Raw genomic sequence first — 144,179 nt, 5'->3', positions numbered from 1 at the left:
AAGGTTTGCATTGATGCATCCGTGGTTTCTTTTGCAGATAGATCTCCTGTCTCCACTCAGGGTTTGCATTGAGGCATGCGTGTTTTATTTTGCGATGGATCTCCGGTCTCCACTAACGGTTTGCATTGATGCATCCATGGTTTCTTTCGGTGATAGATCGCCGGTCTCCACTAATGGTTTACATTGATAAATCCATGGTTTCTTTTGCTGATGGATCTCCAGTCTCCTCTGAGGGTTTGCACTAATGCATCCATGGGTTATTTTGCGATGGATCTCCAGTCTCCACTGAGGGTTTGCATTGAAGCATACAGGGTTGCTTTTGCTCGTGGATCTCTGGTCTCCACTCAGGATTTGCATTGCTGCATCCATGGTTTCTTTTGCTGATGGATTTCCTGTCTCCACTCAGGGTTTGCATTGATGCATCCGTGGTTTCTTTGGCTGGTGGATCTCTGGTCTCCTCTCAGGGTCTGCATTGATGCATCCGTGGTTTATTTTGCAATGGATCTCCTGTCATCACTAATGGTTTGCATCGATACATCCGTGGTTTCTCTTGCTGATGGATCTCTATTCTCCGCTTAGGGTTTCCTTTGATGCATCTGTGGTTTCTTTTGCCGATGGATCTCTGTTCTCCACTCAGGGTTTTGCACGAATGCATACATGGTTTCTTTTGGTGATGGATCTACGGTCTCCACTCATGGTTTGCATGTTTTGCATTGATGCATCCGGGATTACTTTTGCAATGGATCTCCAGTCTCCACTTAGGGTTTGCATTGTTGCATCCCTAGTTTCTTTTGCGATGGATCTCCAGTTTCCACTCAGGGTTTGCATTGATGCATCTGTGGTTTCTTTTACAGATAGATCTCCGGTCTCCACTCGGGTTTGCTTGATGCAGCGGTGGTTTCTTTTGCGATGGATCTCTGGTCTCCACTCAGGGTTTGGATTGATACATCCGTGGTTTCTTTGCGATGGATCTCCGGGCTCCACCTAGGGTTTGCATTGATGCATCTGTGGTTTGTTTTGCAGATAGATCAATGGTCTCCACTCAGGGTTTGCATTGACACATGCGTGGTTTATTTTGAGATGGATCTCTGGTCTTCAATAAAGGTTTGCATTGATGCATTCATGGTGTCTTTCTGTAATAGATCATTAGTCTCCACTAATGGTTTAGATTGATGCATCCGTAGTTTCTTTTGCTGATGGATCCCCAGTCTCCACTGAGGGTTTGCATTGATGCATCCGGGGTTTCTTTTGCTGATGGATCACTGATCTCCACTCAGGGTTTGCGTTGATGCATCCGTGGTTTCTTTTGCTTATGGATCTCCGGTCTCCACTCATGGTTTGCATGGTTTGCATTGATGCATCCATGGTTTCTCTTGCTGATGGCTCTCTGGTCTCCACTCAGGATTTGCATTGTTGCATCCGTGGTTTCTGCTGCTGATGGGTTTCCTTTCTCCACTCAGTGTTTGCATTGATGCATCTGTGGTTTCTTTGGCTGATAGATCTCCAGTCTCCACTCATTGTTTGCATAGTTTGCATTGTTGCATCAGTGGTTTCTTTTGCTGATGGGTTTCCAGTCTCCACTCAGGGTTTGCATTGTTGCATCCGTGGTTTCTTTTGCTGATGGGTTTCCTGTCTCCCCTCAGTGTTTGCATTGATGCATCTGTGGTTTCTTTGGCTGCTAGATCTCCAGTCTCCACTCAGGGTTTGCATTGATGCATCCGTGGTTTCTTTTGCAGATAGATCTCTGGTCTCCACTCAGGGTTTGCATTGATGCATCCATGGTTTTGCAGATAGATCTCCTGTCTCCACTCAAGGTTTGCATTGAGGCATGCGTGTTTTATTTTGCGATGGATCTCCGGTCTCCACTAATGGTTTGCATTGATGCATCCATGGTTTCTTTCGGTGATTGATCTCCAGTCTCTACTGAGGGTTTGCACTGATGCATCCATGGTTTATTTTGCGATAGATCTCCAGTGTCCACTGAGGGTTTTCATTGATGCATACGTGGTTTCTTTTGGTGATGGGTCTCTGGTCTCCACTGAGGGTTTGCATTGATGCATTTGTGGATTCGATTACTGATGGATCTCCAGTTTCTACTGAGGGTTTGCATTGATTCATCTATGTTTTTTTTGCTGATGGATCTCTGATCTCCACTCAGGGTTTGTGTTAATGCATCCATGGTTTCTTTTGCTGATGGATCTCTGGTCTCCACTCAGGGTTTGCGTTAATGCATCCATGGTTTCTTTTGCTGATGGATCTACGGTCTCCACTCAGGGTGTGCATTGATGTATCTGTGGTTTCTTTTGCTGATGGATCTCTGGTCTCCACTCAGGGTTTGCGTTGATGCATCCATGGTTTCTTTTGCTGATAGATCTCTGGTCTCCACTCAGGGTTTGCGTTGATGCATCCATCATTTCTTTTGCTGATACGTCTATGGTCACCATTCAGGGTTTGCATTGATGCATCTGTGGTTTCCTTTGCTGATGAATCTTCGGTCTCCACTAATGGTTTACTTTGATGCATCCGTGCTTTCTTTTGCTGATGGATCTCTGGTCTCCACTCAGAATTTGCGTTGATGCATCCATGGTTTCTTATGCTGATGGATCTCCGGTCTTCACTCAGGGTTTCCATTGATGCATCCATGGTTTCTTTTGCTGATGGATCTCTGGTCTCCAGTCATGGTTTTGCACGGATGCATACATTGTTTTGTCTTGTTGATAGATCACTGGTCTCCACTCATGGTTTGTGTTGGACCCGGCCGCGTGGCGTGGTCCTTAACCCCCTGGATTGTGCCCGTTCCCCACCCCGGCCTTCACGGGCCACCCGTCTGAACTGCACCAAGGCCCTTCACCCGGAGCTGCACATGGTCGCATACTCCTCGTGGCTCCGCCATCTTGTTGGCATCCACGTCACACCGTGCACCCCCGCTCAACCCGGCCTCGACCCCAGCGAAGCCCCGACATCGAGGCACCACGAACTAGCCAGGGGGTGCCGCAGGACCCATTCATCGCCCCCGGCGGAGGACAGTATCGATGGGACCCCCAACTGTCCTCCCCTCGCGAGGTGTGATCGCCCTGCAACTCTCATGGGCCTGGCGCCTCTCCTGCTGGGCGTCTGGCCACCTCCACCCGGCCACTCCGCCCCCTCGGGCGCATAGGTCCGGACATCAAAGGGCTCCAGACCTATATCTGGGGCGACCCCACCACAGCTCGGCAGTTGTATCCCGGAGTCGAGAGCCCTGCTGATTGAATCGCGGCTGACCCTACGGAGAAGAACTCTTGTCGGAACCATCACGAGCCCTGCTGACTGCGTCGCGGCTCCTTCTTGTGAACCCTTTCTGAACCACCTGGAACATCGGAGCCCTGCTGACGCCGTCGCGGCCCAACCTCGCTGAAACCTCCCTCGGAGCCCTGCTGACGACGTCGCGGCTCGAGCTGAGCAGAAACCATCTTGAGAGCCCTGCTGATTTGATCGCGGCTCTCCACGAACTGTACGCCAGAGCCCTGCTGACGCCGTCGCGGCTCGACCCATCCGAGATCCGGAGGTCCTCCAGCTTGAGGATAAGAACTGGGCCCCAGGTACCCTCGTACCGCATTCCTGCCAAAGACTGTCCCGCTACCCCGACCCTTCCAAAGAGACACTGAGACTTTTGGTGGATCCCTCGATCCCTTCGTGTAAATATTGACCTCGTAACCTTTTTATTGCTGATAAAGAATTGCTTGTCACAAGACAACCTCCTTGAGTCCTGTGTGGTGGTGTTACTGTGCTAGTACGTGATAGGAGAAGGATCTCTCAGGAGACTTCTCGGCAGCGCTCGGCTACTTCGTGCAGTGTGAGGGCCCCCCCTTGGTGGTCGTACCGACTCCTCGGGGTCCGCCTTCCAACATTTGGTGGCCAGCGACGGGATCCGAGCCGAACGCAGTACGTACCAGCCAGTACCCACTAGCTACCCATCCAAACGAACAGCATCATGAGCAGCCAGGAAAACAACGCGACAATGGAGTTCCAGCCCGAACGGCTGGAAGAATATACGCACAAAGAATTAAAACAGTTCTGCAAAGACAAAGGCATTGCAACCACCAGCCTAGGTACCAAAGAGGAGATGCAGAAAGCTCTGAGGGCATGGTTGGAGGCCGGGGCAGGCCCCTCCCAGGAAGAAGGGCCCTTGCCCCTGACTGAGACCACAGCAACCGCACGGACTCCGGCAACCGGAGGAAGAAAGAGCCTAGAAACCGGCCTCTCCGAAGAAGAAATACGAGAGCGGGAAAAGGTCCGGAGCCACGAGCTAGAGCTCGCCCGACTGCGGCTGGACGGCGAACTCCAGCTGGCAGAAAAGAAACTGGCCCTAGAGCAGCTGCGCCTTCAAGAAGAGATAGAGGAGAAGAGACGACACCGGGAGTTGGAGGAAAAAAAACTAACTCTTGAGCACGAGCGCAGTCTCAAGGAGCTCGAGATCAAGGCCAAGAACGGAGGGACCGGCACCCCCAGTACTAGAGACACTCTACCGCCTTCCGAGGCCAAGGTACATATCCCGAAAGAGGTCGTCAAGGAGTATTACAAGAATGACGACATCCAACAATGGTTCAAGGCCTACGAGGTGGCCATGACCTCTCATCGGGTGCCCCGAAAAGACTGGGGCGCGGGCCTGTGGGGGCGGTTCCTGAGTGAGGGGCGGGACACGCTGCTCCAGCTACCGGAGGAGGTGATGACCTCCTACGATCACATGAAGGAGGCCCTGCTCACCCGCTACGGGCTAACAGCGGAAATGTACCGCCAACGGTTCAGAGACTGCAAGAAAATCCCGGGTACCACATGGGTGGAATATGTGGACTTTTTCAGTCGGACCCTAGAAGGGTGGATCAAAGGGAGCAAAGTAACCACCTACGGGCAGCTGGTCGACCTCATCGTGTGGGAACACCTTTCCAACAATTGCTTCGTGGAACTGAGACAGCACCTCCTCGACAGCAAAATGACCGACCCGCGAAAACTTGCCGTCGAGGCCGATCGATGGGTCAACTCCCGGGTCCCCCGGAACTCAATGGGGGAGTACCAGAGGAACCCCAACGGACCCCCCCGCCAGCGCGGTGGGGGGGAGGGCCGAACAGGAACCGAGACCCTCCCGCCGGGGCCCCCAGGAGCCCCCCTCGAGGGCCACCGCAGCCACATCTCTCCCCGAGCCTAGCCCGAAGGGTGGGCCCGGCCCGACCCGGACCACGGCCACCAGTGACCTGCTACGGCTGCCAACAAACCGGACACTTTGCCAGCGATCCGGCCTGCCCCCTGAACCGAAGAAACGGGGCCGGCGGGCCCCCGCCCCGGCAGCTGACAGCCGCCGCCTTGGGGGGAGGAGAAGAGGAAGAGGAGGCCCTCGACCGAGAGAACACTGAGTGGGAGCCGGCAGCCATGTCCCTGGTCTGCCTGGGTAGCCGAGAGATGGTACCCTGCACCCCCATCCCAACCAACACCCAGAAGTACCGGCAGCAGGTCACGGTCAATGGACAACGGGCCGAAGCCCTTCGTGACACAGGCGCCAGTATCACCGCTGTCCGCTGCCACCTGGTGACCCCTGAACAGATTCTACCGAATGTGCTGTGCCCCGTACGGACGGCCGACAACAGTGAAAGCCTATGCCAGATGGCCCTGGTCCCCTTCGAGTGGGGAGGGGTGACGGGCCTGCTGAAGGTGACGCCCCGGTCGACTGCCTCCTGGGGAACGACTTGGAAAGTTCCCCCTGGGCTCAAGTAGAGCGACGAGAGCACCTCCGAATGTTGGGACTGGCTGATTGGGCCTGCGCCATCACCCGGTCCATGACCACCCAGGCCCCCCGCTCATCCTCGACCTCCGGGACCGCCCAACCCGAGGGGCTCACACCCCCTCCCACCAGCAGCGAGGAGGAGGCGGACACCGACCCTGGACCCAGCGAATCCTCCCCCGAAGAGATGGCTTCTCCGAGCGCCCTCCCAGAGCTGACACAATGGCGACACGAAGGGGGCCCCACCCGAGAGCAGTTCCAGCAAGAACAACAGTCCTGTCCCTCTCTCGAAGGGGTCCGACAACAGGCGACCGCGCAAGCCAACGGTGACCAGACCGGCACCCACTGGGTCTACTGGGCCGAGGGCCTGTTGTACAGTGAACAGAAAGTAGCAGAACTCGGGGCCAGCCGCGTGTTGGTGGTCCCCCTCCGCTTCCGGGAGTTCCTTCTCAACCTGGCCCATGATGTGCCCCTCGCCGGACACTTGGGGCAAGACAAAACGTACAGTCGTCTGGTGACCCACTTCTACTGGCCCCGGATGCGGAGAGAAGTGGACAACCACTGCCGGTCCTGCCAGACCTGCCAAGCCAGCGGAAAGACGGGGGGTCGGGTCAAGGCCCCCCTCCAGCCCTTCCCAGCCGTCAGCACCCCGTTCGAACGGGTCGGAATCGATATTGTGGGACCCCTGGACCCCCAAACCGCCCTGGGCCACCGCTTCATCCTGGTCCTCGTGGACCACGCCACCAGGTACCCGGAGGCGGTCCCGCTAAGGACTATAACGGCCCCTGTGGTCGGCCGAGCCTTGATGGGGATCTTCTCCCGAGTGGGATTCCCCAGCGAAGTGGTGAGCGACCGCGGCACGAACTTTATCTCCAGGTACATGCGGTCCCTGTGGCAACAGTGCGGGGTCACATACAAGTTCACGACCCCCTATCACCCTCAGGGAAACGGACTGGTTGAGCGGTTCAACCGAACATTAAAAGGGATGATCCAGGGCCTGGAAGAACCCCTCAGGCGGAAATGGGATGTCCTGCTGCCCTGCCTCCTGTTTGCTTATCGGGAGGTCCCGCAGAAGTCCCTGGGGTTCAGCCCGTTTGAACTATTGTATGGACACCCGGTCCGCGGACCGCTCAGCCTGGTCAAGGAGGGCTGGGAGATGAAGCCCCGAGGCGCCCCTCCTGACGTCTACCGATACCTCCTGACCCTCCGAAACCAGACCCGCAGGTTCCGAGCCATGGCCGAAGCCAACCTCGAGGCCAGCCAGGAGGACATGAAGCGGTGGTACGATCGCAACACCTCTACTATAGAATTCGAGCCAGGTCAGAAAGTATGGGTCATGGCCCCGGTCGAACCCGGCGCCCTCCAGGACAAGTGGACCGGGCCCTTCAAGGTGGTGGAGAAGAAAAGTCCCGTCACCTACCTGGTCGATCTGGAGTCCCCCCGGAACCCCCTCCGGGTCCTACATGCTAACAGGCTAAAACCCCACTTCGCCCGGACCATCTGAGCCTGCTGCTGGCGACTGACGAAGGGGGCGAGGACGATTCCGAGCCCTTGCCCGACCTCTTGCAATCCGACATTCACGATGGATCAATCGAAGGGGTCCAACTCGCCTCGTCCCTGACCCCGGAACAGCGCAACGACTGCCAGCAATTACTGCGGGACTACGCAGCCCTCTTCTCTCTCACCCCGGGGGTGACCCACTGGTGCGTCCACGACGTCGACACCGGGGAGAGCCCCCCCATACGACACAGAGCCTACCGGGTGCCTGACCGAGTGCGGGCCTGCATCCAGGCCGAAGTAGCGAAGATGCTGGCCCTGGGGGTCATCGAGCCTTCCGACAGCCCGTGGGCCAGCCCTGTCGTCCTGGTGCCCAAGGCCGCAGCTCCCGGTCACCCCCCAGAGTTGCGATTCTGCGTGGACTACCGAGCCCTGAATGCGGTAACCAAGACAGACGCACACCCGATACCCCGGGCCGACGAACTCATCGACCGCCTAGGGGCCGCTCGCTACTTGAGCACGCTGGACCTCACCGCCGGGTACTGGCAAATCCAGCTCACCCCCGGCGCCCAAGAAAGATCCGCCTTTTCGACCCCGGATGGGCATTACCACTTTCGGGTGATGCCCTTCGGAATGAAGAACGCCCCGGCCACCTTCCAAAGACTGGTGAACAAGGTGTTGGCCGGGCTTGAGGCCTTCAGCGCGGCCTACTTAGATGACATTGCCGTGTACAGCAACCACTGGGCCGAGCACCTCCTCCACCTGAAGGCCGTCCTGGCCGCCCTCCAGCGGGCCGGACTCACGATCAAGGCCAGCAAATGTCAAATCGGCCACGGATCCGTGACCTACCTGGGCCATCAAGTGGGGAGCGGGCAGGTGGCCCCCCTCCAAGCGAAGATAGATGCCATCCAGACCTGGGAACCCCCCACTACCCAGACCGCTGTCCGGGCCTTCCTGGGCCTCACCGGATACTACCGGCGGTTTATCCGGGACTATGGGAGCATTGTTGGCCCCCTCACAGAGTTAACGTCCAAAAAGCAGCCCAAGAAGGTACACTGGACACCCCGCTGCCAAACAGCCTTCGACACCCTAAAGACAGCCATGTGTACTGCTCCGGTGCTGCAGGCCCCGGACTACCAGAAGGAGTTCGTGGTACAGACGGACGCCTCTGAGTATGGGATCGGGGCCGTCCTATCCCAAGCCGACGAAAAGGGGCTCGACCGACCTGTGGCCTTCATCAGCCGACGACTACTGCCCCGAGAGCAACGCTGGAGCACTATTGAGCGTGAGGCCTTCGCTGTGGTGTGGGCCCTCAAGAAGCTCCGGCCCTACCTCTTTGGCACCCACTTCCGGGTCCAGACCGACCACCGGCCCTTGCAATGGTTAATGCAAATGCGGGGCGAGAACCCCAAGCTGCTGCGGTGGTCCATCTCGCTACAAGGGATGGACTTTGACGTCGAACACCGGCCCGGCAATGACCACGCCAACGCCGACGGCCTGTCCCGCTTCTTCCGCCTTGACGAGGAGAATCCCCAAGGAAATGGGTGACTCTCCATGCCTTCGGCTGGGGGGGACGCCTGTTGGACCCGGCCGCGTGGCGTGGTCCTTAACCCCCTGGATTGTGCCCGTTCCCCACCCCGGCCTTCACGGGCCACCCGTCTGAACTGCACCAAGGCCCTTCACCCGGAGCTGCACGTGGTCGCATACTCCTCGTGGCTCCGCCATCTTGTTGGCATCCACGTCACACCGTGCACCCCCGCTCAACCCGGCCTCGACCCCAGCGAAGCCCCGACATCGAGGCACCACGAACTAGCCAGGGGGTGCCGCAGGACCCATTCATCGCCCCCGGCGGAGGACAGTATCGATGGGACCCCCAACTGTCCTCCCCTCGCGAGGTGTGATCGCCCTGCAACTCTCATGGGCCTGGCGCCTCTCCTGCTGGGCGTCTGGCCACCTCCACCCGGCCACTCCGCCCCCTCGGGCGCATAGGTCCGGACATCAAAGGGCTCCAGACCTATATCTGGGGCGACCCCACCACAGCTCGGCAGTTGTATCCCGGAGTCGAGAGCCCTGCTGATTGAATCGCGGCTGACCCTACGGAGAAGAACTCTTGTCGGAACCATCACGAGCCCTGCTGACTGCGTCGCGGCTCCTTCTTGTGAACCCTTTCTGAACCACCTGGAACATCGGAGCCCTGCTGACGCCGTCGCGGCCCAACCTCGCTGAAACCTCCCTCGGAGCCCTGCTGACGACGTCGCGGCTCGAGCTGAGCAGAAACCATCTTGAGAGCCCTGCTGATTTGATCGCGGCTCTCCACGAACTGTACGCCAGAGCCCTGCTGACGCCGTCGCGGCTCGACCCATCCGAGATCCGGAGGTCCTCCAGCTTGAGGATAAGAACTGGGCCCCAGGTACCCTCGTACCGCATTCCTGCCAAAGACTGTCCCGCTACCCCGACCCTTCCAAAGAGACACTGAGACTTTTGGTGGATCCCTCGATCCCTTCGTGTAAATATTGACCTCGTAACCTTTTTATTGCTGATAAAGAATTGCTTGTCACAAGACAACCTCCTTGAGTCCTGTGTGGTGGTGTTACTGTGCTAGTACGTGATAGGAGAAGGATCTCTCAGGAGACTTCTCGGCAGCGCTCGGCTACTTCGTGCAGTGTGAGGGCCCCCCCCCTTGGTGGTCATACCGACTCCTCGGGGTCCGCCTTCCAACAGTTTGCATTGATGCATCCGTGGCTTCTTTTGCTGATGGATCTCTGGTCTCTACTCAGGGTTTGCATCGATGCATCCGTGGTTTCTTTTGCAGATAGATCTCCTGTCTCCACTCAAGGTTTGCATTGATGCATGCGTGGTTTATTTTGCGATGGATCTCCGGTCTCCACTCAGGATTTGCATTGATGCATCCATGGTTTCTTTTGCTGATAGATCCCCGGTCTCCACTGGTTTGCATAGTTTGCATTGATGCATCCGTGGTTTCTTTTACGATGGATCTCCGGTCTCCACACAGGGTTTGCATTGATGCATGTGTGATTTATTTTGAGATGGATCTCCAGTCTCTACTCAGGGTTTGCATTAATGCATCCATGGTTTCTTTCGGTGTTAGATCGCCGGTCTCCACTAATGGTTTACATTGATGCATCCATGGTTGCTTTTGCTGATGGATCTCTGGTCTCCACTCAGGGTTTGCATTGATGTATCTGTTGTTTCTTTTTCAGATAGATCTCCGGTCTCCACTAAAGGTTTGCATTGATGCATTTATGGTTTCTTTCGGTGATAGATCCCTGGTCTCCACTAATGGTTTACATTAATGCAGCCGTGGTTTCTTTTGCAATGGATCTCCAGTCTCCACAGAGGGTTTGCATTGATGCATCCATGGTTTCTTTTGCTGATGGATCTCTTGTCTCCACTCAGGGTTTGCATTGATGCATCTGTGGTTTCTCTTGCCGATGAATCTTTGGTCTCCTCTCAGTATTTGCATTGATGCATCCGTGGTTTCTTTTGCTGATGGATCTCCGGTCTCCACTCAGTGTTTGCATTGATGCATCCGTGGTTTCTGTTGCTGATGGCTCTCCGGTCTCCACTCAGGGTTAGCATTGTTGCATAAGTGGTTTCTTTTGCTGATTGGTTTCCTGTCTCCACTCAATTTTTGCATTGATGCATCTGTGGTTTCTTTGGCTGATAGATCTCCAGTCGCCACTCAGGGTTTGCATTGATGCACCCGTGGTTTCTTTTGCAGATAGATCTCTGGTCTCCACTCAGGGTTTGCATTGATGCATCCATGGTTTTGCAGATAGATCTCCTGTCTCCACTCAGGGTTTGTATTGAGGCATGCGTGTTTTATTTTGCGATGGATCACCGGTCTCCACTAATGGTTTGCATTGATGCATCCATGGTTTCTTTCGGTGATAGATCACCGGTCTCCACTAATGGTTTACATTGATAAATCCATGGTTTCTTTTGCTGATGGATCTCTGGTCTCCACTCAGGGTTTGCGTTAATGCATCCATGGTTTCTTTTGCTGATGGATCTACGGTCTCCACTCAGGGTTTGCATTGATGTATCTGTGGCATCTTTTGCTGATGGATCTCTGGTCTCCACTCAGGGTTTGCGGTGATGCATCCATGGTTTCTTTTGCTGATGGATCTCTGGTCTCCACACAGGGTTTGCGTTGATGCATCCATCGTTTCTTTTGCTGATAAGTCTCTGGTCTCCACTAGTGGTTTACATTGATGCATCCGTGCTTTCTTTTGCTGATAGAACTCCAGTCTCCACTAATGGTTTACATTTATGGATCTGTGGTTTCTTTTGCTGATGGATCTCTGGTCTCCATTCAGGGTTTGCATTGATGGATCTGTGGTTTCTTTTGCTGATGGATCTCCGGTCTCCACTCAGGGTTTGCATTGTTGCATCCGTGGTTTCTTTTGTGATGGATCTCCAGCCTCCACCTAGGGTTTGCATTGATGCATCTGTGGTTTCTTTTGCTGATGGATTTCCTGTCTCCACTCAGGGTTTGCATTGATGCATCCATGGTTTCTTTTGCTGATGGATCTCTGGTCTCCACTCAGGGTTTGCCTTGATGCATCCGTGGTTTATTTTGCGATGGATCTCCTATCTTCACTAATGGTTTACATTGATGCATCTGTGGTTCCTTTTGCTGATGGATCTGCTGGCTGCACTCAGGGTTTGCACCGATGCATGCATGGTTTCTCTTGCTGATGGATGTCTGGTCTCCGCTTAGGGTTTCCATTGATGCATCTGTGGTTTCTTTTGCCGATGGATCTCTGTTCTCCACTCAGGGTTTTGCACTGATGCATACATGGTTTCTTTTGGTGATGGATCTTCGGTCTCCACTCATTGTTTGCATGTTTTGCATTGATGCATCTGTGATTTCTTTTGCAATGGATCTCCGGTCTCCACTTACGGTTTGCATTGTTGCATACGTAGTTTCTTTTGCAAGGACTTCCAGTCTCCACTCAGGGTTTGCATTGTTGTATCCGTGGTTTCTTTTGCTGATAGAGCTCCGGTCTCCCCACAGGGTTTGCAATGATCCATCTGTGGTTTCCTTTTGTGATGGATCTCCGGTCTCCACCTAGGGTTTGCATTGATGCATCTGTAATTTCTTTTGCTGATGGATCTCCGGTCTCCACTCATGGTTTACATTGGTGCATCCGGGGTTTCTTTTGCTGATGGATCTCCAGTCTCCACTCAGGGTTTGCATTGATGCATCTGGGGTTTCTTTTGCTGATGGATTTCTGGACTCCACTCATGGTTTGCACTGATGTATTCATGGTTTCTTTTGCCAATGGATCTCCAGTCTCCACTCAGGGTTTGCATTGATGCCTCCATGGTTTCTTTTGCTGATGGATGTTGTGTCTCCACTCAGGGTTTGCGTTGATGCATCCATGGGTTCTATTGCTGATGGATCTCCGGTCTCCACTCAGGGTTTGCATTGATGCATCCGTGGTTTATTTTGCGATGCATCTCCCGTCTTCACTAATGGTTTACATTGATGCATCCGTTGTTTCTTTTGCTGATGGATCTGCTGGCTCCACTCATGGTTTGCATTGATGCATCCGTGGTTTCTTTTGCCGATGGATCTCTGTTCTCCACTCAGGGTTTTGCACTGATGCATACATGGTTTCTTTTGGTGATATATCACTTGTCTCAACCCATGGTTTACATTGATGCATGTGTGGCTTATTTTTTGCTGATGGATCTCTGGTCTCTGCTCAGGGTTTCCATTGATGCATCTGTGGTTTCTTTTGCCGATGGATCTCTGTTCTCCAGTCAGGGTTTTGCCCTGATGCATACCTGGTTTCTTTTGGTGATAGATCACTAGTCTTCAATCATCGTTTCCATTGATGCATCCGTGGCTTATTTTGCTGATGGACCTCTGGTCTCCGCTTAGGGTTTCCATTGATGCATCTGTGGTTTGTTTTGCCGATGAATCTCCGGTCTCTACTCATGGTTTTGCGTTGATGCATCCGTGTTTTCTTTTGCTGATGGATCTCTGGTCCCCACTCAGGGTTTGAGTCGATGCATCCATGGTTTCTTTTGCCCATGGATCTCCGGTCTCCACTCAGAGTTTGCATGTTTTGCATTGTTGCATCCGTGGTTTCTTTTGCGATAGATCTCTGGTCTCCATTCAGGGTTTGCATTGTTGCATCCGTGGTTTCTTTTGCAATAGATCTCTGGTTTCCACTCAGGGTTTGCATTGTTGCATCCGTGGTTTCTTTTGCCGATGGATCCCCGGTCTTCACTCAGGGTTTGCATTGATGTATCCGGGGTTTCTTTTGCTGATGGATCTCTGGTCTCCACTCAGGGTTTGCATTGATGCATCTGGGGTTTCTTTTGCTGATGGATTTTTGGACTCCACTCATGGTTTGCATTGATGCATCCGTGGTTTCTTATGCTGATGGATCTCTGCTCTCCACTCATGGTTTGCACTGATGTTTTCATGGTTTCTTTTGCCAATGGATCTTTGGTCTCCACTCAAGTTTTGCATTTATGCATCCGTGGTTTCTTTTGCCTATGAGTCTGTGGTCTCCACTCAGGGTTTGCATTGATACATCTGTGGTTTCTTTTGCTGATGGATCTCCGGTCTCCACTCATTACGTAATTGATCCTCCTTTGTTTAACACATAAGTAAGAAACCTATTCATTATTATAACTTATTCTTCATCCCTTTCCCCCCTTTTACCACGGGTGTTTTATATATTCACAATCATGAAAAACGTTCATAATTATATATTTCTTGGGAATCAATCCATCATACTCACCATTATTCTTTTTTCTTCCCCCCCTATTTTCTTTTGTTACCCCCTTTCCCCTCATTTTTTCTGCTTTTTCCGCTCATATTTCTTCTTTTTTTTTTTTTTTTTTTCTTTCTGACTATGTTTTTCCTCACTTACTCTTTACTTTTTCTTTTCCTCTTTTTTCTCTTTTCTCTTCTTCTTTTTTTCATTTGCAACATCATGCTAACGCAATTATCAGTTGTATGTAATTGATCGATGAAAAGAATCTTTTTTCAGACAAACTCAGCATTGTAATATTAAAGCTGTAGCACAGACATGTATGTTTAATAATTTTTGTTCTCATTAATTATTTAGATCTGTTGTGGCTACTCCTGACGAAGGCACTCTGTGCCGAAACGCGCGTCGTGAAGATATTTTAAGTTCTGCCACTACTTATAATTGATATTATTGAATTGTACCATTGTAATTTTCAATTTTATTGTATATTGTCAATTCACACTATGTGATTTTTTATCTTCTTTTTTAATTAAAATTGTAAACTACACTATTTGTTTGTTTTACTACTTCTGTGCTTATCAATTTGTACCATTATTGTGTATGTTTGCCTGGGAACTATATTTTCCATTTTGGCACGGATGCCTCCATGGTTTCTTTTGCTGATGGATGTCGTGTCTCCACTCAGGGTTTGCGTTGATGCATCCATGGGTTCTTTTGCTGATGGATCCCCGGTCTCCACTCAGGGTTTGCATTGATGCATCCGTGGTTTATTTTGCGATGGATCTCTCGTCTTCACTAATGGTTTACATTGATGCATCCGTTGTTTCTTTTGCTGATGAATCTGCTGGCTCCACTCATGGTTTGCATTGAAACGTCTGTGGCTTATTTTTTGCTGATAGATCTCTGGTCTCCGCTCACGGTTTCCATCGATGCATCTGTGGTTTCTTTTGCCGATGGATCTCTGTTCTCCAGTCAGGGTTTTGCCCTGATGCATACCTGGTTTCTTTTGGTGATAGATCACTAGTCTTCACTCATGGTTTCCATTGATGCATCCGTGGGTAATTTTGCTGATGGACCTCTGGTCTCCGCTTAGGGTTTCCATTGATGCATCTGTGGTTTGTTTTGCCGATGGATCTCCGGTCTCTACTCATGGTTTTGCGTTGATGCATCCGTTGTTTCTTTTGCTGATGGATCTCTGGTCCCCACTCAGGGTTTGAGTCGATGCATCCATGGTTTCTTTTGCTCATGGATCTCCGGTCTCCACTCATAGTTTGCATGTTTTGCATTGTTGCATCCGTGGTTTCTTTTGCGATAGATCTCTGGTCTTCATTCAGGGTTTGCATTGTTGCATCCGTGGTTTCTTTTGCAATAGATCTCTGGTCTCCACTCAGGGTTTGCATTGTTGCATCCGTGGTTTCTTTTGCCGATGGATCCCCGGTCTTCACTCAGGGTTTGTATTGATGTATCCGGGGTTTCTTTTGCTGATGGATCTCTGGTCTCCACTCAGGGTTTGCATTGATGCATCTGGGGTTTATTTTGCTGATGGATTTTTGGACTCCACTCATGGTTTGCATTGATGCATCCGTGGTTTCTTATGTTGATGGATCTCTGGTCTCCACTCATGGTTTGCACTGATGTATTCATGGTTTCTTTTGCCAATGGATCTCTGGTCTCCACGCATGGTTTTGCACGGATGCATCCATGGTTTCTTTTACTGATGGATCTCCGGTCTCCACTCAGGGTTTGCATTGATGCATCCATGGTTTATTTTGTGATGGATCTCCTGCCTTCACTAATGGTTTACATTGATGCATCCGTTATTTCTTTTGCTGATGGATCTGCTGGCTCCACTCATGGTTTGCATTGATGCATCAGTGGTTTCTTTTGATGATGGATCTCTGTTCTCCACTCAGGGTTTTGCAATGATGCATACATGGTTGCTTTTGGTGATATATCTCTAGTCTCCACTCATGGTTTACATTGATTTAGCCGTGGCTTATTTTGCTGATGGATCTCTGGTCTTTGCTCAGGGTTTCCAGTGATGCATCTGTGGTTTCTTTTGCCAATGGATCTCTGTTCTCCACTCAGGGTTTTGCCCTGATGCATACATGGTTTCTTTTGGTGATGAGATCACTAGTCTCCACTCATGGTTTACATTGATGCATCCGTGGCTTATTTTGCTGATGGATCTCTGGTCTCCGCTTAGGGTTTCCATTGATGCATCTATGGTTTGTTTTGCCGATGGATCTCCGGTCTCTACTCATGGTTTTGCGTTGATGCATCCGTGGTTTCTTTTGCTGATGGATCTCTGGTCCCCACCTCCACTCAGGGTTTGCATTGTTGCATCCGTGGTTTCTTTTGCAATGGATCTCCGGTCTCCACTCAGGGTTTGCATTGTTGCATCCGTGATTTCTTTTGCGATGGATCTCCGGTCTCCACTCATGGTTTGCATGTTTGGCATTGATGCATCTGTGGTTTCTTTTACAGATAGATCCCTGGTCTCCACTCAGGGTTTGCATTGATGATGCATCCATGGTTTCTTTTGCAGATAGATCTCCGGCCTCCACTAATGTTTTACATTGATGCATCCGTGGTTTCTTTTGCGATGGATCTCCAGTCTCCACTGAGGGATTGCATTGATGCATCCGTGGTTTATTTTTGCTGATGGATCTCTGTTTTCTACTCAGGGTTTGCGTTTATGCATCCGTGGTTTCTTTTGCAGATAGATCTCTGGTCTCTACTCAGGGTTTGCATTGATGCATCCATGGTTTATTTTGCGATTGATCTCCTGTCCTCACAATGGGCCCGACTCACAGAACTAACTTAAGACAAAATCCTAAACTTACTACCATTTTGGTATTCACAGAAGGCACTTACTCATTTCGGTATTCACAGAAGTTAGGAGTCCTAACTTTAGGACTCCTAAATGCCTTCTGTGAATACCGAAAGTCTTAAAATTAGGATTTTTCTCATTTTAGTAGTAGTAAAGTTAGGACTCCTAACTTTAGGACTCCTAAATGCCTTCTGTGAATACCGAAAGCCTTAAAATGAGGATTTTTCTCAGTTTAGGAGTAGTAAAGTTAGGACTCCTAACTTTAGAACTCCTAAACTGAGAATAATCCTAACTTTAAGACTTTTGGTATTCACAGAAGGCATTTAGGACTCTTAAAGTTAGGACTCCTAACTTCTGTGAATACCGAAATGAGTAAGTGCCTTTTGTGAATACCAAAATGGTAGTAAGTTTAGGATTTTGTCTTAAGTTAGTTCTGTGAATCAGGCCCTAATGGTTTACATTGATGCATCCGTGGTTTCTTTTGCTGATGGATCTGCTGGCTCCACTCATGGTTTGCACTGATGCATCTGTAGTTTCTTTTGCTGATGGATCTTTGGTCTCCACTCAGTGTTTGCATTGATGCATCCGTGGTTTCTTTTGCTGATGGATCTGCTGGCTCCACTCATGGTTTGCATTGATGCATCTGTAGTTTCTTTTGCTGATGGATCTTTGGTCTCCACTCAGTGTTTGCATTGATGCATCCGTGGTTTCTTTTGCAGATAGATCTCCCGGTCTCCACTCAGGGTTTGCATTGATGCATACGTGGTTTATTTTGCGATGGGTCTCCGGTCTCCACTTAGGGTTTGCATTGATGCATCTGTGATTCCCTTTGCTTATGGATCTGCAGTCTCCACTGAGGGTTTGTACTGAGGCATCCGTGGTTTCTTTTGCTGATGGATCTCTGGTCTCTTCTCAGGGTTTGCATTAATGCATCTGTGCTTTATTTTGCGATGGAGCTCTGGTCTCCCCTCCGGGTTTGCATTGGTGCATCCATGGTTTCCTTTGCTATTGGATCTCTGGTGTCCACTCAGGGTTTCAATTGATGCATCCCTGGTTTCTTATGCTGATGGATCTCCGGTCTTCACTCAGGGTTTCCATTGATGCATCCGTGGTTTCTTATGCTGATGGATGTCAGGTCTCCACTCAGGGTTTGCATTGATGCATCCTTGGTTTCTTTTGCTAATGGATCTCTATTCTCCAGTCATGGTTTTGCACGGATGCATACATTGTTTTTTTTTGTTGATAGATCTCTGGTCTCCACTCATGGTTTACATTGATGCATCCGTGGCTTCTTTTGCTGATGGATCTCTGGTCTCTACTCAGGGTTTGCATTGATGCATCCATGGTTTCTTTTGCAGATAGATCTCCGGTCTCCACTAATGGTTTGCGTTGATGCATCCGTGTTTTTTTTTGCTGATGGATATCTGGTCTCCACTCAGGGTTTGCATTGATGCATCCATGGTTTCTTTTGCTGATAGATCCCTGGTCTCCACTCATGGTTTGCATAGTTTGCATTGATGCATCCGTGGTTTCTTTTACGATGGATCTCCGGTCTCCACTCAGGGTTTGCATTGATGCATGTGTGATTTATTTTGAGATGGATCTCTAGTCTCTACTCAGGGTTTGCATTGATGCATCCATGGTTTCTTTCGGTGTTAGATCGCCGGTCTACACTAATGGTTTACATTGATGCATCCATGGTTTCTTTTGCTGATGGATCTCTGGTCTCCACTCAGGGTTTGCATTGATGTATCTGTTGTTTCTTTTTCAGATAGATCTCCGGTCTCCACTAAAGGTTTGCATTGATGCATTCATGGTTTCTTTCGGAGATAGATCGACGGTCTCCACTAATGGTTTACATTAATGCAGCCGTGGTTTCTTTTGCAATGGATCTCCAGTCTCCACAGAGGGTTTGCAGTGATGTATCCATGGTTTCTTTTTGCTGATGGATCTCTTGTCTCCACTCAGGGTTTGCGTTGATGCATCCGTGGTTTCTGTTGCTGATGGATCTCTGGTCTCCACTCATGGTTTACATTGATCCATCCGTGGTTTATTTTGCGATGGATCTTCTGGCTCCACTCATTGTTTCCATTGAAGCATCCATGGTTTCTCTTGCTGATGAATCTTTGGTCTCCTCTCAGTGTTTGCATTGATGCATCCGTGGTTTCTTTTGCTGATGGATCTCCGGTCTTCACTCAGTGTTTGCATTGATGCATCCGTGGTATCTGTTGCTGATGGATCTCCGATCTCCACTCATGGTTTGCATTGATGCATCCATGGTTTCTGTTGCTGATAGCTCTCTGGTCTCCACTCAGGGTTTGCATTGTTGCATACGTGGTTTCTTTTGCTGATAGGTTTCCTGTCTCCACTCAATTTTTGCATTGATGCATCTGTGGTTTCTTTGGCTGATGGATCTCTGGTCTCCTCTCAGTGTTTACATTGATGCATCCATGGTTTCTTTTGCTGATGGATCTCCGGTCTCCACTCAGGGTTTGCATTGATGCATCCGTGGTTTCTCTTGCTGATGGATCTCTGGTCTCCTCTCAGTGTTTGCATTGATGAATCCGTGGTTTCTTTTGCTGATTGATTTTAGGTCTCCACTCAGGGTTTGCATTGATGCATCCATGGTTTCTTTTGTCGATGGATCTCCAGTCTCCACTCATGCTTTTGCACGGATGCATACATGGTTTCTTTTGGTGATGGATCTGCTGGCTCCACTCATGGTTTTTATTGATGTATCCGTGGTTTCTTTTGCTGATGGATCTCCGGTCTCCACTCAGGGTTGGCATTGATGCATCCGTGGTTTATTTTGCTGATGGATCTCCGGTCTCCAATCAGGGTTCGCGTTTATGCATCCGTGGTTTCTTTTGCTGATGGATCTCCGGTCTCCAATCAGGGTTCGCGTTTATGCATCCGTGGTTTCTTTTGCTGATGGATCTCCGGTCTCCAATCAGGGTATACATTGATGTGTGTATCGCACACTTGCCGAGGCACACTCAATGGTAATCCAAGCCAGTGAAGCTGGCTTTCATCATTTGTCACGAAACAGTCGGAAATCACAGGTTGATTCAAGGTTTTCTTTACTTTCTTCTTTATTGTTCTTTTAGAAAAACATAATATATGTACAGGCAGCTGACACGTGTTTCGTCTCAAGGACTTTCTCAAGGCTAGTATGTATCGATATGTCAAATAATCACTCCGTAATCAATGATAGGAAGACCAGCTGAGAAGTAAGCATCCCACGCAAAGTCTCTAGTCCTGAAATACACTATGCGTGCAATTTCCGTTCCAGCAATCAGTTTGAAAAGGTCATGATAAACCTGTGCATTTGCACTCCGTCTCGCATGCAGTGAGAGTAGAAGATACAGAGTCACTCTGATGACTCGCATATCACCTACCACCGCATATGTAGTTATTATCTCTATGTCTCCTCCTACCGTGCTCCTAGTTGTTCCTACAGGTGTACCCATGTAATAAAAGGTGCATACTGCAGCATCTTGGTGTGATGGACATAGAGACATTCCCAAGGTTCGTGTGTGACGCTACTCTGTCGGTGGAATGATAAAGTACTCTCATAGTCCCTCGTGTACTTCAATGGTCTTACTTCTTCCGTCCCCATGCAGGCGACATCCCCATTGAAGGATAAGTGGCATTTCACTTCAAGCTCTCACTGCGCCAAAGTGTTATATAACTAGGACCTCAGAGTAAATATGCTGAACAAGTTAGTGTATTATGGGGTGTCCGGAGAGTGTCCCGCCGCCTCCTGTTTGTTTGTATTATTTGGGAAAGGAGTGGTAGAATAATTAGCAACCAAAGTAGGGAGGGGAATTCCAAGAGTCAGTGTGTCCCACACAACCCCTGTTATCTGAGTTGTCCCCATGTATTGTCATCATTAAGTCCTGTGACATGTGTACCTAGGCGAAACAACCAGCGCTGTTCTTTTTTTAATAGTGTCACCTCGTTGTTCACCTGCTCTATGACTATCCAATGTATGTCAAGTATGGTGTGATTTGCCTCCAGATAATGTAATGACATTTTTGTGGTAGTTTGTTTGCATTTGATATTGCTCTTGTGCTCACCAATACGGGTTTTTACTGGGCGTGTTGTCATCCCAATGTAGTGCATGCCGCATGGACAGGTAATCATATAGATTAGGTTCTTTCTGTTACAGTTTGTGAAGCAGCGTTGTTCCCAGCTCTGTGTTGTTGTTGAACGTAATATCTTTGCTCTTTTTAGTCAAGTGACACATGCTACAGTGACCACATGGGTGGTGACCCCTCACTGCCGGGTGCAGGGTAGTAATTGATTCTACTTTTCCCTCTCCTGTGCACAAACATAGGTTTAGGTAGGTTTAGGTGGCCGCAGTTAAGTATGCTCAAGTTTTTGTTAATTATTTTGGTGACTTGGCTGGAGCCAGTGTTGAATGTAGTAATACATATCGGTCTTTCTTCTTTTGGTTTCTCTGGTGCAGGTTCCAAAAGGGCGTCCCTGTTATTGTTCCTGGCTCGTTTGAGTGCTTTGTCCACTACCTTGGTTGGTAGTTCAGTTTTTAGGTCTCGCGCCTTGCGTTGCAGTGCGTAGCCCTGCTCGCGCAGCGAGAGTCCTCTTGTAGGGGGTTTGAAAACTGACTTAGGAAAAGCACACGCACGAGCGTGTGCTTTTCCTTTTGTGCCATGCTATTGGCCTTTGCCTGCGTGTTTCACAAAGACAGCACGCAATTAGCCAAAGGCGGGCACATTGCTCCGCCCATGGCCTATTGGTGTCTGTTACGCGCAGCAGCAGCATATGTTTCCAATTATTGTGCCCAGACACGGGCGCGATAATTGTAACCACATGTTTCGCTGTCGTGCGCACACGCACGCACCACTCACGGGCTTGTCTTCTGAGTAGTTAGCCTGTGTGCTTTTGGTTTCATGTTTCATCATCGCGGGGCGAAAAAAAAAAAAACATTCTGTATCAGCTTCTCTTTACTACAATCATTAAACACGAGCGGCCAGATCTTATCATTGATCGCGCAGGGATTATCTCAGCTACAGAGCGTCCACTCCAAGGCAGATACTTAATGCCTGAGATAATAGTCTGTGTCTGGCATGCTTGAAGTCAAATACCAACAGTTTTGCTCGGAAATAAACCTACCTGCTACTACGGCGCCTTCAGCCAGGTCAGATGAAACCCAACTACAAGTCCCAGAATGCAATATCTTGTTGTCCGAAGACAGGAGCGGCCGAAGTGGTCAGCCATGAAAATAGGCCACTTTCCAACTAAAGATGAGAAGTTGCAGGATCGACGTGCCCTGCGGTGCTGGCTCCGAGCACAGGTGTCGTCTGGGAGACCCTGGAAGAGGAGCTAGCCCTGCAGCTTGCTCCATCTCCGCTCTGCTCCCGACCGACGCTGTGTGTGTTTTCAGACTCCACACCAGCGTAGATGGTAAGGGTCCCTATTTGATTTCATACACCTGTTGTAGATATCTGTGTGCAACCCGAAGCGCAGGGTGTGGCTTCTCAGCATTTCATCATAATTGGGGCCAGCTAAAATGGGTGCCCCCGAGATGGAAACTAGTAACGTCTAGCGCTTTGAAACTAAGGGAGCTGCACAGCAAATTATAGACTGTTTAGAAAGAAAGTGGGTGTTCTCTGAGCGAAGTTTTGTTGCCATGAAACGCTGGATGAGATGTTGAGCTACTGAACAAGTTTTGACAAATGTTTCACCTAGAGTTACCCTGCGAGGCACCTCAACTTCCAGCAGTCTCTTGCATTGTCTCACGAACAAGAGGGTTTTATTGCTGTTAGACGGACTTGTCATGCGTGTCACCATTGCCGCTTTTCATTTTGGGAGTTGCAGTTTGACTTTCAGTACTAGACGTATGATATAACAAACACATCAAGATGATGGACGGAGTGCTGACATTTTTCAACCCCTCACCCCCAGTCACAGATCTGGGTTGAATCCATGGTTCTTTTGCTCACTTTACCACCCCAGGTTGGACCCAGCCTTATGCTTATGATTAATGCTGCGTAAAGGGTTAATTCGGCTAGAAATCGATTCTTATTATTAAAGAAATCTCCCAGCTATTCTGTTTCTTTTTCCACTCTGGGTTTGTGCTTCTCCACACCAAGCACTCTCAAACTATACTGCCTACCAGCATGGATGACATGTGACTCCTACACTTTTAGTCCTTTGGCTTATGTAACATTTTTATATACTGATTTACACATGTATGATTGATTATCTCTGTGTAATGTATGTGTGATGCAAAGTGCTTGGACACCCTACCCTGGTATGAGTGGCGCTATATAACTAATTCAATGCATCTGAGAGAGTGTGGTTATGGAGACTTGGTCACTGTTAAATGGTACTAGGGAGAGAATCTGTGGAGGAGGTCATTGGGGGGCGCCAACAAACATTGTTGCACAGGGCGGCAACAGCGCTAAAACCGGCCCTGAGGTATTCAAATGTGATATTTTTTATTACAAAGGCAAACAAAAATATTAACAAACAGAAAACAATATATGAGAAAAAAGAGCATAAAAAACACACAGACAGGAAATGCATTATTAAAAAAACAGAAGCATTTGCAATGCAATAGATCTGGCATTTAAGCGAATTTGAGCTATTGGCATTGTAAATGACAATGCCTTTTATTTTTGTTTTCGTTTTAAAAACATAAATAGAATTTACAATTTCAATAGCTTAAACTCACGTGAATGCGAGACCTATTGAATTGCAAATGCTTGTTTCAATTTCTTGCGTAGGTCTTCAGCCTGTTCCCTAAAGTCCTTTACATCAGAACAGTTCCTTCTCAATCGAAGGAACTGTCCATATGGGAGATTGTCCCATAGGTGCCGCGGATGAAAACTGTCATACAAGAGGAGGCAGTTCTTTGCTGTGGTCTTGAAGTGTGTTATGGTATTTAAAGTGCCATCCTTCAGGAATATGTTCAAGTCCAGAAACACAATTTTTTTGTTTGAGATGGTACAGGTAAATCACAAGTAAATTTCAGGTACATATGCGGTGGTGCGTGATATGCGAGTCATCAGAGTGACTCTGAATCTTCTACTCCACTCACCGCATTTAGGTGCCTAATGGGCGTAGCACCACTGGGAATACGGCCAGAGGAGGTCAACCTTTATAAACTGTACTAATGGCTAATTTCAGGTAATTTCAGGTACACCACAGGTGTTTGTCACCACAGGTGACACTGACCAAGGAGGTACTACAAAAGGTATAATAGATGATATGCGGTAACCATCGCGACTATTCGTCACAGAGTTCCATTATGGGCGGTGATCTGGTATATCGGGCGAAGGAGGAAATAAGTTTAATAACTAGGTTCAAATGGCTACATGGGCATAGCAACGCACTGTACATGTCGCCACAAGCGAAACAGACAAAAGATCTACTAGTTAAGGGAACTCTAGTATAGACGCAGAAGTTACAGCGAATATTGGTCATGAGGTTCCCTTACGGGTGGCCATCTTGGGAAGGTTAGCATTGCAGCCTTTGCGTGAGAACACAATCCATAGCGGTCTTATACACATGCGGAAACCACCAAGACTAAGATGGAAAAGGCTCCATTACAGGCGGCCATTTTGGGGAAGTTTAACATTGCAGCTTTTCTCAACAAACATGTGCGAAAGGTGGAAGGCAGGTAATACTTAAACCGGCTCTCGGCACACATTCCCTGTTCATCGGAGCCACGGGGAGGCATTGCTAGGGTGAAAGAGCAGCTTTGACAATGTGAGTACGGCATAGCCGATCCCACTAGATAACCACCAATTTAAATGACAAAGGTATTGTTTTTTGACAATATCTTTATTCCTGATTTCGTGAGCACTTTGTCTCCCACAGTGTGTGACTACAAGCACTCCTCCCCTCCCGTGAAAATAGCTCATGGAGATATCGTTTGGTAACTAAAGTGTATGTTAACTATGTCTCACTGTTCTTTCGTGTACCTTATCCATTAGAGGCATCACAGTATATTTTGCCCGCATATAAACAATCAAGAGTCCACAAGAGCTATAGACATTGATCTGAATACCAGAAATACATATCATGATAGAGTGTGTGTTTTATGTTATATGTTGTTGTGTTGTATTGTATTGTATGTCACATTCAAGGGCAGCACGGCACCCACTTAATTTACGAGCGGGCATGCACTAAGTGAAAAATATATCACTTAGTAGCCCTTCCACAAGTTTGGTGATGTGGTCCTGCAATTATAATATTGCTGCAATTAACTATGTTTTTTTCTATCCTTCCAGATTAATTTAAATGACTATACCACTTGGGTACAGTTTGAGTGCATGTGTTTTTTAATATGCACTATTATCTGGAACATTGAGTGGGCAGTCCACATTGTTGTTTTTTATTTAGAGTGGTGCAGGGATCACCTTTTTGGTCCTGATGAGAAGCCATGGGATGGCTTCAAAACATGTAGACTAAGGAGGTAGGAGCCCATCACAGCATACATCCTCCACTCCCCATTTTTACTAATACCAGCTAAAGGGAGTATTACATTTTAGTTTCCACACAGCCAGGTATTTTTTAAATCTCACTATATTCACTCTGACTCTTCCACTCTCACATTACACGTAGCATCATCTCACTAATAAGAGCTCCCACGTCTCCGTCGGTCGCAGCACGCCCGTCCCGCAGCGGGGCGGGAAGAAACACATGATGAAGCATGCCATCTAGGGACCTTTTAGTGGGTGAGGGTTATTTTAACAAAACATTGTGTTTTCCTATACATCTTTAGGGAAACATACAGTACTTGACACCATTGAACCGATCTAGGAAGGATACAACTATCCTGTTTACAAGGGCAGACTTTCTTTGGTTTTTCATAACATCAGTGGGAAAGATCTCTTTTTTCAGTTTTTGGTCTGGATGGTTTGGAGTTTTATTTTGTTTTATGGAACTGAAGGTATGTGGAGTACAGTACTCCCCCATGTCCCTGTGATGACAAGTCGAAACAGTCTTCACTGCATTTTATGCTTTTCTGTGGATTTTATCGTAATCTTTTTCTATTATGTCTCAAACCCCTACTGATTAGGTCTGCTCTCTGACAATGTAGAACGGTGCTTTATCTTCAATTGTTAAATAGTTCAGAAATATGTTTTAATGTCTGTTGTTTTCTTAAGATGGCCATCCGAAGCAGGAAATCCATGGAGATTATATGACATCAATTAAGCTTTCTTAAAGATCAGGATTGTGTTATATACAAAATTGCATATTGCTAATTGAGTTTTGTAAGAATATTTTTAATGTATTTTTCACTTTTTTTCTCCCTGTTTTTTTATGATCTTTTTCTATGATCGAATAAACGAGTTTTGATTGATTGAATCACAGAAATAACATCACAGTGTGCCAGTGCGGAAACACCATGCAGATGGCAGTGGGGGAAGACTGCAGTCGTTGCCCGTCCCCTGCCAAAGTGGTGGGGCGGGCTGGAGGAGGGAGCTGGGGGGGGGGAGGTGGACTCAGAGGATTAAATAAAAGAAAAAAATACAAAATGAATGTACCTGATCGCCGCTGCTGCCTCTGCCGTCCGCTCCACCGCGCTCTTCCTGCTTCCGGGACAGGCTCCCAGACTGCACTGCGGCCAATCAGGGCGCTGCATGAAAGCAGCGTCAGGATTGGTCTGAGCGCTCGGACTCTGCGCTCCCAGGCAGACTGGGCGCCTGTGCCTGCTCCCTCCAGCCGCAGCAACGCAGCTGAGGCTGGAGAGCGCTTCACTGCGCATGAGGTGTATGAGCGGCCGGAAACAGCCGGACAAACACCTCATGCTTAGTGGAGGGACAAGGGAGCGCACTAGCACTCACCCGCCACAGTGTCATCCCCCTGGACCTGCCCCCAAAACTCGTCAAAGTCCTGGGGGCGGGTCAAGGAGGATTAAAATAAAACAACAATCCCGTTTTATTATCGTTTTATCTGGGGTGGTGCGGGAGGGGGTGGCGCTCCTCCGCCCTAATGGAGGGGCTGCCGCTGAGTCTGACCCATGGGAGTGAAAGCCAGAGGATGGATGTAGGAAGCTGGCTCTGTGTGTACTATACCAAAGTAAGGTATAGTGTGCACAGAGTTCAGTGGAACCCCAAAGGTAGGCAGCGGTAAAGTAGATAGCACCTCACTCTCTGTTTGTGGTAGTGTGGTCGAGCAGTAAGGCTTGATCAGAGGGTAGTGTTAAGCATTTGTTGTACACACTCAGGCAAGAAATGATGTCACACACTCAAAGACTGAACTGAGACCAAGTTGATTTATATAAACATATTATTCAGTTATTTTATTTCTAGAACCAAGCCAGGCCTGGTGCATTTAAGCGAAATAATACTTTGCAGGTATTTTGCAGTTGAAAAACAATTGAAATGCAGTTGGATGCAATTGGTTTGTTTACAGGTAAGTCAGCAGTCAAAATTATTTTACAGTTACTCATGAGATTACTATGTACGTTACTTATCAGATTACTTTTTAAGTTACCTTTTCTACTCAGTGTGATATGTCCACACTGGGACATTGCCTAGAGAAAAGTTAAGTAATTCAGTTTTTGTACATTTGCAGTTTCTAAGGGTTTCATACAAACCAACTCCGCACTTACAAGATTTTTCACAGAAAAGCAGTCAATGCAGTCCTATGGGAGAAAACAGTGTTATCGGTTTATCGGTAAGTACTTAGGTTCTGGAATTGGTATTCTGGGGTTAGAACCAGGGTACCCCCAGGGTCGAAGATGCTCTCTCGAAGCACCATCAGCGGTACTAGGACGGCCGGGTGCAGAGTACTGAGGCTCAATGTTATCCAATGGAGGATAGGGGACCTCCGGTTGGTGGCTGCTCACAAGCATGCCACAAGGTTGTGGAAGCAACGCTCCTGGAGTTTAGATCAGTGCAAAGGGGGATCTGAGTTAGCATACAAGGTGCACCTGCAGCGGCGCAGGGGCGGCTGGGTGCAGGGTGCTGTTTTGGCAACAGGTGCCCCGTTGTTTGCAATGGGAGTCGCCGGTTTGGGATTTTGGCTGCAGGCTCGGTCCTGGAAGACTTTCGGGAGGAACCAACAGAAAGGCAGGTAAATTGGAGGGCACGGGGACGTAGGTGCTACCCCAGGTTCCCTTCTCCAGGTCGCAGCGCGGCTGGATGCAGGGGTGTCTTTTGAGGTCAAATTTTCACCTTACTGGGCCACTCGCAGTTGGGGGGGTATCCATGTAGAGGCTGCAGGCGATGTCGGGGTGTCCTGGAGGAGTCAACCCACGATGGACTCTGACTCTGGAGTGCCTCGCTGGGACCGGTGGGCCACTTGAACTGGGACTGTAGGCGACGGGTGCTGTGGTGGTTCTAGGCGTCAGGTTTCTTTGTCCTCAGCAGGCTCAGTCTGTCTTTGGAGTTTCTTTTGAACAGTGCTGCTATTCACTGGAGATCCGCTCTTTGTGGAAGGCAGTCAGTCCTCCCAGGGGTTCTGGCGGTCGCTGGCTGCAGGACAAGGCGACTTTTGACACAGGATCTCTGGAAACTGCAGATGGGTCGGTAGGGCTGGGGGCAAGTCAGTTCTTTTCTGCAGTCTCCTCTGCTGGTCGTCTTCTTTGGTCCTTCTTCTTCGTAGGTTGTGGGTATCTTCCTTCTTGGTTCAGGGCTGCCCCCTAAATACTGTTTTTCAGGGGGCGTTTTAGGGGTCTCGGGGTCAGTAAACAATGGGCTACTGACCTTAGGGTGACTACACCCCTTGGTGTGCTCACCCCACGTGGGGGAGTGGGCACAATCCCTAATCCTGATTAGGGAGTACCTGCCATCGGCAAGATGGTGGGCACTGAAGAGTGGGCTTCACCTCGCCTTCCCCACCTGAGGGGTGGAGTTGGCAGAGGTGTGCACACCGTCTGGGCTGGCTAGTTTTTCCCGTCTGTCTTCCCGCCGAAAAGGAGGCGATACAGAAAGGGGGGCCTGCTCCTGATGGCAGGAGGGGCGGGGGTGGCATTACAAAGGCTGCTAGGCCTTTGAAGCTCCCCTGCCACAGATGGTTCAACCTGACCTGGGTGAGGTGTGAACACCTCCGCACAGGAAAGGCTTTGTTTCTGGGCTCAGGGAGCGCAGGCTAGTGTGTACCTATCAGGGGACCCACCAGAGGCTGGTCATTTTTCAGGAGGCTTCTCTAAGATTCCCTCAGAGTGCATTGTATAATAAATTCCACACTGGCATCAGTGTGATTTTATTATGCTGAGAAGTATGATACCAAACTTTCCAGAATTCAGTAAAGCCATTATGGTGCTGTTGCGTTCGTAATGACAGACTCTCAGACCATATACTCTTTATGGCCTGACTGCACTTACAGTGTCTAAGAATGGACTTAGACACTGTAGGGGTACAAGGCTCATTCAACTATTCCCTCACCAGTGGTATAGTGCACCCAGGTAGGTGGGTGTCCTACCTATACCATAGGCAGTGGGTTGCAGGCATGGCACTGTGTGCCATGTTGACTCTTTACTTTTCTCTGCAGCAAAGCATGCAGCTTGCAATGGCAGTGCCAGTGTGTGGGTGCCAAGGTACAGGACCTCTGCTGGTGGCACAATAGGTGCTGCAGCGCTTAGAGGCCTTCCCTGGTCACAGTGCTCTTGGTACCCATGGTACCTTTAACAAGAGGCTTACATGTGGCCACAGAGGTGCCAATTGGGGTACAAAGATACCGTTTTGGGAAAGAACACAGGCCCTGGGATCCTGATTGGCTGGGACTCAGGGCACATCAAGTCAAAGTGCATCAGAAATCTGGCAAAAAATGGGGGGGTTACTGCAGCAGAAACCTAGCTCCCTACGACAGTTCACTGACTAATGACCTATGCCAAGCACAAGGAAGGTCAGAAACAAACCTCTGCTTTTCAGCTCCGAGGACAACACAGAGGCCACAGTCCCCCAAGGAGCTCCAGTCCAGCAGAGTGAACATCGGCCTTCACTAATGGTGATCCATGGAAAGGAACCTCTCTGGAAGGGAGAGGCATGCGCAGCGAAATATCAGGCGGTCTTACCCTGCCATGACCACAGAAAAAGAAAGCATAATGCGATGAGATGAACCAGGCTGTACAATGTGTTCCTGAATCCAGAGTGTTTTCTAGTGACCGGTAGGGATGTACCCTCTGGGCCTCAGGCATTGTAGAGTATTGCATTTATTGCCACAGGGCAACAGCATATGCATTGGTGAATATGAAACAGCCAGAGGCCTAAGTTCGACCTCACAGACGGCCTTTCTCTAGCCCTATAGAATGCATAGATGGCTTGAGAGGAGGTCCCTGCATTTGCAAGGCTTGTTCCTATGGAGCTACCCACCTCTACCGCTTGGGGAGGGTTTCAGAAGGTTCGTTGAACATCTGAGGACCCACTTTTCCTCCAAAACTGTTCACGGAGCACCAGGAGCTGAGCCAGCGGAAGTGTTTTGTGTTCATTCCTCCATTTTCTCATTCTTCCTTTCTGTTCCGTTTCCGTAGCACTTAGAAACACGAACCTGGCCGTAGTAGCAACCACCGAGAAACACTGGGTAACTTGAAATCTACCTCACTTGGGGCCAGATGTAGGTAAATGTGAAATACCGATTTCTTAATACCGAATTTTACGATTCGGTATTAAGAAATCGGTATTTCCTCTGTAGGTAAAGATTCGGTAAAAAATACTGAATCCTTAATATTCCTTATTACCGAATCTGTAATTGAGATTCGGTAATAAGGAATACCTATCCATTCATTGCTATGGGCTTGGAGGGCCATAGGAATGAATGTGAAGACATTCAGTATTACACATTCGGTATTACCGAATCGGTAATACCGGGAGGTATTTCAAGGGTGCCAGGGTGTCCAAAGGACACCATGTTGCATCCCTGAAATATGCATGTGTGCACATGTGGCGCACATACATGCCCTAAGAGCATGGATGTGTGCCACATGACACTCTTAAAAAAGCAAAAAAGTGTTTTTTTAAAGGAAATCGGTAATTAACACCAACTTGAAGTTGGTGGTAATTACCGATTTCTTAAGGCCCAAAAGCACTCTTTAATGTGCTTCCTACTTTGCATTCAAGGAATCGGTATTACCTATTCCTTAAATGCAAGAGCAATAAGGAATCGGTATTAAGGAATCGGTATTTACCTTTTCATTATTTACCGATTCCATACCTACATTAGGAATGGCTAAATACCGGTCGGTAACTCTGAAATTTACCGAATTTCGGAGTTACCGACCGGTATTTACCCACCTACATTGATCCGTATATCTCTTCAAGGAACGCTTCATGCATGTTCAACCTTCTTATTGGACCCCACTGATGAAGTCCCCCCCTCCACTAACGCCTCTAGTATTTATTCATATATGCATTTAATGTATTTAATATGTATTGATTGTTCATTTTATAAGGCGTGAACAGGACCTCTGGTGTCAGGGCGCTGTACAGATGCTGTCCAACTCCTGCGCAGTGAACTGCAGGAGAAAAGAAAGGAGACATTATACGAAGTGTGAACACATTGAGGCAGGGGGTCCCCCTCGAAGGTTGGTAGAGCTCGGATTGGAAGAGCTGCAGCACCACTTCCGGGCAGTATTTCCGGTTAAAGATTGCTGCTTTAAGCCAGTGCTTCTCAGGGGTGGTGCCCGCCCGAGGCGCTCACCTTCTGGTTCAGCGAGTCAGCCTGCAAATCTTTGTAACTTTCGCTGGGCTCTCTGAGTGGAACTCCCCTCACACATCTGGACCACACCTGACGCCCTCTTCCCCGTACTCCTGTTCTGTACTCTCGGCACACCTACTTTGGTGCTAAGAATGCACTTTAAAAATTCAACTCCTACACTATTCTGTTTTGCTAATTGAATAACTTTGCACTGTCTCACCTTATTCACGACACTTTCAAAAATAAAAAGCTCCCCCACCTCAGTTCCTTCCTGGAAAGTTTCAAGGTGATCTGTCCAGCGGGGGTCCCAAAACCTCATTTTCTCATATTAACCACAGGAGAATTGGAAAGCAATCAGAAAAAAATTGCTGAACAAAACTGCATCAAACCTGGCAAAGGGGAGAACTTTACTTAAAAAGCATGCTTTTCAATATATGGTATAAGTCCGTTCAGCCTTTTTCAAGACAATAGGTTTTAAAGAGATGCTCGGGTGGGCTTGAAAAGGTAAAAATAATAGTGCTACCTGGACGGTTAGTCCGGCAGGAGTTCCATGGAACTCTAGCGGTACTGTAAATGAAAAAACATAAGGACCTCTGATTTGCTGAGGAGGCTTTCTTGCAGCCAGTCAGTCACTCCAGCCACAACTTACAGACAAACGTTGCAGCTGCCATTGCAGGACACGGAGACTCTTAGGTAAGGTAAGGTGTTTATTCCAGGGGCGGTGGGTGAGATTTGAAAGTGGTGGGGCGCAACCGAATTAGCATACAGCACCGTAGCGAGCGAGCGCAGCGAGCGAGCCCGAACCCCACAAGGGGGGTTTGGTGGGGTTACCCCCCCCAAGAAAATTTTGGAAAAAAAGAAGAAAAATCGTGCATTTTCAAGCAAATTTGAGAAAGCAGGAAGGTTAATAAAGCAATTGTGAAAGTGCAGTTATTACATTAATAGATGGCATAACATAGGTAGCTGCTTATTCAGTATTACCACAGAGCTTCATACATTCTGTCCTATTATGCTCAGGTGCTGAATTCAGACTATAAGACTCATGGAAATCTCAGCTCTAAGAGTAGAAGAAGTTGCACAGCAGTGTAATGGTTGCCAGGCTCGTTCCGCAGGAGCGTCAGGAACTTGAAGAAAAGTCCACAGTCTTCCCCTACGGCCTTCCGACTCTATTAGAATAGACTCTAGAGTAACGAATGGCACACAAGGGGAAAACAGGGAAACAAAACAAGGAAAGGCGGGGGAAGAAAAACAGTCTTACAACATACTGAATATTAGACTCTAGAGTAACGAATGGCAAGCAAGGGGAAAACAGGGAAACAAAACAAGGAAAGGCGGGGGAAGAAAAACAGTCTTACAATATACTGAATATAAAAGAGGCAGCGCAATGCGCTGTTACCGTGATTCTGGTTGAGCTGAACTTTGTACACACACTTCACATAGGTCCACGCAAGTACCCCAAATATAAATGGTATAAAGCAGTGTTTCCCAAACTGTGGTCACATTCCCAGGGGGGTCCTCAGGCAGTAATTTTAAAAGCACAAAAAAGTTCCTTGTAGAATCAGCAGTTTTCCAGCAACAATAAAAGTGTCAAGATTACGTCGGTGATTAATGTACCTGCTGGAGAGAGATGAGAGTTGTGTCAAGTGGCAGCTTTGACTTATCTAATGTAGCACAGAGGGTTAATATGCCTACTGCAAAGAACGTGTACCATGCATTTTGAAAAACATTTTTTATGTGCCTAGGTTAGTGGGTTACTGCTTTAGTCACAGATTCTTTTGTTACTGTGCAGTTCATAAGTGACAATAGTAATCTAGCACAGTGATCTATAAACTGTCATCAAAGAGCTGCTTGCAAGCTGCATGATACAAGTTAGAAACATATGTTTGTTTCAAGTCTTTCATTATCCTAATCCTGCTAAAAAGGTTTATTTGGGTGGAAATACATTTTTATTGTTAAAGTCAATGCTAACCACTGTTATGTTCTGAATCCTGAGTTTGTGCTTCTCCAGACCAAGCACTCTTTAAAAATGCCTACCAGTATGAATAACATGTGAATCCTACACCCTGTAGTCGCATTTGCCTTATGTAACATTTTCTATACACTGATTTACACGTATGAATCATTGTCTCCATGGGGCAGATTTGCAAGAAAATTGACTGTGTGTGTCGCAAGCCATTTGGCTGCGCCGCACTGAGTCACTTTCGAAGCACAGGGATGCGACATATTTACAACAATATGTTGCATCTCTGTGCTTCCCCCTGTGCTGGCGCACAAACTGCTGCCATACGCCTGCACAGGCACATTTGCACCATGGTGCAAGGATGCCTGTGTCGTGGGGAGATTGTTTATGTGCAGGAAGTAACCCTTCCTGCATGTAAACAATCAGAAATGGCGTTTTTCAACTTCTAAGTGTGCTGCATTAGCACACATAGAACTTGCAAAACGTCATTGTTTTACTGATTGTTTATGTGCAGGAAGGGACACCTTCCTGTACATAAACAATCACCAGAGGTAATATCCTGTTTCTATGCGTGCTGCAGAATGCAACATGCATAGAAAGAGGAGAAATTAATAAATTTCTCCAAGTTGCCCCTCCCTACGCCTCCCCTGGGGTGGCGTAGCATTCAGACACATTTCCAGATTTACGATTCCTCGTAAATCTGGAAATGTGTCTGGTTCCATGGGTTATGCGTGGGAACACCCACAGCAACACTCATGGAACGTCCCTTTCACGTAAAGTGCTGTGTGCAATTGGGCCATATTTACAAGACCAGTAAAAGTCACGCAGGGTTGCTTTTCCTGCCTTGGAAATATGGGGCACTAAAATGCGTCACTGGTGCATCACTTTTTGTGACGCACCTGTGGCGCAAGGGGCTTGTAAATCAGCCCCTATATGTGTGTGATTTAAGGTGCTCTGACATCCTTCAATGGTATGAGAGATGTTATAAAACAAATTAAATACATGTGACAGAGGGGCTATGGAGAGATGAGAGGCACTGTTGGAGGAGGATAATATGGGAATCATTGAAGAACCCCAACAAAGATTGTCATATCCTGGTGCATAGTAAGGTCATCATTTACTACTCTTTAAAAGCTGATACAATTCAATATATAATGATACATTTGTTGTAGACTGCACCATTGTTTCCTAAATTGTCTTGGGGGGAGAGCCTCCCAAAGCCCCCTTTGTAGTGGTCAGGCGCACTCACTGCACTAGGTGTGCACTGTATGGGGACTGGTCTGAAAACATTTGCCTGGGCTGCTTTGGGTTTCCAGTCTGGCCCTGGCAGGAGTCTCATACTGCGAAATAAAACCAACCATTTAAAAGTTAGTCATGGAGATGCAGCGCTAACCCTCCTGTTTTTTGCTAATTCTTTCAATATAAAATACTAAAATCCTTAGTAATTCGAGTATCCGTTTTGTGTGCACACGTGTGTTTATTGTTTTCGAATTACTGTTTTAATGTTTGAAATTTAAGTCATACAAATTGCTTGGGGGTCCCCGGCTTCCAGTGGTGACTCAATTGGGGTCCTCAGGAGTAAACAGTTTGGGAACCACTGGTATAAAGGTTTTCGCAATTTGCCAAGGGGAAAGGTTTGATAGGCAACACAAGCAACGAATCGTTCACCCTGCGGGAGACAGGTCCGGCCAGTGAACAAAGGTGAGCAAATCTGTGTAGTCTCCAAATAGAACAAACACTACAAAACTTTTAAAAACAGAGATAACAATGCATTTCTTACCTCAATCAGAATTTTTTGTATTCAAACAAGTAGCAGCATTCACTTTTTGTAGATGAAATCCGCACGTCTCTCTTTCAGTGTAGCAAACTTGTCAATTACTTTCATGTTGAAGTCCGGTATCTTTTGGACTAGCTTGCTCTCTACAGATAGCATCGCCAAAGCATTTAGTCTTTCCTCTAGCATGGTGTTCCTGAGGAATGTCTTTATGCGCTTTAAGGCTGAAAAACATCGTTCAGCATCTACTGTTGTCATTGGAGTCGTAATCACAATTTTTAGTAAAGTCACTGTCTCTGTAAGTGAGTTTTCCATATGCAGTTTATGAATTAAACTCAGCAAAGTCAAGGCGCTTGTGGCCTTCCGGTACACAGGCATTCCGTAGAGTACAGTTAACTCAGTTCTCAGCTGCTCTTTTTTGAGCATAGGATACGCTTCCACAGCCTGATTCAGAGCACGCTCAGGGAAGGATTCATCATATTGTGCAAACTCTTTACCTTGCAATAAAGTCGCACTCACCAAATGTTTTGTGAACGAAAAGCGTTCTTTCGCCTGCACAATTACAATGTCACATATCTCCTTTCCAATTCGAACCAGAGAGGTGATGTTTTGTCTGCGGTTTGCAAAAACAGAATGCTGCGGCAGTTTGCTCTCTAAATCTTCAACCCCATCTCTCACTTTCATAATCTGTTGTACAAATGCAGATGTATTGGCTTTCACAGAGACAGTATCTAGGTCTTTTCTTTGCAACTGATCGTATAACACATCAACAGGAATCATTATGTCATGAAATAAAAACAGTAAGAACTGAAACTCTTTGTCTTGTAGTGTTCTAATAAAGCCATGGGCTTCATTCTGACTTGTGTGATCGAAGTCTGCTCTGGATGCTATGGCGACAAAACATTTCTCAAGGCCCTCCCTCTGTTCAAAGATTAAGTTGACTGTACGAATGTGAAAGTTCCAACGAGTTGAGGATCCCCTTGGTACGCTTTTGTCCACAATCTCATGAAGGGCTTCTGTTCTTTTGGGGGAACGTGTGAAGAATGCTGCTATGCCTCCGATATCCTGAAAGAAGACTCGTGTCTCTCTGATCTTTGATACCGCCTGTTGCATAATAAGATTGAGTTGGTGGGCGTAACAGTGCACAAAATGAGCATTAGGGTACACATCTCGAATTCTCTTCTGAACTCCACTAAGGCTCCCACTCATTACGGATGCACCGTCATAGCTTTGTGCGATAAGCTTTTGTTTTTGAGGCAGGTCCGGGAAAATTAAGTCCAGTTGACACAGTATTGCTTCAGTGATGGTTGCTGCACTAGAGTCACTTAAATGCGTGAAGCCATAAAATCTTTCCACAATGTTTCTGTCACTGTCAAGGTACCGAAACACTAACACGGACTGTGTTTGAGTGGACACATCAGTGGTGTCATCAGCCTGAATAGCCACAAAGTCTGTGTTTCGCAACTCTTGCACAATATGGCTTCTTATAATTTCGAGCATACAGTCAAGGAGTTCATTTTGTATTGTGTTAGAGGTGCCCTTAAAGACTGTAGCATGTGCTAAATGTCTTTCCAAATCCTGGTCTATGGTTGACATTAAATCCACTAGGCCTCGGAAGAGCCCAGGTTTTGAGGAAGTTTCCGATTCATCATGGCCTCGCAATGCCAGTTCGAAAGCACCACAGAAACGAATGCAATCAATGATCTTGGATAGATTTTGTCTGTTCTTATCCACAGCTTCATTGTGTTTTTGAATGGATTTGCGATACGCATCATTTATCTGCTGCTCAATTGGTGCGTCTTCCCCCAACATTCCCAGTCTTGTCAGGTTTTCCAGATGATTTCTTGTGAGCGCATGCTTCTTTATTTTTTCAGCGATGTGCTTCAGGTCGACCATTCCTTGCCATGTCCAAGAAAAGTCACCGCCAAACAGCAAGCAGGGGAAGCAGAACAGAGAATTGCGTATAGGGCAGCCTGTAAGCCAATCAGCTTTTGTGTACCAGGCATTTGAGAATGTACGTTTTGACATTTTTCCTCTGTCCTGGGTAGTTTGCTGTAGGTTTATTTCAGGCTGATGAGGTCCCAATTCTTTTAACTTCAGTTTTTGTTCAAGTGGCCGTGACTGGAATGACTTTGTAATCAGCTCTTGTACTGTATTCATGATGGGGTGTCGGGTGTTGCTGGCCTTACCAATATATATATATAAATATATATATTAAAGAAACCTGTCAATAATCAAAGTACAACGTATAAGGTGCAGTGCAATAATATCAAATTTCAGTATAAATACATTATACATATATATTGTGCATTATCCTAATACATCTCAAATGACTGCTAAAAATAGAGCCGTACTGCCTCCTGCCTCTCTGTGCCATAGTGTTGCTGGAGGCACTGAAAGACACTGCTTGAGGGCCTTGAGAGTGACCACATGACATACATGCTCTAACTACGATGTAAAAAAATATATAGCATCAGTTGCCTTACCTTTAACACTGGTGTTTGCTGGGTTGTAGCCGGGGTCGGGTGAGAGAGCAGCAAAGGAGGTTGGGGTCCTCTTGTTGTTTGCTGGAAAATTGCCCCAAAATGCGGTAATGTTTCAGGTTGTCAGGTGCTGAAAATGAAAAGATAACAATTTATTTTTGAAACAGTAGGGTAATGAAACAAAGACTGTGGGGAAAAAACATAACGCTCCAATAAGCATTAATATTAACAATACCCATTACAATTCACAAAACAATAAAGGCAGGCTCGCAACGCACTGGGAAATTCACAGATTTCATTTGAATCAGATTAAATATTCACCAGTGTACATTCAAAAGTTAAAACTTTTATTTAGCTATCCGCATGTTTTTGGACGTCAGCACACGGTGGTGAATTAATGAGCCTTGACATTTCCCTGCCTACGATCTGCTTGTTTGAAGTTTTGAGAGCGGCTCCTAAATTAATAATGAAAGAGCTGGTAAAAGGCACTTTGTGCCGTGTAAAAGTCGTGCTTGCGCTCTTCATCTCCTGCTCTATGAATTTGTCCTCGAATTGTTGGACACTTTCTAAAAGCCGCAGTCTCTATACGGGGCATACTAAGTTTGATGCATGTGGCCCCTAATGACCACTGAGGAACGGCAGTGAAAGAGAGCTGACTGAGGAGGGACGGTCCGCAGAAGCATAGAAGCGGACAGTCACAACAGGACATCGGAGGGACAGTGACAGAGGGGCTGGGGCGGGACAGTTGCAGGAGAACTGTGGAGCAAACCTTGCGGGAGGCTTGTGGAAGGACAGGTGCAGCAGGACTGTGGAGGGACAGGTGCCGCAGGACTGTGGAGGGACAGTTGGAGAGGGCCGTACCTCTCTGCGGCCTCCAGTGGGATTAGCTTTAGGATTCATCGTGTAATATGGGCTCTGTCTGTGATTTACCAGATCTCCACCTCACACGACTCTCACCCAGCCCTCGCGGCCGGAGCCCACCCTGCTTTCACCCCCCGTTAGGCCTCTCATCCCGGCTTCTGGCAACTTCTTCAACGTGAACAGATGGTTTCTCAACGCAAACAGTTTCGACCATCAGCGACCGTCGCGTTAAGAAATCTCACTGGGAGGTGGTCTAGCGCTGTATTTTCCTCGCTCGCACTCGCCAACTTAACATGCGTGAGCGAGGAAAAAAATCTGCTTGCTCCGCAGAGTGCGGAAAACTCCGGAGCAGAGTTCACAGCCCAAGCTTACTGCAAATTACGGCCCGGTATCCAGGAAATGCTCTGCGGGATAAATGGCAGGTCTGGCCCAGGGGGTTGATGCGCAAATGATTATGTTCCTGACAGGGCCTTACTAGCCATAGTTTGCACCGGGCATTTCCCCGGTGGGCCGCCAGGGTGGGGGCCGGTTTTTAGACCCTTGGGAGGCCGGTTTTGTTACAGTAGCGTAGCTGCAATATCGGCCCCCAGCAACAAAAGAGGCACAAAGCCTTCTGCTAGCACCCCTACCACCCTCATACCCGCCACGCGGCCGGCTGAGCTCTTGACCAGTTTTGGTTCCCAGTCCAGCCCTGGTCCCTGACCATCCCTTTGACACTTATAACATGGGACTCTGCTTTTAAAGGAATTTTCAGACTGGTGGTTGTGCTCCACCACGTTTTCAGAAAGCTTACAGAATAACCCCGCATGGCTGTCAACTCACCCCCATCGGGACAGTAACACCTATGTGTGATGTTTCATCTGAACACCTGCGCGGTTGTTGAAATCGCCCATATTCACAATGCAAAATATAGGGTCAGCTTTGTTTTGGGAAGAAAATTGTACGGACTTCCTTGAAGTCACATCTTTATTTTTTGCCTCTCAGAGATCAAAAATGGCTTTCCTTGTTTATTTCTGGCCGCACCCTAATCAACATCCGGCACCCTTTGTCGAACATTTCTTGCGTTTGGTGTACTTCCTGATGTGACTTTCTGTGGGTTACATTTAAATTCTTAGCTACTTGGCAGCTAGGCAACCTCGGCAGAGAAGCCCTGGACTTTCTGCTTGCACAATACGCGGGTTCTTTCGCCGCTTGCTGGGCTGGCACTGCCACACAGAGCGCAAAATTGAGTGGTAAATGTGTAAATGATACCATCAACACTGACCTGTGGCCAGCCTCCACGAATAAAATGTTAATGACGACTTGAAGATAATTAAAATCCAGTGTGGGAGGCGGGGCTTTCTTAGTTCAGGCCCCTAACCCAGAAACTTTCACCCGGAGAACCTCCGAATTATTTTCGTCACTTCACTTATTCTATTATAAAGATCGACGATGCTGCCCTCGGAGCCTTCCGTACAGGTTCACTGTTCACTCACTTCAGTCGGTTGGGGCCAAGGAACCTTTGAGTGAATTAGCGCATTCTAAACACCTCTACCATACAAACTGTTCTATATTTCCTCATAAAAATGGACGTATGTTAAAAAATTGTGGAAAACACAATTAAAAAAAAATATTCCCCCAAAACGTCACAGTCTTAAATCTTTAAAAGCAGCAATATTTTAAATCTCGAAAAATACATGACATATTTCAATACATCGGAACACCTTTAACTAAATGCACTTAACAATTATTCAATTCGGGTCTTCTCTGCGGATAGCTGTCCTGTACATGATAGGTTGACCCAGTCATAAGGTAAAGTGTGGATCTTAATTACAAAGCGTAATCCCCCAATGACACTTTCCATATGCATGAAAAACATGTTGTTTATTTTTAAGGGGCAGTAAAGACATGTATCGTATTGTAACATTCATACAGTGCTTACTGTTCCTGCGGGGGCGTTGAAGCGCCTGCCTACATGGGTAGCAAGCTACATGGGAGTGTGGCGCAAGGCTGTAGTCTTTGTCGGTGTTGTATCACGGCATTACAATTTAAATCTACACATATATACATCTTCAATATATTTAGCAAGCACTATTTTAACAGCCCCCGCATATATTTTCTGATGACCGCTGTCACTTAGGTCACCCCCTTGGCAGACCTCAGGCTCTCACCCATGCCACCGTCCCTTCACAGGCCTATAACCAACCTGCCTTCACCGCCTCATACTTCTATCATCCGGACAGCACCCCTCACGGCTCATTTTCACTCTCTCCCATAAATACTTGTATCTTACCTATGGGAACGAACTAATGAAGGTCCTGCGCAAGCAGTAGCCACAGCACACACACCGTCCCTCACGACCACGAGGCTGGGCTCAGGCAGCGACGCGCACGAGTCAGTCGAGAGTGGAGACAGAGTGAAGTTAGTGAACCCGACCGTTACTTACGTCACGCTCTCGGCATCCAATATGGATTGCCCGCCCCTGCGGTGACCGGCCAATCCTGGCGCAGTGGCGCTGCATGCAGCACCAGGATTGGCTTGGAGGGCACAGTGACTCCTCGCCCTGTCGCCCTTTTGCTGCCAGCGCTGCCGCCAGCAGGTCCTGCACCCCTCCCCCCCTACTAGCTAATGGGGCCGGCCTGGGTGCGCATGCTCGGGCAAGTTGCTGCCCGAAGCATACATGCGGGGATAAAAACGTTTTTTTAAACACAGACGTCACCAGCCAGCCCGGCCCGCCACCCCCCCCCCCCCCCCCCCCCCCCTGCACACTCCCGATAAAGTCGGGTGCTGCCCGGCGCCGTGTAAATGGTAAGTAATTAATTATTTCGAGTTTAAAACTTGATTTATTTTAATTCTTTAACGCGGGTCCAGGGCTGGTGGGGCTACGCCCCTACGCCCCAATGGACGCACCGCGGCTGGTTTATTCCATACCTAACTATAACATCACTCGAACCGTTGGTGTTTTCACAGAATTTCATTTTTTTCCAGTGTAAGTTACGGAGATGTTTCCATACCTCATTATGATGATTGATCGGTTACGTGATGTAACATATTATGACACATAGACCTAATGCAAAGGACCCGATGGATGCCAGTCAGGCTTGCCTGGCATATGTCAGTGGAAAAGGATTCCACATCTAGAGCCAGAACGTGCGCATGAAGTCCGGCAAGATTGCCATGTTCCTGCACCTTTGGATCGAAGTGTTGATACCTATGGGTTACCTACATAGGGCACATAGTACACTGCAGTGGATGTAAGTATGTTTAGAGCCAGCAGGAACAGAATTAAAATAAGCGCGCGTGGAAATCATCACGCGATGCCCTCTGGAAGAGGCAAAAGCCATAATGCAATCACCATAGTGGTACCGCGCATTGAGATTGGGTTGCTCAGTCGCATGGGAATACATCTAGAATCACCATAGTGGTGATGGGGACATACCTCTTAGGTCACCATAGTGGCCATCGGGCTCCAGTCCGTCTCCTTTGCATTAGGTTTATGGGTCACAATATGTAACATCACATAACCAATCAATCGATCATTATTTGTATTGTAACACTGTTTACGAATCTGCAATTTTACTGTTTAAGACTAACTAGAATTTGGCATTGATGCCCTCTACTGATTACAAGTACTAAATGGGCCCATTAGCAAGTCGGGCGGATCGCCACTGCCCGCATGGTGGTGGCGATCCGCCCAACATTTCTGCCCGCCCGCATGCAAATTCCCCCCGCCGGGGGACCCCGGCGGACGGAAAGATCGTCCGCCGGTTTTCCGCCAGGCGGAAAAGCTGTTAATATGGTGGCGGTGTCTGGTAGACACCGTCATCCATATTAGTATGCAGGCGGGGACATGCCTTTCCCGCCACGGAAAGGTATGCGATCTTCGACACTGGGGGCCCTTAGGAGGCCCCCAGGGATTCTGGGGGGTGCACATGGGGGGTACCTATGGTACCCCCCTGCATTTCAATGTACAACGTAGCAGGCACCGCGCGGTGCCTGTCACGTTGTGCATTGAAAGGTACAACTTGCTTGTGTGGCATTGCCAACCGCAATGTTACAATGATTCACGATTCATTTATTATAATTAAATTACTTCCCAGTCTATTCCCCTATAAACCCACAACTCGCTACGGAACTAAAAAATTCAACATTTAATTAAATTAAAATTGACAACTACTAAAAATGTAACACATATTATAAAAAACCTAAACAATACTTATACAAAAAAAATCATCACATACATTTAAAATATATACTAAAATACATAACACTAATTTAAAAATCGATATTTAAAACAACTATATTTTTGCAAACGATAATAATGACTTCTATATTTAAAAAAAACGATATTTCTTACCTTAAAATCGATATTTTTGACCACGATATTCCTGCTGTCGATATTTCTGTGTCGCGATATTTACAACTCGATATTTGTTAAGGTCGACATTTCTAACTCGATATTTTGATTAAATACCATCTTGCGCTTAGTACAGGTATAACTTTGTCCAACTATACTTACATTAGTCTCTCTCTCCCTAATTAAAAGGCATGCATTAGTGACCCTTCAATGACCACATTGCTCCATAGCAATAGCACATACATGATTGTACTCTGGCTGCCATGCCAATAGATTCATAGGATGACCAGAGCTGGGCACGCCTTCCCTTATCTGTGCCTAAAGCTGCCCTGTGACCTCCCTCCAGCTAAGTCCAACACATCACACTCTCTTCAAGGCTTAACTTCCGTGTCCTCCAGGCCCTACCCCAACTCTAGCAGATGACAAACTCAAGAGTTGTTTCAAGAAGCCTTTCTCACAGGTGGAGATTGATGTGACATTATCGCCACACTTTTTTCCTCCTTATATTGACGCACCTTAACACAGCACCTCATAAACTTCTATGGCCGGGGAAACCATGCAACCACCACGCTCCCTGGCAAAGGGATGTCAGACTTTGTACTCTTTTGCATTCTAAATTTGATGATATTTTCAGACCCAAATACCCAAAGTCCTGGACTTGCTCAAGTGAGAAACTATCTAGCTGGAAGCTGTTCTTGAAGCCATTAAGGGGCTTGAAGGTTATTGACTTTGTTGTAGAAGCAGGGTGACCACCTAACTCCATGTCAATTCGGACACAGCCTGCAGTCCTGGGCTTTTGTGTTGCAACCGAATACATTTGGGATTTGTGTTTTCTACTGATATACCTGATAACAGTCATTTGTAGGTGAAATGTTCAGGAGCAGAAACAGTATCCACAATGACATCGAATAAGGTAACCGCCCTATTTAGAAGTGTTGACAGCGAATCCTTTTAGTCTACAAAATTCCTCAAATTTATCTAAAAGTTTCCATAGGCCTCATGGCGTTCTAAAAACCAAAATGACAAAAATCCAATAAAGGAAACCACAGGTATGGATGTTTAAAGTTTTAAGTAGAAATAACTCCAAAAACTACAAAGCCCCAATTATAGTCAATGGTCGTGGTGGACCGAAACCGAGGTGCAATGTGAGGCTGACCGCAATGGAGCGCAGGTCAGATGCACTAATCAGGTTCATCTGGTCAAAGATTTGACCTTCTGATTAAAAGCCGGATTAAGGGGCTCATTATGATGGGGGGTGGACTTGGTCCACCCGCCACCGTATCGGTGTTTGGGACCGCCCGCCAGACATGCAGCGGTCTCACCACTGCTATTAGGATGCGCCCATCATACTGGCGGGCGCATCCTGGGCCTTTATCATGGCGGGCGGTGCTGCTGGCTGCAGCACCGTCCGCAATGATAAAGGTGCATGCACCGCATTTCCCTGCACCACGTGGCAGGCAACACGCGGTGCCTGCCACTTGGTGCATGGAACTGCAGGGGCCCAGTGCATCTCTCCCCCACAGAGGGGGCCCGCAACAGACCCCCAAAGCCAGACTCGGCCTGTCTTTTTGCAGCAAGACAGGCGGAAAGGGATACCGTAATCCCTACGGCAGTGCCTTCATGGCACCGTCGCAATGTTGCCCTGGTTCCGGGTTCTGCAAGGCGGCCAGAAAGGATCGCCTTGCGGAACCATGGCGGACAGACTTTCCATCCGCTGCGGAACCATTGTGATTCCCACTGCCATCCTAATTTGGCGGTAAGGATTTTCTGTGTGATGGCAGAAGGACCGTCACCGCCGGCCCGGAGGCGGCTGTCCTTCTGCCATCATAATAAGCCCCTTAGTTATAGATGGGCTGCCTGTTTCTCCATTGCAGAGATGGAGTAAATTACTATGTCACACTAATGGGTGTGCCGTCCGCCTAACTTAAAAACGACCGCCAAGCTGGCAGTAATTTCTAAAGCATTGGCAGGAACTGCCGTCATGGAGGTTTCCCGCAATGCTTTTTGCAGTTTGGTGCAAGGCTGCATCAGCATAACTGAGCCCTGCACCAAACTGTTTCCCTTTTTATTTTAAAAAAGAAAATCCAGAAGTGGGATTTTCTTTTTGAAAAAAAAAAGGTAAATACTCCCCTTGCCATGGGAGTGTATTCCCTCGGAGAACATTTCGCAGTTTTCACTGCCCCTTACCACCAGGGTTTTCCTGGTGGTGATGTGCATTGAAAACTGACCTCTAATTCCTCCCTAAAACCTAGAAGCCAGGTCTACTGTGCTATCAGCCCTGCCAAGTGCCACACAGCAAGGGTGAGACGAACGCATTTCATGGCTTGTCCCCTTGTTATTCATGCACTTAGCGCTTGCTTCTGCCTTTGTATTGTTGGGGGACACAACACCAGTCTGTGCCAGGCCAAGGATGGCTGCCCCCACACCCCCCCCTCTCCACCAAAGGTAAAAGTGAGACAAAGGCAGGAGGAAGAGGGAAGGATAAAGACAAAGGAAAGTGTAAGTCAGGTGAGATGGGAGGAAGAAATAAAAAGGCAGCAGAGAAGGGTGGAATGTGGGAGAGGCTGATGCAGGAGGAGTGGGAAGAAGTGACACCAAACACTGTGAGGAAGGACTGTTGGAAAAAGAGAAGAAGAGAAGAAGGAAAAGAGAAATGTCTTTATTGTTTGTTTAATTAAAATCATGACAATTAAAAAAACAGTACTTCTTGTATACAAAAAAGTTAAAAAGGCAAATCGTTAATAGAAAATAAAAAAAAGGGTGGTATTCTTGCTAAAAGTTTGTTGGGGTGGGATGTCCCTGGTGATTAAATGATCGTGATTGTCCGGGTTTCTGGTATGTCTGAAGTGAAGCGTAAGCTGGCTGGAGCAGCGTCATCATTGAGGGCGGACAGAGAACGGCCAGACGTTAACATTCTAAAAGGTGTAGTAAAGGTGGATAAATCCGTAGAGGCTGGGCAGCGTTTTAAGAATCTGTTCAGAGTGTTCAAGAGTTCATTGGTGGCACGGGGGACATCATAGATGTACAGGTTGTATCAGGGGTGCTTGCTAACCTGACATTCCAAGGTTTTGGGCCGCTCTTGTGACGAATTTGGTAAACCGGATGTTGAGCATCAAGTTTTCTGGGTTGTATGTCATTACATCGCATAGTAATACCACGCATGCCATTACATCGCATACTTTTACCATGAGTATGCCTTTATCATGCATGCCATTACAACGCAAAGGCATGCGTGGTAAAGCAATACTCGTAGTAAAGGTTTGCAAGGTAAGTGGCATCCCTACCCCTACACAACACACTACTCCCACCCCTACACTACCCCTAACCCAAAAACACTACCACACTACAACACTACCTACACTACTCCCGCCCCTACACTACCCTAAACCCTAAAACACTACAACACTAAAACACTACACTACACAAACACTACTATACTACACTAAAACCTAAAACACTACACTATCCGGCTCTATGCCTAAGCCTAAGTTTCCTCACAACAACATGGATAGCCGCCGCCGCCATTACACATTGCATCGCATGCGTTGTAAGAGCGCATGCGATGTAATGGTATGAGTGGTTTTTACCACGCATTGTAACATCGCATGCGTTGTAACGCATGTGATGTAGTAGCAACGCGTGGTGAAAACCGCGTTGTAATGGCTGCTCCCCTGTTTTCTGGATTCATGGCAGCTATATTGGCTTGTCGACACGATCGAACGCAGTTTGTTCCATTCGCCCCGCAACAGGGACCTTCTTTCGTTTAACAGTGCTGGACAGGCGCAAACCACGTGCTCAATTGATTCCTAGTGGTAGCCGCACTCCCTGCATTCGGTGTTATCACTTGAACGACGCCATTCTGATAAGTGTCTTTAAAAGGGCCATTCCGCCCATTCTCGGTGCCATGAACCTTTTCTTTCATGAAAGTGCAGAGGTGCTTGATAGGTAAGGTGTTGCAGCCCCTGGCGGAAATTCCGAGATAACTGTCCAGGTGAGCTTTCTCTTGGACAGTTTTGCCGTGTCTGAGTGAAAGGACCAGAGTCGGACACTTTTTTTGATGGAGATTTTTAGGGCCTACTGCTTGGGTTTGTTCCCCAGTATTCTTCTACGTCAAGTACGTGCAGGGAGTGTTCCAGGTGGCATCGGTGTCTTTGGCCACTTTGGCCAGTCGGTATTTCTTGCCACAACCTGGCCTCCAGGCTGCCACCAGGAGTTGCGCAGTCTGTTACACAGCTTGATAAACGCGCCGGCCCGATGATCTCGTAGGCCGAATTCAAGTCTAACCTGGGCTGGCGAAGTAGGTCTCAGGAGGTACCATACTCGCTTCAAGGTTCTGGTTGTTATTTTATTCAGTATGTTAGTGTTGGCCCTCAGCAGGATCTCCTGACCGTATGATAGATAGTTTTTAATCTTCGCTTTCATTACTGTTAACAGCGGGGATAGACTCGGACCGAGGAGCTGTCTTGCGCTTCATTAATGCAGCCTCAAGTGACAGGACTTTTGCCCTGACCACTTCTTTCTGTTTTAGGAAAGTTCCTTTCGAGTCCAGGAAAATCCCCAGGTATTTGTAGGATGACACTCCTTCAATGTTTTTACCATTGAAGAACCACTTGTCACTCGGCTGCTTCCGCTTCCCAAAGGTTATTGACTTTGTTTTTCATAGATTTAATTACAAAGCATTACTTATTTTGTAGGGGAGTAGCAGATCAAGTAGCCTTTATAGTCCAACCCTTGCGTGGCTGGGTAAAACCAAATCGTCAGCATATAGCAAGTTGGTAATGCGGAGTCCACCCAGTTGAGGGGGGTGGGAATTAATGCTGTCCATAGATTGAGATAAATCGGAGATAAAAAGATTAAAAGGGAGGGGGGCCAACACGCAACCTTGTTTAATACCACAGGAAGTCTGTATTTTTCTTGACACATGGGATCCCTCTCCCAGCTTTATACGGATCCATGTGTTTGAGTGGAGTTGGATTAGGGCTTTTAAAAGGGTGGGGGTAGTCCCCATTTCTGCAGTTTTTGCCACAGATGGCCCCGCAGCATCCAATCAAAGGCCGATTTGAAGTCAACGAAGCAGCAGAGTAATGGCATTCTTTGGGCCGCTGCTTTTTCCATCAATACAGATAGTGCGAGTACGTTACTTGTGGTTCCTGATTTTGCCACAAAGCCAGTCTGATTAAAAGGTAGGTGCTGGGTTTTATGTGCCGAGGACGATAGTTCTTCGAGCAATAGGCTGGAGTAGTGTTTGGATTCAACGTATAGAAGTCCTATAGGTTTTGTGGTCGGTTTGCCTGCTTCCTTTATAGATGGGATGAATTATGGCTCCTTTCCAAGACTGTGGGATGTTATGATTGAGACAACAGTATGAGAACAGGGGGACCAAGTGTTCGGACCACAATTTGAAGTCTGCTTTGAACAGGGCCTGGGGAAGGCCATTAGGGCTGGGTGCTCCGTCTGACTACGCTTTACTGACGATGCGTGCAATTTTATTTCTAAGTGCTTCAGGATCCCCCATAGTCTTTGTCAGGAAGTAGTCTGGCTGGTTCACTGTGTCGATGGTTGTGGCGGCCTGGTCGGGGACAACCGGTTTGTTTTGCACTGCTGGTTTGCCGTTACTTGTGGGTGCTAATCGTAGCTGCACTGGTTTGGATGACAAATGACTGGAGGATTGGTCGTCTCTGATTATGTGTTCTTTGAAGTAGTTTGTTAAAAAGAGGGCCCATTCTTCTTTGCTTATATTTGCGCTGCCTTGTCCGCTTGCACCCAGAGACCTCCTGTTCACGAGCGACCAAAATAGCTTTGAATTAGAGTTTTTTTACTTATGTGTACTACTTTCAGCCAAAACTGGTTAGCCACTTATTGCTTGTCTCAGTGAATAGATAATCTGAATGCCTTTTGAGCTTCCTTATATTTGTTGAATAGATGGGTATCCCCCGGGCACTTCCTGGCAAGGCATAGAGCTGAATTTCTTTGAGTTTTAAATTTTTTGGTTTCTGTTGAGATGCATAATTGATTGGGGGTTAATTAATTTAATGACGAAGACGGGAATTCACTAAGTAGTTGCTAGAGCATCCCATGCGTCTGTTGGTGCAACGACTTCTTAACGCCAGACGCATAACAGAGATCTGCTTTTTAGGTCTCACCTAGCGATGCAGCGTCATGCGTTGCTCGCGTAAGCGAGATCTATTGTTGCCGACTTGCTTAACGATGCGGGACAGGATGGGTGCACGTGCTTTAGAAGACATGAGCTGTGAATGCGTACGGCGGCGTTAGCTGAAGTTGCAGGGAAGAAACACATGAGCTGTGAACGCATACGGCGGCATTAGGTGAAGTTGCAGGACAGGCCATGTGCACGCGTATTATTGATGCCGCGTTAACACGCCTCCTGCTTGGCGCGTTAACACGCCTCTTGCTTTGTTGCTGTAATTTGTGCACGCGTTTAAAAGACAGGCAGGACAGGAGATGTGAATGCGTATTAGTGGCGCCGTGTGAATACGCTTTTTGTTGTTTTGTTCCTCAGTGCCTCACATAACATTTATATGTGCACGCGTTAGCTTTTTTGTGGTTTCGCATGTGTTTTGCATTTGGTTAACACGCGTCATGTATTGTGCTAAAATAGCAAACATTTAAAGGATTGTTTGTGGCTTCATTAATGTGGCCTTTGCTGCTGCCTTTTTGTAATACTATAAATAATAGCACTTGTGTGTGCATACCGGCTGTGGCGCATGCATTAAAAGAATGTTGGGAGATGTGCACGCGTATTAGTGGCGTCGTGTGAAAATGCTTTTTTGGCTTTCTTGCTCAATGCAGCATAGAAGATTTATATATGCGTGCGCGTATTAGTGGGATCGTGTGAATATGCTTTTCGCTACCTTGCTCAGTGCAATATAAAACATTCAAATTTGTATGCGTATTAGTGTTGTCTTCCGCCGTCTTCTAAATACGCTTTTTGCTTCCTTGCTCAGCTAATTACCTATATATGCTTACCTATACTTGCTTTTATCACTGTAGCATCACGCCGTAGCAGCAGTTTAACAACATTCTATCCTGTGTACAGCTTTTACACACACTGTCCTTTTATACAATGTGTTTTCATATAACGCTAAAAAGACTTTATTTACTGAATATAGTTTGGGGAAACTTACTGTGTACTATACTTTCACAAACATCTTACTTAAAACTGCTGCACTACCTCCACCGCGCACAAAATATCTTAATATGCACTACCACGCCATAACACACATGCACAGCGTCATCAGCAACACTCCAATAACAGCAAATATGTACGCAAACGTCAACCACATAATAGCCGTCTATTTCTATTTGCGGAGCACGCGCATACTATCGTGAATCCTTCTATATCACACACACAATACATACAAATTCTATAATGTAGTGCATATAAAAATTTAAGTTGCGCGCAATACATTATATGTATCACCAAAATATGCGTCCTAAATCATTTCATTTTATATTGCGTTAACTTATGCTAAGGCTTATTAAAAAGATTTTACTACCACCCATTCACCCACCTTGTCATTCTCCCACCCACGTCATTACCTCACAACACTCGCATTCCCAACAGATCGTAATACAACTCACAAGCACGTTTAAAACTGCAGCACGCATCCGTTTTTTACTTTTAGCCCTTCAAACCAAAACTTTACACTTACCCGCACTACATAAAATACCTTTTTTGTATACAATGTTTAACATACTTTCTTTACTTATTACCCAGCAGTACTTAAGTAACATAACACATGCCTTTTGTGTCCCTTTCTATTTCTTACTGGATGCACAATACTTCTTTTGTGCACACAATACTTTTCAATAAAGTTTTGAGCTTATTACAATTAGCAGGTAAAAAATACAGCAAACATGTATGTGCTGCTTTCCACGTTTTCTTACAATAAAGCGTATATTTTTTGTTTTGCTTCCTATTTGTTACTGTATGCACAATACTCCTTTTGTGCACACAATACTTTTCAATAAAGTTTTGCACGTGTATGTGCTGCTTTACAAGTTTTCATTAAAAGCAAGGTATTTTCCAGGTCAAATGTTCACTTCGCGAATGCCCTTAGCTGCAATTTGCTAATCCCCCCTCCCTATATACTTACTACTAATACTATCCATGTAATTGCTTAGCAACACTTACAGCAACATTTTAAACAAATACTGCATTTATAAATAGCATGCGCTAGCAACAAGAAGCATTTTATTTACCGTGTATTTCCTTCATACAAACAATATACACCTATTATTTGCGACCTCTTTTCTTTTTCTTACTTGTTTCTTTTTCTGTACAAGCCGTAGCCTAACATCACTTAACACAACAATGCAATACATTTTATTTATGTTACGTTTTTTTACAATACGAATCTTAGCCATTTTATACTATCATATATCCTTACCTCACTTGCCTTTTCTCCCTCCACATTACTTAATTCCTAACCATTATTTACTACTCTCCTCCTTCCTGCTCAATTAACTTTTCTCTGCCTATTCCACTTAGTAGCAGCACTTCAAACATTTCTCAGCATATAGTGCATTTACAAATACAATACGCTACGTTCAATAAAATGCAAATTATTTACAATATGTTTCCTCCGTATAAAGCAACCCTAACTTATAATTTATTGCCTGCACCCCCCAAACTAACCACTTTCACTCTACAAGTTGCCTCCCAACAACACACTCTAAAGTTACTACTCATACATAACATAATTACATATGTACATACCCCTTAAATCTTTATTTATAATAAACTACATAACGTCACACGCAATATTATTTAACATCCCTTTCCTAACTAAAAAACAAATACTTAATAAATATTGTTCGGGAAACGTACAGTTTATTCTGCAATATCCGCACTACTGGTCCCCAATACATACCCCGCCAGCTGCCCCGCACTTTTCCCCAACCTTCTCTCTCCTTTACCCACCGCACTTTGGTCCACCTCCTCATACCCTCCTCATCTCACTCTGTAGCCGCTGCACCTCTTTTCATAACAAAATTCTCTTGCTTTCACAAACGTCTCACGTAAAACTGCTAGACTACATCCACAACGCACAAAATATCTAATATGCACTAACACATAACCCACCAGCTGCCCCGCGCCTTTCCCCAACGTTTTCTCTTGTTTACCTACAGCACTTCAGTCCACCTCCTCATACCCTCCTCACCTCACTCTGTAGCCGCCGCACCTTTTCCCATAACAAAATTCCCTTGCTTTCACAAACATCTCACCCAAAACTACTATATCCACCGCGCATTAAATACCTAATACGCACTAACACATAACCCGCCAGCTGCTACTCGCCTTTCCCCAACATTTTCTCTTCTTTACTCACCACACTTCAGTTCACCTACTCATACCCTCCTCCCCTCACTCTGTAGCCGCCGCACGTCTTCTCCTAACAAAATTCCCCTGCTTTCACAAACGTCTCGCCCAAAACTTCGGGACTACATACACAACGGACAAAATATGTAATATACACTAACACATAACCCCCAGCTACCCCTCGCCTTTCCCAACCTTCTCTCTCCTTTACCTACCGCACTTCACTCCACTTCCTCATACCCTCCTCACCTCACACTGTAGCTGCCGCACCTTTTCTCGTGACAAAATTGCCCTGCTTTTACAAACGTTTTGCTTAAAACTGCTACACTACATCCACCGCGCACTAAATACCTAATCTACACTAACACATACCCCGCCAGCTGCCCAGCACCTTCCCCCAACCTTCTATTCCTTTACCCACCGCACTTCAGTCCACCTCCTTGTACCCTCCTCACCTCACTCTGTAGCCGCCGCACCTCCTCTCGAGACAAAATGTCCTTCCTTTCACACACGTCTCGCCTAAAACTGCTGGACTGCGCGCACTGCTCACAAACTATCTAATACGCACTAACGCGCCATTATGCACGCGCACAACGTCGTCAGCAACACTTCCGCAACAGGAAATATGCGCACGAACGTCTACCACGTGATAGCCGTCTATTTCTATTTCTGGAGCACGCGCACACTATTGTTAATCCCACTATATCATGCTAAAACAATACGCGCATATTGCAATACTCGTATTACAGCTCAAATAAAGTACAAATATAAAACTTTTGCTTGCTACAAGCTATACCGTAATTATTGCTTAGCGTTTACAGTATTATACTCTTCATGCTACACCTATATGCTGCTCCACTCCTTGCAACACAAGTATAATGTTTTTAAATACTAAACACAGCATAATGCACGCAAATTGCATCATTGAAGCAACAAAAATACATATCTTCAACTACTATAAATTATAAAACATCTTTAATGTACCACAAACATTTGCAAACAGTCTCCACATGTATCCTATGTATACAAAATGTCACTTTATTGTCTTTTTCTAAAATGACAACATACTTTTATCTTTTGTATAAATGCCAATTCAAATATTAAAAATGCGTGTACAACAAATGTTCACTTTCTATTGCAATATTATTGCGTACGCCAATACTCAAATTTATACTACTGCGAGAACTATTGCATTGCAAATGCTTGTTTCCATTGTTATGGGAATAGAACGTTTGGTCCATTTCAATCTTCTTAGGTTCTCTGTGTAAGTGCCAGTTAGCGTTTGGCCGATGGCCATGTAGTGGGCGACATTGAAGGATAGACTTATTGTCTGGGGACGATGATCGCTCTGACACGATGTTGCGATGCAGTCATTCTCTATCAGAGGGAGCATTTCGTTGTTGTCTAAGTCTAAGCAATGGAATTTGCTGGGGGTAGCATTCCAACCCACTGTTCTTTTGCGCACCATGGCACCTCAGATTAGACCCAGCTATATGCAAAGCAGTCTTAAACCTGCTCCAGTAGGACCAGTCCAGTGCAGACAGCCAGGCCAGGACCTTTCTGAACCAGAAATCAAACAACCAAAGACCCGTTTCACCCTGTTTGGGACTCTTCAGCTGGGTGTAGCTTGGTTCCAGTGCAACAATGAGCAAGGGACCCACGTCTGGGCATACCCATTGACACTTAGGGTGGTAGATGTACATCAAACACACAAAAGGTATGGGAGGATGCTTGAAATACGTCTAAGCACTCACAATCGCTTGGGGTAGCATTCCACTCCATTGTTCTTATGCCCACCATACCACCTCAAATTAGACACAGCTATATTCAAATCAGTCTGGACCCTACTCCAACAGTAGCCTTTCAAATAAATCGGTACCAGTAGTAGAACGTTTATTGTTGATTAATTAAAATCTTACAATATTATAAAGAATAAAAACATCATGAGAGAATCAATTTAACCATAATTATAAAATCACTAACTTAAAGGTATTACATATTTACATTTATAAGGTACAGACAAAGAACGATTTCCTTATATGGTTCTATATTATATTAAATAAGAAAACATTCATTACTAGGGCTAAAAGTATGATCACATAACATATGCCATTTTCATTTCCACTGCTCTCATACATTTTACAAATCTACAATTCAGTGCTGAATCAGATGCTTTAAGACATGCTATCACCGCTTGTCTGCATGAACGAATGGCCCACTGAATAAACGGTATCCTTAGCAACCTGCTCCTTAGAACCAATAAAGCCGTGCATATACAAATTAAATGAATCATGTTCTCTTTGCCAAGTTTGCACAGTCTGCAGGATGTTGGTGTTGTTTGTCTCAACCATGGCATTGCATGCGCGAGGCCTGGGAGTATTCCAGATCTCTTATGAACCTTCTTTTTTGTAGCGGGGACCATCCAGTTCTAAATAGAACTGTGCTTCAAGGATTTTATATTCATTAATTCATTCTTTCATTCTTTGTCTTTTAACATTGATGTTGTTTTCATTAAGCCATTAATGCTTTTAAAAATTCCAGGAGTCAGAGTATTATCCCATAATGAATAAATGGACAGATCTTCTATCGTCTCAGTTAAATACTTCCATTTTGGTGAATTTGGATTTATTTGAACTTCATGCCAGAGGGCTTGACCTAATTAGTTTGAAATATTAGATTTCTTTTCTTTTCCAGGTTTTAACGTACAATCCTTTTCCTGCAATGATTTGGTTTAGCAGACCAAATTACGACCTTATCTGAGCTGGCGTTGCATGGTAGTTTGAGCAGAGATCTAAATATTTTAGCGATAATTTTATTTAATGTAACTGCATCTCTACCCTGCATCTCCTCGCTTCCATTCGTGATAGTTGGTAAACGTTTTGTGTATATTATCTTTATTAGTGGTGGGTAGCTGAAGCTTCCTAGTGACCTCTGTAGAGAACGAAATGCAGAGAGTAAGGAATTTTCTTTCCTTTGTAAATCTATTTTATGTTGCTTAAAAGAGCCTTTTTCGTCAAATATTACTCCAAGATATTTATATTGTTTGGCTCAGCAGAGTCACTTTGTCAGCGTATAGGAGATTTGAAATATATTTATCTCCTAACCTTGGCGGCTGTGCATTAACTTCATCCAGCTCTTGCGTTAGATCAGCCAAAAACAAATTAAATAGGTATGGTGTAAGAACGCAGCCTTGTTTCAAACCCTGGTAGGTTTTAATTTTTCTTGACAAAAGAGAACCATCCCCCATTTTCACTCTGATCCATGTATCCGAATATAACTTTTGGATTGCTTTTAATAGGCAGGGTGGGATAGGCAGTTTAACCAGCGTTTGCCACAGAAGGCTTCGTTGAACACAGTCAAATGCAGATTTAAAATCCACAAAACAGAGGTAGATTGGTTGTTTCCTTAATTTGTGTGTATCTATCATTACTGAGAGTGCTAGAATGTTGTATGATGTGCCTAAACCTTGAACAAAGCCAGTTTGATTTGGGGGGATAATCTGCTTTTCTTCTGCCCAGTAGTACTTGTCTAGCATTAAAATAAGGTGCTACCACTAGAATGCTCACAATTAACATGCACAAGTACAGAAAAGTGAGGGACAGAGCGTGTGAATTATTCTCAGTCATTGGTAATTACTGTATCACTGTTTTGATGTTGCGGTGGCGCAATTGGCATATTTATAGGGCTACGTAAAGCCACATTATGTGGCTTTTCATGGCCTTATAAATATGTGCCCCTTTCACGCAGAAAACTGTGTGAAAGGGGCATTCCATGGGTGTTGCTGGGGCATTGCCAGTAAAAGCCATGGCTTTTTGACACTGCCCCAAATTTACGAGAAATCGTAAGTCCGAGGCAGCAACAAAATCGTACGCCTCTGCAGGGGAGGCGTAAGGGAGGCACAACGAGGAGAAATATCTATATTTCTCCTTGTTTTTCCTCTTGCTATGTTTGCAGCACACATAGAAAGAGGAAAAAGCCTGTTGTGATTTTTTTTGTGCAGGAAGGTTTCCCTTCCTGAACAAAAATATTCATCCCCGCAACGTGCAAAGGTGCCTGTGTTGGCGCAACGTGCAAAGGTGCCTGTGATGGCCCACCTGCGCCGGCACAGGGGAAAAGGACAGGAATGGCCCGTATTTAATGGATACGGTGCATTCCTGCCCTTTTCTTTGCCGTAGGGCAGTGCAGCAGAAAGGCCTGCTGCGCTAGCCCACGGCAAAAAAAACATAAATGAGGCCCTCTGTTATTTGTACAGCATGCAACCACAATTTGGCCCTAGCCATATGCAAATCAGTTTTGACCCTGCTCCAATGGGAACAGTCCAGCCTGAACTGTCGGCCAGGTCCTCCCTGAAGCAGTAACAGAAGCATCCCATGACTAGTTTCTTTAAATAAGCGATGTAGCATACATGTTAACCAGTCCTAAAGGGTGGTGTACATTTTAATTCACCAAAAGGGTGCTCGCATGCAGGCCTGTTGGGGTTTCCGTCTGGATTATTTAATATGTTTTTACAAGAATATATATCACTAAAAAACACATGCCGAGACATGATCAGACTCATTCCTTTATGGGAGGTGTCTTGTGGTAGTTTGCGTACCCATGTGGCCCATTCTTAATATTGCCAATTTTTTTCTGTGCTTTTTACGCCATGTTTTTTAATGTCACACCATACATAAATCATAACTTTATTAATACAGAGCATTAAGCATTATTTTGTAGTTAGGGTTTTATGAAAGAAGAGAAAAAGATTTCTGGAGAGCCATAGGGCTTCTTTACCCGCATTGATTATTTTCCATGCTATGTCTTTATTTCCACTGGGTAAGCTCATCCCATACAAGATGTTCTCATGATCTAGGGACTTTAAGGATGTGATTTTGATCAGCAGCTTGCCCACTTGCTTCCACAGTCCCTCAGCATATATACAGTTCCACATCAAGTGTAGCACCGATCTTCACCTGGACAGGGTTCTCGCCTTGGGTCTTCTTGTTCATTGCTGAGGTGTTTCCAACTCACTTGTTTGCAGACATAAGCTCTTTTCTTTTCAGTCCAGTTGGTGATATTGGTCACCGTTTGCTGTTCTGCAATGGTTTCTCTCAGTTGTCTTGGAGTCTTTATGGAGTCAATGTCATTCAGTAGCATTTTGTATTTTAACAGGAAGGGATCAAGACATCTCAGGAGCAGTTTTGCCCTAGTAATAGGATCATAAGTCGGGAACAGCTTGGTTTATGACACAAGTGTGCAGGGATCCATGTCTGGGCACACCCATGCCACTCAGGGTGACAGACTAAAGTCTGCAAAAATGTGATGGATGGAATGCTGGAGTTAATCTCAGCCACAATGTAATTACTCGGTCCATCGTTTTTTAGCCTACCATGACACTTACTTTGGACATAGTGATTTCCAGTGTTTGCGTCGAATTCAGCCATTCCATCCATCACCTTTTTTAGGTCTCGCCTGACCCAGCGCATGCGCTGGGTCAGGCAAGACTTTTTGTGAAGGCTCAAAAAATGTTACCATGGCCAGCCTAGAGCTACAGTGCACGTGTGCGGGCACGTGCTGAGGAGCAGAGGCTGGCAAACCTCGTCATGCTCATTGAGCGCCCGCGATCACTTTCACTTTCACCCGCGATCACTTTCGCTGCGCCCCTTTGATGTTCTCGTTCAAAGAACATCAAACAACATGTTGAATTAATGCTTTGCTGCACCCGTTTGACTTACAATGTGCTTTCTCTTTCCACAAACTCGATGTTTGTGTTCCTTTATTTTGAGATGCTTTTAGTATTACTGTTTTGTGACTTAAAGAACATTAAGGAAATGTTACTGTGAAACTGAACAACGTTCACAGTGTTTATTTCTGATCGCAGCGGCTGCTTCATGTCCGTTGCACCATTCAGGGAGTCCTTTCGTTGGCGCATTCATGAGGACATGATGAGGAAGCTGGAAACTTTTGGCACATTCTTTTTAAAAGCACAGCATGTTGGCGACTGGTTAATCGATTAGACCTATGTAGCGCTTTAGATCTCAAAGCGCTATGGTGGGTGCAGCCGTTACAACTTATGAAATATGGGGTGCAACTCACAAGGAGGTGGCAGGTTTGAGTGCACATTGGCTGCAATCGAACTCTTAAGATGATGGGCTGTGTGTATCCATTATCAGCACTCAGTCTTCGCTAAGTGATCTTGTTTGTTTTGTTGTTGTGTTAATGCTTTGCTGCGCCTGTTTGACTTACAACTGCTTTCTCTTTCCACAAACTCGATGTTTGTGTTCCTTTATTTTGAGATGCTTTTAGTATTACTGTCACAGAACCACAACCACACACACAACCACAACCACGCACACAACCACACACACACACACAACCACAACCACACACACAACCACAACCACACACACAACCACACATACAACCACACACACACACAACCACACATACACAACCACACACACACACACACACACACACACACAACCACACACATACACACAACCACACACACACAACCACACCCACACACACACAACCACACACACACAACCACACACACACATGTACAACCACACACACACAACCACACACACACAACCACACACACAACCACACACACACAACCACACACAACCACACACACACAACCCCACACACAACCATACACACAACCACATGTACAACCACACACACAACAATATGAATTCAAACGCCTAGGCAGTCTAAATTTAAGCAACTAAATTGTACAATGAGAAAACACTAATATTGCAGAAGGAGACACAATGTGCATGATATTAATAAAACCATATATGAAATGTATTATATATAAATTGCACAATAATGATAATAAGTTGATAATGGGCAATTCAATATTTAAGGATACAGTTCAAAAGATGTCAAACAAAATAGACAATACATTACAAATAATGAGCCGGATCAACCATACAATACAAAAAGTAACAGGATACAGATACAAAAAAGCAAACAGAAGTGGCTGAGGCCGAGATGTTCTCAACGCGCGTTTCGACGCTTGCAAAGCGTCTTCATCAGGAGAGCCACAATATCTTTAATCCTATAAATGTACAAAAATATCATGTGAAACACAACAATATACAAAAAAGATTGTTTTCAATAATTTTTTCTTAAAAAACGCTGTGCTCCTTCACCTATTGTTTGACTAATAACAGAAAAGTGCTGTCAAAGACCAACCTTTAATAAGAGCCCCAGGCTTGAGAAAAGACAAAAACCCAAACGATATGTGTAGATATAAGTAGAGTAAAGAAAGAAAAAAGAAAGAAAGAGAGGGTGTTATGATAACCCAAGTAGAACCAGCGATCAGTGAGTATGGAATGGAGAAACAATGAAAGAATTGTTATGATGTGTAGAAAATAAAGGAGCAGGAATGCCTAAAGACAAGGCGATCAATGATATGATTAATAACTTACCGATGAAAAAAAGGGGGAAGAAGAGAAGAAAAAAGAGGAAAAACAAGAGAAAGAAAAATAATACTGACTTAATAATCCTGCAATGCGATAAATAGATGAGTAAGGTCCAAACAGGGCTTACAAGCATAAGAAGTACTTCCTGTATAGATAAGAACAAACCAAACAGAACAAAAATGAAAATGATAAGACATAATGTGATACGTGAAATACAAAGATAAAGAGTAACACGTAGTGATATGTCCTGATAATAAGAAAAAGGACCTACAGGGTAAACAAAATAAATGAAATCGCTGCTTACATGTATAATGAGCCGTGGTAGTCAGAGAAGTAAAAAAAGGAATGCCAAGGAGTCCAATACAGGCAATAAAATTCACAATGGGTCCTGTGAGTTACCAGGAAGATAAAGAACCAGAAAAAAACAATGAAAAAGTAAGAAAATGGAGTGATTACGAGGATATAGCGCCACGCGCAGCCAAAGAAAAAATGCCATAAAATACCTGCAATGCAATTCCAACGGATATATATGATGATATAAGAATTCAAGCAGTAGGGAAAATTTCGAATGCAACACAACGGAAGCAAGGCAGAGCTAGCGGCTTCATAGCAAGCAAAGGGATATCTTGATAATCAAAACGTTAACCACTAAAGAATGGAAAAAAGAAGAAAGAAAGGGACTGAATGTAACATACAGCGGTAAAACAAATAAAAATAAATGTAGCATGTAGAACAGATCGAGAGCTAACTTACTTGAATGAGATACGGATCAGCTGTATCGGCGGATGTGGACCACAGGCAAGGGTGAATAAACAAATTTGAACGCCTGATTTAAGAGATTACGTAAGGTCACATGATATCACAAGGATGGGCTCTGAGCAGCTGGTGAGCTAGAGAGCGGACAGAGAAAATAATAAAATGTCGCGAAAGAGAACAAAAAATAAAACTAGTGAGCATGGAAGACGGACAATGACAGACCCGGGGACTCGATTCATGGAAATACGTGGGGTAGCATGATGCCACGGGGGCGGGCTCCAAACAGCTAGCAAACTGGAGAACGGACAAAGAGCTCTATGGAATAAAGCAGTGTAGAAAAATACGTGGGATCACATGATGCCACGGGGGCGGGCTCCAAACAGCGAGCAAGCTAGAGAGCGGACAAAAAGCTCTATGGAATAATGCAATAGGAGAGAGAGGGACTCATAAGATAATGCAAAAATGCTAAGGTGATGAAACAGAAATGATAATCATCTGTGTATGGCAGAAAAAGGAGCAACTAAGCCCAAAATAACGGACAATAAAGTCAAAATACAGATAAAAGGCAAGTATGTAGCACACAAAACATGCCCCAAATATGAAAGATAAAAAGCAAACAACAAACCAAAATATCAACTAACAGGAGAGGCCAAATGGCTATAGAGAGTTAGAATCTGTTGAAGAGAATGGCGTTTTCCCAGGGTAATTCACTGTTTAGTCCTTTAAGGAAGGTATTAAGGGTGAAAATCCAAAAGACTTCTCGTTTTTTACGGATTTGTTCACTCTGTGTCTCATTCTCAAGATAGATTTTTTCAAGAATGTGCCATTTAATCTCTTCAGCTGAGTGTTGTAGTTCTTTGTAGTGTTTAACCATGGGAGCTAACAGTTTGTTAGTACGGATAGCTGAACGATGCTCATTAAGACGGGTGGCAATGGGTCTGGAGGTTTCTCATAGCCAGAATTGCATGGACAGATGATCAAATAAATGACGTTGTTTGTTCTGCAATTTGTCATAGATTTAGAATGAGTGGTATATCCATTGAGAGTAATAGTGCAGCCCTCTATGGCTCCATCACATGCTTTACAGTTGGAACGTAAGCATTTAAATGTACCTTTGATGGGCAAAATTCCATCAATGGTTTTTTGGAGGAAAGGGACATGAGTGTTGAAACGCGATCTAACAATGATATCTTTCAAGTTTTTGTTGCGTCGATGCGAAAACAATGGTTTCTTTAGATGTGTAGAAGGATCTTGGTCAGAGTTAAGTATGTGCCAATTAGCATTAATGATACGACGTACCTGTTTGTTCATGGTAGAGTGCTTTGTGATACATACCAGTTGGTCATTAGTTTTGGGGTCTTTGGCTCGTAAAAGAGCATCCCTGTCATAGAATCTAGCTCGTTTAAGAGATTCCCGTATCAGCCGATATGGGTAACCTCTAGTGAGAAATTTGGTTTTCATAATTATAGCTTGCGAGTCAAAATCATGGATGTTGGTGCAGTTGCGACGCAGTCGCAAAAATTGACTGAAAGGGATGCTTTGTTTCTGTGATCTAGGATGGTAGCTATTAAAATGTAGCAAGGTGTTTCTAGCTGTGGGCTTAGTAAAAAGGTCCACTTCTAAATGGCCAGAGTTATGTGTAATCAAGATGTCTAGAAATTCGACTTTTTGTTTGTTGGTATGTGCTGTAAATTTGAGGTTAGTGTCAGTGACATTAATCCATTGTAAGAATTCCTTTAGCTGTTCTTCCGTGTCTCCCCAAATGAAAAAAATGTCGTCAATGTATCGTGCCCAACGATACACTGATTCAAAGAAGGGAGCAATTTCGTTATATATGAAATTGGATTCAAATTTGGACATGTAGATATTTACTACAGAAGGAGCCACCGTAGCACCCATACTTACACCGCGAATTTGTTTGAACCAGGTGTTATTGAATTCAAATGTATTTTCTGTAAGTATAATAGTGAGACACTCCAAAACAAAAACTTTAGGGCAGGGTATCTCATATGTATCGATAAACCAAGAAACAGCTGCAATGGCTTCCCTTTGAGGGATGTTACTGTAAAGTGATTCTACATCTAGAATCACTAGAATCTCTCGGTCAGAATTGAAGGGAAGGTATTCAACCTTCGAGATCATGTCTCCAGTATCCTTAATGTATGATGGAATTTTGGATATAGAGGGACGTAGCCAGTGATCCACATATTTGGATAATGGTTCAGTGACCGATCCAATAGTGAATACAATGGGACGTAACCACGCACACAACCACACACACACACACAACCACAACCACACACACAACCACAACCACACACACAACCACACAAACAACCACACACACACACACAACCACACATACACAACCACACACACACAACCACACCCACACAACCACACACACACATGTACAACCACACACACATGTACAACCACACACACACACAACCACACACACAACCACACACAACCACACACACACAACCCCACACACAACCATACACACAACCACACACACAACCACATGTACAACCACACACACAACCACACACAACCACACCCAACCACAAACACAACCACACACACAACCACATACACACACACAACCCCCCCCCCCACACACACACTCAACCACACCAAGCATTGGCATAGCCAATAGGTTTCGCCTTTGGGACCTTTTAAGTGTTTAGCTACGCAACAGTTGATGTGGTTGCACCAAGGATATTGTGCTGCATAACTAAATACTTAGAAGGTCCCAAAAGCGAGACCTATTGGCTATGTCAATGCTTGTTTGGATCACTTTTGGATCACCTGTGATGCGTGGCACTTGGCAGGGTGGAAGATGCCCACATCAAGGTGGGCTGCGAGTTCAATGACAAGATGCGGAGCTCGTGCCTCATACACCGCCGCGGACCTGAGCCCAATCCAAGATGGCCGCCCACACGTCAGCCCCTCTTTATGTCCATGAGAAACCTACGAACCGGAAGTTCGTAGTATTGACAGCCTCTCGGAGTCCCTGAGAGCCGGTGTCATCAGTACTCTTTCCGGGTAATCGAGGCTCACCGCACCCGGTGCTTCCGTCACCCACTCCCCGCAGACCCCGTGGTTTGGTGCCGGAGAGGGCGTCCCCCCCGTCCAAATGGCGGTGCAGGCCGCGCACCTGGACAGCGACGCCTTCCTGGTGTGTCTGAACCACGCGCTGAGCACTGAGAAGGAGGAGGTGATGGGGCTCTGCATCGGAGAGGTGCGGGTCACGGGGGGGAGGGAGCGTTGCACGGGTGGGGAGCTCTGCATCGGAGAGGTGGGTGAGGGAGGGAGGGGGCTCTGGAGAGGTGGGGTTCACGGAGGGAGGGTGCGGTGCACGGGTGGGGAGCTCTGCATCAGAGAGGTGCGGGTCACGGGGGGAGGGTGCGGTGCACGGGTGGGGAGCTCTGCATAGGAGAGGTGAGGAGGGCGGGGGCTCTGCGAGGTGCGAAGCAGGGAGGGCAGCTCGGCATGGGGAGAGGGGTGCCGTGGGTGGAGGGCTCTGCAAAGGAGAGGGGCGGGGCAAGAAGGGCTCTGCATGGGACAGGTGAGGCGGGACATGCCTGCCAAGGTTTCAGATTGCTTATGTGTGAAATGTCCATGGTATTAGAGGACTCGTGAATGACATTTAACTGCCCAATGAGCGCACTTGGCGTCAGTGACACTTTAACTTGAGTAAAACAACTTAATGAGGTACATGGAAAGAGATAAATATCAGAAATTATACACAGTGAAAAGTTCTAATATCTTGCAACTGGAGCAAAACCCCTGAAATGAAAGGTTACGATAGCCTTATAACGAACTCTAAATGGCTGCACATTTTGCTTATACTATGTGCAATACAATTTTAAACCAATGTGCATATTCATTGCTTACATTTGCAGGCTGGGTCCTCGTAGCCCTATAATACAGAAATAACTAGCCAAGAAGGACAAACGTATGTTCCTCTCTGGTTACCCACAACACCTATGCAGTGATTGTATTAACCAATTGAAATTCCATACCACTAACGTGAAAGATTGCATTTCCCAATATTTTTGTTTACTTTGAATGACTGCAGGCATGATCACGTTTCATTTAAGGTTTGTGATTTATTTGCATGTGGTTGCCTAACCAAACCATGGCATAGTGAGCTTAAGAACGATGGGTTAAACCCAGGTCTGTGACTGGGGGTGAGGGGTTGAAAAGTTTCAGCACTCCGACCATCATCTTGTTGTGTTTGCTATGTTTGCCATAAGTGGCCAAGGGTATGCCCAGACGTGAGTCCCTTGCTCGCTGTGCCACTGGATTCAAGCTAACATGGCTGATGAGGGGCGATACCCTGAAACCGGTCCCAAGATGCTGTGGTACTGTAAAATTCGGAACCATGTCGGTGGCAGGGTTCCACCATGCCGATTTTGGTATCAGCGAACCGCAAATGAGTAACGCGGTATGCATGAGTGTTTTCGTCATGTTTCACCGATGAATTCACCGTGTATACGATACTATATAACGTACCCTCGGGTTCCATTTTAGAGCGGCAACCATTTTGTGGTTGCCCTCACATAGGCTGCACTAAGGCCATGCTTAGGCCTAAAGGACACGTACACCTTCTGGTGACTTCTTTGTGACCTGTGCAAACTGACTCCAATGCCCGAGGTCATTCATGTCCGGCCGGTTCCTTTTACTGCGGCCAAATGGGATTAGCATCAGGGTTTGACACATCATAAAGTCGTTCTTCCCACACGAACCCGGACTAATCTCCTTCACACCTGACTCTGTTTCCTACTTTATGACTTGTTTTACGAGGAGGAGGTGCCGAATTTATTGGGGGCTGCTGATATCTGATGAGTGTTCTGAGCCTCGCTGGGTAACTACTTGTGATCTGAATGAGCTGAAATGTGGGATTATCATCATGACTTTACTGTTTCTTTGAAGCGAAAATATGTGAATGACCACTTGTAAAATAGGGGCGGTGTTGCCCAGAGCGAAATTTTGTGTATATAAGTAAAGACTGGTTTTTGGTTGGGGAGCAGTCTCCTGAGAACATACATCGTGCTGTACTTCTCGGATACCGTGATTGGTCTGCAGCCAATAAATACGATCTTTGACTTCACCTAGAAGACTCTGTGTTTCTGTAGTCTGGAACAGGAAGAACTCGAAGTCTTCGGGTGTGTCCCCTGGCACTGCTGGGTTGGTTCTGAAAAACCCAGTACTTCAATGCTTGTTTCTGGTCCAGGGGGGCCTAGCCTGGCAGTTTGGGCTGGACTGTTCCTATGGGGAACAGGGTCAAGACAGATTTGCATAGGGCTGGGTTCAAAACTGGGGTGGCATTGTCAGCAGTTGAACGATGGATTAATCCCAGATCTCTTGACTGAAGGTGAGTGGTTGAAGCTTCAGCACTCCATCCATTAACTTGTTGTGTTGCTTAAAGACCAACAAAATGCTTATAGAATGCTATTTGTTTTTTTGTTGTGAGACCGGGGCTGCGTTGGATGCACTGGGCAGTCAAGTCTAAAGGCTACTTATGACCTGTGTGGTTTCAAATATGACCACCTATTTAAGAGTGCCTTTAAAGCAGGGCATCCCAGCAGCATATGTGTTACTGACAGCTTGATGTTTACAGCTGCACAGAGCTGGAAATTGCCAATGCCAGACCCCATTCATCGTACTTACAACATAAATACAATTCGTTCTGTGCATGAACAAGTAAACTCCTGGGTTAAGTCTAAAATTAATGGTGCGCACTAATTGGTATTGCGGCCTACTATTGTTAAGCAAATGTGTTATATGTGATAACCTGCTTTTCCTTTGTTTATCTCGTGCTTGCATGCACGAGATCATATGCGTGTTATTTTATAAACCCTTGGTTCATGGCACGATCAGTGTTCTAGAATAGAACATGTGATCGATCCCATGAACCAAGAGGCGACAGTTGTGGGAGGTCTGCTGGAGCTTGAAGCTGTGTAACCAGCGGTGCTTCCTTTTCCTTATTTATGGATTAAATCTTAAATCAACAAAATGCTGCAGGATCAACTTAAATTAACAGTGTTAAGCCCGTAGACTGAAAATGCATGAATGACTCACCTGACTGCTGCCTGTAAACAAGTTCTTGGTGAGTGTAAGTACCAGTCTGAGCGCTTCACCGATTGGTTACTCGAGCTGCGTCTTTGGGCTGAACTCTTCGGTTGACGATGCACGGGTTGCTACAGGCAGCAGTTAAAGGGTGTGCCTGAGCAGATGTTGGAGACTCGCAAGCAGCATCTGTCTCCGCTCAGAAGTGCTTTATTCTGGCTGACTGGCCGGTACTAGCACTTTTATTATTGTTTGCTCTTCGCCCAGCTGCCATCCATGCCGACCAGAACACCCACCCCTTAACTAAAACAACTTACTGAAACTACCGGAAATTAGTTTCTGCGGGCAGGGAGGGACACAGCACAGTAATAACAGGGCTCTCTCTGCCGTCGTCCTCCACAGTAATTGCTCCCACAACCACCTGCCATTTCCAGACAGCCTGATGTACACAGTCCTCATGGCATTACTTTGAAAGGCGGGCCCGGCACAACCTCTCCCTAGTGCGCATGATGATGCATCTCTGCCGTTTACACCAATTACCTGCAGCTGCGAGCTCAGCTGGGCCAGTAAAAACAACAGAAGAGGTCGGATCCACGTAATGTTGGATCTGGTGCACTGCTGTTTGTTTAAGCTGTGGGGGTGTAGTCGTGGTTGTAAGCCTGAGGGTCAGCCCTACTTCCGCAGCTAGCAGTAACTTCAAATGCGCCCCTTCCTTCGCTCCCGTGGGCGGTTGGAGGGTCCTGACATACACTCGCTTATTAAAGTGAGTCTAACAAACTCGGACTCAAACTGCGTCCATATTAGCCAGCCATTGCGTCCTCCTGACGTTACTATGTTTCATGGTGTGTTAGCACACTAGTAGCAGCTTGGCTCGAAACATCAAAAAAGTCTTACTAGACCTACAGGTCTAGTAACTTCAAAAATCTACTCTACCTAACTGTAATGCACTTGACCTCCTGTGAGCAAATGTGACAAGTTAACAAGATTTAAAGACATTTTCTATTGCTTATTCACCTTGTGAGCAATAAAGATGCCTTTAAATCTTGCCACATTTGCTCTGCTATCAGTGACAGAGGTCAAAAGTCAGTCTGTCTTCCTACTCAGCAGAAAGTGATGGAGGGAGGGGGGCTCTGGGGAGGTGAGGAGGGAGGGGGGCTCTGGGGAGGTGAGGAGGGAGGGGGGCTCTGGGGAGGTGAGGAGGGAGGGGGGCTCTGGGGAGGTGAGGAGGGAGGGGGCTCTGGGGAGGTGAGGAGGGAGGGGGGCTCTGGGGAGGTGAGGAGGGAGGGGGGCTCTGGGGAGGTGAGGAGGGAGGGGGGCTCTGGGGAGGTGAGGAGGGAGGGGGGCTCTGGGGAGGTGAGGAGGGAGGGGGCTCTGAGGAGGGAGGGGGCTCTGGGGAGGTGAGGAGGGAGGGGGCTAAACATAGGACAGATGAGGAGGCAGGGGGCTCTGGAGGGGTGAGGTGGCTCTGGAGACATGATCAAGTTCTGCATAGGACAGGTGAGGAGGGAGGGGAGTTGGGGAGGTGAGGAGGGAGGTGACTTAGGGGCTAGGGATAGAAAGGGTGATTAGCATGGGGAGAGGTGCTGTTCTTAGGTGAGGGGTGGTATGCAACTCAATTGGTCCCAACAGGAATAATTTTTCTTTAGTACCCAAAAAGGAGGAAACTTTTTTTTAAGCTGACAGACATTTAAAGAAGTAACATTTTTGGGAGAATGACACACTTAAAAATGCGAAAAAGATTAGATAAACGTTATCATACGTTGAATAATCAATACGTGTTTATGCAGATACTTTACATGAAATGAAGTTGTTCGGTGGTGATTAAGAAGGGAATTGATTGGAAAAGATTCTTGTGAAAAGATCAAAAAAGAGGTGAGCTTATATACAATATATACAACCAATATATACAAATTCATACAAGAAAACCTGGCTGGAATTCTCTTATAGTACTATTAACCACAGTCTTATAACACAACCTATGGTTTTTAGAAAAAATGAAGACGTGGATAGTACCTCCAGTACAGGTGATCATATGTCAACGTTTTGACCCCAAATGGAAGGCAGGTTGGTTATTCCTTAAAACAAGGTCTCCATCAGGACAAAGAAGAGGAGCAACCTACAAACCACCAGTAGGGGAATGGTGGTGGGCCTCGCGCTCACTGGCACGTGGCTCCTGGGGGTCGGTTAGTCAGTGTAGTCTTAGACAATGCTCCAAATAGGATCCAATCATAGGATGTGCTAAGTGTATTTGAATTTTCAGCCTGGTCGCACTGGGATCCCAAATTAAAGACGTGACACTCCATAGGTGAAAGATAAAGGGTGTGGAGGTCCTAGGAGCACCACCAAGACCACGGACCCGGCGCAACACGCCCGCAAGACCACAACCCAACCGAAGACCCTGCAATGCATCATCCTCCGCATCCGATCCCTCCAAAAACACGCCACCGAAATCTGGGACCTCCTCGACAGCACCAACCCGGACGTAGCGTTCTTCACCGATACATGGACCAACACCACCTCGGGACCGGACATAGCCATCTCCATTCCCCAAGGATACAAGATCTCCAGGAAGGTCTGCCCCACCCGCCCGGGAGGAGGAATGGCCATCGTCCACAAATCCACCCTCTGCCTGACCACACTCCCTGACGAGCCCACAGACCTGATGGAACACCTTCACTTCAAGATACTGGCCAGCCCTGCTACCACCCTCCGAGGAACCCTCATCTACCGACCCGCGGACTTTTCGCTAACTCCACGGACATCATCACCCCGCGTGCCATCACGTCCACCAACTACACCCTACTGGGAGACCTCAACTTCCACCTCGACAACCAACTGGACCCCAGCACCACATCCCTCCTGGACAGCCTCCACAACATTGGACTCCGCCAGATCGTGACCGAAGCCATGCAGCAGGACACACCCTCGACCCCCCCCCCCCCTCTTCACAACAGGTAACTCCATCACCTTCAGTCACACCACCGAACTCCCATGGACTGACCATCGATGCGTCCACTTCACCTTCAGAATACCCACCATCAACAGACACCTGCTCCCACGAAGAAACTGGACCAGAATCATTGACGATCAGCTAACCTCATCTCTCCGCAACTCCACCCTAACCATCGCGGAAAACAATGACCCCAACACATACAGCCCGAACCCTGCACAGATGGATCTCCAACAGCGCCAACACCATAGCCCCCCTCAAGAAAAACAACACCGCCAAGAAAGCCAGTTGGTTTACCACCTAACTTCGAGAGTGCAGACGCACTTGCCGCCGCCTCGAAAGGCCTGGAGGAACACCAAATCCACAGAAGCCCACAACAACTTCAGAACCGCCACCAACGCCCACCACCAACTCATCAGAAAAACAAGGAAAAAAGCAATTGAAGACAGAATCTCCACTCACGCACACAACAGCAAAGAACTATTCGACATCATCAAGGAGTTCGCCCAACCCACCAGCGAGTCCACTGAGAACCCTCTCTCACAAGACCTCTGCGACAAACTCAGCACCTTTTTTCACCACAAAATCAAGAGCATCTAAAACAACTTCGATGAAGACAACCAACACACAACCCTCACCAACCACCCCCAACACCCTGAAGCCAGCGATCGACAACTGGACAGCCCTCACCACCGAAGACATACTGAAGACGATGAAGTCAATCCCTGGCAACCGCCACGTTCCCCGATGACTGGAAACATGCCGAGGTCAACCCTTTCCTGAAAAAACCCTCGGCGGACCCCACCGACCTAAAAAACTACAGACCCATCTCCCTGCTCTCGTTCCCAGCGTAAGTCATGAGAAACCCATCAACCGCCAACTCCCCACATTCATCGAAGAGCACAACATCCTCGACTTCTCCCAATTCGGCCTCAGAAAAAAACACAGTACGGAAACCGCCCTCCTCGTTGCAACAGACGACATCCGCACCCTACTGGACAAAGGAGAAACAGCAGCCCTCATCCTCCTCGACCTCTCAGCAGCTTTCGACACAGTCTCTCACCGCACCCTAATACACAGACTCTACGACGCAGGGATCCAAGACAAGGCCCTCAACTGGATCCACTCCTTCCTTTCTGGCAGAATGTAGCGGGTCAGACTCCGCCCTTTCCTCTCGGACCCTACACCTACCACCTGCGGAGTCCCCCAGGGGTCTTCTCTCAGCCCTACACTCTTCAACGTCTACATGGCTCCGCTCGCCCCCATCATCGGAACCTACGGACTCAACATTGTGTCATACGCAGATGACACCCAACTCATCCACTCCCTATCCTACGAACCCAATACCGCCAGACACAATTTTCGAGAAGGCATGGAAGCCAGCTGCCTACAACTAAACGCCAACAAAACAGACGTACTCATCATGGGCCCAAACCCCAACGCCTGGAACGACACCTGGTAGCCCCCCGCCCTTGGAAGCCCGTCCACCCCCACGGACCACACACGCAACCTGGGAATCATCCTGGACTCCGAGCTCCAGAATGGAGCGCCAGATCAACTCAGTCTCGTCCTCCTGCTTCCACACCCTCCGCCTCCTACGTAAGACCTTCAAATGGATCCCCCTCGAACACAGAAATACCATCACTCACGCCCTGGTCACCAGTAGACTCGACTACGGCAACGCACTCTACCCCAGAATAAACAAAAACCTCACCGCAAGCTACAGAACATCCAGAATGCCGCCGCATGACTGGTCCTCGACCTGCCAAGACACTGCCACATCTCCCAGCACCTGCGGACACTCCGCTGGCTCCCCATTGACGCTAGAATCACCTTCAAGATGCTCACCCACGCGGCCCCCCACGACACCGGACCAGCATACCTGAACAGCCAACTCAAATTCCATGCACCCCAGAGGACCTTACGATCAGCCCAGCTCTCCTACGCCATGGTTCCCCGCACCAGAAAGACCAGATCGGGAGGCCGCTCCTTCTCCTTCCCCACGGCCCGAGCCTGGAACGACCTTCTGCTCCACGTCAGACAGACATCGCTCCCCAAAACCTGGCTCTTCGACAGACCCCCCCCCCCCCGCCTTGATGGACTGGAGGCTGCTAACCCCCCCCCCCCCCCCCCCCCCAGCGCCTTGAGACACGGGTGAGTAGTCACGCTTAACAAACGACTGATTTATTGCTTGATTGATTGGAGAATCAGCCCCAGAAGGTGTATCGGGGCCCAGATGGCGCTGTTGAATAAAACTTGAAAAATGCATCAAATAAAGCCAAATCAATCGGTTCTGTGTTCCTGAGCTGTCTGTATCAACTGAGATAACAGGCCAGAATCACTGAATTTTCTCTGCTCAAGTGAAAGAAACAGCAGAATTTGTTTTAAGGATTTTGAGCTTGAAAAAGGTAGCCTGTTTCGAATGCTCAGTGAAGTCTACTTTGTTGTCAAAAATGGTGCCCAAATTTCTTCCCTTTTCCACCAGAGCCGGTAAGGGCCGAGGTTCGGTGGTCACCAGGTAATGTTCGAGAAAGAATTATAGTTGCCAAGCAATAGCACCTCTGTTTTATCAGAGTTGAGCTTTAAAGAGTTCAGCTGCATCCAGTGAGCAATACTGTTCATGCATACACTGAACAGCAATGCTACTCTTTCAGGGTTGGAGGAGACAGACACCACAAGTTGTGTCATCGGCGTAAGAACACATGAGAACTCGCAAGATCGGATCAGCTTAATAAGGGGGGTAATATAAGCATTAAAAAGGGTTGGGCTTAATGAGGATCCCTGAGAGACCCCACAAAGAAGCTTGAAGGGGGTAGATCAGTAACCTTCTAGGGTCACTACTAGCTCTTTTCGAAAGAAAAGATCTGATCAAATTGAGAGCTGTCCCTTTCATGCCTACTGTTTCGAGACGGTTGAGTAAGGAAAGTGGTTAACTGTATCAAATGCGTCCGATAAGTCCAGTAGGACTAGTGCCGCACTGTCACCTGTCGACAGTTTTGGTCTCTTCAGTAGCTGCAAGAAGGGCATATTCTGTACTGTGTCTAGGCCTAAAACCGTGTTGTATTGGGTCAAGACAATTGTTTGATTATTGGCTAGAGATGATCTCCTGATTCATTGCTCTCAAGTATTTTTGCTAGAAGTGGTAGGTGAGAAATGGGCTTATAATTTTTCACTTCCGAAGGATCAAGTGAAGGTCTTTTGACAAGAAGCAAAATAAAAGGCTTTTTTTCCCTGATTCCAGAATCTTATTTTGGTTAAGTGGACAGCAATGGTTTCAGAGACGGGGTGAAGTACTTTGGGAGGACAAGGATCTGCAGGAGATCCAGACGTGATAATGTTTAAGAAGGAAGCAACCTTTTCTATTGAAAGATGAGTCAAGGAACTAAATACCAGAGGCGAGTCCCGGAGATTTTTACCTGCGTATTTATCATCTGTAGCAATCATATGAGTAGAAGAAAGGCTGTTAGGGTTTTAAAGTCCGGAAAGATACTGTTTACTTAGGAAAATAAAAAGTTGGCAAATTGATCACACATCTTGGCTAGGTGTAACCCTATTTCTGTTTCCAAAAGTAGATAATTACTTAATCCTCTTATCAGCTTCCTAGAGCGGTTACTGGCTTTTTTGATCTTCGCTGTGAAGAAGTTTATTTTGGCTACTTTGATTTGAGTTCAGTATTCCTTTAGTAAGTTTTTTTATATAATAGTTTTTCTTCTAGACTACATTGCATCCTACATTGCTGTTCTTGGTGTCTACATTTTGTTTTAGTTTCTTAAGGTCTTGTGAAATCCATGGCGCAGAAGGGTGTTTTTTGTTGTTGTTTTTTTTTAAAGGGGACTGCTGGGAAACAGCTGCATCTATCTAGAAGTCATGGGTAGCTGAAGATTGCTCCAAGTTATCATTATTTAAAAGTGTGGTTTGGAGTTGACTTTTTTTTCTTCCGGGTATTGCATGCTTTTGGTGCTTTCACATTGTCATGGTTAAAGGTAGGGGTGTTACGTTTGAACAGGATGGCCATTTGATATTTCCAAATTATTGGTGACAGTTTATCAATCATTGTATTAGGATTATTTGTGAAAATACCATCAAGTGTGTGGCCTGCGATATGAGTAGATTGATTAATTAATTGTTGGAGATCAAAACTCTGGAGATCATCCAGTAAATAGCAGAGCCTCAGAGTTGAGGTAAAAAAGGGGTTGTTTCTATGTGGCTTTGATGACGTTTCGAATAATAATTGCTAGGCCACCACCTCACCTTTTGGGGTCTGTCAAGTCTGTTTAAATCATAGCCTTCAGGTAAGCATGCTATGAAATCTGGGTCCGATGCTTCATCTGCCCATGTTTCAGTTAGATGTTCCAAGATTTGACAGCAGTAGGGTTCTGCTGTGTTCAGAGTCTGATGTACTCAGGTGGCATAATCAGACCCACTCTGGAATCCAAGGTTCAAAGGGAAAAGCGAGTACCTGCCACGAATAGATCACATTAAGGCCCTAAAAAAGGTCCAGATACTTAGGAGACCACCACCAAGAGGCAAACCGAATCAAGGTAGAGAAAACAGACAAATAAGGTCTAACTAAATTTGAATTTTTTTTGAAAAAAGTCTTTTTTATTTTATATCATCATTATTATTTACGTAGATGTGAAACTCATTTATTTAATACATATAGTAGAAAATTGAACAGAATGAATCAGGGAGAAATAGTGAAACAAACATCAAGGTAATGCAGTTTCTATACAGGGAGTTGCTAACAGTCCCAAAAAAATGCTCCTTCAAACAAACAAACATTCATACAATCACGTATCCAACAACCACATCAAAAGACATATAACATTGGTACATCTTCATAAAAACATGCAGTAGATTGGAATAATTATTTAACGGCTGAAATTTAAACAGGGGTGGACTAGAAACAGTCCAAGCGGCTAAAAAGGCACACAAAAAGCACGTTTGTAGTAGCCGGAGGTGCGATAACAAAATGCCGAATCCAGTCCTGATGGGTCCTGGCGTCATCACGGCCACCATTATCACAGCTGTGGTTTAACGAGAGCGCTGCCTGATTTTTTTTTCACCTCGCTACATGGCTCTAGATGCGACAAGTGGTTTTGTTTTTTGCCAGACAAATAGCTTTCTAAACCATGTCCTTCTTTGGACAAGTAGATATTTTGTCAAATTCCACACCTTGACTGTTCTGGTTTTAAATCGGAAATTAGTCTTGGTTGGTACAAAGCTACATATAAGAAAAGTGCAGCACTCTATTTACGTGTTATTATCATTGCTGTTCAGGCATTAATAAACAGCGCTAATTCCAAGGAGGCCCTCACCACGAAAGGGGTCATACAGTGAATTAACACCCTATTTAAAGGTCTCAAAGTTATACAGGATGGCAGTGTAAAGGTTAACGGTCTGTAGGACATTTTTTCACTTTGTCATTCAACATTTAATTTATAGATGCCAATCCAATGAAAGTAGAAAACCCACATTTTGGATGTTATTCCTAATCCTCCTTGCTATGTGGCTATTTCGTATTGTGGTTTGCAACTCTGTATTTTCAAAGTTGCATAAGTTAGGGGAAGAGAGGGCTTATGTGTGACACCAGTTGGACTTGATAGCCAGACGTTTAGATTAAGCCTGCTCAGACCCGTTTTGACTCGCCGACCTATAAAAAGAGGCCGTAGCCCCCGTAGACTAATAGCGACTGTGCTTCGGAGGAGTGGAAATCAGTGATCATACCTGTCAAGGTGTTAAGATGGAGATAAAGGTGAAAGTTGTGCAAACATCCACAGTCCATCATGGGGATACCACGGTGAGTTCCATGGTGAATGTTTGGAATAAAGGCGTACTTTAAAACGTTGGTTAGAATCCAGTGTAACATAAAGAACACTTTACAAAGGAGGTTTTCTGAATATCTCCCTAAAGAGTCATTTGGTTATAAATGGACAGACTGCTCTGCTAATTAGTAACACTTGTATCAAATTGCTAACGTGTTGCATAGTGTTAGCAACCTCTCTCTGACGAGGGACTGACTCTGGTAGCCTGTGGGTTGAAGGCCTTCTCCCTGGCGGATGGATTGTGACACTGGTAGTGAATGGAGTGTAGGCATCATCCCTGAGGCCAGACTGAGTCCAGTAGTGTGTGGGGGGGGCTTAAGCATCTTCCCCGGGGGTATCGGGGGGGGGGGGGGGCGGACTGTGACTGGTAGTAGCTGGGGTGTGGAATTCCTATGGTTACAATACCCGGGACATATTAGCTGGGGTCATGAACAGGGTTTCATGTTTATTTTGTCCACTTGGCACTTAGCATCAACGCCCTGCAGCATTAAACACAGTCTTCGAGATTACAGTACCACATTACGCATCTCAGAGGATTGTCTGCAATTTAGATTAGCATTGTATCCGTATGTATAAGCTGTTTGGACTTTGGATATGGTGAAGTAATGCAAAACCTTAAATATTGTAAGTAAATGCAGTGAGCTCAGCTTGAATCACCGACAGAGGCTCCAACATAAACAAGCATTGGCATAGCCAATAGGTCTCGTCTTTGGGACCTTATAAGTGTTCAGCAAAAGCTATCAGCTTTGCCAATGCTCTTTTAAGTACTGTTGTAGAGCATGGTGGCTGCATAAAAGTATTCTAAGTATTTTTGTTACCTTGTATACAACGAAGATGTTATGTACAACTGAATGACTCAATTAAAAAAAAGAATACACATAAAAATTGTATCGTAGTTTTTTGTCCTTGAAATGCTGGCAACTTCTTCCGGGCTGTTCTAAACTTGAGGTGGTGCTTAGTGATGTTGAGGTGGTGCTTAGTGATGTTGAGGTGGTGCTTAGTGATGTTGAGGTGGTGCTTAGTGATGTTGAGGTGGTGCTTAGTGATGTTGAGGTGGTGCTTAGTGATGTTGAGGTGGTGCTTAGTGATGTTGAGGTGGTGCTTAGTGATGTTGAGGTGGTGTTGAGTGATGCTGTGGTGGTAGTGACTGTAAGAACGAGTAAGGCGGTAGTGAGGCATGGTGAGGTGGTGTTTAGGTGCTCCTTAGTTGGTGCTGAGTTCGGTTTAGCTGGTGCTGTGGTGTTGCTTGTTTGATGGTGAGGTGATGTTGAGCAGGAGGATATATTTTTTAAGAGTTTGTATAAATTACACAATACATCATTTAAGTGCCGTAAGGCGAGCTCAAAAGAAAGCACTGCTGGATGTTTTCCAGCTTCACCTGTGATGTGTGGGAAAGGTGGGATCGCTGTTTGCCTAAACCACTACATTATTTCAACGTGCAACCACGACATTGAACAAAAAAAATTGGTACATTAAAAACCTAATAAAACGTACAACACAATATGCTCCAGGTCCAATTAAAATAGCAAAGTGCACCACACTGCTAAACTGCACAAACAGCCACGAGGAAGTACAAGGGGAGCACTTCAACAGACTTTATTTTCGTCTGTGTTTTGCAGGGGTGTGGAATTTAATAAAATATCTACTTGTCCATGGGGCAGGTTGCTGCATAAATCTACTAGTCCTGTAACACAATCCACTTTTCCCTTTTGTGCCATGTAATGTGGTGAAATCTCATTATGTAAGAGTTCTAATAAAGCCTCTCTAATTATGCAAGGGCTCGTATGATAGTAGGGTTTTAATATTAGCAATTCCAATTCCCTTATGTTGCTTTGTTTCTGCAGGTCTACATACTGGTACTGAAGGTAGTGGTAAGCATTAGTTCAAGGGTTGGAATGCCTTTTTGAGTCTGTGCAAACCTACTAACTTGCATGTTTTTAAGGGTTTTCACCAACACTTTTCTAATCTTTTCCCATACTGAAAAAGATGGGAAATTTACTCCTGACCGTGGCAGACGTAAAACTTCTTCGGGGTTGGGAAAAAAGTGGTTGGAGGAAAAGTGAACTTGAAGCATTCAGATTTTCACATGAGCAAGTCTACACATGTACATTTGCTCATGCTAAAATGCAGTTCACAAATATTTTCTAGGAGTACTATTTCTTGGCCTACTTCTGTAAATTCTTGTGAATTCACGGAAACTGTATATATGCACTTAATGAAAGGATATATACCATGGATGCACTTTTGAGACTTTCTTTAATAATTGGGCCTCTAATTAGGCCTGGCGTTAACCGTGACCTTTTGTGTTTAATAAAATTATGTCTCTCTCTCTCTTTCTCTCCTTCTCTCTGTCTATGAGCTGGCTTCACTGTGAGTGACATTATTCTGCTCTTTTACAAGGAGCATATTGGCACACAAAGTAGTTTTGTTCAGTGCCTGGAACTGCTGTGGCAATGTGTGCTTTTTGAGACCCAAAACTATTTTTGCTTCTGCCAATGCTTGTTAGAATGATGAGGGCCCTGCAGCTCCCACACCGATACGGTTTTACAAAAACCATGCCTAAACAAGTCACGCATTGACAAAACCAAAAGCCTGACCACCAATTTCAGACCTACTGGCTGTGCCAATGCTGGTTTACTTTTGTTTCCCACAATCGTATTTTAACAGGTTACACTGATTTTTCGTTATAAATATTTTTGGGAAATTCAAGCATACATCAACATGTTACTAAATGATGCTGCAAAGATATGGTACCTACAATCTTACAGTAGTTTAACAAAATGTTTTTTTCCTACTTGCATTTTTTTGGGAACATTTTATTTTGCAAGCAAAGATCATCACTGTTGCTTTCAAGCTTCTGTAAATATTTGCATATACTCAGAGCATTCTGGGATAGCATCATATTACTAAACTTGGAAAACGTGTGTACACGTTTGTACTGGAACCGCCATCAGTAGTACAGGCCGAGCTTACAACATTTACTTTTAGTGCTCACCCTAATAATAAAGGCTTTGCATTAATGAACCATAAATACAAGTTTGAACAGTGTTAACACATGAACACATGTATTACCTTAACTGTAGACAATGCCCTTACTTGAGCCATGATGTGGTACTGTGAACTGGCAGCCAAAGGGTTTGTGCTGTAGGGGGCTGGGCCTACTGGTCCCAAGGACAAAATACATGTGAAAACTTGTTGCCCATGACCCCAAACAATATGTCCTGGGCGGGCTATAGGAATTCCACATCCCTGGTTTTGTAATGGGTCAACAATGCGCTTTGAGTGACCATTGGTAGAGCTCTAAAGATCGCTGTTGCTCTTGTGGCCTGCATCTCTGTCTGTTTTGGGAATGTAAACATTCAGTGAATTGCTCTCAATCGCAGGATCTGGATCTTCCTACTACGGAAGGAACCTTGTTTTCAAGTTGTAAATGCGTTTGGTGTTGCTATTACCTCTTGAGTGCCCATGACGAGATGGTCTCGTCATGGGCCGCGGTTGCGCTGTGCCCATGACGAGACTATCTCGTCATGAACCCCGCCCGCTAATGAAAGGGCCGGCACAGGGCGGGGAAAGGGCGGGGCACTCAAGGGGTTAAGCCTCATGTTGTGTTCTTTATGTATAGATTATTTTCTCAAAAGGAAAACATTAACGTGTGGCAGATAAAAAAAGAACACGCTTACATTTTGCTACAGCAGAGGCACATAAAAGGTTGTTATATTTTATTAACACAACATTTAAAAGACCACCAATGTGCGGATATATAAGATGAAAGACTGCATGTCTTTCTCATAGGTGTTTATTTGTTGTATGCTTTAGGCAGATTTGAAAGGGAGCGTGTCTTTTGCTTGTTAGTGTTTATGTAGGTTGGAAAGGGAGCGTGTCAGCATTTTGATTCGTTTTTGATAGGCGAAAAGAGAAATGCTGCCAGCATGCACGCTGATTTTTGAGCTGTGTTTTTTAAAAGAAGACAACGTTGTTCTTTAAAAGAGCAAATTAGCATAGTTAAGATTGTTATTTTTAATGTTAAACTTTAATTTATATTTGTCCGTCCACGCTTACTTTGTATGAAAAATAAAATAATGTTAACAAAAGAAAGTAACATTGCATCGGAGGAAAAAGTAATTTACAAAACAATGTGCTTCATGCTCCCTTTTAAACAAATTTAAATAAATTAAAATAAACACGCAGCCTTTCGGATAAAGAACATAAGACGGTGTGTATATGTTACAACATTTCCTTACTAGGTGGTGTTTATGCCATTTTCAAATATATTGCTTTCTTGTATTTGTGCCTTTCTAATACGCAAGTACGAGATGAAGGGTTGCGCATCACAATCCTGATTGTTTGCTTTACGCGCTTCTGGAGGGCAGTGTTTTTAGGTCTCGCCTAGGCAACGCTCATGCGCTGCTCTAGGAGATGACCTTTTGAAATCGGTCTGCTCCTTTTCAAGCACACTCGTGCTTGTGCTGGCATTTCTGAGAGTCCTAGGACGCTCTCCGCCCCTCTCCGTTCCAGGTTATTGAAGCAGCAGGCAGCCACTGATGTTTAAGTGTAGGACCCCCATTCTGTCTGTCTGTCTGTCTGTCTGTCTGTCTGTCTGTCTGTCTGTCTGTCTGTCTGTCTGTCTGTCTGTCTGTCTCTGTCTGTCTCACACTCACACTCTCTCTCACACTCGCACTCTCTCTCACACTCGCACTCTCTCTCACACTCGCACTCTCTCTCACACTCGCACTCTCTCTCACGCACTCTCTCCACTCTGCCACACTCTCTCTCACACTCTCTCTCACACTCTCTCTCACACTCTCTCGCACTCTCTCTCGCACTCTCTCTCGCACTCTCTCTCGCACTCTCTCTCGCATCTCTCTCTCACTCTCTCGCACTCTCTCTCGCACTCTCTCTCGCACTCTCTCTGCACTCTCTCTCTCTCTCTCTCGCACTCTCTCTCGACTCCTCTCGCACTCTCTCTCGCACTCTCTCTCGCACTCTCTCTCGCACTCTCTCTCGCACTCTCTCTCACTCTCTCTCGCACTCTCTCTCGCACTCTCTCTCGCACTCTCTCTCGCACTCTCTCTCGCACTCTCTCTCGCACTCTCTCTCGCACTCTCTCTCGCACTCTCTCTCACACTCTCTCTCACACTCTCTCTCACACTCTCTCTCCACTCTCTCTCACACTCTCTCTCACACTCTCTCTCACACTCTCTCTCTCACACTCTCTCTCCACTCTCTCTCTCACACTCTCTCTCTCACACTCTCTCTCTCACACTCTCTCTCTCACACTCTCTCTCTCACACTCTCTCTCTCACACTCTCTCTCTCACACTCTCTCTCTCACACTCTCTCTCTCACACTCTCTCTCTCACACTCTCTCTCTCACACTCTCTCTCTCACACTCTCTCTCTCACACTCTCTCTCTCACACTCTCTCTCTCACACTCTCTCTCTCACACTCTCTCTCTCACACTCTCTCTCTCACACTCTCTCTCTCACACTCTCTCTCTCTCACACTCTCTCTCTCTCACACTCTCTCTCTCTCTCACACACTCTCTCTCTCACACTCTCTCTCTCACACACTCTCTCTCTCTCTCACACTCTCTCTCTCACTCACACTCTCTCTCTCACACTCTCTCTCTCACACTCTCTCTCTCTCACACTCTCTCTCTCACACTCTCTCTCTCTCACACTCTCTCTCTCTCACACTCTCTCTCTCTCACACTCTCTCTCTCACACTCTCTCTCTCTCACACTCTCTCTCTCACACTCTCTCTCACTCTCTCACTCTCTCACTCTCTCACTCTCTCACTCTCTCACTCTCTCACTCTCTCACTCTCTCACTCTCTCACTCTCTCACTCTCTCACTCTCTCACTCTCTCACTCTCTCACTCTCTCACTCTCTCACTCTCCTACACACCCACCCTCTCTCTCACTTCTCTCACTCTCTCACTCTCTCACTCTCCTACACACCCACCCTCTCTCTCACTTCTCTCACTCTCTCACTCTCTCACTCTCCTACACACCCACCCTCTCTCTCACTTCTCTGCCAAACGTGCGCTAACCTGCGGTGCTACCTCACTTGTTGCATCTTGTTCCTGGCTTGGCACACTTCCAAATGTTCTCAGAGGTTTACGACGTCACAGCTGCTGTCGGCGTTTTTGGCATTCCCGGCAGTGATGAGGCGTCTGGCGCGAGATCTTATTACAGACCTGCCTGGTGTGAACTTCAACCCCACGAAACCCGTGCTTTAATGAGCTTGTACTTCACACACGACATATAAAGGAACTAAATAAAGGCTCAAAAAGTAAAATATCAAAAAGGCTCGCTTGGTTGCAAGAAGGGGCGGGTGCAACCGCCATGCGCAGCTGAGAATGCAGGACTCTGGGGTTCAGGAAACCTGTATTATAACCTGTAAAGTCCAGTGCTCGAGAAAATCGCATTACACAAACGCGCTGATGGGAGCATTACAATTTTATATTATGCATCGCACACTGCCTATACAAGCATGAATTCTTTTGGACCAGTTTGCTCTCGTTTTCTCCGAATCCTCTAGCAGTGTATTGGGTTTTCTCCGAACGGCGCGCGGACGTGCTGTGAAGCAAAATTGTAGTCGTTGTGAGTTATATCCAATTGTATCTAATGGTGTAGATTGGTGTAAGCTGATCTGTATATTTCCCCAGTACAAATATTCTTTTCGTTTTCTGCCGGGAATTGAAACGGCGGAATCAAAAATATGGCGCCACATCAAGGTCCAGTAGAACCGTATTTGCAACTACTGAATTGGACTCTCCAAATGGGGATCCTGTATGTTTCATTTTGTTTCGTAAAACAGCAACGGGGCAAAATAATTCACTTGATGGCGAAGCACCACATTAAAAAAACAGGGTCCCCTGCTTTTCAAAACATGCACAGTGCCGTTTGTTATGTTTCTCTCGCGTACTGACAACAGTGGAAAATGTCTGCCTTTGTTTTTCACACTCCCAATGCAACAGCGGGTCTCTGGGTGCCCAGAAGGGATGTTTAAAGATTATGCAATCGCCCCACACCCCTTTTATTCAACAACCTGGCTCCAAGCTTCTTTGGTGGCTTGCACCAGCCAGCCTGTCTTACGTTTTTATCTCCTCAGCAAGATTCCGAAGCGTGAACTCTCACAACAGAATGTAGACACTTCCTGCACCTCCAATGAAAGATTTTCAAAACGTGAGAAAAAGATGACCCTTTTGTCTAAATATTTGCAGTGTTTTTTCTTGCATGTGTCTCTATCGCGCAGTGGAGAGAGGGGCCTTGTGGAAAAGCTAATTGGAAATGGTTTCTTCTGTAGCCAAATGGGTGAGGAGGGCATATTGTCACCTGGAGCCGAAGAGCTGACAATTTAGGGAATAGCTGCAAGGAAATTGTGTATTGTAGCAAATTTTGCAGTGCCACGTTAATGTAGTGCTTTAATTTGTACAGCTGCTTTTATTTTTACAATTTGAAGCCCTCCTTATGGTGAAGTTTTGCCACACATATTTGTGTCCCTCTGGTGCACAGTTGCTATAACTAATGAAAACACCATGGAATGGCTCCAGGGCGCTCTCTGCTTCAGCGCTGAAGTCAGTGACTCTGCCCCAGCCCTTGGAACACTATAAAATGGCTCCAGGACACGCTCTGCTTCAGTGACTGCCCCAGCCCTACCTGGTGCTGCGGAGTGGTGGTGGTGCTGCAGAGTGGTGCTTTAGATTGATGCTGTAAAGGGGTACTGTAGAGTAGTGCTGTAGAGAAAATGTAGAGTGGTGCTATAGAGCTCTTCAACACAGCTTAAAAACATTGCAAAAGCCTATCGCTGGGGCCAAAAACTTACAAGGGTCCCAAAGGCGAGACCTATTGGCTATGCCAATGCTTGTTTGTTTATTCTGATTGCGGGCATTATGTGTGTAGGCATGCTGTTTCAAGAGTTAAATTAATATTGGAAATGTCTTGCTAGTGTTGTTCAACATGCAATTTGCTTTATATTAGAAAGGGTTATTGTTTCTGATGGAAAGGGAGCCTACAGCACTTTTTTGTGAATTTGTTTCTCATCTGCGAAGAGAAACCCGCTGCCTTTCATCACGCACATAAAGAAATTAACATAACAATGGGCCTACCTGAAGAAACAGCATGCTGAACAACAGTTTTCAAAGATTTTCCGATATACATTTATTTTTGGAGCCAGTATGCCTGCACGCGCAACATTTGCAATTGAAATAGAATGAATAAAGGGAGGTTTTCAGAGGCGCCTGGGGTGGACTGCAGACGGATAGTTGGAACAGAGTCACTCTGTCTTTTAAAAAGCAAAAAAAACCATAAATTCTCAAACTGTGCTGAAAGGCTGCAGACAACGGGGGTGTGGCGGGACCATGGGAACATGGACAAGGGGAGGGGGTGGGAGCATGGAGAACATGGACAACAGAAGGGGGGCCGGGAGGATGGAGATTACTGACAGCGGGAGGGGGCCTTCTGACCTGGGGCTCACAATGCCCCAGGGTCTGTTCTGCACCAAGAACGAGCACGAAAGTGAAAGCTATTGGGGGGGGCGAAAAAACAAGCGCTGTTTACAGAAAACAGTTCCCGGACGCGCAGTTACAACGTTAATGGACAAAGCCTTTGAAATAGGAAACCAAACAGATGGCACACAGCGCGCGGCTTGGAAACAGATGGCGCAGCTGCTCGCTCCCGCAAGGTAAACGCTATGCATGCATGAGTGCTCATTGGAAACAGGTCAGTACATGCACAAGTTTCCCAAAAAGTCCTGAGTGATTCCAAGAGGTCACTCCTAAGCAGCGCTAACGCGCTGCGTTAGGCTCGACCTAAAAATGCACTCTTGCAAAATGTATTAATTTAAGGCTACTTATAATGCTCACTGATGTAGGCAAAGACATACAGGAGCTTGAATGCAAGATTGCTTGCTTTCATTGTAAAATGTTCAGAAAACATATGCAACTTTTTAAAAACAATGTTCTGCTATTCTATTGAGCAATTTTACATATTTCTGTGAGGCATCATTTAGTAAAACCGGTTTATTACATGCCTATATTAAAAGAAAAAAGATTAATAAAGGAGCCTCCGCTTAAAACAATATGGAGACATTATTTAGAGGCCCTGTTCTTAAAGTCTTAAAAATGCACCTGCTGGTATGTCCGTGCCTTGTTGCAGATTTAGGCCTTTAAATTTAGAATTCTTTACAGAAATAGGCCTGCAAACCTTACTCCTTGAAAAAATCTGTGAATTCAATTTTCCCATGAGAAAATATACGTGCTATGCTTGCTAATGTCAAAATATGCTGCGCAACTACAAATGAACATTTCCTGACTTTTTTTTCTATTGCTCTTGTCTGGAGCAACTTCCCAATCTTTGACTATGTAGAAAGAGATTGGACATAGGTTGGTGAATACCCTTTATTATGGAAGTTTGTGGGTGTGTTCAGACTCGCAGGACTTCCTGTCTACTTCTAGCCCATGAGTAGATTTGCAGAAAGGTGTTGAAATCAGAGCTTTGTTAGCCCTTTCATAACCAGAAAAGCTTTTATCAGAGTTCATATATAACGAGAACGCAGACCTATTTGCTCACATCACTGCATAGCACCAAAATGAGGGGATTTTGCAGCAGGACAACTAGATGTAGACAGCCCCCCTGTCACATGGGCTGAGATGTGTGTAGTCTGAGGTGTAGTCATTCATCTTAACGCTTGCCTTCGGTAGTGTGTAGTCACCCACACTATGGGCGATGGTGTCTTCTGTGATTGGTGTGTATGCATCATCCCTGGGGTAGGGACAGTGACACCAGTAGTATGTGGGGTGTAGACATACTCCCCCCCCCCCCCCCCAACCCCAATAGATAGTGACTTTAGTATGTGATAGCTACGGTGTATGTATCCTCCATGGCGGTGGTGTGTATGTGGTGTTGACAGCCCTTGGGCTTCAGCATCAATCCTTTGAGCCACAAGAATAGCCCCCCCCCCCCTGCTTCCCCACACCAATAAAAACCTTCACAGAAAGTATTTTTAATTGCTTCTTACAATAAAAATCAGACTGGACAGAGATAATTGATGACCTGTTGTTCTTTTCCCTAGGTTGACACCTGTCGAATAGTCCATATCCATTCTGTCATTATCCTACGGCGCTCGGATAAGAGGAAGGATCGGGTAGAAATCTCTCCAGAGCAGCTGTCGGCTGCATCCACTGAAGCTGAAATATCCTTTCTCTGGAAGATGTTGTTCTGTTTAATAATCTGTGCCCAGGTTTAATCTCCACCAGTTAGTGGTGCTCAAACTGTTGTTTAAGTGACCTCTTCTCCCTTGCAAAAGGTTTGGCCATTCTACAAGCAAGTTTAAGGAAACTATGCAGTGCTTCAGACATTCTGTCACGCGATAGTTTGTTTTCCCATTTCTTCCATGGGCTTATTACTTTAAATTCCCCTAAATGATCAGTACTGCTGTGGCTGCTTCAGCTCTCGTTACCCCGAGACCCCAAAGAGATAAGGACTCTCCCGATCAGTTGCTGTGCTATTTGTTACTGGAGGGTTGTACTGAGAGAGTGCCAGACTGCGAGTATACTTGTGCCTTAACTTATACAGATAGAAAATTGTACCTTGGCCATTCAGGAGGAGTCGGCGACATAATGCACTTTAGACAAGCCAAATCATACAGGTGTGAGTTGGAGTGAGTCATAAGAGCAGTGTCTACTTGGATTTTATCTACCATTAAAGAATGTTTAATACAGTGTACCGTCTACACTAAATGCAGTTTAATCTTGGTGGTCAAAAGGTTACACTTACCTACGCGTGGGCTCTGTTTTAATCTAGAGACGTGTAGTAATGCAAGATAGTAAGACGCTTGCCATTCACTGCATGTTCTAGGTTTTTCTGTCGCAGAACAGTGTGAGCTGTGAAGGGATTGCAGGCCGGACCTGTATATGTGGATGGGGCGATGTCTATGAGTAGTGTCGAGTGTAGCTATCTGCGTATCACTGCTAGCATGACTTTAAACCATAAGACTTGGCTACTCTCCCTTCATGCCTTTGTCTCTCTACAAGACCTGATGGAATTGTGCAGGTGAACCTTCACTAATGCCTCGCCGTGCAGTCTTTTACGCTCTGTAGGAGTTCTCTTATGTCTTTAGATTCAAATTCAGGGGTGTTGCATTCCTACAGCCCGACGCCCAGGACATATTGTTTGGCACTGTCTGAAGTTGAAGTAATATTTGTGGCCATGTGCTAATGCTGTTTGAACTTCTATTTATGGTTCATTAATGAAGAGCCTTTATTATTAGTGTAAGTTCCCTAAGAAAAGTTTGTAAGCTCGAACTGCATTACTGGCAGTGGTTCCAGTTTAAAAAATACACACACGTTTGCAAAGTTTACCAATATGAAGCTACATTTAATGTTCCCAGAATGCTCTCTGATTAGATGCAAATGTTTGCTGAAGCTTGGAAGCAAGATTGGTGATTCTTTGCATTCAAAATAAAATGTTCACAAAATTATGCAACTAGGAAAAACGTTTTGCTAAACTACTAAGACATTTAAATACCATTTCTAGTCAAATGTGTTTATGAATGCTAGTACTTCCCTAAAATATACATAATGTAAAAATTAGTGTAAGCAGTTTCAACAAGATTATGGGAAACATTAAAATAAACATATGCAAATTCAATAGGTCTGAAATTGGTGGTCATTCTTTTGATTTTGGCAGTGTGTCTTGTTTTGTTGTGGGAGCTGCTTGGCCCATACTATAACAAACATTGCCAAAAAACAAAAATACTTTTTGGTCTCGTAAAGCGCACTTTGCCACATTAATCCCTGGCACTGAACAAAGATGCTTTGTGTGCTGATATGCTTCTTGTGGAAAAGCAGAATGCAGTCACTCGCCGTGAAGCCAGCTGAGGGCTAGAGAGATGATTTAATAAAAACAAAAGGTCTTGGTTAACACCAGACCGAATTAGGGACCCAATTCTTAAAGCAAGTCACAAAAGTGCACCAATGGTATACATCCTGTCATTTGTGCACATTTACAGCTTTCACAAGAATTTACAAAAATAGGCCAGGAAATCATACGCCTAGAAAATATTTGAGAACTGCATTTTAGTGTGAGCAAATATGTATGTGTAGATTTGCTCATGTGAAAATCTGTTAAGAGTTCACTTTCCCTCCAACCACTTTTTTCCCAACCCTGGAAGAAGTTTCACTTCTGCCATTGTCAGAATTACATTTCCAACCTTTCTCAGTATGGGAAAAGATTAGAGAAGAGTTGGTGAAAACCCCTAAAACATGCATGTTAGTAGGGTTGCACAGACTCAAAAGGGCATTCCATCCCTGGAACTAGTGCTTACCACTAACTTCAGTCCCAGTATATAGATCTGCGGAAGGGTGGCAAAATATGGGACTTGCTAGTATTCAAATCCTGCTATAGTATGAGCCCTGGCATAAGCCGAGGCCATTATCAGAGCTCTTATATAAGGAGATTGCTGCCATGATTTGTCTCTGAACTATGTGGTGCCAAAGGAACAAATGGATTTTTTTAGGGCAAACCGATTTATAAAGCAACCTGTCTCACGGACAAGTACATATTTTATTAAATTCCACTCCTCGGTCACTGTGCCTGGTAGAAGCACGTCTTGGGTGGGGTTTGGCTCATTACTGGCACTGCAACTGCCAAAGATCCAGTTGCCATTTGCCCACATCCAACTCCTTCTACTGCGTGTCAGTACGGTTGGGAATGTCTGGGACTTCCGTGACTTCCGTGACCCACTCACCAGAGAGTGCATCATATTTACATTTGAAAAGTCAGGTTGAAAGTCTATGGTGGGTTCTTCTAAATTCCTCAAAATTCATATACAGTGAGATGTAGGGTGTTATGTAGGTTTTGGCAAACATGGTACCCCATTGAAATGTGGCAAATATCCTGTCATACCTAGGTAGGTAGGTTTATCGGAATTATCTAATTATTTTACAAAACATATGACCGCATCTAAAATAAGGGATAAGAAAAATAACCATGGCTTCCATTCTTTTGGTTCACAAATATAGCAGTCTCTTATTAATCGTACATAAAGTATTTTTTTAAAAGAAATATCAGCTGAGTTAATGTAAGTTAAGAACCCAGCCAAGGTCTTAAAAAAACCGTTATTGAGACACTGATAAAAGGAGATTGAGTGTTAAAACAATAGTTGATGGCTTCTCTAGTGGATAATTTATTTGCTTCATTAACAAATATCCAAATATATTGTTTGCGTAGACCTTAATAGGTTAGGGCAGGTACAAATGATATGTTCTAAAGTGTCTGACTTAAAACCACATAAACTACATGAACCATTGCCCTTTATGTGTGACTTCCAAGCTGTGCCATCTTAACACATGGGCACGCTGGGCAGTTGCCCGGGGCCCCCTGCAGACCAGAATTTAACACCAATTTTCTGTTAATTTGAGGTCTCGCCTGAGCTAGCGCATGCGCTGCTCTGGCGAGACATTTATTTAGTGGGCTTTTATAAGTCCTACCACAGCTTTTTGTGTGGCATTCTGCTTGCGGTTACGTGCACGAGCCGAGGCGCCATCTGGCTTTCCTCCCACTCTCCCGCGCGTGTGCCTTGCTCTTGCTCTACCTCTACCTTGCTTGCCCCTCCCCCACCGCAGAGCGCGTCTCAAGAAATCGTCCACACGCCTTAGTTTTTTCATGTCTTTAATTTCAGCAGTACAAGGTCGGCTGCGCAGCTTGCCAAACTCTTTGCTGCTCCCTCAAGTGAAGCCTGCTTTATGGATGTCACGATACAACCTTTTAATATGCTCCGTTCCTTCCCGTAACTCCCATCCCCCCCCCCCCCCAATCGTCCGCGCTTCATAGTTCGTGAAGCACAGCCAAGCAGCCTCGCTCCGTCTTTCCTATTTGATCTTGAGGGAGTGAGTCCCGGCAGCCTTCTCTCCACGTGGCCAATGCTTGTTAAAAATCTTACTTAGGGTGCGGGAGCCGTGCCCCTTTCGTGTTCCCGTGTTCGTTGTGGGAAAAGGAGCACAGCTGTGTCATGTAGGGAAGCCTCGCGCGGCCCGTGTATTTAGGCCTCGGAAAGTCACAAAGTGCCGGTGCGTGTGTTTCCGAAGTGCCCACCTGACCAGTCTAAGTAGAAGTGCTTGCTCTGGAACCCGGCAAAAGTACAATGCTGCGCCTTCCAGTGCCGGCTTTGATTCACTGCTAGCCTCAAACCCATGTCAATTCTATGTGACAAGACTAGGTGTGTAAGTGCTGACACACTGTGACGTGAAAGATGACAAAGAAAAGGGCCCTTTTTCCTTTCCTGTGTCTATATGTGAATAAAAAGTGCACATAGAAACCTGCGTGTTCGATAACAGACACATGCGCTCCAATAAGTTAAGTTCATGAAGGTACTAAGAAAACTCCAATGCAACTTTTTATTACAACACAGCAACTCAACTGACGGGGCAAGTACTGCTCATTGTCGGATGGAGCAGATTGACGGAGTAAACTACATATCGTACTAGTAACGAGGCTCTGGAGTTTGATTTTAGCCAAATGCACATATATACATGTATGCTCGCTGTATCTGGTTAAAATCTCTCTGTTTATACCTGCCACAGCATACATGGCGCATACAGATATATTGATTGTAATATGTTGTTTATTACCAGAATTGAAGGAGGGGAGGGGCCTGCTTTGGACTCTTGTTAGCGATCTCCCACCCACACTCCATGTTAATAAATCTAGCAATACTCCAGGAAGCATGAAAACACGCACGAGCACAGCCACACTGACATTATAAAACCACAGATTCCTGCCTCACAGCTTGCACGCAACTGATTCCCCAGTAAAACAACTCTGCTCATAGCCAAGAGGCCTCGGCAATGGGATTTTACCTAATTTCACAAATGTAATTCCTTGAATCTTGGTTTTGGAATCTGGATAAATGCCTTTTGTCAAAACCAAATCAATTTAATGGGATTTTAGACAAATATCCTAAACAGAGGTGCGTCCTGATGCTAAGAAGCCTCCAGAGGCATCAGTGAATGTAAGCCACCCCTCAGAATATATAGCATTTTGAGCTTTTTTCCGAACAGAGGAGACGGCCTCGAGTTCAGCAGGCTCTCATCCCACAGCTTGGCAGCCCTGTGTAACCAGCATTGGCATAGCCAGTAGGTCTTGCCTTTGGGACCTTTATAAGTGTTTAGTTATCCAACACAATATCCTTGGTGCACAACATGAACTGTTGCATGGCTAAACACTTATAAGGTCCCAAAGGCGAGACCTATTGGCTATGCCAATGCTTGTTATTCCTGTGAGTGGTTGTGTAGGCAGGAAACAGTGCACTACTTTGCCTGGGGACCTGTAATGTTTTAAAGACGCCCTGTTTCCAAGTCCCTTCACTCTGGTGCAAAGGAATATAGAAAAGCCTGACTTAAGTATTTCTTTTTAGGTCGCGGCTAGCGATGGCTGCGCTTGCGCAGTCTCGCTCGCGAGATTTAATGACTTGGAGAAGAGGGGCTTGCACCCGCCCCTCCTCTCCCCTGTTCTCCATTGGCTTGCCTCTTGAATGCTGGCCAGCCATTGGAGAAGAGGTCAGTCATTCCGATTAGGCCCCGTCCTTTTCGGATCGGGGGGCGTGTTTTTTGCAGAAAGTCTAATTATCTCCTCCAGCCAATGGCTGGAGGAGATAACAGCAAAACACGCCCCCGAATCCGAAAAGGACACTGCGTTTCTCCGAGGCATTTCTGCTCTGCCTCGGAGAAAGGCGGTGGTGTTGAGGGCGATTCTGCTTTATTCGGATTCACTCTCCCGGCGTCTCAATCTCCTGTGTCTTCCCTTCTATCATCCCCGTACCTGGGTTTAGGATTTCACCTTTATACAACGATCAGCTGTTTGTTCCCTTCCCCCTTTAAGCTGCGGGCGCCATTGCAGCTGCTGCGGAAGTAATACGACGATTCGTCGTCATAGAGACAGGAAAGCCTTCCTCGGGTCATTCTCAATAAGTTGTGTGTTTGTGTAGATGGAGGAGGGGGGGCAGGGGCTACCTACAGCAAAGGGGGGTTGGAGAACTGTATTGTTGCACTGGAAAGAAAACTGTCCATGTGTTGTAGCAAGGTCTCTGCTCGACTGGCTGTTCCTGTTTTCAAACAGTCACCTGGGACTGAGTCTCGTGGAAGAAAACCAAGCGATGCAGGAACAACCCTTCACTTCTTGCAGCGCCGTTGAAAAATTCCTTTGATTTCCAAATTAATCGGATCATTCTTTTTGCTCCCTTTGAATGACTGGTAAGTTCCCGTGCATGCTACGTCATTTACTTGTTTTGTTGTTTGAGGCCGGGATGGGGGCTTAACGTTTAACGCTGGAGAACCAAGCAAGAGCGAATGCGCTTTTGCAAGTGTTTATATTGCTCAAAGTAGCACGCGCCTGGTCTGCGCACAAAGAAACAGACGTTCCAAAGCTGATAAATCGATTTTTAGAAGGACTTTATTAGAATGAGTGCGCAAACTGTTTTGCTGACTTATTAAACCATGATGCGTTGCAAGCCATCTCCTCGCATTAAAAGTAAAAAAAAAAAATGCATTTATAGAGGGAAAGACTTGACATTTCTTACTTTTTTGACTTCCTAGTTATTAGATGCCTAAGCAGCTCGAACAATGCGAGCTTTTCCTTTAAATTCTGGCATTAGTCGTGCATAATCCATGATCATTTCAGGACTAGCAGTACCAGAATGCAAAGAAAACCGGGCCGGGGAACCACCGATGCATGGAGTTTGGAAACTTGAGGCTCCTTTAAATAATTCACACACAAGTGCACGTAACTGGCGTGGGATAATAGCATGCCCTTTTACGTAATCCTTTGAGTATACACAGAGCCGCTCATACTAACGTCATCATCAGACAGCTGTTCTAGTGAACTAACCTGCTCATGGTGTTGCCTCTATGGTTATCCGTTCTATCTTCTCCTTTTATCCCTTTCTTCTACGTCTCCCTTGGTTTTGTGCTTCATTCCATTTGCTGACATCACACTGTAATGTTAATTTCTCACTTACGCAGCGTTGAGTTCAGGAAGAGGTCCTAGGATGTGCGATCATACTCAACGCTGCGTAAGTGAGAAATGAACATTACAGTGTGATCTCAGCAAATGGAATGAAGCACAAAACCAAGGGAGACGTAGAAGAAAGGGATAAAAGGGCAAAGAGCGAGAGAGCAGTTAGTAGGACACACCCAGGGACATACCATCACAATACAGTGAAGCAGCTAGCCTGTGCCTGTCACTTTGCACACAATGAGCTGAAAAAAGTCTCGTCAGAATCTCCTGTGTTATTAAAGCGCTGAGGATTGCAAAAGCAGGCACGTTGTTATGGCAATGTCATCTCCAACGACTCCATATGTTTCGGTAACAGCACATTGCATTCTGGGACTTGCAGTTCTGTTCAGCATATACAAACAAGTATTTAATTGTAGTTTTATTCAACAAATCAAATGCAGGCATAAAACATTTGTTTCACAGAGCCTGAAAAAGTGAACCGGTACAATGTACAGGCCCCAGTGGCATTGTAGGTTGTGACAACAATGGCTGTTTAGTTTGACTCACCAGAGCCACGGGACGGACAGACGGGAGCAATGACCGTGTATGGAGAGGACAGCCCTTTGTGTCACTGGTTGTATGTACCAGGTTAAACACAGCCCAGGACACAGAAGCAACAACATATGCAGACAGTGCTCAGTCTGCAGTACTTATAATGTCACCTAAAACTGCGGCAGATTAACCAGCGCCTCAACAAAGCTAGATTAGGGTCACATTTGCATCAAAGCAGCTTGAGGCCTTGTTTTGTCCTGCCAGCTGCCTGGAGGAGCAGGCTAATCTCCTGGGGCGGGGTCTACACCAAGGGGTTGGCTGGTATTTTTAGGCCAAGCATGAAGTTAGTCAAAATAATGAGAACATCTGTAAAACTCACATTATCCCCCTTTGAAACTTAAAACACAAGAAGTCTCTTCGAAAGTTGTTTCGAAATCTCTACACTATAAATAATGTCATTGTGTGATGCAACATTTCCAGCTCCCGTCCCCTTCTGGATCTCAAAACATAAACAATTAAAGGGCCATCGTGCGCGCCAGTGTTTGCCTTTGATGCAGACCCCCCCCCCCCGAAATTAGAGCCACTCTGCCTACTGTTTAAAGATTCAGCCCCCCCCCCCCGAAATTTTTGGTTACCCCCCCCCCCCCCCGAAATTTGGCTCTAGTTGCGCCTCTGTCCACAGTGCCACAATAGTCCACTCTGTACAGGCGTTGGACACATTTTGCATATGTGGAATTACAGCCTCTTCCTGGTATGAATGTAGACCGTAACCCATGTTGAGTCTCCCGATGGAAAGAAGCATCTAATAACTGGCACGGAGTGTGATCCCCTCAAAATCCACATTAGGGTTGCGACTCCAAACGTTGCTTTGGCATAGTAAACACTGACAGATGGATTCGGGCCACCTTTTTAGTATCCATTACAACAAGGATTCCAACAAAACTGACCATGTCAAAGGGCTTTTTAGTAAACAGACTGCCAAGCTCCCGGACGCCAACTGGTGATGATACACAAACAGCCAAGAGAGGAGGTGCGTCTCTAAGAGAGTGCAAAGAAGGCGTCAATTACCAGCGGAAACTATCTGCCTGACTAGCAACAGAAACATGCTTTTCTGTGTAAGAAAACCTCACCCATGCATTTGTGGCATGCTTCATCATTAGCAACCGTACCCCATCCTTGCAACATAATAGGCGATGCGGGGAGCACACGGTAAGTGCTTTTAGTTTATTTTACCTATCCAATGCAATGGTCTCGGCATTGGTAAAGTTAGAGCTATTGGCATTGCTCATGACATTATTTTTGTTTGTTTTTGTTTTTAAAACATTTAAAGAAACGGCATTGTCATGAGCAATGCCAATAGCTCTAACTTTACCAATGCCGAGACCATTGCATTGTAAATGCTTGTTTTTGTTGCCTCAAGGTTAAAATCAAGGTACAGTTGCCTTCGAGCAGAGTAAAAATTACATTTTCACTCACTAGGGTGGTAATTCAAAAGAGTGTAGGTCTTCCTCTCGATAATGCTGCGTAATAGCAACTTTTACTATGTTTTTCCGTTCTAGGCTTGAAAGGCAGGTCAGGTCTGGAAGATTATTTTGCTTGGTCACTGCATTAATCACACTAATGCCGTCCAAGGTTAATCCAAATGTTTGTAGTTGTTGCACTGCAGATTCTTCAAATGTATCCCTTTCAGTGTTAAAGCTCTTGCGTTACTGCAGTCACACATAAAATTTATTTTTGAGGCAATATGGAAGCTAGCCATGGGGCTCAGATTTAATTCTAACCTAGAGGGGCTACTCTTTGGTTAAGGAGCCGCTTGATGCTGGACCTGTACATTTTTTTCCAGTTCGTCTAATGTCTTATAGTTGAGTACTGGTGAGGCAAAAACAGCAGTGGAATACGTTTGCCTGTTAATACTCTTAAGTAGAGCTGCCCGCCATAGGCTTTCCTGATATTGTTTTTTGTTTCCTGGAGTGTACGTGTTCAAGCCAGTAAAGTTTAGTGTCAGCGGTGACTCCCAAGTGTACGTTTCTGCCAAGTTGCTCTGTTATTGCCTCCCCAAAAGTCCAGTTTATAGATTTTACTTTCCTCCCAAATTCAACCACTTTAGATTTTTGTTAGTTAACTTTGAGATCGTTTTCCAAATTATAGGCATTTAGTGGAGACAATTGATGTTTCAGGCCTGTTGTCACGATTTCATCTGCATAGACCAGGTGGCTAATCCGCTGATTATTGAGCTTTGGTGGCAAGCCGTCCAAACCCTCCAGACAAATTGGTAGATCGGAAATGCGCAAAGAGAAAAGTGGAGGTGCCAGGAATACATCCTTGTTTTAGGCCATTTAAGGTTGACATTTCTTGTTGATGGTGAATAGGTCTTCATTTGATTCTTATCCAGGTATCTTTCTGTAGCTCTAGTATAAAATGAAGTAGGGAGGGATCAACACCCCGGGTTATGAATTTATGCAAAAGCTGATCTTGGTTGATTTTTATCTAAAGCAGAGCTGTAATCGATGAAGCAGCATATAGGGTAGAATACCTGTTAGTAGTCTTTTTAGCAACTATGGTTAGTGCTACAATGTTATCTCAAGTTGAACAGCCTGCACGAAAGTGAGTTTGAGCAGACAGTATTAGCTGGTTATCTCTTACCCATGATGTTTAGAGACCATGTAAATATTTAGCACATAGCTTCTTTTCTCTGTCTAATAAATGCTATAAGCCGATAATTTTGAGGATCAAGCTTTTGGACTTTTTTTTCTAAATAGTGTGCATAATTGAGTCTTTCTGTGAAGCTTATGTAATACAGTACTCCACATGCAAGGGCCTGCTTTTATAATGTTGAGGTGTTGCAGCATTCTTCAGGACCTATATAATTGGTGCTTCTGCTCAGGTGCTCAAAGTGGAAAAATGTGTGATAATACAAAACCAGCGATCTGAATACAAGTCCAAAGAAGGGATCCACTTGCGGTTTCCCGCTATCATCTGGGAAGGTACCTAGATCAGACCCTGGCTTGAAGCTTAGGGAACAGTCTCCCCAGAAATGCTGCCCAATGTCCTGGCGACACGTGCTGCCGCATTGGGCAGTCTTGTATTTGGGCTGCTGGTCTTATATTATCATACACTATTTTTACACTTTGAGCACGTAAGCTGAAGCACCAGCTATATAGGTCCTGAAGAATACCGCAACACCTCTACGGAGGGTTATAGGCAAACATGTTGACCTACCTGTTTGGAAATATCCAGGGATGCATGAATAAAGTGTGCTGCGTTCCTTGGAGCAAGTTTTACTTTACACATCCTTTTCACTCATGCTTTGCTGCCATCACCAGTCTGCGCTCACCATGTGTAGGCATCACGGTGTGAGGACGTTCCCTAGGATGAAGCATGCAACCATTGGTGGGTGAGGGAATTTTTCCTTAAAAGGGAATACCCCATAGTAGGTAGGCACACCAACTCCTCTATTATGTCTTCTTTTCTATCAACACCCAGGCGTGTGTTTTGTGGAACTCTAGTAATAGCCCATGGGAGCTATGTATCCATGCCATGACTCCTCCTCTGATGATGGAAAAAATTACAGCACAGGCAAGTCTAGTTATAGCCCATGGGAGCTGTGTATCCGTGCCAGAACTCCTCCACTTCAGTCAGTTTCCCAGAACTTCTACTTTGTGTGCTTCTCAGGGGAGCAAGTGGGAAAGCAAAGGCCTGACTTAGCTGGGCATTGGGAACAGTAGTTTAGGGTCTCTCGCCTCATTCCCTTTAGAGTACAAACTTCATTTTGATGTGGTTGATTCTTCTCTGCTGCAGGAATGCTGTCAGCAAAGTGTTGGCTCTTCAACCTTCCAACATTGTCCACAATAGATGAAGTTGAGGCCACTGCTTCTACATCAGTGAGACCAACAATAATAGCCACCTCAAAGTCCAGGTTGTGCATCAGTCTTCCAGTGCTAGTCTGATGATAGACAACATATCAGCAGAGGCATTCAACTTTGCCGAAAGGATCAGGTAGGTATGCAATTTCTTGTACAATGGGCGGGTTTTACAAGTTGGTAGAAGTATCTGGTCACTTTTTATCAACTCCACCTATCTACTTATTATAACCAAGTATACAGGTATTCTCTTCTGCCAACTGACACCAAGCTATGACAGAATGTCTGTTATCGTGAATTGTGATGAGCACTTATACTTCCTATCTTTCAGAGAATTTTGACAATCGGCAGTTCAATCAATGCAAAGTAAATCACTGGCCTTTTTTGGAGCTTTTTGTAAACAATTGCTTTAGGGAATCCTTTGTAGTGCCTACAGATTATCCCACATGCCACAGAGCTAGCATCGTACAGCTCAGCGCACACCGGTATAAAGATTGTTTACAAAGAGCTTATAACCTTTATGAAAGAGACTGAATAAGATTCCACTAAATCTTCTCGCTGCTTTCCAATGAAGGATAACTTGCAGGATTTATAGTGGAGTCCTCTACAGTATAAATTCTCAGGCTGTATACACAGTCAGTGGAACCCTTGCACAACATAAACATCTTGATGCTAAACCGTGCTGCTGTACGTGGTATGTACTGCCTGAACAGCAGCCGCCCTTTGTAAAGGATCAAATAATCATTGACCACTGTATTCTTCTCTGGAGTGAAACTTTTGCTGCACAATTTCCACAAGCAACAAGTCATCCACAAAAAAATGAAAGTAGTTAATGGCACAACATTTGCAATATTGACTTTAAATCCAGCAACTCCTGGAATTTGTTATGGAGTTGTCAGTTTGCCCAACACTTGTACGCACTCTGGATAGTGGCTCGATCCGCTGTCTCTCAATGACATAGGTTGTGCTTGTGAAGAGACATCATAACTACCCTGTGGTGCTGCCTGGCCGTGTTCTTCAGATTCTCTTGAAGAGTCGTCAACTAATGGCACGCCACCATTTAAAGAGATATTTTGTATTCTGATGCTTAATCCTCTTCCTCTGATGTAATCTCCGTAGCAAAAATGGCCCAAGCCCGCCTACATTATGACTTAAGGACTGGCAGCAGTTGACCAATGGGAGGCCATATCTATTTACTACCTATTTATTTTTTCCTCAAATACTGGGTGCCTGGTAGAATGCAGAGGTACTTGTAGAAATTATTATGTACTGAGAATGATGCACATGAAGTGAGCAGAACATGGGAATTGCAAAGGTGTGCAAGTGAGAGTGGTACAAAAGGATTACAAAACGGCAAAAGGCACAAAACCACTGGTAACGGACAATGCATTTAATTAAAAAATCAAACCTCTATGTAAGGAAAAGCTTAACCAAAGGAGACAGAACAACCTACATGGGGAAAATGCTTCACCTTGCAACGGATGCATCAGTAAGGCAAACTGAAATCCAGTTACAATAATTGTAAAAGTGTTCGTTATTTACGGTATACGTTGCCCTTGTAACCTATTATATATAGGAAAAACAAGCCAAGAAATTCGTACACGATTAGCACAACACAAATCGCGAATCAACAAAAATGTGGAAACAGCCACACTAGTTAATCATTGGAAAGCCCAAAACCATCAAATTAATGACTTAAAATGGACAGTAATATCCAAAGTGGAACAAGACATAAGGGGCGGAGATTTAGAACTCAAACTATCCAGAAGAGAGGCTTTACTAATATTGAAGTTTAACACAGCCATCAATGGACTTAATGAGCTCTCTGAGCTGTATAAACTGAGTTAACATACCATCAAATGACCTGGATTGTATTTTCATCACAAGCATCTACTTTCCCTTTAAGCAACTACCATGCTACTCTGACGCGGAAGTACCTCCCATTGATATTTTTTACATCAAAGAATCTACTCCTTGTCATCCTCGGAGTTCATAAGCATCGATAAAGTTTTGTTTGTCGTCTTCACGTTGGATGAGGTTCCGCTTTCTGGTTCTAACCACGACTTGTAATGTTAAGTCTGCCCTTTGTGTTGCCTAAAAGAAATATAAACATCGCTATCACGTACAGACACGTGACAGGAAATAGCGTCTGCCAACGGTTACCGCAACTCACGAAACCAACTCGGGTAAGCCGGGATTTTAGGCTCTTAATCTCCCCGTTTAACTTTGGACGCAAATGATTTTAGACCTCCAGTTCCTTTCCATGAGAAATGGATTAATAACGAATACTTTTCTAACTTTGGCTACGAGACCGCCCTAGTTGCCAATATGATTTACGACTTGTTTTTGCGATATCGCCCTCGTTGTCAACATGATTCACGATCTGTTTTTGAATTTACCTGCCATCTATAATCTGGCGTTTCTATTTTTTAAGCTAAAAGATACATTCAGATCCTCGGAGTGTCACGTGATTACAAGACAGCGTCCACCAATTTTTCCTGGAACTGACGAATTCCAGCTTTCACCTAAGAAGTGCAAGACTTGGCAACCCTCGGACACTACAATATGTCCTTCGTACGCAATTGAGGTACTAAACCACTAATTAACAACGATCTTTAATCGGAGATCATTTGTCCGCATTGAAAACATCTTTTACACTCCTCCACAGTTGACGAATGAACATATTGCGAACACTTCGCCAGTTTCAACCAGATCAAGATAGCTAAGACTCACTACAACTAAGACAACCCATGTAAGTTTAATAGGAATGATTGTGTGAATGCCAGATTTAACACCACCATTCAAACACTGCCAGAATTGTTGAAATTTGTGTCCCTTTGGGCTTAGTTCCATATCTCCTTTTCCCATTTTCCGAGTCACTCAGATAAGATCGGCTGATCTTCTCTTCTTTCTACAGAGGTAAACACGTCCGTATTAAGGGCTGCTGTTGTCTCGAGAAGGTGTTGGACGTCCCATCATTACTCATAAAGGTTTTTGTCATTTTTAGTTCACAGGTCCTGATGAGAGACCCTGAAACTAAAGGGGTTTCGAAACGCGTAGACCTTATGGTGCGACCACAAGAATTTGGAATATTTTGAAAAAAGAAATAATATAGAGAGCAATTAGTCTAGCTATATTCTCTGTGGTCTTAGAAAAGTATATTGAGTTGTTTATGTGGTTTGCTAGACTGAATGAGATGAATGAATGGTTTGTGGTACCAGTGTGTTTGGAGTGAAGAATCGTTTGGTGTCGAATGTTTGGAATGAGTAAATGATTGGTGTGAAATACATTGTTCAAAATATGTCCCGTTGATGTGAGGTGGAACCTTTTTTGATTTTTTGAAACACGGAAGGTGTATAAAGCATTTTGATATAAATAAATTGATGGATTAAGTCGACGAAAACAAAGGTCTTAGACGCACTTTGTTGTCTCCCAAAATGCGCCCTCATAAGTGAATTTGAGGTTTAATAATAGTTGCAGTATCAGCAAATTTGTCGTTAATTCTGAGTCATCAACTAGCGGCACGCCACCATTTAAAAAGATATTTTGTATTCTGATGCTTAATCCTCTTCCTCTGATGTAATCTCTGTAGCAAAAATGGCCCAAGCCCGCCTACATTATGACTTAAGGACTGGCAGCAGTTGACAAATGGGAGGCCATATCTATTTACTACCTATTTATTTTTTCCTCAAATACTGGGTGCCTGGTAGAATGCAGAGGTACTTGTAGAAATGATTATGTACTGAGAATGATGCACATGAAGTGAGCAGAAAATGGGAACTGCAAAGGTGTGCAAGTGAGAGTGGTACAAAAGGATTACAAAACTGCAAAAGGCAGAAAATCACTGGTAACGGACAATGCATTTCAATAAAAAAAGCAAACTTCTATGGAAGGAAAAGCTTAACCAAAGGAGACAGAACAACCTACATGGGGAAAATGCTTCACCTTGCAACGGATGCATCAGTAAGGCAAACTGAAATCCAGTTCCAACAAAAAAAGCATGAAGCAGAAATGTCCACAGATGGTGATTGCACAACTGAGCGCTTATGGATACACACGATACACACTGCCATCAAAATGGGGTCACAATCCATGGGGAAATCCACTTCACAGATGAGCTGGCGGCCAGGAGCAGTGGGGAAACCTGTTGCAGATATGGAGGGAAAAGTGTGTGACGTGGTGTGTTGTGCTTTCAGTGATTAATAGCATCGTGCACAAACTGGATGCGATTTCGTATACCTGGGTGTGAAAACCATAGTCACCTGCAAAATGTGCTCGTACTCGCTAAATAGATGGACAGATCGAGAAAGATCCTAATTCAGTTCTAAAGAGCCATAAAAGCACAACATATAGTTCATTATATACGGTATAAAATCACTTTCCATGAAATCAGTATCAATAAGGTGAGGAGTAAAGAACATATCAACACATTAAAAGATCAATTCGTCGACATCCCTACTCGGATCCCACATACAATGGCGATCACTTGTGAAGCCAAGCATGAACACTGTCTGTTGGGAATCCCTGCCAGAGTCCCAACACAGCAGGGGTAGCAAAATAATAGAAGCAAGAATGTAAAGTGCCTTTGTTACAGCACTGTTATTTTCCGACCACTTTGCAGCCTTATAGGATCTGCCACGAGGCTGTGTACTGTATGGCATACGATTTCTGTTTTGCAGTAATTGCAAGTGAAGCAGAGCTGGTCTGCAAGATCGGAGAGGTGAAAAGTAAGGAGCGTATCTGCACATTAAAAGATCAATTCATCAATAGCCATCTTCAGATTCCACATACATTTACCATCTCTTGGAAACATCTGATCAAAGTGCGCTTACTCATTTCTCAGTCCGTGCTTTTACAAATCTATGGGTGCGTAATTTGCACCCAGTGTCTTTTGGATCCGCAGAAATCCAAGCTTTCGCAATTGAAAGTGTTTTCGCCGTGCTGTCGGTGAATGTTTGTGCTTCACTTTTCACTCTTGTGCCAACTTCAACTTTTTATTTGTATGGATTGGAGATTCTTTTATATTGTTTTTTTTTTAAAACCACTGGAAGGGTTGCTGAAGAGGAATCCATTCAGGTGGGCTGCCATTGGGAATGTGAGTCTTCTGTTTCCAATGGTGTCTTGCTTCAGACTGTCTGACCAGAGTGATCTGTGATTGGGGAGCAGTGCAGTGATTACATAACACATCTGGAGCTCTTTCAGGAGCCTCCCTCAAGGGTTGTAACATCACAAGTCCGAGTTTCCTATTATTATATTCATCCTCACTGGTGAGTCAGTACCACCCTCACCCAGTAGCTTTAGGATGCTTTTATGTGCATGCTTGAGGGAGGGAGGCCTTGCATCTTCAAGCCTGCACACAGAGGTGTACTCTTAGTTGCAGCTGTCCCTGCTTGAACCATCTTTCTAGCAGTTATGGCTCAGGAGATTTTGCGGTTTGAATTCATGGTTGATCCATAATCTTAAATTCTAGGACCAGATGGAACAGACAGACTTGTCCCCTGTGAGCCGCTTGAAAATCCAGACTGCCACTGGTTGTTCTTGGTATTTAGCACCCATTCACCCACCGCTGAAGAGAAATCGTGTCTGGCTGCGGATTTAACTGCTCTCTTAAATGAACGTTTTTTTATCCAGAAATAAGGGGAAAGTAGAGGTTAAAGTTAGGTTCACCCTCCACTAATATACCTATCAAAAAACTACCTGAACGAGTCAAGTAGACAGGAACCTAACCGGGAGAGACAAAAGGTGTAGGAAACAATTTGATCCTTAAGGACACCGTTATCAGAAAGAAAGGGAAGTATTATCTCTTTCTATAGTCCCCTCACTCACCAGGGTTTCCCCACGGTGACATGCTTCATCATAGGGGTCCTCCCAGTCCTCTACGGACTGAGGCGTGCTACGACTTGCGGTGTTACGTAGGAGCACTAGAAATTTTGTGGACTATGTGTAGTGCAAGTGAAGTAGTGGTGGAGTGGGAAAATTAAAATAATCAGCTAGTGGGCTACAAAATAAACTTTATTGGTGCTCTAAGCTGAAAAAATTAAAAACGGGGTAATATGACAAGGGACCCTAACTATAATGAAAAGGTGTGCCTAGCATATCTTGAGGTCAACTAGTTTCGAGCTCCCCAGCTCTTCGTCAGGACTACACTGGGACCAGCCCAGTGTCGAGAAACTTGCCACTCCTAGTCAACCTTAATAAGGTTCAATAAGTGTGATGCCACAATAGTAAGGCATGCGTTTTTAAAAAAATATACATACGTAATGTACGTTAGCACAATGGTCTGTAAAGTACAAAATCACAGTTAATTGGGAGGAAAAAAAATATATATGCATAGTGTAATACGTAATTGTCACTAAAGTTGTGAGCACACTACACCCAGGTGTATGCACACTTTCATGTCTGACGTGCCGCTAAGTGAAAGACAGGAGAGATGCAATTATTCACTCCATGCCGGCGTGGTGATGGAAAAAGTGTGCTGAAATTAATAAATTATTAGGTCTGACTACATACACACAAAAACATACAACATAAAACATGTAACATACTTAAGAAAAAGCAACACTGTGCCTCATGGTCACTGGAGGGGATGCGGAGATCTCGTACATCTAATGGAGGATAGGAATCGAGATCGTTAGAGAAAGAGGCGTGTTCCGTAATGACGGATCGCCCAGCGTGGTGAGCGGGAGAAGGAGAAGGGTCTCCTCGCTCCGTCCGGGAGTTGAGAATGGTAGTACTTACTTGTACGTTGAACCCCGCATACTTCTGACACCTACTCGAAGCCAAACCTCTCGGACCGCATTCTGGCGTGTCCTCGTTGCTGCACTGTTTTTATGTGCTGGCGGGCGTGTCACAAGACTAGAGATAGAAGAGGGCAAGCTCCGATGCCGGTATGCGAGTGGAGCCGCCATCTTGGAAAAGGATGAGACTGTTGGTTTTGATGCTGTTCAGTATTCAAATATATTTTAAGAGGGGTCTCATTGCTCCAGCGTGGGTAGGTAATCACTCGCAACTCAAAACAAGTTATGAGGGCAAGAGACGGTGAGATATGGAGCGATATTGTGGTAAAGATCATATATTGAGGAAAACTCGAACTTTATTGGAAAGACAGGCTGGAACTGCTCAGACATGGGTCAATGGGACCGGCTGAGATGGAAGCCGCCATCTTGGAGTGGGATGGGGAGGTAATGAATAATCATGAGGAATGGGATGCTTGTTCCAATTAGATGCTTGTTTCAATTAGCTACGGGGCCGTGGAGAGATAGTAATCACACCCAAGCCATCAATATCTATCAGGTTGGGTTTGGCAATAACCTCGCTCAGTGTTATCCATTATTGTAATATTTACATCATTCCATCAGCCAATATCCCTCCTTCATATTTCAATTCTGCATCCTTAGTCTCCCTTTTTGGGTGTGATTACTATCTCTCCACGGCCCCGTAGCTAATTGAAACAAGCATCTAATTGGAACAAGCATCCCATTCCTCATGATTATTCATTACCTCCCCATCCCACTCCAAGATGGCGGCTTCCATCTCAGCCGGTCCCATTGACCCATGTCTGAGCAGTTCCAGCCTGTCTTTCCAATAAAGTTCGAGTTTTCCTCAATATATGATCTTTACCACAATATCGCTCCATATCTCACCGTCTCTCGCCCTCATAACTTGTTTTGAGTTGCGAGTGATTACCTACCCACGCTGGAGCAATGAGACCCCTCTTAAAATATATTTGAATACTGAACAGCATCAAAACCAACAGTCTCATCCTTTTCCAAGATGGCGGCTCCACTCGCATACCGGCATCGGAGCTTGCCCTCTTCTATCTCTAGTCTTGTGACACGCCCGCCAGCACATAAAAACAGTGCAGCAACGAGGACACGCCAGAATGCGGTCCGAGAGGTTTGGCTTCGAGTAGGTGTCAGAAGTATGCGGGGTTCAACGTACAAGTAAGTACTACCATTCTCAACTCCCGGACGGAGCGAGGAGACCCTTCTCCTTCTCCCGCTCACCACGCTGGGCGATCCGTCATTACGGAACACGCCTCTTTCCCTAACGATCTCGATTCCTATCCTCCATTAGATGTACGAGATCTCCGCATCCCCTCCAGTGACCATGAGGCACAGTGTTGCTTTTTCTTAAGTATGTTACATGTTTTATGTTGTATGTTTTTGTGTGTATGTAGTCAGACCTAATAATTTATTAATTTCAGCACACTTTTTCCATCACCACGCCGGCATGGAGTGAATAATTGCATCTCTTCTGTCTTTCACTTAGCGGCACGTCAGACATGAAAGTGTGCATACACCTGGGTGTAGTGTGCTCACAACTTTAGTGACAATTACGTATTACACTATGCATATATATATTTTTTCCTCCCAATTAACTGTGATTTTGTACTTTACAGACCATTGTGCTAACGTACATTACGTATGTATATTTTTTTAAAAAACACATGCCTTACTATTGTGGCATCACACTTATTGCACCTTATTAAGGTTGACTAGGAGTGGCAAGTTTCTCGACACTGGGCTAGTCCCAGTGTAGTCCTGACGAAGAGCTGGGGAGCTCGAAACTAGTTGACCTCAAGATATGCTAGGCACACCTTTCCATTATAGTTAGGGTCCCTTGTCATATTACCCCGTTTTTAATTTTTTCAGCTTAGAGCACCAATAAAGTTTATTTTGTAGCCCACTAGCTGATTATTTTAATTTTCCCACTCCACCACTACTTCACTTGCACTACGCATAGTCCACAAAATTTCTAGTGCTCCTACGTAACACCGCAAGTCGTAGCACGCCTCAGTCCGTAGAGGACTGGGAGGACCCCTATGATGAAGCATGTCACCGTGGGGAAACCCTGGTGAGTGAGGGGACTATAGAAAGAGATAATACTTCCCTTTCTTTCTGATAACGGTGTCCTTAAGGATCAAATTGTTTCCTACACCTTTTGTCTCTCCCGGTTAGGTTCCTGTCTACTTGACTCGTTCAGGTAGTTTTTTGATAGGCTCTTAAATGAACGGACATCAGTTACCGGTACCGTTGTTGCCCATGGAAGTGGCCACTCAAACTCCTTAGATCTTAAAATTGGATCATTGTTGTTTGTGTGGTAGGTTTTTGGTCGGGAAGTTTTGGTTGATGGGATTAATCTACCTTCTTCGGAATCCCTGATGGGTGGGATCTGGTGTATCATAGAAAACATGCTAATTTGTATTTATTTGTTTGACACCCCTGTCCCTTTGTGGGATACAAATGCTGAATAGGGTAGCATTGGCAGTGGGAGCCGAGCATGTTGACAATATAAAAATGTTTAGTACCTCTGCCCCAAAAAGTGTGAACAGCTTCTGCCTTTTGTGGTGTATCATATATATACACTGTAAGTTTTAAGTCCTTTTCTTTGAAGGCTTGGCTTTTTCTTTGAGTGTTCCTTACATGTTAATGATGTTTCTGACTTTCTAATATCTACCATGTCTTACAGTAATCTTTTACTGCTCGACTTTGTGGGTCAAGTACTGAAATGGAGTAACTTGGTTATCCAGTTAGAGTGCAGTAGTAGTATTAGTCAGTCCTTTTTTAGTAGTAAACCAAACTACTGACAAAGGATACTGTACAGAAATCACTACTTAATGCGGTCTCTGTGGTCCGCATGGGGTAGTATTCCGTGGGAAAGGCCTCTGTGGTCCACATGTAGTCAAGGAAAGTATTCCTCAGGAAAGGCCTCTGTGGTCCACATGTGGCCAGGGATAGTATTCTGTGGGAAAGGCCTCTGTGGTCCACATGTGGCCAGGGGTGGTGTTCCGTGGGAAAGGCCTCTGTGGTCCACATGTGGCCAGGGGTAGTATTCCGTGGGAAAGGCCTCTGTGGTCCACATGAGGTCAGGGTAGTATTCCCTGGGCTCAAGGTCTCTGGTCCACATGTGGTCAGGGTAGGGGTAGTATTACATGAAAAAGGTCTCTTTGGTCTACATGGGAAAGGCTCTGTGGTCCACATGAGGTCTGGGGTAGCATTCCATGGGAAAGGCTCTGTGGTCCACATGAGGTCTGGGGTAGCATTCCATGGGAAAGGCTCTGTGGTCCACATGAGGTCTGGGGTATATTCCGTGGAAAAGGCCTCTGTGGTCCACCTGTGGTCAGGGGTAGTGTTCTCTGGGAAAGACCTCGGTGTTCCTTATGTGGTCAAGGGTAGTGTTCCGTGGGAAAGGACTCCGTGGTCCACATGTGGTCTGGGGTAATATTCCGTGTGAACGGCCTCTGGGGTTCACATGTGGTCTGGGGTAGTATTCCGTGGGAAAGGCCTCTGTGGTCCACATGTGGCCAGGGGTAGTATTCCGTGGGAAAGGCCTCTGTGGTCCACATGTAGTCAAGGAAAGTATTCCTCAGGAAAGGCCTATGTGGTCCACATGTGGCCAGGGATAGTATTCTGTGGGAAAGGCCTCTGTGGTCCACATGTGGCCAGGGGTGGTGTTCCGTGGGAAAGGCCTCTGTGGTCCACATGTGGCCAGGGGTAGTATTCCGTGGGAAAGGCCTCTGTGGTCCACATGTGGCCAGGGGTAGTATTCCGTGGGAAAGGCCTCTGTGGTCCACATGAGGTCAGGGTAGTATTCCCTGGGCTCAAGGTCTCTGGTCCACATGTGGTCAGGGTAGGGGTAGTATTACATGAAAAAGGTCTCTTTGGTCTACATGGGAAAGGCTCTGTGGTCCACATGAGGTCTGGGGTAGCATTCCATGGGAAAGGCTCTGTGGTCCACATGAGGTCTGGGGTATATTCCGTGGAAAAGGCCTCTGTGGTCCACCTGTGGTCCACCTGTGGTCAGGGGTAGTGTTCTCTGGGAAAGGCCTCGGTGTTCCTTATGTGGTCAAGGGTAGTGTTCCGTGGGAAAGGACTCCGTGGTCCACATGTGGTCTGGGGTAATATTCCGTGTGAACGGCCTCTGGGGTTCACATGTGGTCTGGGGTAGTATTCCGTGGGAAAGGCCTCTGTGGTCCACATGTGGCCAGGGGTAGTATTCCGTGGGAAAGGCCTCTGTGGTCCACATGTAGTCAAGGAAAGTATTCCTCAGGAAAGGCCTATGTGGTCCACATGTGGCCAGGGATAGTATTCTGTGGGAAAGGCCTCTGTGGTCCACATGTGGCCAGGGGTGGTGTTCCGTGGGAAAGGCCTCTGTGGTCCACATGTGGCCAGGGGTAGTATTCCGTGGGAAAGGCCTCTGTGGTCCACATGTGGTCTGTGGTAATATTCCGTGGGAAAGGCCTCTGTGGTCCACATGTGGCATGGGGTAGTATTCCGTGGAAAAGACCTCTGTGGTCCACATATAGTCAAGGATGGTATTCCTTAGGAAAGGCCTATGTGGTCCACATGTGGTCAAGGGTAGTAATCCGTAGGAAAGGCCTCTGTGGTCCACATGTGGTCAAGGGTAGTAATCCGTAGGAAAGGCCTATGTGGTCCACATGTGGTCAAGGGTAGTATTCCGTAGGAAAGGCCTCTGTGTTCCACATGTGGTCTGGGGTAGTATTCCGTGGGAAAGGCCTCTGTGGTCCACATGTGGTATGGGGTAGTATTGCGTAGGAAAGGCCTCTGTGGTCCACATGTGGTCTGGGGTAGTATTCTGTGGGAAAGGCCTCTGTGGTCCACATGTGGCCAAGGGTAGTAATCCGTAGGAAAGGCCTCTGTGGTCCACATGTGGTCTGGGGTAGTATTCCGTGGGAAAGGCCTCTGTGGTCCACATGTGGTCAAGGGTAGAAATTCGTAGGAAAGGCCTCTGTGGTCCAGGGTAGTATTCCGTGGGAAAGGCCTCTGTGGTCCACATGTGGTCAAGGGTAGTAATCCGTAGGAAAGGCCTCTGTGGTCCACATGTGGTCAGGGGTAGTAATCCGTAGGAAAGGCCTCTGTGGTCCACATGTGGTCAAGGATAGTATTCCTTAGGAAAGGCCTCTGTGGTCCACATGTGGTCTGGGGTAGTATTCCGTGGGAAAGGCCTCTGTGGTCCACATGTGGTCAAGGGTAGTAATCCGTAGGAAAGGCCTCTGTGGTCCACATGTGGTCAGGGGTAGTAATCCGTAGGAAAGGCCTCTGTGGTCCACATGTGGTCAAGGGTAGTAATCCGTAGGAAAGGCCTCTGTGGTCCACATGTGGTCAGGGGTAGTAATCCGTAGGAAAGGCCTCTGTGGTCCACATGTGGTCAAGGATAGTATTCCTTAGGAAAGGCCTCTGTGGTCCACATGTGGTCTGGGGTAGTATTCCGTGGGAAAGGCCTCTGTGGTCCACATGTGGTCAAGGGTAGTAATCCGTAGGAAAGGCCTCTGTGGTCCACATGTGGTCAGGGGTAGTAATCCGTAGGAAAGGCCTCTGTGGTCCACATGTGGTCAAGGGCAGTAATCCTTAGGAAAGGCCTATGTGATCAGGGGCAGTATTCCCTCGACCTTGATGGTAGCAGGCTTCTATGTGTTAGACAGTGTGGCCCTATCAATGTGATAATCAATAGAAAAACTATTTCATGGAAATGGTAGAATATTTGGAAAATGACAGATTGTGTTTACAGTAGATTGGTTTTACCAATGTAAGATTTTACTATTCACATAGAATTGTTTTTGTCTTGTTGCGCGATCAAGGTAGATTATGAAAGTTTGGATTATACTAAAATGGCCTCTTGAGTTCTGCACACAGACCAGGCAACTTCCCTTGCATATGTGACGTATGATAGTCCATGGATTGACAAACTAGGGAACTCAAAAGCCAAATGGGGGAACACTTTTCAGATTGGCTGGAAGGGAGCGTTCACTGATGTCCATATGCGATACAGCATAGTTGAAGACAAAGTGTCTTCAAAGGCTGCTTTTATGCTTTTATCATTTTTTATCTTCGGTTGCAGGTAAAAGGGGGTGTGAGATTCTCAGTTACCCAACAGGTAAAGGGTGAGAAAGATGCCATCTTGGAGTAATTATATTGGGTAAGCTCCAGGTATATGTCGTACACAGTTTTACTTATGGCCTTGCAGCACCCAGAGTACATGGCCGTCACCGTGCACAAACCTGAAAGCTAGGATGTCCATGCATAGTCTTCAAAACACTGATGGTCTGCCTGCCCTGGGAAGGGAAAGTTACTGAATCATTGAGCTGTAGTCTTAGCTGTAGTGTCGAAATGTTAATTCAGGGTGTAGTGCAGATACTGCTTAGCATTTCTGATCCGGCACACATACATAGGTATTCTTACTTTAGGCCTGCAACAAATGCTAGACTCTCTGCAAAGTGTTGTAAACCCTTTACTGGCTCACAGATTAGCTGAAATGACGGGACGTCCCATGAGGGTTGTAGGATGGTATCACTCCCATCCACACATCACTGTTTGGCCGTCCCATGTTGGTAAGTAATGGTAATAGTATTGCTCTCATCTGAGGTACTCGTTGGGTAAGTCACTATGTGAGCTACATGTTTGTCACAGAACCCCAAGGCTATTGTTAGGGATTTTATGCATCAAAGTGATTTTACCATCATTGGACATCCTCAGCTTACCAGTAACAATCCAATATATGTACTTTCAAGAGGTGTCTTGTACTTGGGCTGCTCATTTTGCTTAATTAACAGTTACCAGTTAGCTATGCCCCATCCCCTGCCTCTCCGTCACAATATTGCTACGCCTCACCTGTTGCAGACTTCATTAGACCTCCACAATCCAAATAACAAAGTGGAGAGTGGGGTGGCTGTGGCTATGGGAGGTAATAGAGCATTCTTGCAATGATATGTAGGTGCCTTCTAAACTCTTACAGCCACTGTATTATGCAGCCAGTGAATTTTCAGCCTAATTGCTGATGTGTCACACTTGTCAAAAATTCCGCTATCTTCTGCATAATTTTACAGATTTAAACAAAAAATGTTTTTAGCTCAAACTGATCAAAGGTTACTAAAAGAAAAGGTAAACTTGGTACAACACCGTGGCAGAAACTTGGCAGTAGTCAACAGATTACATTTCAGTTGTTGATTTCTCTGTTCAGGTATTAAAGAAATACTAATGAGTTGAAACGGTTCCCCAGAGTGTTTTAATAATTCCAGTTAGTAGACTGGTAGTGCTTATGTCTCCAAAAGGAATCTATTTAAATGTAATTGTAACAGTGGAAATTATGATTTGTTTTTTGTCATAAAAATATTTTGTCACACTTGTGCACATTTTTATTACAGCAGAGACGCTGTTCTCAGAGTAATAGGTTCTTCTGCATGTGGACAAGGAGTAAACCCAAAAGTGAGAAGGATTGCTAATGGGCTGTGTTCCAGTAGGTTCAGAGCAGGGCTTAAGCTTCGGTCTAGATGAGTTCAGCTTGTAGTTGGAGACCAGTATAGGTTGTTGATCACCCTTCAGTGTTGATGTCTAAGTCACCACCTTATGTTGAGGCTCCTGGACTGAAAGCAGCACTACAGCCGTTGTGCAACCTGAGGCAGGTTTGAGAGAGACAAACTGCACCGCCTGCGGGATCCTTGTGGCCCCAGGCATGCAAGAGGGAGCATAAAGTGTGGCTAAAATGTGCAGCATGTCCTCCTTAAAGGCTTTGAACTTCTGCGTCATCGCCGAACCCGGAAAATCGAGGTGCATTGTACCAGACTCTGCATTGGCCCCTCAGGAGTTAATGGGCAGGACTGGGTGGCACGTTCACCCCCTCGTATCTTCTCTGGAGATTATAAATGGTGGGAAGGGGCGATCATGCTGGACTTCTTGTGTTTCTTCTTTGACTTATTTGAACACTCCAACTATGATGACCTGCCACAGGAAAGACTTTGGGAACAATGGCTTCCTTTCAGCTTTGGTCACAACCCCGAGCCTTGCGGTGATATGTGACATAGAGCTCCGCTTCACAGTTTTGTATGGCCTTATGGGCTATCTGGATGCAGTCGTCTGAGGCCAAGGAGTTTTGCTCCTGCCCAAGGCACCAGAGTCATACCTGGTGGCAATCTGTCCCAGACATCTGTTTGCCACAGTCCCTACACGGTTTGAAGACTGTTGTTTTAGGAGGGAAATTTCCTTTGCACACAGGTCAACTTTTGTGAAAAATCTTATCATAAATTAAAGCTAGAGTGTCCTCCTCTGAAGTAACGTACACAAAGGAACTCCTGTCCGTGCGCATGGGTGGTGCTCTTATGCAGCTCTGAGTACTACTTTTACATTTTCCAGATCTCACTCTGACACTTTGAGAATGTTCACAAGGTGAAGAACTGGCAGTTAGAAGTATCCATCAGAAAAATTGTTCCTTAGCTTCCTTCCCTGCAAGATAAAATCACTATTTTTTTATGAATAATCTTTTCAGTGGAATACGGTGAGTTTGCATACCTTTCTTTCTTGATTAACCTTGGTATTATGCAGAGAATAAGAGCGGAGTACTCGAGGAAGGCTGCTACCGCAGCACGTGTTTGCCTTTCGCTGGGAACACTTCCTTCATGACTCTTTCAATAATTAGTTTGAGATTTCAACAAGGTATGCAGTGCGCCCTTCTCCCTCAGAAACTCTAGATTGCAAGTTACTCTACTACATGCTCTAGTAGATGTAGGTGTAGGGTGTTGTCAGATTTTTAGATGACATTTTAACTATGTTAGAAATGTTCATTTTATTCTTGTTGTTTACATCATAGATTCTTGCTGTTTTTATGATATCCTGTGTGAATATTTTAGATGTACTAAGAAACTGTTTCGCCCTGTTGTAATAAATACTTCTAGTAAGTGCCTTTTCTTATTAGTTCAGTGTGTGGGATACTGTGAAGAGCAAAATAGGTTTACTGTACCACGGTACCCCTGATCCCTTTACGGCGATTGTTAGTAACCAAAAGCAGATCCACTGGAATAATGCAGCAGAAGACGGCTAAATTATGCAGCTGGGTTGAGTAAAGTACACAGCAAGATGAGAGAAATTATGCCGCACCTTTTGAAATGGTATTGCTTAATTATTCAGTCATTTGTAAACTTGGTAACACTGTCTGGGCATTGGCTGCACCTCGTTGGTACCCGTTTAACACCCAAACATAGCAATAACCAACAGAAAGGTAACCTATTCAGTTTTGCAAAGGGTCTTCCACTGCGTGGCAACATGTGTTGCTCTATTTTTAGTAACTTTTGAACAGTTTAAGCTAGAAACAACTCTGCAGATTATGCGGCAGATTTAATGTGACAAATGCAGAAAATCTTTACTTTTGCTAAAATCGCTGCGGCCGCACATTTGCATAATTCCAGTGGCCGTGCCAAAAAGCAGTGACTTCACTTCAACTATGTATTGAGAGAGGTTTACAGGACTACAATACCCTGCCTTTCACATTCAGAGCTGGTGCATTGAACAAAGTTTTCCTGTGTGAACTATGGGTGACAAAGCAAAGCTTGAAGAACTACGCCATAGTGGTAGTTTAGGCAACACAAGGGTCATAAGGATTCCAGCAGCATACGACCAAACAGTAAAATTAGAAGTTATGACTTAGGAATGTTAAAAGCAAATTTTTTTTTCGAGAAACATCTCCTATTTCTCCAGTACCAAATATGCTGTTGCAGAGCTTCTAATATCATTATAGCGGTTAGACAGGTTCTCTGACATTAAGATAGCAATACCAGTTCCTCCGTATGCATCCTTATGACAAGGAACGAAAATAACATCGAAAGTTAATACAACCCTCTGATGTATAAATGCTCCATCTGTCCTTGCAGGCATCCAATGGAGAGTAATTGCATTTCTCTTGTGTGTATGTGTTGTATAAATGTTGTCTTCAGATTTGTTGGTGGTGTCCTTGCCTCCCTCTTGCTGCTTGTAATGTGTAAATGGTGCTCTTAGATGTTTGCGGATGGAGATTTGTAGCCGCCTTGCTGTGTTTGATGTGTTAAACCACTGGACAACCTGATGTGTGCCCTGCTGTAATTCAGTCTCCCTTTCTTATTGTGAATTGAGTGTGTGTCATTTCCACTGACTTAAGTTCTTCAAAGCTTCTCTCTTGATCCACAGACGTACGCACCCAGGCCATGTACCAGATGATGGACCAGGGCTTTGTGGGACTCATCTTTTCGTGCTTCATTGAGGACAAAAACACCAAGGTGGGCAGCGTGTGGAGCTGAGGAGTTTAACACATTGTAAGGGAATGGGCGGGAGGGCAAAGCTCGATGTTGTGGTGAGGTTAACCCAGGTACAGCAGAGATAGAGAGGATGAATATTGGACTGAGCTTTGCTGCTTCCTTCAGCTCTTGCCTAATTACTTCTTGAATTGCTCCCTGTGACATAACCAACATGAACCAATCAAGTGCTATTAGTTTGGGCCCAAAGGGCCGTGATCTATAATGCAAATGCAGACATATATGCCACATTAACCTTGAAAGTGGGCACAAGCAACCCCCAAGTATAGCTTAGCCTCTTTGGGCCTAATCATTAAAATGCAGCTCGAGTCCCTGAAGCCCCATGGGCTACACGACCAATGATTCTGCCACACAAAATGATGGAATGCTTGATTTCCCCCATACAGTCTCTTTCACCAGCGTTGCACTGCCATGCTTTTTCTCTGTTCTGTGACGGAGAATGTAGGGGGTACCAGATTTAAGTGTGCATTAGTAGAAGCAGGGAATGGGGAGGTGACCAGACTGATGGGATGCTCTGGGTCAGCACTTGAGGCTCTCTTGAAGGAATGTGAAGGGGATGATACCTTACACCTCTCTTCAAATCCCTTGGCACAGGAAATATTGGGTAACCCCTCCACAGAAAGGAAACTGTACAGTACCTCCTGTATTGGGTGTTGAGAAAGATACAATGTGACCTGTTTATGTCCAGACCTGTGTGAATTAAGAAGGTGAGGTCCCAGGAAGCCTGATTATGTCACGGTTTTTGTGTGGAATTGTTATAAGCTAGCCTCTTGCAAAGGGATTGAGGGTTGGGCAGACTATTTGTAGGAAAGTAGGATCTGTTTTATGGTTACCCCAACTTTGTGACTGGTGCTATGCTGTTTCTGACTAGTCTGACTCGGATCCTGCTAACCAGGATTCTAGTTTTTGTGCTTTCTCCCTTAAATTGGTTTGGTTAGTACTTAGGTACATCCCAGATTGGACACTGGTGTAACCTTATCAGTCCCTAGTATATGGTACTAAGGTACCCAGGGCATAGGTACACCAGGGGTCCTGTATGGGTTTAAAGCATGGATTATGCCACCCATGGGAGACCACCCAAACTCTAACTATAGGCCTGCTATTGCTGCCTTTGGAAGCTGGTGCTAGCACCACTTAGGAAATCTATAGGTTTCTCTATATCGAAGGCCACTGCAATTAAAACCAATAAGTCACCCCTAAAGCAGGCCTTTCAATCCTGAAGGCAGGGTGCTCGGGTCTAAGTGTGAGGGTTCCCCTGCATGAGCAGGACACCCCTACAACCTTGGGAGTGCATTCTCCCGGGTTGTAAGTACATCAGCCATTCAGATATATAGAGTGGCCATGCGTCATTACGCGTTGGCTAGCTCTAACCTGCCTGTAACAAACCTGGTCATGTTTGGTATCAAACATGTTGGAATCATACCCCCACACCGTAAATGGTGTGCGAGTATGTTTCCATGCACTGGAAATCTCCTTTGGGAGGCCCTCAGTGCTCCCGGTACCAGTCTTTTAGACCCGGACAGAAAGCTAGGGCTGCTGCTCGCCAGAGACCCGTTTCTGCCCTCTTGCTCCCGAACCAAGCTCGGGCAGGGGAAGGCAGAACAATAAGAATCCTGTCACAGGGAGGTGCGACCACCTCCAGACAGGGTTTAGTGTATTGGGGCAGGGTGGGGGTGCTTGCCTGCACCACATAGTCTGCTGCATGCACACTTGGTGCCCTCCATGCATAGTCAAGTTCAAACCAGTTCAGGGAGCCGTTGGCTGTCGCTCTGGCGTGAAACTGCACAAAGGACAGGGGAGTATCCTCCCCCTTGTCCAGCCCCTCCTTGGGAAGGAAACCCTGAATCATCCGAAACGTTTCCTTAGGGTATTTAAGGGCTTACCTGTGGTTGGGTCCATAAATTCGTTGTGAAACAAGATTAATTTCGAGACACCACTTCTAAGACCTTCTGGGCACTCTGAACTTCGCTCTGGGCATCAACGCTGTAACAAGGAAGACTGCTGCTGCTCCTGATCTCGTTGCCCTGCTTGTCTGCTGTAACGTTTGTACCTGTGCTCCATTCCGGAACCTTCCAAGGCCTGTGGGCATCCAAGACACCTGAAGGAATCTCCCTTGAAGTGAAGGAGTCACTTCCCTGCATCTGCAGGCACGCAACTAAGCTGACCGGTCTGCTGATCTTTGGTGCCCACGGACTCCGAAAGACTCAGCAACACATGTGGTTGTTCTTCACATTCCTCAAGGCCTGCCCTGTCCTCTCACCAAGTTTGAGGCCAGTATTCCTTGTTGGAGCAGCAGGAACAGAACCCCTATGCACCACATCGACTTGCAGTTGCAAAGTATTCTTGGCTTCCTTCCACCAAGATCTTCTAGCTCCAAGTAGCCCCCACCTCAAGCATCTCCAGTGACCAAGATCTTCGTCCTCACCGCAACTTCTTCACATCGTGAATCTACCTTTGGGTTCCACCGGACACTTTCACATTCTCCAGCAGCGGCATCTTCCTGAAGTCTTCCTTTGAGTTTGACGGCAGCTTCCAACGCCACTTCACATCTATGCACCTGGTGTTGGTATCCTGGTTCCTAGGGTATCCACGGGTGGGGTGGCTCTCCAACCTTCTATCTTCCACAGGGTTTCTTCAGGGTCCACTGTGAAGAGTCCTTTTTCTTTAAAATTGCAACTGCAATTTACCCAATGACGTGTATAGAGCCCGCAGTCGTGTTCCCACTCTGCACACGGGCTCCGTGTATATCCTGGTTACTTACCTCTGGTGGTTTCTTGGGTCCCTGGCACTTTTTCGTCTTCTGGGTATAGTCTTGACTTGAGTCGTGGTTCGCATGCCACTATTTTAATATATGGTTTGGTCTCCTTCTGGCGACCACTGTGTATTGTGTGCTATTTACCTGTTTCTATTGAAAAGTATTGTGTATCTCTCCGGCTAGAAGATATCTGAATGTGTTAGTGTTTTATAATTAATACATATTTTTATAAATACACTGTGTGGTTCTTTTTCGCTTAATCTATACCTCTAAGATTACGTTCTGGTAAACCAAGCTGCTTTACACTCCTACTGGACTAAGCCTGCTCTTCACAGCTACTACTTGGAGAGCTTTCTACGGTTGTCTAAGACAACTAAAATCACCCTAAAGGTTGTCTGGGTTGGTGCAGGGTGCGCACTTACATAAGTGTGGAGTATATACCAAGCCAGCTTCTCACACTATTGTAGTGCAGTGTAGCTTTAATGCACAGAACTTGTCCATCGCAGGATCTTACTTCGAGTGAGTCACACTTCAGCCTCTGACTTGGATGACTGTAGATCAATTTTCCAAAAGGCTGTGAATACCACTGTGTCTCACGCTGAACTGGCTTCTCTATAGCCCCTTCAGTCCACTGGCTCGCAAGCCCATGTCTTCCAAGCACAAAGGCCATGTTGTAGTCCCATTCCAGTTTCATCCTAATCTGTGAAACAAGGACAGGAAATGGTTAATATGCATAGAAGTTAGGAGTTGTAAGAATACCTGCTTTAGGCAGAGTTGGTGGAAAGTATTGTAAGATAGTTTGTCTGCGAGGTGAAGATGGGGAGACTAAAAGATTGAGTAAGTATGATTATTCGATTTTTGCAAGGTGTTTCCTACCTAATAATATGCCCATTCCTTGTTACAGGGTTTAGTTTCTCCAAATGTTTCTCACCTAATAGTTACATGCTCCATTGCCCTCTCCCAGGCTCTCTGCTGCATGTTTTCTTTTTAAAGATGTTTCCTCACCTAGCAGTAACATGTCTGTGCCCTATCAGGTTCTCTACTGCACGTTCAGTTTTTCACGGTTAGCCACTTTCTTGTTCAATGTCTACGCCCAGTCTCAAGGTGGAACTGTTTAATGCTGCTGTGTGCCTAACATATATATTTCTCTGGTTCCTTCAGACGGGGCGCATTCTTTACACCTGCTTCCAGTCTGTCCAGGCCCAGAAGAGCTCGGAGTAAGTAGTACACGTGAAGACCTATTTGCTTCCATTTACACATGAGGGAGGAACCTTGCTGTGTTTTTCTTTGACAAAGCAGATAATTCCCATATGAACACTGGGGCACAATCGAGGTCATAAAGTAACACCAGCCTCCCCAGACCATGTGTAAAAACGAAACCACTGTACTTTACGCCTTGCACCACACCGTTGAAGCAGCTGATGAGGTCAAAGAGTGCAGCTTAGTGCTGCTAGATATTAGCACTTCCTTTGACTTGAGTCTCTGAAATGGAATAGCAGGACACCTTCCTCTTCACCCACTGAGCACAGCGGCGCAAGGTCGGCCCCTTTGCCTCCTTTCCTCAAGTCTTGGGTGGAGGCCCCTCAAACATTGTCATTACTTGCGAACTGTCTTTAAAGTGCAGCACTGCGTCCTCCAAAAAAGTATTTGTACCAACGTGCTTTCTATGTCACTATGATGCAGTCTGCACTCTAATGAGCTGCTCTACTAGCAGAATAACCAGATAGAGCCCTGGGACTTAATATCCGCAGCCAGGGAGACTGTGCTCCATTCTAGGATAATGATCTGTTGACCTCCGAAGCTTTTCTAAACCACTGGCAGGTGTTGCCTCAGATATGCCTTCTCTCCTCCTTGGGAATAAAAGCTAGTGAGAACAACACAAAGTAAAGCATGTAGTAGGGAGCGTCTAGGTTATGGCTCTGTGAACATCAGTCTCATCGTTATCAGCTTCCTTTGCAGAAAACAATTGCCTTTTTAACATGTACAATGCTGCCATTCTTGCATCTAAAACAAGCCAGAACGTTTCATTTCCCAGCCCTCTACTTTACAAGCCTCTTCCTTCATAGAGTTTTAAGGGCTCCCAGTAACAGAAGTGTCCCAGCGCATTAATATGTGTTATTGAGTCCGGGGCTTCAGGTTCCAAGAGCTGCACATTCAGTGCAGCCCTGGGATTCAGTATCACTGGCTCCAGTGGACAACGCTGCACATTTGTACTGCATTGGGTAAGGCGAGGGGCTGGGCTTAAATCCATAAGTGAGGCAGAAGAGATGTGTGCAGAAGTATTTGAAAAAAGGGAGGATACACGCATCATCCTGTTAAGAGCAAAATGTATTTGTATTGCATGCTGTTGAGGGGTGTAAAAGATAATTCTACTACGATCTGCGAGGGAGGGTACGTAGACTGGTTCAATATTGAGGGAGGAGTAGACATGCAGTAGTGTGTATGGGAGAAAAGATTCATGTGCAGCATTCTATGAGGAAGAACGTATGCAGTAGTACATGAAGGAGAAAAGATTCATATGAGTATCCTCTGAGGGAGGAATAGAAGACCAGCAGTAAGTAAGGGAGAAATGACATGTGCAGTATTCTGTCGGGGGGAGTAGACATGCAGTAGTCTGTAAGGGAGAAATCCTGCATGTGCATCATTCTGTGAGGAAGAAGACCCGCAGCAGTCTGTGAGGGAGAAATCATGCATGTGCATCATTCTGTGAGGAAGACTTGCAGCAATCTGTGAGGGAGAAATCATGCATGCGCATCATTCTGTGAGGAAGAAGACATGCAGCAGTCTGTGAGACAGAATTCATGCATGTGCATCATTCTGTGAGGAAGAAGAGATGCAGCAGTCTGAGGGAGAAATCCTGCATGTGAGGAAGAATACATGCAGCAGTCTGAGGGAGAAATCATGCATGTGCATCATTCTGTGAGGAAGAAGACCCTCCGCAGTCTGAGGGAGAAATCCTGCATGTGCATCATTCTGTGAGGAAGAAGACCCGCAGCAGTCTGTGAGGGAGAAATCATGCATGTGCATCATTCTGTGAGGAAGACTTGCAGCAATCTGTGAGGGAGAAATCATGCATGCGCATCATTCTGTGAGGAAGAAGACATGCAGCAGTCTGTGAGACAGAAATCATGCATGTGCATCATTCTTTGAGGAAGAAGAGATGCAGCAGTCTGAGGGAGAAATCCTGCATGTGAGGAAGAATACATGCAGCAGTCTGAGGGAGAAATCATGCATGTGCATCATTCTGTGAGGATGAAGACATGCAGCAGTCTGAGGGAGAAATCATGCATGTGCATCATTCTGTGAGGAAGAAGACATGCAGCAGTCTGTAAGGGAGAAATCATGCATGTGAGGAAGAAGACATGCAGCAGTCTGTAAGAGAGAAATCATGCATGTGCATCAATCTGTGAGGAAGACATGCAGCAGTCTGAGGGAGAAATCATGCATGTGCATCATTCTGTGAGGAAGAAGACATGCAGCAGTCTGAGGGAGAAATCATGCATGTGAGGAAGAAGACATGCAGCAGTCTGAGGGAGAAATCGTGCGTGTGCATCATTCTGTGAGGAAGAAGACCTGCAGCAGTCTGTGAGGGATAAATCATGCATGTTTATCATTCTGTGAAAAAGAAGACCTGCAGCAGTCTGTGAGGGAGAATAGATGGCTGTGAGTATTCTATGAGGGAGGTGTAGACATGCAGCAAAATGTAAGGGAGAAGAGACGCATGTGCACCAGTCTGAGGAAGAACATGTTAACGCAGTAAGTAAGGTAGAAACAATACAGCAGCAGCAATCTGAGGAAACGATCGCAGCCCTATGGTAAGGGAGAAGAGATGCATGTGCAACATTTTGTGAGGAAGAAGACATGCAGGAGTATAAGGGGAGCAAAGATGTGTGAGTATTGTGAGGCAGGAGTAGACATGCAGCAGTCTGTAAGGGAGAAAAGATAACTTGATCAGCAATCAATGAAGAAGAGCGTGTGCAGTAAAAGGTAAGGGAGCAAAGATAATGTGTGCAGCAATTTATTTATAGTTTTTATAAAGCGCTGTCACCAACTGATATGCTGGTGCTGGCCAACCCAGTTAGAGGTGATGCATAAAAAAGGAATGGACCATAGGACAGTAAAAGGCTCCATGTTACAGGGAAGAGACGGCTCAATATAGTTGCTACGAAAACAGCCAGGTCTTGAGTGCTTTTCTAAACTTTAACAAGTCAGTCCTGGCTCTTGGAGAGAAAGGAAGGGAATTTCAGAGCTTAGTAGCCTGGACCAACGTCCTGCCACCTTGCATGCATTACCTGAACTTATGCTTACATATCGGGTTAGTGGATGCAGAACTACGAGTTCTTTTAGGAACATATCTTCTCAGCCTCTTTTGCAAATGTACAGGGCCTAGCCCATGAAAGGCTTTGACGGCCAGGCAAAGAGATTTAAACTGGATTCCTTGCTTAGGTGGCAGCCAGTGTAGGTCCTTTAGAGCCAAAGATGCAGAGGCTCTCCGAGTTCTGTTCAAAGCAAGTTTGGCGGCTGCAAACTGCACCCTTGACGAGTGACGCAAGAGGTAATCCGGTGCATCCAAAAGAAGATCATTGCAGTAGTCCAAACGGTTAAGGACACGACTACAGACGGCCATTGGTCTAGCAGAAGGTGGAAGCAATGGTAGGATCTTCCGAAGCTTTTTCGGAAGTGCCAAGCAAGTTGCATTTGTTTTATTTACATACCTTTCCACACAAAGTGTATTATCAAAAACAATCCATGAGGAAGAACACATGCAGCAGTAAGGGGGAAAAGATAAATAGTGCAGCGATCCTTGAGGAAGGAAGGAGACACATTGTTCTGAGGGAGGACAATATACATGTATTGGATTCTGCGAGAAGGAAAAAGCCTGCTCAGAAGTCATTCTGCAAGGGAAACTGGGTACGCTTATAGCCATCTTCCCTAATTCTGAAGAAAAACATAGAGCAGGGTGTTGCAGGGTTTGCAAGCCAACATTTCCCATAAGGTCAGAGATATTGTGCCCAAGGAAGTCTTTTTTTATTTTTATTAACCCAATACATGAAAGGATGACCTGACCAATGTAGAGAAAATGGACATTGTGAGTTGTTGTCAATGTTTTCCGGAAGTCTTGTTTCAAACACTTACCTGACCAGCACCCACACTTGCCAACCTTTGTGAAGAAAATCCGAGTTTACCATTCTAGGCTAAATTAGTAGACAGAGGATGTGCCTAGCAAACATGACAGACTTTTTAAGTTACATTAACGGTTACATGTTGTAGTCCTCCGCCTGCAGCAAAAGGTGCCAATGCATCTTTAAAATTATACTCTAGGGATCACCCACATGGTTAACATCCAACCAAGATCTGTTAAATATATCTGTAACCCACTTTTATGATCTGAAAGAGACAATTAGTTATGGATTCCTCACCTTAGAATTACCCCCAGGCGTCATACTGGATCTGGAGAATTTTTCTTCAGCTGTACCCCTGCGCGTCGGTAGGTGGCGTCGGTCGACTCCCCAGTCGTGGTCGCCAGAATGATGTTGCGGTATCTACTTAGACGACGCCCCTGCGCGCTAATGTCATTTCCTTCTTTTTCCATGCGAGCCAGCGCAGATCTGGAGAGAGTGGTACCTTGAGTCACTTTTTGACTCTATTTTTGCGACTTTTTGTCGACTTCTTTTTGAGTCGTTAAGACTCCTGGTGCACAGGGATGTCATCTCGACGGACCGGCTTCAAGTCTTGTGACTCCTGTCACAAGCTGATGTCGGTGCTGGACCCCCATCTTGTGTGCCTCTGGTGCCTGGAGCGCAACCACGACCCAAAGTTGTGCTCCGACTGCCGGGCCATGGCCACAAAGTCTTTGCGGGAGCAGTCCCGAAAAGCTTCTGGAGGCCCGGCAGTCTGCTCCGTGCCGCTAGAGGTCCCGGTCGAGAGGAAGGTTGAGGGACCGGTCGCAGACCCATCACCACCACTCCTCGTCGAAGTTTTCTTCTTTGGGTAAGTCAAAGCACAAAAAGAAGGCGAAGAAGCACCGTCGCTCTTCGCGTTCTTCCCGTCAGTCGGCCAACGCGATGCAGGTGGTAGTCGCCTGCCTCTGCCCTCGGAGCCTGATCTGTCAACCCCAAGCCTCCCTCTCTTTCTGGGAGCCATGGCGACCCCTGCCCAACTTTGTAGTTTTTAGGAAGCCCTCCATTCTAATTCTGAGCAGCCTGATTCCGCCGGCACGCTTTCGACCCTAAAGAGTCGGCTGGGGGCTCTAGACCTTCGATGCCGGAAAATTTGGTGCCGCAGGGATCCAGACCTGGATCCGGATCGGCGCAGGTCGACCTCGTTGCACATCCTCCGATGCCGAATCCATTGGCGACAGCTCCGCCCCCACGACTCCGTTTGTGTCCCTAGCCGACCCCGGCCTCCCACTCAATGTGGACTCAGACCGACGTCGGGACCAGCGCCGACTGGTACTTTTGTACCCCTGGTGTCCCTCCTGCCCTGAGTGGCTACCAGAGGAGGGTAAGGACTGGGAGGTGCCTGTGGACCCTCTGGCAGACACGTTGGAAGAACCGGACTGGAGAGAGGAGTTGGGTGAGACCAGTGGTCTGGACACTTCTCCAGACCTTGGCATGCTTTCTCCCCTCACCGTGGCTACGGAGGAGGGTGCGTCATACGCAGTGGTGTTGCGTAGGGTGGCCGAGGCCTTAACCCTCGAACTTCCTATGGTGGAGGTTAGGACTAACCTCCAGACAGAGGTGCTTCAACCAGCAGCAGCCTCTTCGGAGCACCTGCTGCTGTTAAATGAGGCCCTTACGGACATGCTTTTGGGCACATGGTCCAAGCCCAACACCGGGGCTCCTGTGGACAGGATGATTGCCCGATGCCACAGCCCGGCCCCGGGCGACCCTATTTTCCTCTCTCAACAACCCACCCGTGGGAGCTTGGTGGTCCAAGCCTCCATTTCCAAGGGCGTCTTCACTACCGCACCACCCGATAGGGAATCCAAGAAGCTGTGCTATCTTGGGAAGCAAATATTTTCTTCCTCCAGCTTAGGACTGCTGTCGGTGAACACTGCATGTTTTTTGGGACGTTACTCCCACTCTGTGTGGGACACACTCGCGCAGGTTCTACCACAGTGCCCAGAGAAGGCCTGGGCCATGTTCTTCCGTGCAGGGGCCGAGGGGATAGACGCAGCAAAGTTAGCCATCCGATGTGGGCTGGACACCGCCGACTGACTAGGCAGGACGATTTCCACGTCAGTAGCCCTTAGACGCTGCGCTTGGCTGAGGTCCACTGGCTTTTCGAGTGTTGTCCAAGCTACACTTTTGGACATGCCCTTTGGCCGTCGCCTGTTCGGTGACAAAGCAGACCACACGCTCAAGGGCTTTAAGGCCTCCAGGGCCTACGGCCAGATCCTTGGGCCTCGCTTCTACCTCTCGCTCCGCGCAGTCTGCTTTTCGCCCCTTTCGTGGCTACTGAAGGGGTGCCCTGCCAAGTTTCACCCAGAGCCACAGGCCTGCACAGGCTGTTCAGCCTCTGCGCTGCTGGGGACGTGGGACCCACCGTCGTGGGTCTGGAAGCCGGCGGGCCAGTCAACCAGCAACCCCTCCGGTGCAGCCTCCAAGCCTTCCTAGTTTGACCTTTCAGGGCCACCAATCGCCAGTGGGCGGCAGGATTTGCCATTACCTCCCCCACTGGCTCAACATCACGTCGGACAGGTGGGTTTTGCAGATAGTCGGAAGGGGCTGTTCCATCTCATTCGAGTCTAACCCTCCATCCATGCCACCTCAATTTTATTGCATGTCGGATGATCACCTGGCCCTTCTCCAACAGGAAGTTACGTCTTTCTTGGCCAAGGGAGCCATTGAGCATGTTCCTACCCCAGAAGTAGGTCGTGGTTGTTATTCCCACTACTTTCTGGTGCCCAAGAAGGACAAAGGCCTGCGTCCTATCTTGGATCTCAGGAATGTCAACTGCTTCCTCCGGTAGTAGAAGTTCAAAATGTTGATACTGGCTCAGGTCCTGTCTGCCCTCGACCCTGGAGACTGGATGGTAGCGTTGGGCTTGCAGGACGCTTATTTTCACATCCCTGTCCTGCAGGCCCATCGGCGTTACCTGCGGTTCACGATGGTCCACGAGCACTTTCAGTTTACTGTGCTCCCGTCTAGCCTTACCAGGGCCCCTCGGGTGTTCACGAGGGCGATGGCGGTGGTCGCAGCTCATCTGCGCAGATCAGGGGTTCCAGTCTTCCCCCTATCTCGATGACTAGCTGTTGAAGGCGGGCTTGCCCCAAGCTGTCGTCTCCCACCTCCAGACTATGGCCGACCTCCTGCATTCGCTGGGGTTCTTCATCAAAGTCATACCTGATTCCCTCTCAGAAGCTCCTTCTCATTGGAGCGGTTCTGGACACAACACAGTTTTGGGCTAATCCTCCTGAGCAGTGAGTCGGGGATATTCGGGCTATGATTCCGATCTTTCAGCCTCTATCCCGGGTTTTGGTCATAATGACCCTGAGGCTACTGGGCCTCATGGCCTCCTGCATCCTGCTGGTTGACTATGCCAGGTGGCATATGCGGGCTCTGCAGTGGGACCTGAAGTTCCAGTGGGCACAGCATCAGGGGAATCTTTTTGATTGCGTCCAGTTCTCCGAGGGCACTGCACATCAATTGCAGTGGTGGCTAATGAACCAGGATTGGGTCAACGGCAGGGCCTTCTAACTACCCCAGCCAGAGTTCACAGTGGTGACAGATGCATCACTTCTGGGGTGGGGCGGCCACATGGGAGAGGCGGAGATTAGAGGCCTCTGGTCTCTGGCGGATTGCGGGCTCCACATCAACCTACTAGAGCTTCGGGCGACCAGTCTTGCACTGAAGGCATTCCTTCCTTCTTTGAAAAGGAGAGTAGTGCAGGTGTTCACGGACAACGCCACCACCATGTGATACTGAAGCAGGGGGGGGTGGGGTTGTGGACCGTATGTCAGGAGGCACTTCGTCTCTGGAAGTGGCTGGGTATGTCCCTGGTGGTTCAACACCTGGCAAGTTCTCTGAACGCCAGGGCGGACAAACTCAGCCGCCGGTGCATGATGGATCACGAATGGCGTCTTCATTCAGAGGTGGTGCAAGGTCTCTCCTTTCCTTTCAGCGGTGTCGAGAGCCTTGGTTAGATCTATTCGCCACTGAAGAGAACGCGCAATGTCAGCAGTTCTTTGTGTTGGAATTTCCAAGGCGGCACTCGCTTTGCTACGCTTTTCGTCGCGAGTGGAGTTGGGATTTTCTATACGCCTTTCCGCCTATACCACTTCTACCCAGAGTGCTGAAGAAGGTCAAGCACGACCGGGCCCAAGTCATTCTTGTGACTCTTGATTGGGCTCGAAGAGTCTGGTATCCCGAGCTCTTACACATGGCCATCGATCCTCGGATCAGACTGCCCCTTCGGGAGGCTCTTCTGTCGCAGCAGCAGGGGAAGGTCCTTCACCCAAACCTGTCCAGCCTCCACCTCCTTGTGTGGAGATTGAGTGGCGACAGTTGACCGCTTTCGACCTTCCTCCCGAAGTCTGTGACGATATCTTGGCAGCCAGACGTCCCTCCACCAAAACGGAATATGCCTGTAGGTGGAACAAATTTGTGGCATGGTGGGCAGCAAAGGCTGTGGATCCTCTTTCTGCCCCTCTTTCAGAGGTTCTCTTCATTCTTTCTTTGGACCAGCATGGCTCTGCTCTGGGCACTATAAAAGGCTATCTTTCGCCCATTTCGGCCTTCCTTTGGCTTCCTGACCATCCTTCTCTTTTCAAGTCCCCTATTGTAAATCGCTTCCTTAAGGGCATTACTCACTTGTTTTCTCCCATTCCTTTCGTTATGCCATAGTGGGACTTGAACCTGGTTCTGACCTATCTTATGCGCGCACCTTTCAAGCCGCTACATAACTGTGCTCTCAGACTTCTGACACTTGAACTACCTTTCTGTTTGCCATCACCACTGCTCGCAAGGTGAGTGAGCTTCAGGCTCTTTCTTCCAAACCTCTTTTCTGGCTGTTCATCCGGCCAAAGTTGTCCTTCGCACTAGGCCTTCTTTCCTTCCCAAAGTGGTTACCTCTTTCCACATTGGACAGACCATCACTTTGCCCACCTTCTTCCCACCCCCGCATCCTTCTAAAAAGGAGGAGAGGCTCCAGCGTCTGGATCCAAAACATGCGATTTCCTTCTATCTGGATTGCACAGAACCATTCCGGTTGGATGACCAGCTCTTTGTTGGCTACGTGGGCGCCGAGAAAGGTCGGGCCGTGCAAAAATGAACCATCTCTCAATGGGTCGTTCTTTGCATCAAAATCTGCTATTTCTTAGCGAAAGAGGAACCTCCAGTAGAGTTGCATGCCCATTCCACCTGGGCGACAGCAGCTGGAAATGTGTGCCCAAGTATCTGAAGATCAGTCTCCTTATTGTATGAAAAAAGACCATTGCGTGACTGCAGCGTCTCCTTTGAGTGGGATCAGTAGAAATTCACCTTTATTTACTGGATGCTTCCTCATATCATTCATCCATCGTAGCCCTGTGAGGTGGTGTTTTCCAAGTAGAATAGTATGTTGTCTGCAAATAGCTCGATTCGCTCTTCAGTGGAGTGTCTTCCCATTGCCAGGAACAAAAGTAGCCGGTTGGGTTTCCACTAGCTCAGGTCAACAAATGAATATATCAAAGTTTTGCCTAGTGGTAGCTTGTAATTTAGAGGGTAACTGGTCACTCTTTCTGCTATTCTTCTTTTCTTAGCTTATTTTTTGTGCTGAGATGGAAGGGTGGTAGTATCCTTAAAAGACAAGAGATCTGATTTTGGCAGAAGCTGGTTTCAGCATATTGCATAAAAAGTTCAGTGAAACTGGTTTCCGAGTTAACCATCAAATGTGTCACAAGTCCAGTGTTCTTTTCGAATTGCTGGATAGCCTGTTTCACGATGAGTGATACTAATACCCCAGCTGGGGCAGTCGCACTAAACTCAGGACTTCAAGATAACTAAAACACAGAGACACGGCATAAATCAAGGTTTGCAGAAACTGGAAGAACAGAGAATTAAGTCAACCAGAGGTGTAGACAACACTATTTTACAAAAATAAATGTATAATCTTTTATAAAAAAATTCCTGCACAAACATCTAATCACATTGGTGAAGCACACACATTAAAGTCCAGTCTTCTTAGCCCTCTGTTTTGCTTTGACCCTGTCTGAAAAAATCACCACACACTCACATAACTGATCATGCATCCCACTTACTCCTCATAATGAGTCACCCAGAGGATTTGACTCTGGCCGATCTGGAGTCGCTCAGTGTTCTTGCAGCTGTAATAACAGGACTTTATTTTACCCCATCAGCTAATCCCAGATGCCGTAACACTGACACACTGCTTCACTGGGAGCAGCCAGCGTCTGCTGAACAGCATGGCCCCCACCTCACACTGGCAGTTTCACATGGGAGCATGGCACGCTCCCCTCAGCTAGGCCACTGCCTCCCCTCTTCTCAGTCATCTTCTTGACCCTCTATACACAGCTCTGTGACCTGCACTGAACCCCCTCCTCTGCCACCTCCTTAAAGCAGGTGGTAAATGGCATTGCAAAAAGCCCATTATTTTGCTGGCACGGGGATATGCAAGCAGTTCATTGCCAGTAAAACCAAGTCTTCATGTTATTCCTCATTCTAGGATGAATAACTTAGGATAGCCATACTTGGGTGCAGAGATACTGTCTGGAATCCAATTCCCCTGTCTGTACTCAGTCAGCATACCTTTATTTGTAACCCTTGCTGCTTCTTATTAATAAAATACTGTTGGCTCAGCGGTGTGGCGCCACTACAGGTTACTAGATTCACTTCTGTGGGCATTATTGAGTAGTTTGAGGTGCACAACCTAACTTGTTAGAGGTCCAGGGCCCCCAGATGTGTCCTTATAGGTATGCAGTTTTCCTATATAACCGCACTTGATTTCTCGCACTGCTCACGTGTCTACTTTGAATGACTGTAAATGAGTAACATGTGCGGAAGAAAAGGTTGCTTGACTGCAAAAGTAGTTCTCCGCACTGGTATGTCACCCATTAGTCGTCATCACCTGCCCTTCTGTGCTGAGAAGGGGGTTGGAGGCATGCCTTAAGATCAGTTTAGGATTTGGTTAATGCAAGGTGCTTTGGGATGACCCTTTGCCTACATTATAGAATTCATGAGCTATAAAACCCTTTTGTGCTCATTATTTCTTTTACATTGTAATGATGTTTCTAAATAAATAATTATAAGGGTGAGCATGTTTTTTAATAAAATAGTTTTGGATCTTCCTTCTGGCGAGAGAGTGTTGTAGTTTGTAAAGAGTGAGGCAGATAGATGCCTGTTCTGCTAAATCGACATTGTGGATGTGTAAAAGCTCTGTACGTGCTCCTTTTGGTGACTGCAAATAGGGACGTCTTTGCCTTCTTCCACAGATATGAGCGCATTGAAGTCCCCATTCATGTTGTGCCTCATGACACCATTGGGAAGGTGTGCCTGGAGTCTGCTGTGGAGCTGCCCAAGATCCTGTGCCAGGAAGAGCAGGATGCCTACCGGAGGATCCATAGGTAGGAGGAGCAAGCTTGTGCCACGCATGGAAAACCACCTTTACACAGTCATTACAACGCCCTACCTTTACAACGCAGTCATTACAACGCAACATTCTTTACATTGCATGTCACTACATCGCATGTCACTACAACTCATTATAAGGTAAGTAATGGGAATAGTAATTTCTACCCCTACACTATCCACCACTTACCCTACTGTTGCACTCTCTGGAGTGGGAATAGTAATTTGTACCCCTACGCTATCCAACGCTTTCCCTACTGTTGCACTCACTGGAGTGGGAATAGTAATTTTTACCCCTTCACTATCCGACACTTACCCGACACTTACCCTACACTTACCCTACACTTACCCTACTGTTGCCCTAAAAATAATATGCGTTGTAATGGTATGCGTTGTTATGGTATGTGTTGTAATGGAATGCGTTGTAAATGTTTCTAAAAATGCATTGTGATGGCATGCGTTGTAAAAACATTCATTGTTCAGGATGTTGTGATGTAAAAACAGCGTTGTAAATTCATACATTCATGCCACACATGGGAAAATAATTTTAAGGGACAAGATAGGTTTTGGGGCAGTTGAATGTGTGCCTGAAAGTTGCAAGTTAAAAGTGAGGAGTTTTTAGCGAAAGGTTCCTATAGCGCACACCCATTAATCGTACTGCTTCTGTAGTCAAAAGTGACAGAAAAATGGTTTCTTGAGTAATTCTAAACCTAAACATGTCTCTTTGCACCAAAAAGGGCACCCTTTGCTGTCCACAGCAGTCTGATGAAGGTCTTTTGGAGCTGAATCTTCTATCATCTGACTAAGGGGCTGCGTGGTATGCGGGAATACAAAGTTTTACAGAGAGTGGGAGAATCATAACTGGGGGACCAGTACTTGAAGAAACCTATTGAGCTGTGCTTTCACTGAGATGGCCTGTCCTGAGTTTTGTGGGTTTTCGGTACAAGACAGGGTCATGGGCTGGGCACACTTGCTAGGGGAACGGGTTCCCTTGGTGTGCTGCAGAATGTCCACGAAGGATGGACGACGATCTGAATACCACGTATTGGGGAGGAGAAAATCTCTGCATTTGGCTCTAATCAGGGGCAGGACTGATTTGCCAATGTCTGTTGTGTGGGCGAAGGGGACTTTTACAGAAGACTGTGTCGGAAGGGAGTTGTGATCATGGACATCTGTCTTGAGGTCATGAGTATGGATCATTAAAGAGAAGATGGGAATTTTTGTTTCGTAAGTGAAATAGCCCTGTGATGTGGTAAGAGATATGGGAACAGTTGCAGGCATTGCCCATGGAAACTTAGGTGGTCTTCATGTGGTCTTTGAAAGCCTTCCCTATTGTAGGTGACTGTTAATAATTGAAATACCTTGCCCATAGGCGTCTGGGCCTAGACTGGAAATGCATATTCTATTGGGGGTGGAGAGGTGCAGATTTTAAATACCTAGCCTGTTTGGGAAGATTAGTTAAGAAGACTTTGCCCCAGGCTGGAGGTCTGATGCGATGTTGGAATTCTTGTGTTTTCATGAGAGAGAGAGAGAGAGAGAGAGAATGTAGTAAATTCTTGGGGGCATGGCATCTTATGGCTGGGACTGTGCTGTAAAATGCTTCTTTGTTGGCAGGAGTGCCGAAGGGCCGATCGATGGCTTGTTTACAGTACGGATGGATTGATCGGTCTGAGTCTGTTCTATGTTTGCTAAGTATCCTCCTGAACAGGCCTGCCACACAACCTAAGAGCACATCATTTCTCTTTTGCCTTGCAGCCTCACGCACTTGGACTCCGTCACGAAGATTCACAATGGCTCAGGTAAGAATACACCTACAGGGAGAGGGCGGCTGTTGAAGGAAGATTCTGCGTATACTGACCTGTGTCAGTTCCACCCATGTGGTTCCTTCACGTAGAGGGAACAGTTCATGGCGCCGCATTCCATGACTTCTTTTACTGCTCTGAGCGTAGCGTATAAACCTGAGTGTAGGTTCATTTACAACGCGTTATTGACCATTTGTCGTTTGCAGAACATTAGATTACACAGGGAATATCCAGCCCATCAACTCATTGCATATCAAATGTTGTCCGAAAAAAATATAATTCCTGCTCTCCCTCCTGATCTATTCTGCAACTACGAGCCGTTCACAGCAAACATTCAGCGCGCGGGAACAACATACAACAAAGAGAACATGAGTGGCTGCTGTTTGTTGCCCTTGTGGTTTTTTGTGAGTCCTCCCATTTATTTTGGTCAGCCTTAAAATGTAGCGCTAAATGCAGGCTGTGCATTCCATGTACTTTGGTGTCATTTTTCTGCCCTTTCGCATATATTCGTAAAAGCAAATTATGCACAGTGTTGATGGAAAATGCGAGCAAAAACAGGGATCAGGTCTGACTTCAACCAGAAAATTAAAACCAGATATTTGTCGAGCGCGCTGGCCCCATTCAGTCCAACCCTTTGTTAAAGGTTTATAATCTGAGCAATGTTTCTGGCTTTTAATACTTATTCGGATCACAAAAGTGTTGTGTTCTCGGATTCCATTACTTTAGCTGTAGCAAAAAATCTATGAATGTATACCATACAGATGAGCTGCACATCTGTTCTGCTAAACAACGTGTCACTTGCACTAGTATGTTTTTCCGAACTGCAAAGCAAAGCTTTCAACAGTTTCTAACGTAAAACTGGGCAGACGTGTAAGACATATGAGACTGATTCCACAGGACCTCCAAACAACCCAGGAGGTTGACTGTGGTTGCCTTTCACCCTCTAAACTGAAAATCCGAAGGCGGTAATAAGAAATGTAGGAAGCTCGTAATCCTTTGAAATTCTGATATTTCAGCGCAGTTCTTGAATAGAATGGAGCGTGTAGGTCGTATGTGCACTTTGAAGGTTCCGCCCTGTTCAGCTTTGTAAATGTCTCAACATCGCTCTGCAGAAAGATCTGTCTTTACCTTTATGATGCGTGTAAATAGCACTGGAGAAGCCTCCTCCTCGTCTTTCAATCTACCCCTAACCAATCCTCTAGAATTAGATAGACTATGGAGTTGCTTGTCTGTTTTACTGCTGATCTGCAAGGGCCCTCGCTGTAATGTCCCTGCTGTGACAAGTTCATTGTCCTACTTCTTGTTTGCATTTTGTTTCCTCCACTCATCAGTTTAAAGTAATAAAACCAAACTACAGATATTGGAACGCTGATATTACTAAATTGAAGCAGTAGTGCCCTGCGTTCTTCTTCCAATACCACTCGCGTTGCAGGAAGTGTTTTGTATTGGTCTGCTTTGGTGGCTGTCTGTGCTATTCTCTACTTTGCTGGTTCCAAAGAGTGCGTGGTTTGGGAAATCACAACACCCTTGAGGAGTCCGGCTGAGTCTCGTCTGATCATGTGTTGACTGCACTTTTCACCATCCGGTCTGGTAACAATCTGTCCTTTATTGCTTGAGTACCTTGTGGTCAGTAGATGAATATGCTGCTCGGTACAACCCTTCACCTGGTGCAGACGTCCTACAGCACTGTCTAAGAGGGCCTTGGCCAAGTCCATTAGAGCCCGACCTGTTTCTCGATTGTGCGAGATCCTGGAATGCCTCACGAGAGATCTTCTTTGTTACTTTGTCTCTCTTCTGCTTTCTTCCTAGCTGATGTAAGGCACTGTTTTTAAGATTGACCATTATATTTTTAGACATCATATTGAGAAAGCAGCCTCTAATTTTCCTTCTGCTTCAAGCCCCCTGAGATGCTGCACTGCGATGTGGCAGTCGTTTGGCAGGTGAGTTTAGTTACTTTTTCCGCTCTGTGCAGTTAGGATCCTAAGCACTTTGCCAGGGTCTGCATAAGCTCTCGTGTGGAGAGGTGTAGTATCTTGTGTGTAGAAGTCAATCAACCTTATGACGTCCTAGGAAGAAACAATGCTTCCCTTCAGTACGCACTTGGCAAAATCTGATCTACAGTTTTATTCTGTAAAGGTTTGTTTGGCCATTAGCACACTCTCTGCACTGGCCCTTCTACAAACCCCTGCCTTTACAAGTGATTGAGTAGTTTTGGAAGGTCTTAGGAAAGATAATCTTCAAATCCGAAAAACAGCTGCCCCATCTAAGTTTAACATTATCTTATCAGCGGCTAGAAATGTCGACCTCGAAGCTGGGGACCCGGGTTCGAGTCTTGGCAACGACGCTCAACATCCTGTGATTTTGGGCATATTACATTCATTTTTGTCAGGCACAGGGAGACTGTGCCTAACAAAAATGAATGTGTCCTTCTGTAACAAAACTCGTGCTCATGTAAAGCGCTCTGGTACCCGATTTCTCGGGTCTAGTTTGTGCTATATAGACCTCTTTTTTAAAAAATAAATAAATAAATAATAAAAAGGTCCTCCATTTGAGCCTATTCATACATTCAGCTTGCAGTATAATTCTCAGGCACTCGGCTTCTGAGTTGACATCCATTTGCACATAGGGTGAGATCTAGGCTTTGTGATCTCATGAACCTTCAATAATTTTCGGTTAGAGAAACTTTGTTTTAACAACCCATAAATATTTTCTTCCTAAGGCCATCTCACAATTTTGTGTAGCTCATGGAATATCATTCGACCTTTATTTTATTTTTATTTTTTTTCCCCAACACGACCTATTTTGTTTTATTTTAACAATACGTTCTTCCCAGCACAAAATTCTGTGCATGCTCTTGATAGGGCATTGCATTTGGCAATCTCATCATTTTGTTTAATTTATGATCTTGGCAGTAAATACTTGACAAAATGTAAATAGTCCATATTCTGTTGGACTTTATCCTGCATTGTTTCCCGTACTGCAACCCTCTTGAGAGACGTTCTTGATTAAAATCTGCGGGCTATAACCCGATCAGTCGTATTTGTACTGCATTACTTCCTGGACTGAATACCCAGAAGAGATGATCTCTGGCAAGCACCAGTGACGTAGCTCTTTGGCTTGATAGCGGTGACCCTTTGGCTGTCCACCTCCTCTCCCATCTTTTGTTCAGTGTTTCATGCTTGAGCTGTGGATGTTCATGAACATCAGTGAAGCTACAGCGATGAACTTACGTGCTTGTAATCCTGATCCTCCACAATAGTAATCTTCAGTGAATTCATGAACAACTCCCTCGCCATCCCAGGAAACGACAAGAGTCTGATTGCGTTCTGAGCCTCCATTAAGATTCTAATTCTTTATTCGAACTTCATTTTAAACTGCTACATTAGTGCCCTGTGGATTGCAAAGAAGACTGGTGGCACAAAGGCACAGTGCTTGTTTACTTTCTGTATGTCTGGGTGGCACATATAAAAATGATATATACATTGGAAGAACCAGCCATTGGAGATATCACTAAGAACAACTGCAAGCTGTAGATAAAGCATGGGGTTATATTCAAATGCCCCAGAGCAGATAAGATAGTTCTCCCGGGCCTAATGGCCTGCGAGGCTGTTTATTTAAGGCAAACACTAACTTATGAGCTGAACATCAAACACCAGTGTATCAGGCCACTTTCTGTTTGTGAGCAAGTTCCTCAGTCATGGCGAGGAGCCCTTTTAAATCCTATACATAACAAGCATTTGCAATGCAATAGGTCTCGCATATACGCAAGTTTAAGCTATTGGCATTGTAAATGACAATGCCTTTTATTTAAGTTTTAAAAACGAAAACAAAAATAAAAGGCATTGTTGTAATGTGAACAGCTCAAACTTGCGTAAATGCGAGACCTATTGCATTGCAAATGCTTGTTTCGGACTTGTGCCCTGTGAAAAACCGTCTTGGCTTACGCTTGAACCAAAAAGGTTTAGTAGAAGGCCTTGGCTTACACTAGACATAAAACAAACCAAATACTTCTATATTAAAATAAAAAGGTCAACACCCAAATGTGCGGCAAAGTTAGTGGGAGGTTCAGAATCGCCGCTGTCGCGATTTGAAATGGTGATGGATGCTTTCAGGAAGAGAAAGCTGGACATGAAGGGACTGCACAAGAGGACAGGGAGGGAGGAGAGAGGGAATCAGGAAGCAGAGGCAGAGAATAAACAGATGGAAGGGAGAGGTAGAAGAGATTTCAGGGGTCGAGAACCTGGATGAGAGGGGGACGTGGTACAGAGGAGAGAGAGGAGAGGCAGAGAAAAGTGTGGACAGAGAGGGAGGGAAGAGTGTGGAAAGGAGAGGCAGAGAAGAGGGTGAAAAGAGGCAAGCAGGGGGAGACGAAAAGGGAGGAAGTGGAGGAAGGCAATTTGAGGGGAATGTCAAGGGAGAGAAGCACGGAGAGGGGGCCCAAGACTGAAACAAGGGTGAGAAGCATGGAGAGGGAGCACGAGAGTGCAGCAGGGAAGAGAAGCACGGAGAGGGAGCAGTGAGTGGAGCAAGGGAGAGAGGAACGGAGACGGAGCCCGAGAGTGAAGCAGGGGTGAAAAGCACAGAGAGGGAGCCCGAGAGTGCAACTGCACAGAGAAGCATGGAGAGGGAGCCCAAGAGTGCAGCAGGTGAGAGAAGCATGGAGAGGGAGCCCAAGAGTGCAGCAGGGGAGAAAAGCACGGAGAGGGAGCCCAAAAGTGCAGCAGGGGAGAAAAGCACGGAGAGGGAGCCAGAGAGTGCAGCAGTTGAGAGAAGCACAGAGAGGGAGACGGAGAGAAGCAAGGGAAGAGAAGCACAGAGAGGGAGCCCGAAAGTGCAGTTAGGGAGAGAGGCATGGAGTTCGAGCCCGAGAGTGCAGTTAGGCAGAGAAGGAGCCCGAGAGTGCTGTTAGGAAGAGAGGCACGGAGAGGGAGCGGAGAGCGCAGCAAGGGGGAGCAGCACGGAGAGGGAGCCCAAGAGTGAAGCAAGGGTGAGAAGCACAGACTGGGAGCATGAGAGTGCAGCAGGGGACAGAAGCATGGAGAGGGAGACAGTGTATCAGGGGAGAGAACCACGGACAGGGAGCCCAAGAGCGAACCAAGAGAGAGAAGCAGGAGAGGGAGTCAGAGTATAGAAAGGGAGAGAGGTATGATGAGGGAGCCCGAGAGTGCAACAGGGGGAGAAATGAGGGGGGGAGGCATGAGCGGTGGAAGGCACAGCAATGGAGAGACATCTGGGAAAGGAGTAAGCATGGGGGAGATGAAGATGAGAACAGGGAAGAAAGGAGAGGGAGGGGAAGGGGAAGGAAAGAGGAAATGGAAAGGGGGAAGAGGAGTGGAGGCTGGGGTGAGGAGAGAGAGGCAGAGGGAGGGCCATGGCATTGAGGGGCACAGAGGAGATACAGAAGTGTAAGTGAGGCAGAGAGAGACGGCTACAGAGGCAGTGGAGAGATTAACCAGGAGTGATGACGAGCACCGCTCAATGTAAACAAGCACGAGCGTGAAAGACGAGCAGTTCAGAAGGGCACAGGCAGCAGCTTGTTTTCAAGCACACTCGTGCTTGTGGCGGCATCCGCCTTGCGGGAGCGAGCAGTGGCAAATTAGCATGCGCGCCGCTGCTCGCTCCCGCAAGGTGGATGCCGCCACAAGCACGAGTGTGTGCTTGAAAATGAGCAGAGCGACGGCTAAAGGCCCTCCTATGCAGCCCATGCGTGCTGTGTAGGCGAGACCTAAAAAAGGGATTACAGGAGATTTAGCTAATTATAGGCTGCTAGCTGTATTAGATATGGAAGCAAAAGCATATGCCGCAGTTGTATTAAGTAAGAAAAAAATGTACCTATGCCTCTGGTGACTTCAACACTTATTCGTATGAAGTAAGATAAACGAAAATGAATACGTTTATCCAAGCAATGATTTATGCCTTTTATTTATTTTATTTTTTAAATTAATATCTTTGATCACAAAAAGAACACATAATAAACTACACGAAATACCACATTGATATTTACACAATGAAAGTGAACAACGTGAAAAATGTGTTTTGACATACAATTATAAATAAACTCATAATAGTCAAACATTGAATCCATCAAATGCAATGTCACAAAAAACAATCCTTATATAAACAATACGAAATGCAAAGTTGTCAAACAAATTGATAGATTGGACAACTAACACCCTTATATTTGGAATCAATCAAATCCCCTACATATCAGGGACACAAGGGAGTATATTTGTGATATTTAACCGGCATAATGCAGGTATGTGACCACCAACTTGTACAGATAGAAAAACAATTAGGGCTTTGGGAAGCGCCTTTTTTTAATAAAAATTCAAATTCTTTTTTTCATCCCTCCCTTTTTTGTCACAATCAGTCTGTTCGTGAGAAAGATTAATCCAGCCCTGATGAGAGTGCGGCAATTGATTTAACCGGCACTCGAAACGCGTCGGCAGATAAAGGAATTCAACTCCTTGGTTAAATATTACAAGGCAGACAAAGGAATCTAACTTCTTGGTTAAATATCACAAATATACTCCCTTGTGTCCCTGATATGTTCGGGATTTGATTGATTCCAAATATAAGGGTGTTAGTTGTCCAATCTATCCATTTGTTTGACAACTTTGCATTTCGTATTGTTTATATAATGATTGTTTTTTGTGACATTGCATTTGATGGTTTCAATGTTTGACTATTATGAGTTTATTTATAATTGCATGTCAAAACACATTTTTCACGTTCACTTTCATTGTGTAAATATCAATGTGGTATTTCGTGTAGTTTATTATGTGTTCTTTTTGTGATCAAAGATATTAATTTAACAAATAAAATAAATAAAAGGCATAAATCATTGCTTGGATAAACGTATTAATTTTCGTTTATCTTACTTCATACGAATAAGTGTTGAAGTCACCAGAGGCATAGGTACATTTTTTTCTTATATAGTATAACTAGCCCTACCTACCCTCTAATCCTTTGGGCTAAACCCCTCCTTTTTTGACAGCAGTTGTATTAAGACCACTAGAGCAATGGGCAGAAAAGGAAATGTTAATACCTTTTTCCCAAACTGGGTTCAAGCAGAGGTCTGCCACTATAGACAACATAATTGCACTGCCATATTTGGCCCCATTTGCCGGCTACAGCCATCAGCAGATGCTTGGTCTGTGCACTATTCTGTGGCTTTTCATGGAGTGGTTTGCATATACTATGGAGGAAACTGACCAACTAGGGTATCCCACAAGTACTATTGAAAGCAATCGTGGTATTATACACAGATACAAGGGTACAGATCAAATTGGGAGACAGCGATTAAGTCCCTGTAATGATCTATTCTACTAGGGGCATCCACCAAGTGTACAACTTCACCCCCATATTGTTCAACCTGTGTATAGGAACCCTGGGTAAGGCAATAAACAGAGCAAAAGCATTTCCGCCAAGAAAAGGCCAGTTTAAAATCCCTATCCTACAATATGCTGCTAATCTGGTGATTTTAGATCAAACCAAAATAGGCCTACAGCGAGGTCCAAATATACAATGATCACCATAAGATGGTGGCCACGGTCATCAAAACCAAAACGATCATTTTTGGAAAACGTAACAATAAATCAAAGATCACATTGAGATTAGGTCTGGAAAAAGTTAACTATACCACAAATTACAATGTCCTTGAGGTTTGGCTTGCAAATATGGCCAGGCCACTGACCAACCCATTTACCGTACATTAAGAAGAGATCCAGCAATCTCACCTTTGCACATTTCTGCCTAAATGCAAATTTATACTGTCCATCAGCTGAGGCCATCATAAAGTTATCATGAGCAAGACCTCTGACCTTCCTGGTCATTGTCACTGCTGTCCACCCGAGCACAGCTCCACCGTTGAGGGACTGCCCTTGAGCTCTTTGCCAGGTACATGTTTGAAGCCCTCCTCCACCCGCAGGCTCCTGCCTGCACCTCATCCCTGGTGGTCTAGTGGAAAAGCACCCTGATCTTCTGCTACTCCACTCTGTTCTGTGTCCTATGTTCTCTTTTGCCTCTTTTCTTTCTCCTTTGCAACTTTTTTCTCTTTTGCTCCCTCTTCCTGCGCTCTCTGCCGCTGCTGCCCCCGTGGCCACTCCCTCTCCAGCGTGTCGCTCCCAGCTGATCACTCTTCCCCTCCCCCCCTGACCCCTACTTAATGGTGCCCGCTGCACGATAATAAGAACAAGACCTCTGACCTTCCTGGTCAGTGTCACTGCACTCCCCCCGCGCAGCTCCACCTTTGAGAAACTGCCCTTGAGCTCCTTGCCAGGTAGGTGTTCGAGGCCCTCCTCCACCCGCAGGCTCCTGCCTGCGCCTCATCCCTGGTGGTCTAGTGGAAGATTACACTGCTCTTCTGCTGTTCCGCTCTGTTCTGTGTCCTCTGTTCTCTTCTTCCCTTTTGCCCCTGTGTGCCCCTGTTGGCCTCTGTGTGTCGCTCCCGCCTCCCAGCTGATCGCCACCCCCCTGACCCCTACTTAATGGCAGCTGCTTTGGGGCCGTGCCATAGGTGTGCCAAAGCCAAGCCCATCTGTGCCTGTCAGCGACCCGACTGCGACCAGTGCAAGGGACCCTAGCACCCTCCACGCTCTCCACCCTGGACGCAACAAAAACTGCCAGTTCTGGAAGCCGAGCAACACCCAAGGCCTAATCTCCTGCGACACTGCTGCCGCACCTTCACCCACCTCCGGACCCCAGCAGCAGGACCAGCCCATCGGACTCCAGCGCACACAAACCACTGAACTGCATCATCCTCATCGCGCGCTCCCTGCACAGACACGCCATAGAAATCTAGGACCTCAACAATCGCGCCTCACGTCGCCTTCCTCACAGAGACCCAGACCAATGCCAACTCCGCACCCGACATCGCAACCGCCATCCCTGATGGATACAAGATCCTGAGAAAAGACCGCCCACCCGCCTAGGAGGAGGCCTCGCCATCATCCACAAAAGCTCCGTCCGCACGACAACCACCGACTTGGACAACGTCTCGCCCCCCCCCCCATGGAACACATCCACTTCCAGATCCAGACCAATCCCAGAACGACGCCTCGCTGAATCCTAGTCGATAGACTGTCTGGCCCCCGAGCACGTTCACCAACGTCATCACCGGCCTCATCGCACCCCACATCCTCGTCTCCACAGACTGCATACTACTCGGAGACGTAAACGTCCACCTAGACAACCACGACGGCCTCAACACAACCACCCTCCTAGAGAACCTCACCAAAACAGGACTGAAGCAACTTGTCTCCAGCTCAGTCACACAGCAGGACTTCGCAGGAGGAAACAGCACCTTCTTCAGCCACTCAGTGGAACTGCTCTGGACTGACCACCACTGCATACATTTCTCTTTTAGAAAGCCCACCACTCACAAGCACGCATGCTGTCCACACACAGTCTCAGAAGAACACCTCACCTCCGCCCTCACCTGCACTCCACCCCCAACTTTGACAGACGCCAACACCGCGGCAAGCAACCTCCACCAATGGATCGCCAATTGCGCCAACATGCTCTCCCCCTCAAAAAGACTACAAGAGCACGCAACAAGAATGCAAACTGGTTCACCAAGGCACTCCAAGCGCTCCTGCTGATGACTGGAAAAGACGTGGAGAAACAGCAAAACTCCAGAAACACGCACCACCTACAAAACAGCCACCATGGCCTACCACTAACTCATCGAAGCCACAAAGAAGAACTTCCTCCAAGACAGAATCCTCTCCAACGCCCACAACTCAAAGGAACTCTTCTCCATCATACAGGAATTTGCCAAACAAAACAGTGAAACAACAGACCCTTCCTCCCAAGACCTCTGCAACAGACTCCGCTCCTTTTTTCACCTCAAGATCAAGACGCTGTACGACAACTTCGATGACCAAGATCTCTGCATAGCCACAACCCCCATCTTCAGTGACGCCACCCCATAGACCCCACTTACATGGACCTTGCTCATGACAGAAGATACCTTAAAGACCATGAAGAGAATCCACTCTGGAGCACCTTCAGACCCCTGCGCGCCACACATCTTCCACAGGGCTGCCACAGCCATCGCACCCAAGCTAGTTCGAACCGTCAGTTGCTCCCTCGAGACTGCCACATTTCTGACAACTGGTAGCTCGCCGAAGTTAAAACTCTCCTAAAAAAAACCTCTGCAGACCCGATGGACCTAAAGAACTTCAGGCCCATCTCGCTGCCACCTTTCACAGCCAAGGTCATTAAAAAGGCAGTCAGCACCCAGCTAACATACTCCATCGAAGCCAACAACATCCTAGACACTTCCCAATCCGGATTCCGCAACAACCACAGCACCAAGACTGCCCTCCTCACCGCCACAGACGACATCTGCGTCCTCCTTGACCAAGGCCAGACGACCGCCATCATCCTCCTGGACCTATCAGCAGCCTTCAACACAGTCTCAGACCGCACACTAGCCACCTGACTCCACGACGCCGGCACCCAAGGAAAGGCCCTAGACTGGATACGCTCATTACTCACGGGCATAAACGGAGAATACGACTCCCGCCCTTCCTCTGAACCGACAGAGATCAGATGCGGAGTACCCCAAGGATCCTCTCTCAGGCCCACCCTCTTCACTGTGTGCCCCCCCCCCACGCCCTCGGAAACCCACCCACCCTGACAGACCATGCACGCAACCTCTGCATCATACTGGACTCAACGCTCGCTATGAATGTTCAGATCAACGCTGTGTCCTCTACATGCTATAACACCCTCCACATACTACGAAAAACATTCATATGGATACCTTCCGACTTCAGGAAAACAGTCACTTACGCCCTCATCACCAGCAGACTGGACTACGGCAACGCCCTCTACGCTGGAATCAACAAAAAACTCCTCTGCAAACTCCAGACCATCCAGAACGCCACAGCCTGACTAATCCTAGATATCCCATGGCACAACCACATCAACCAACATCTCGACCTCCACTGGCTCCTTGTCGAAAGAATAACTTTCAAGCTGATCACGCATGCCTACAAGGCCCTCCACAACATCGGACCACAATACCTCAACAACCGCCTTTCCTTCCATGCCCCCAAGAGAAACCTCTGCTGAGCCGCCCTCTCCCTAGCCATCGCCCCACGCTTCTACAGGAAGAGAGCTGGTGGAAGGTCCTTCTCCTACCTCACATCCTTCACCTCCAACGAAGCCAGACGCTGCACCAATTCAGGAAGACCTCTAAACCTGGCTTTTCGAATGACCCAATGGAGCACAATAACCCATTGTAACTATGCACAGCGCTTGAAAGATCTCGTTGAGCACTCCAGGGTACAAGTCTAGGTACTGACATGGGAAGCCACGCGGACATGTCAGATCCACGAAAGCAGAATGTGCATTGCATAAGCTAATTTTATGTTCGATTTTATAGTTTCAAGCTAATGTTTTATGGTTATGTAACCTACCCTGTATCCATGTGCTGTTTATTGTGATGTATAACCTGTTCTTTGTCTTGCAGTCTTCACCAAGAATTTGTGCAGTCAGATGTCTGCCATTAGTGGCCCGCTCCTGCAGTGGCTGGAGGACAGACTGGAACAGAACAACCTGCGCTTGCAGGAGCTTCAGAGGGAGAAAGAACAGCTTCTGCAAGAACTGGCAGCTCTGGATTGAAGGAGTGGAGGAGGTCACTGATGAAATGCCATTACCATAGATGTTCCAGAGACACACTGGGGTACAGGACGCATCTGAGTTGGATAACTTGTCCTTTGCTAGTGGAGGTGTTTCGAACATTTTGCAGAGCCTACCCAAATGCCCGAGCCAAACACGCCAGTGCTTGTAAGGTACCTCACAAAGGACAGATGGTGGAATGAAGGAGACACTCGCGTGAGCTGTGCATGGCGGCTTTAAGAAACAACTCTGCTGGTTTCCATGAGCCCCCAATCCAGCTAGTGCACATATGTACTATGAGATTTGAGTTCAATATACTGCTGTTATTGTGTAAAACCACCTATCGGACCCGCACAATGAGGGTCCTCTCTTGTAACATAAACTCACTTACCCAGCCTACGGTGTCAATCTGGGAGTGTGACTGGGCACGTTGGCAATTGGCCATAGCAGTGATTAGTCCAGTTTGACACCATTAAATCACCGTTTGTGTATCTTATGTGTCTAGTACTCACTTGCAAGAAACAAGTGGCAGTACTACTGTGTGTGTTCTGGAGGGCGAGGCCCAGAGCCTGAGTGCATGTAGTTTTGTGTAAGAATATTGGCACAAGAGCTCCTTTAGAGGTAATGACTGTAGATTACTGGTGCCTTCAAGGACCTCAGGAGAGAAGCGACACATAGCTGCCTAACTTTGTTCTTAAGGTGTAACAAACCTGTTGATGCCGATTCAGGAACTTGCTACAATAAAACGACACTTAAAAAGAAAATTGCGATTCATAATATTTCTCCTGTTAATGGTAGGAGGTGATTACCTTATTACCGAAAAGTAACTGATTGTAGTTTCTACATTGGTAAACGTAGGAAGAGCAGCCCTGTACACAGATGGCGTTGAGGTTCTCCTCGCTTCCCTTGAAATGCTTCATTAACCGGATCCGTGTAGAAAGCAGTCAGAGCTGTACTTTCTTAGCATCTCCGTAACTTGGGTGGAGAAAACAGCGGGTGATTAAAGGCCGGAGGGCCAAGGAATGCACAATGCCAGCTTCCTCTGCCTAGCAGCTTCACTGTGATTCAGCAGATGATGCCTTGGGTGCAGCTAGTCTTATTAGTAAAAGCAAGCGCCTGATGGAGGGATCGAGGAGCAGTCACAAATGGCCACCAATTGCTGGAGAAGTCTTCAATTGACCGAGAAGTCGGACTTCCAGCTTTCAGTGTGCAGAACGAATTGGTAAAAGAATGAAGATCTTTCTGACAGAAGCGTTGAAAGTAACCATTCCTCTTTCAAGGTTAGTACCCTAACCGCTTCATATTTCAACCACAAGGCGTGTTAAAATGTAGAGGGGGCGAGTGCAATAAGATTTTTCCCTGAGTCCTGCCACAGAACATTCTATTTCCAAGTCCACATACGTTACTACACAGCTTGAGCCTCACAATTCCACAAGCGGATACCCAGCACATATCGCAATCCCTGCAGCATTATTTATGAGGGGGTCATTCCTCTAGTTATTTTTTAAAACCCTGCTTAGCACTTGAACTCTGAGAGGGGATCTCTGATCTGTATGATCTTTGATTTTATCTAAAAAGGAAGGCCCTGATGATCGGATGGAAATGCAGCCAGTGATGGCACCAGAGTGCAAACAGAGAGGGGTGGAGAGAAGCCCTGAAGACGGCACTAGCGCTCAGGTAAAGAGTCCCTGT

General features: G+C 46.1%; 1 protein-coding gene across 1 annotated transcript; it reads left to right on the top strand.

The window, feature by feature from the left end:
* Window positions 1–63,388: 63,388 nt before the first annotated feature.
* On the top strand, window positions 63,389–143,241 carry BRCC3 (BRCA1/BRCA2-containing complex subunit 3). The gene is made up of 8 exons (XM_085630342.1): window positions 63,389–63,637; window positions 85,322–85,442; window positions 109,918–110,004; window positions 113,606–113,694; window positions 117,647–117,702; window positions 128,919–129,050; window positions 130,810–130,853; window positions 142,339–143,241. Exons 1-8 carry the CDS (start codon window positions 63,533–63,535, stop codon window positions 142,488–142,490), a joined length of 786 nt encoding a protein of 261 aa, XP_085486468.1. The 5' UTR covers window positions 63,389–63,532; the 3' UTR covers window positions 142,491–143,241.
* The last annotated feature ends 938 nt before the right edge of the window (window positions 143,242–144,179 follow it).

This window comes from Triturus cristatus, chromosome 10, assembly GCF_964204655.1.
Source record: "Triturus cristatus chromosome 10, aTriCri1.1, whole genome shotgun sequence".
NCBI classification, from domain to species: Eukaryota; Metazoa; Chordata; class Amphibia; order Caudata; family Salamandridae; genus Triturus; species Triturus cristatus.
The sequence above is the reverse complement of the archived record's forward strand: the minus strand, read 5'-3'. Positions and strand labels throughout refer to the sequence as shown.

Coding starts and splice junctions, on each gene's coding strand:
- BRCC3 (XM_085630342.1), top strand. CDS start 63,533: ATGGCGGTGCAGGCCGCGCACCTGGACAGCGACGCCTTCCTGGTGTGT. Junction 63,638..85,321: donor TGGGGCTCTGCATCGGAGAG/GTGCGGGTCACG, acceptor TCTTTTCCCTAG/GTTGACACCTGTCGAATAGT. Junction 130,854..142,338: donor GAAGATTCACAATGGCTCAG/GTAAGAATACAC, acceptor TTTGTCTTGCAG/TCTTCACCAAGAATTTGTGC.